This window comes from Silene latifolia, chromosome X, assembly GCF_048544455.1.
Source record: "Silene latifolia isolate original U9 population chromosome X, ASM4854445v1, whole genome shotgun sequence".
Lineage (NCBI taxonomy): Eukaryota > Viridiplantae > Streptophyta > Magnoliopsida > Caryophyllales > Caryophyllaceae > Silene > Silene latifolia.
Window position 1 is genome coordinate 335,332,093 of NC_133537.1, and position 139,379 is coordinate 335,471,471.

Sequence of the window (139,379 nt, forward strand, 5' to 3'; positions counted from 1 at the left end):
TCCTCCATTGCCGTATCTCCCCGAAAATATCATCGAAGATATATTACGTAAATTACCTTGTAAGGCCATGGCACGATCCAAATCAGTTTGCAAGACATGGAATTCCATAATATCGTCTCGCCAATTCGTGGATTATTATCATAAAAATATTCCTCAAGTCGAAGGTAATCTTTTAATATTTTTCAAACACAAACATAATTATATAACCGGTGGTAAAACTAATTGTTACACCTTAAGTCCTAGTAATGGTAATACTATAGTCGATACTGACCCGTTGGAATATTATACTCGAAAACGTCGTGGAATTAATTATCTGACACTTTTGGGGTCTTGTAATGGGTTGGTGGCGATATTGTATAATAAGAAGTTGATATTGTGGAACCCTTTAACTAAAGAACAATCGTTTATTCGAGTCAGAAAACTTTGGGTACGTAACATTAGAAATGAGTCTCGTCTGGGCTTATTTGGGCTGTGTTACGATAGTAGTAAGGATGAGTACGTTATGGTCATTAGGTTCGAGTATTATGAGAGTCGCTCGTATTTTGACGATGAAGGTAACAGGTCCGTTAAGTTTTACTTGTACAATTTCAGGTACGGTCAGGAAAGAACAGATTATTTCCGAACTGAATTCCGATTATTGTATAGTAACTTATGCCAAGGCGGCATAGGAAAGGTTATTTGTGGCTTACTTCATTGGGTTATCCAATACTACGATATTATAGATCTGACGATTGTGAAAAAGGATATTTTTTACTTCGATTTGAATGAAAAGAAGTTTAAGAAAATAGCACGACCGGATGGGATTCACGATAAAACAATGCTCGGTTTAGCGACATTAGATGGAGAAAATCAACTTGGTTGTGTTCTACATGATATCGCTTGTGCAAATTTAGAGGTTTGGGTGAAGAAAGAATATGGAAATTCCGAGTCGTGGAGTAACATGCTCACGTTTCCGTACATGAATATGGTAGACGATTGTAGATCTATTAGTTATATGAATGCCCTTGGATTTATGCCGAGTGGGGAATTAATTGTTAATTTGGATTGATGGGGCATATTCTGCACCGCTGACCAAGTCAACACATTGAGCAAGGTCAAAGATATCCACAGCAAGTCAACGACTCAGACAGACTAGCCGATGCATCCCATCGGCCTGTCACCTGGGTCTCGGCATGACAGCCTGCCAGCCGGGACACATACCCGCGTACTCATATCCAAGACCCCTCGGCGGCGAGTCAATACGGCCCGCCGGCCTGCCATAGGTATCTCGGCCGAGGGGTAGATCAGTCTTTCCACCTGCTAGCCACTTGGCCACTTGGCCACTACGTGACAAAAGGTGAAAGCCTATAAATACTCCTCAACCTTCATTGAGGAAAGGATCCCACAACTAAAACCTAAATACACTATTCATCTGGTAATATCTCCCTTATCTCTCTACAATACGTATCTAGCCAAGTAACACAGCTTAATCCTCTAAGTTTACTGACTTGAGCGTCGGAGTGAGTACGCTTGGCACACAAACAAGCCCTCGCCTCGTTCATTGTTGCGGAGAGAGGCCGAGAGGGACGACAGAAGCAAGAAGGGTTCAACTCAAGACATTATTCTACAAGCCACGGGTGGTAACTAATAACTGCTCTGGAAATTACACCCGGAACAATTGGCGCCGTCTGTGGGGAAGGACACTAGAAGCTGGTCACATTCATTCCCAAACAACAAATCAACAAAAACCCACCCAAAAAGCTAAGAAAATGTCGAAACAACAAGAGGTATTCGTGACGGACGAAACCGAATTTTACCACGATGATGTCGTCCACAAATCTGAGTCGAGCAACCCTCCACCTAAGCGAGTAATTCAACCAGAATTCGGGATGCCAATAATACCCGACACACCGGTGCCAGCCAACCAGGTCACCATCATGGGACGATGTGGTTGACGTAGCAAAGTCAAGATGCTCCCGGACCTAATCGCACACGCCCGCTCACACTGTCACGCCGACAAGAGCGGCAGAAACTGTCCAGGAGGCTAGGGCCCAAAATGTGACTCCGAGAAATTTGAACGGGGCACTAGGAGAAGCCGACCAAGCCAAGACGCCGGGGGAGCCCAAAGTGGGCGCGGTAGACCTAAGTCCTTCCCACACTCGGGGGAGGACAGCGTCCCCGCCGCACGAACGAGGCTCACCCCGAAGGAGCCAGAGGAGTCCGACTCAGCAGAGTTGGAGAAGAAGTCCGAGTCGAAGAAGGAGCCCCTCCCGCTACGGAGGGAGGAGCCAGGTTAGGGATGCAAGGAGCCGGTCGCCGCGTGTCGTTCGACACGTGGTTAGGCAGCCCCTCAACGCCTACGTCTTGGAAGTCCCGGTGCCGCATAAGCTCAAGTTGCCACCTCTGTCATACAAGGGAGATAGTGATCCAGCCGACCACGCTGAGGCTTTCGAGTCTTACATGTCGGTATGGGAGCAGCCCGATGAGGTCTGGTGCCGAATTTTCCCAACAACTTTGCATGGGATGGCTCAGAGCTGGTACAAAGGGCTTCCCGACGGCTCGGTGTACTATTACGCCGATCTAAAGGATGCCTTCCTAGCCCAATACTCTTGTAACAAGAGAAGAGCCGTAGAGACATCTGACCTCCTGACTATCAGACAGGAGGGGGGCGAGTCTCTCCGGAGCTATGTGAAGAGGTTTGATGGAAAGGTCCAGCAGATTCGAGAAATTAATCCCGAGCTGGCGGCCTTCGCGCTGATGAAAGGCCTCCCAAGGGGAGCCTTAAAACACGAGCTCATCAAGAGCGGGGGCCTGGGCTTGAACGCCGCCAGGAAGTTGGCCGACCAAGCCATCAAGGTAGAAGACTATCACAAGACCTGGGTAGATCCCAGCGAAGCCGAACACTCAGAAAAGAAGAGTCACAGGCAGGACAATCAGGACGAAGGACGCCGCGACGACAACGGTTCGCGGTCCGATGGAAGACGCCGTGAGAATAATAGATCACGGTCGGACAGGTCCGACCGGAAACAGGACTCGGCGGGCGCCGGATGGAACTCAGGAACGTACCATCAGAGGCGGTATAGTGAGAAGACCCCTCTCGTCGTATCAGCCGCCGAGGTCTTCGCCCTGAGCAAAAACGAGGGCCAGAAGTGGGAGAGACCCCCCAAGCCAAAAAGTGACGGTGACACGAGCCAGTACTGTGAGTACCGCGGCCACACCGGCCATTTAACCAACGACTGCCGCCATTTGAAGAATGCCATAGAGGAACTGATCCGAAAGGGAAGCCTCGGCAAGTACGTTGCAAAAGGTCAAAAGACTAACGCCGGCAGTTCAGACAAGAAGTCCGTCTTCGAGCGGATAGGAGTGATTCACGTTGTCATCGGTGGCAACGAGAACGGAGGGTCCACTCATGGGCACAAACGACACCTAAACGAGCTATACCAGGCCATCAACTTTGTGCCCAACTCGGGATCCCCCGCAAACATCCCCGATATGACTATTGGAAGAAAGGACTACGAAGGGGTCATCGCCCCTCACAACGACCCGCTTGTAGTCAATTTGGACATATCCAACCACCTGGTCAAGAGGTGCCTGATTGACACAAAGCATACACGAACATCATGTTTAGAGAGTGCTTTCTCGGCCTCGGCCAAGATCAAGGACTTGAGCCCCCGCACCAACCCCCTATACAGCTTCTCCGAGCCGGCCTGGTGCCGCCGGGATCAATCGACTCCCGGTGACGTTCGCGAAAAGAACGCGGCTAAAAACGTCCCTAGCTGAGTTCGTGGTCATTGACGGCTCGTCCGCCTACAACGTTCTCATAGGCCGAGTCACCCCGAGCGAGGCCGACGCAGTGATGTCCATCCGGCCCTAACACCGCCGTACGTCTCGGACCGGGGGGAAGCGCAGAAGCTCGTCTCCAAAGACGAGAAGGACGAGGTGATCAACATCCAGATAGCTGCCCGAGGATGCAACATGCAATCCCTCAAAGAGGCAAGGAAGTCCGAAAAAGGAAAAAGCCCGTCCTTACAGCAGGAAGGCGACCTCATGGACGCAACTAGTGGCTGACTGGGGAGGGGAACCTGTGATGAGCCATTAGGGCATTGGCAATCTCGTAGGAATTTATGTAGTCATGAGGTGCCCAAAATAGCTGTGGACACCCCAACGCATGTTTTTACCTAATGAAAAACCAGCCAAGCCTTCCATCAAAGCAAAGTTTTCACATCGCTTATCTATCAAGATACCGACGCCACCATACCATCATACCGACAAGAGCGGCAGCCTCAATCAAGATACCGACGCTACCACACTCGTCATACCGACAAGAGCGGCAAATAAGCGTTGAAGACATTAGCGCCGTCGCAGTCACCCCAAGTAGTAGACGCCACGGCAGCCACCCCAAGAGGTAGACTCCGTCGCAGTCACTCCAAGTGGTAGACGCCACGTAACACGCTATCAAGATACCGACGCCGCTCACACCGCCATACCGACAAGAGCGGCAGTCTCCATCAAGACATTAGCGCCGTCGCAGTCACCCCAAGTAGTAGACGCCACGGCAGCCACCCCAAGAGGTAGACTCCGTCGCAGTCACTCCAAGTGGTAGACGCCACGTAACACGCTATCAAGATACCGACGCCGGCTCATACTGTCATACCGACAAGAGCGGCAGTCGTTGCGAAGAAATAGAGCGCCGTCGCAGTCACCCCAAGTAGTAGACGCCACGGCAGTCACCCCAAGAGGTAGACTCCGTCGCAGTCACTCCAAGTGGTAGACGCCACGTAACACGCTATCAAGATACCGACGCCGGCTCACACTGTCATACCGACAAGAGCGGCAGTCTCCATCAAGACATTAGCGCCGTCGCAGTCACCCCAAGTAGTAGACGCCACGGCAGCCACCCCAAGAGGTAGACTCCGTCGCAGTCACTCCAAGTGGTAGACGCCACGTAACACGCTATCAAGATACCGACGCCGGCTCATACTGTCATACCGACAAGAGCGGCAGTCGTTGCGAAGAAATAGAGCGCCGTCGCAGTCACCCCAAGTAGTAGACGCCACGGCAGTCACCCCTAGAGGTAGACTCCGTCGCAGTCACTCCCACGGTCATTCCGACAAAAGCGGCAATCTCCCTCGTAAGGCGGATACCGCGACAGTAACGGCCATCGCACACTACACTCGCAAAAACAAGCGAAGTGTCTTGGAAGCGTTGAAACACAGTTGAGATACGCACTCTAAAACGGCCCCGGCTAAGTCGAGGCGGAAACAAAAGGGGCGCTCAATTGGGAATACAGGAAGACAACTCTGACAAAGATGAGATAAAGACCTCGGCCTGGCCGAAGGCGAAAGAAATGAATTATTATTAGATGTCACAAGGTTACAAGTAAAAAGAATACAGACGACGGCCGTCCCCACAGGGATAAGCCGAAACGTAGCCTACAAAAGTTGTACAAAAAAAAAAAAAAAAAAAAAAAAAAAAAAAAAAAAAAGAAGAGATAGCGGGGAGGAAGGGCTGAGTAATTGGCTCCCAAACAAATGAAGCAGATCTCGTAAACTTGTTCTCATCAAGCAGCACATGGCAGTATGCGAGGAGCTGAAACAGATCTGCTGTAGGCTTGCTCTCCTAAGCCTGTCGCTGCCTGCCATCAGTATCGGTAGCCGCATCTTCTTCAAAGAAAGTAACCCAAAGAAATGCTTTAGCAGCCTCCGCCTTTGCCTCGGCATCCTCAGCTGCCCTCATCCTTGCGGCTTCTTCCTTAGCCACCCTAGCCCTCTCAGCCAGAGCTGCTTTCTCCGCGGCCGCCTCCCTCTCCATCTTCGCCTTCACCGCCTCCTTGGCCTTCTCCACCGCGGCATTCTCTTTAGCCTCGAGCTTGTCATCAAGCAGTGCTTCGAACCTGCCCCACGGGAAGGAACCATCCAGAGGGAAGAGCTCCCGATAACTTCCCTAGCAAAGATCTTCGGCCAAATCCCGGAACTGGGCGCACAGTTTGGGGAGCATGACGGTTTGGAGCATCTCGATGTCCACCTCTTTTTGCTTAATGATGGCCTCTTTGCCCCGAACCACCTCCGCCTGAGCCTTAAAAAGGCCCCTGAGCTCATCCCTCTGCTGGAGATAGAGGTCGACACGCCCGAACAAGGTCACATTTCCTCGCGACTTTGCAACATCGGCCGCCGCAGACTCGCCTTAGCCCTCTCAAAGAAGGACCTCCTTTTCAGCGTCCTCCCTAAGTTTTCTCTCGGCCAGAGCGCCTTCTCGGCTTCTCCCCTAAGCCTCTCGCTCATTAAGGAGCTCAAGCTTCGCCGACGCGGCCACCTGCTTAGTGGCGTTACGCTCATGAACAGCCCGAGCCACGGCCTTCTCTTGCTCCATGAGACGAGCACCGGTAGCCACGTTCCACCTCGCCAGCTCCCTAATCAGCTTCGTGCCCTCCTCTATAAGCTCGGAGACGGAAGCCTTCTGGGATGAAGGGGCGGTGGTCACAATTTGACCACTAGCCCGCGGCTGGGAGACGAAAGCCTTCGGGATAGAGGGTTGACGGCGGCGCCTTGGTCACCAACTCGCGCAGAGGACCCCGCCGCCACCGCCCGACGTGAGCAACAATGCCCGATCATGGGCTGGTCTGCAGAAATTCAATTAAAACATCAGTGTCAACATTGACTTACCAAAAACACCTAATGGCACGGCTAAATTTAAGCCACAAGCTAGATAGGTACCGTGTTTGGCCTTCTTGGCCGGAGGAGGCACTTCCCTGCCGCCGGTAGAAACCGTCCCTCTCCTCTTACGGATAAGGGGAGATCCCTCCGCGTCGAATCCCCTCATCGGGAATGTCAACAATCTCCACCTTCTTAGGGGAGGGGATGGGAGCGGGAACCGCTGTCGACGCCGTTTTCCGCGTCCGACGCACTACGCCGCTAACAACCCTTGCTCGCGCCTCCTCCTTGCTCAAGGCCTTCACCATTGCCCATAAGGTCATTCGGCGACGTCCTGCGATCATGGGCTAGAGCCTTGGGATGCAAGTTAGCAACGGTTTTATCTTTGTGCAGCCCCATTCTCCGAAGAAGGTCCTCAGGTAGGTCCGGTCCAAAGTGGTCTGCAAAAGAAACGAAGCAAGAGTCAAGTAGAGGAAATAAATCGAGGTCCGAGAAAACAGGAACATTGAGAGCGGTGATGGGCCTCACACCGACCCCACTCACCCTGCGCCAGGGCCGGTATGAGGCCAACATAGCAAAGCGGCTCATCCTGAAGAATGATCTGCGTCGGGGGGATCCATCTTTTCGACATCCCACTCTTGTCCACCTCGAAGAGCCTCATCGCCAGCCTCTCGTCCTCCTTCAGATGGACCCTGCTGGCATCCATTTTCAGATGTTTCCGGGTGACCCATCTGTCATGCTCCGCCCTAGTCTCACACCGCAAATTAACCTGGTGCTGGAAGGAGCAGGGCAGCGGATAGTCGTCCGGCACCTTAACGTACACCCACCGACCCTGCCAATCCTTGCAAGAAGAGAGTTTGTCGACAGAGACATAGCCCTGCTCCGTTTGCACACTATACCATCCGACGCGGCCAGAGATCGATGGTTTAAGATGATGAAGTCGGCGGAATAAATTCACCGTCGGAGCCTCTCCCTTAAAGAGACAAAGCCAGACGAAACCGATTATGGTTCTCATGGCCAACGGGTGCAGTTGGGCAACGGCAACGTTCATAGCCCTAATTATGGCCATAACATACTCGTTCAACGGAAACCGGAGCCCGTACTCCAAATGCCGCATGTACACGCCGGTGTGGCCCGGTGGAGGGCAACAGACGGACTGACCCTCCCCAGGGACAACAATTTCATATCCCCTACCAAAGAAAAAATGGCCCTCGAAAAGTTTCTCGCCGGAACAACTGGCAAACTTATGGGACCAAACACGGTCAAGACCGATCTTACAGACATAGCCGTGATCCATGACGTACTGTCTCCCCTCACTAGGACGAGATATTTCCTCCTCCTCACCGAAATCATCACCAAAATCACCACAAGAATCTTCATCCTCCCATTCCTCCAGAATTTGAGGATCAACTTCAGGAGAAGGAGACCTATGACCCTCCGACACAGGCCCACTAGGTCCAGCATCAGCAGAAGACATGTTCACAGCAAATTACTAGCAAGATAAAAGAAAAATTCGTTTGTTTACCTTAAAGGGAAAAAGTGCCCGCCGGATCAAAAACTCTGAAGATTGGAAGAAAAGGAAGCCCTTGAAAGTTTAAGAAAGATGAAGATTTTAGGAAAATTTGAGAAAATAAAATTAGTGACCAAAATCACGGAAAAACTGCCCTATTTATAGGAAAAAGCCTATAAAGAAGGACCAATCGTGAGCACACCCATGGAGCGACAAACAATCAGCGAAAGGTGACACGTGTCGAGCATGCAACCACGGAATGTCAATCGTCGCAACAGTTAAACGTCAATCAATGCAACAGTGACCAAGCGTCTTCAACACGCCCATTCACATCTCTTCGACTATTCATCTTCCTCAAACAAATTCCTAGGTAGCTGGTCACCGTCGGCCACCTGATCAACCAAGCCAGGAAGCACCGGCCGGGGGCAATCAAAATCAACCGGCACTCTCAGCATTGGTCTCGGCCAGCCTCATGTTCTTTTCCACATCGGATGCCCTTTACGCATCCATGTGGAGGGGGGATATGGTATACGGAACGGCCTAACAAGAGCCACGCCGATGCAGAAGAAGTAGCCGATACAGAAGATTTTCTGAAAATACTTGTGCAGAATATATGCTCAACGTACATCGGAGCCCATACCACGGCATAGACTACGCTGGGGGCAAATTGATGGGGCATATTCTGCACCGCTGACCAAGTCAACACATTGAGCAAGGTCAAAGATATCCACAAAGAAAGTCAACGACTCGCACGACTAGCCGATGCATCCCATCGGCTCACACTGGGTCTCGGATGACACCGCCACCGGGACACATACCGCGTACTCATATCCAAGACCCCTCGGCGGCGAGTCAATACGGCCCGCCGGCCTGCCATAGGTATCTCGGCCGAGGGGTAGATCAGTCTTTCCACCTGCTAGCCACTTGGCCACTTGGCCACTACGTGACAAAAGGTGAAAGCCTATAAATACTCCTCAACCTTCATTGAGGAAAGGATCCCACAACTAAAACCTAAATACACTATTCATCTGGTAATATCTCCCTTATCTCTCTACAATACGTATCTAGCCAAGTAACACAGCTTAATCCTCTAAGTTTACTGACTTGAGCGTCGGAGTGAGTACGCTTGGCACACAGCCAAGCCCTCAGTTCGTTCATTGTTGCAGGAGAGGCCGAGAGGGACGACAGAAGCAAGAAGGGTTCAACTCAAGACATTATTCTACAAGTGTAGATACCCGTATCCGTCGATATTGGAATTTATAGAGAACCCGACAAACACCCGATGATGATAGGACACATGTATTCTTTAGTTGTCATTGTCATTATTTGGAGCTCGTTTTACGAGGTAGAATGGGCATCGTCGATGAAGTATTTTATTAATTTAAATGATATTTAAATTAACGTTTTTTAGTGAATTCATTCTGTTAATTTAAATGATATTTAAATTAATGTCTTTGGTAGGTTCATTTTGTTATTTTAAATGATATTTAAGTTAATGTTTTTTAGTAAGTTCATTTTATTAATTTAAATGATATTTAAATTAAAGCTTTGTTTTGAATTTATTTTCCTTAAGTTTATTTTATTGAAAATAAAATAAATATTTGATTTGAAAAATCATTTTATGAGCATATTTGATTTGAAAGGTCATTTATTTTAATGGATTAATTGATTTGAAAAATCGTTTTTAAAAGCGAGGAACTCGTTTTGCATCGTGTGTTTTGAGCTCAATTTTTAGCTCGATTTTTAAGCCCGTTTCCTTTGCGAATTGGCACGAATCTCGAGTACACTAACCCACCTATACCAACACCCATCAACCCATGTTCGAACCCCCTCACAAGCAGCCCAAAATCTCGTTCAAAACCAACCCCAAGCAGCCCGCATAAAACCGAACAGCTCCCCTGTTTTGCGAGCCAATTCCCGAGCCCAAACCCGCTTCAAACACTACCAAAACCCGTACCCATTAACCCTAACCCATACCCTAGTATCCTACCCATATTATCCTAGCTTAATCACCAAGAAATCCCCCAAAACGAACCCTAGAAACCCCTCCCAAAACCGATGGACAGCAGCTATGTTCATTGAGCCCGATTTGCCTCTCCTCCCTTAAACCCTATTTTAAACCCTTATAAATACCACCCCTTCACCATACATTCATTCCTCTAAGTTCTCCATACATCCAAACATCACCCATAAGCTTTAAACCTCAGAAACAAACCCTAAACATCCTCCAAAAACCCTAAACAAAACCGACACACAAACTGAAACTGTTTGTGTGTCTCCTTCGAAAACTCTTTCGTTCCTCCATCAAAACACCATAAAAATTCGAGTTTCTTGTTCCTAATTAACCATAGAACATCCATACACACATTAGATAAAGAATTACGAGCCAAATTGCCCGTGAGAGTACACGAAATCCCTCGAAAAACAGAGTGAAATAACACTCTGTTTTCGCGGTTTTTCCTTGTCTGTCCAGTTCTGTTTGTGCTCGTTTTTCGTGCCCAATAACCCAAAACGAGCAGGGGTTGCTTTAAGATCCTTGTTCTCCTCTCTTTCTAGTTTCCAAAACATCTTTCGGATCGAATTTTCGTCGTGAAACGAGGGAGATATCACTGTTTTAAAATTGCTGTCCAGAAACTTTCCAAAACGCGCGTGTGCTTTGTTCTTCGTCGACGACGGCCTCTCGAGATAAAATCTACCTTCGATTACGACCCAAGACGGTGTCAACGATACATGTAGGTTGAGGGTGCATCAAATCCCCTTCTCTTTCCTTTTTTATTTCGTTTCTTTATGCTTTTTTTATAGCTTGTTTTTTGTTTGTTTTTTCGTTTTGTTTACCGTTTGTTTTTAATTTAACTTTGAAACTAGTTAGTCCGAGTATGAGTTAAAGTACCACCATGAACACCCGCGTTGACTTGAGATGGGAAAAGAAACCGCTCCTTCTGTCGGTCGTACACCCCCGTCTCATTTACATATCCTCGTGTTCAAGGTAGGGCATAAATAAAACAAGTTATCTAACCTCGATCTTCGCTTTCGACCCTCTTCTTGCTTCGCCAAATCGATGGACCTTAGGACCCGTTGCATGTTAGTTTAACTTCTGATTGTTAACCTATGACGTAATTAGATGACTTTAAGTCAATTTAATAATCTAATTAGACACTTTAGGTGGCTTCGACGTAATTTATAAAATCAACTAACGATTTCTGTAAATAATTGAATGCATCTATCTCTTTCACCTAATTTCTCGCTAGTATAAGAGTGCGTGATTAGCACCTTCTTATTGACACTCGATGAGTTAATTTAATTAGCGAATTTGACCTAAATAGACCCTTTAGGCCGTGTAGAATGCACCCTTGCGCGACAATCAATCGACATCGTGTTTTTACTCGTTTTCTAACTTGTTTTCGATCCCTTTTCGCAATCATTCGATCTAATCAATGAATCTAACTTAGGAACTAGGTTAACCTTATCTTGGCCGTTGGTTAGGGCCGTGTGGTGGCCATTTTCTGTACCTTTCTCGTTTTGTTTTATGCCGTTTGTTTTCTCGTTGTTTCATTGTTTGTAATTTATTGTTGGTTTATCGAGTTGTAATATTTCAAGTTTGTTTTCTTTTATCGAGTCAAATGATTTCTAAAAACCTTAGTCTTGTTTGATTAGACGGTTGTTCCCAATGCTTGTAGAGGCGTAGTAAACCGCGTGTTGTCTAAAGCAACATGGCCCGGTTTATGCTAATGCATGCTTTGGTGCGTAGCCCTATGTCTAATTCGATGAGATTAAGCGCGAGCACGCAATACGAGGATGACCCAAGGACCGTGGGTCATGTGAGCCGTGGGCCACCCTCATGTGCACGGTTTTCAAGGCCAATTGGCCGTGTGTTTTGTGTCGTGTATTGTTTCGTTTGTAGCAATTGTAATTAGATCGAGTTGTAATTTATTTATTGTTGTGTCGGCATGAAATGCCTGGTTTGTAATAGGTAGATCCCAACGGCTCCCCATTCCCCCTTAAGCCTTGTTTGCTTTGTTTGTATGTTGTTTAGATTAATCAACCCACATGCTAAATTACAACTTTGACAAAGTTAGTTTAGTTGCATCTAAAACGACATAGAAATTGTTGTCACATGATAGGGTTAAAACAACGTTTGCATTACATACATCGCAAAGAGCTATGACCTTGTTTGAAATCCGACACTTGACTTAGTAGAGGCCGTTATTGACGGGCGGGGTTGGGTGTCCTTATGGGCTTCCCAACACGTACCCTCACCCCTTACTCAAGATCTATGGTTTGTGGATCCGTCTAAATACCATTGGATTACGAGAGTCATTCAAATCGAGTGATATAGGGTACAAGTCTTTATCTTTAATCACTCGTAGTCGATTGGCTTTATGCTTTTCGATGAAAGGTGTAAAGTTGACTTGAACGGTTCCAAGTTCCCAAAAAACTTGGTGGCGACTCTAATTTGTCTTAATTCGATTCGAAAGAACCTCGAGTCGATTATGCCGGGTGTGGATCCCTCGGACGCAGTTCCCGAGGGCCTTGTCCACAGTTTGGCGACTCTGCTGGGGAAAAGAGGACTAGTTACACTGTGTTTCTAGGGTCTTTTCCTCCGAGGTGAAACTTGAAAAGAAAGTGTTGGAAAGTAAAACATTACTCATAGTGCTACGATTCATGCATAAACCCTTAAGGACTTGCCCGGGCCGTCCCAGCGTTTCTTCGTGATGCGTGGGGGGCGACGTCCCACTATGCCAGGAAGCTGCACATTGCTCGCTTCCACTTCGCCTCGCGTGGTTCTTGGGAATGGGGACCGTCTTCTAGGTACTTTACCTTAAGACGCCTCGCTTTATAAGACCGCAAAAGGATGGAGGGCATAGACCTTCTTGTAGAAGACTTGCCGAGACTTAGAGATGTCTAAGAGCATACATCCTTATAACATGAGAATGACAATGTGCAAAATGTTTTCCCGAGTCCTTTTTTCGAAAATTCCAAGTCCTTTTCAAAACCGAACTTTTGAACAACTCACTTTCAAACCTAGCATGGTTTTAAAAACGCGGAACGCTGCCCAAATAGGACTAGAAATTTCGGCCCAAAATGAGCTTTTATAGCCGGCATGCTGCCCATTTCAAATCTCATTTTCAAATCAATCATTCGTTTTCCAAAATCAATCCCAAATGTTTCTCGAACCTCAACCAAGCATGAAATGCGTCGAGTCGTGTCCAGGTCATGGCCGTGTTAGGCCGGGTTTGTTTCAAGAGTCTAGAACACGACCTTGTTGGGTCACCCAAGCTCACCTCTTGGGCTTTGAGTCATGTTGGTCGACCTTTTGGTCTAGAATAGTCCACGAAAAACGCCCAAGCTAGGCCTTATGGACGTTTCACTCAAACCCCTGGGCTATGTTAGCCCAATCACGGGTTTAGTCACACCAAGTCCAGTTTAGAATCGAGTTATGACAGTTTGAGTCATGTCGTTTTGTCGAGTCTAAAATGAACCGATGTCTAAATCAAACCGTGAGTCGAACCCCTGGTTAGTCAATCTCAAGTCGAGTCTTTGTTTGAGTCAAGTTGGGGTCGTGTCCTTAAGTGTGCAGGGGCTCTTACTTTAAATTTTGACTTAGTACGGGGTTTTCTTGTAGAAAGGCCGCCAAAAACCCGATGTCAAGCAATGGAAGATGCTGTTAACAAGCTTACTGAGGCCGTGAACCTCATGATGACTAGAATGGAAGCAATCGAATCCAAGCTAGGTGAAGACTCCGCTTCATCTACCCCACCTCTGACTGATCTGGAGAAACGGTTCAAGTTCATTGAGGACCGTTTGAAGCTCTCCCAGGGGAAGAACATCCACTATGAGAATGCTAGGGCCTATGCCCCGGTTCAGGACAAATTGCCCACGAACATGGTACTCACTGACATCCCAAAGTTCAAGGGCACTGAAGATCCAGTCCACCATGTTAAGGCCTATAAAGGGTACTTAGCACTGAAGGGAGTACCTGCTGATATGCTCTCTGAAATCTTCGCCCAATCTCTGGGTGAACACCCAAAGGCGTGGTTCTATAATCTGGACCTCAAGAACTTCCCCACTTTCGAAGATATTACAGTGGAGTTCTGTAAGCACTATGCTGACAATGTCGAGATCCAAACCAACATAAGAACATTGGAGGTGATGACACAGAAAGACAAAGAAGGCTTTACTGAATTCCTCGCAAGGTGGCGCGCTGAAAGCGTGAAATTAGCCAAGAAGCCTGACGAAGTTGTAATGGTAGATAAGTTCGTAAAGAATCTACGACCTGTTTACCGTAATGCTCTGAAATACCAGAATTTTGGTTCTTTCAAAGAATTGATAAGGATCGGGATAAAGGTAGAAGATGATGTCAGAATGGCAGAAGCTGAAAAGCCAAAGGGATACCTAGGGGCCTCATCGTCTAAGGGCAAGGCCCCAGCAACGGCCCATATTGATGAAGCCATCAATCTCTTAGAAGGGCAATCGAAGAAGTCACAGCGCCAAACACCTAGGGTATTCACCGATATCGGATGCACTTATACATACGCTCTCCAAAGGCTCATAGCCCAAGGAAAGCTGAAGCCTATTGGTCCAACTCCGGATCCACCTGCTGAACAACAAGGTAAATGGTATAAACCAAATGCCTACTGTGCCTTTCATCAAGGGAAAGGCCATGATACTGAAAGGTGCTATCGACTGAAGCACGAAATTCAAGACATGATTGAGAACGGAATGCTCCCAATCCCGGCCATAAAGCCCAACAACGTCACCAATCCATTTGGCGATCACGCCAACTTTGTTTCTGTCGAAGACAATGTCGATTATTCCCATCTTATCCGCCCATGTCACTTGAAAGGGGTGTTTATCGAGCAAATATTTGCGGATTGCTTTGAACTCCTTCCAAACCCGAAGAATGAAATTCATGATGAGAGTCTTGCTATAGAATGTTCTCCTCTCATTAACGAAGTTAATAAAGGACAATTCGATTCACCAACCTTCATCACTGGCGTAGATCCTCAGAGGACTACCTCAGGATGGAGGCAGACCATCAAAGGGATCAAGGACCAGAGCCGAGCATCTAAGCTGACAGATGAACAAGAGAAAGCTCAAGACCGGATTTGAAAATTATGAGTCGGGATCTGTTTTCTTATCTTAGTCAAGTCGAGTCTAGGACTTTCTTTTTTTGATTTTGAGTCGTTTGTTCCGCGATGACCTAGGATGTGTCCTAGGAATCGTTCCTTCGAGTCTGTTAAGCTTTTGCCATTCCAATAAAAAGTTGTAGTTTCGTTTCAAAATATGTCTTGTTTTCAATCCTCAATCATTCTGAAAGTATGATAAAATGCACAACACACTCAAAGGCATCCCTGGGGTAGAAATATGTCCCGTTTCAAAATGTAAGGTACAATAGGATTCCGTGTTTGATTCCTTTACCTATTCCATGTCTGGCGGTAGAAAACCTCCATCAGAACCAGTGCTTATGACAAGCCTTTGGATGATTCTATGACAAACCCGGACTCGCTCCTTGTTTCCCTTATCGATGACGGAAGGCAAGCCTTTTCCCCAACAAAATCATCCCATCTCGAAGAGAGAAGATATCAATCCGTTCTAACAAGAAATTGTTAGTTCTTACCCAAATTAGTTGGCGAAGCCCAGTTTTCAAGGTGTATCCATTTATGACTAAGAGAATGAGTAGAAGACCATTTTCAAAAAGCAAAAGGAAAAAATGAAAAAAGAAAAAGAGAAAAAGAAAAATGAAAATGAAAAAAGAAAAGTGATGAAAGAAAAAGAAAAAAGGAAAAAAGATGTTGAAGTTACTGCCCGCTTTTGGTTGAATGTTGAAGTTACGGAAGCCAGAAGTCAAGTCAAGTGCCCATAGTTGAAGTTCAATAGGCGAAGCCCAAAAGCTTAAGTAGTAACCTCTTTACCCCTAAGTCCTTCCTGAGACAGTTACAAGGGTATAGTCGGGAATTTTGAGAATCATTCCGCTTGTGTTGTTACACCCAACCTTTGGGGTCCAGACATGGAAATTTGAACCCACATCTTTTTTCAACCCATTTGCACTCGTGGTTCATCAAACCTGAGACACCATTTCCAACCACGTTACAAGCCATAGCCCTTGGCCTTAGCACCATAAAATGAACCTTCAGAACGACGGTCCACTATTCGAACCTATTATTACCAAGCTCCACATCCCAAAAGATCCAAGCCTTTTACACCTAACTCCAGACACGGGATTTAACGGTACCTTACAGGCTAGAATGGGATACGACATGATACCTTAGGTGAAACCTTAGAGTGTGTACACACAATCAAAATGCCATGTTTATGCACCATGATCGAACTACGTCGGATTTGATTTCGCTCCACGCGAATACGTAGGCAGTCCTTCAGAATAAGGGATTCAATCCATCCATCATCCAAGTTGTCATCTTGTCGGTTTCTTACGGGTCTTAACCAAGTCCAAATGAAGCCACCTTTGTTTGAGTCGGTCTTAGCACTCGATGTAGGCTAGGATAAGGATATAGGTTCAGATGAATAGTATCAAGTCTCAGAATGAGCTTTATCTAGCGGTTTAGGCAAAGATGCCGAGTCATATAGATGTAGGTTTGTGTTGGGAACAGAAAATATGAAAAACCCGCTGAAAAGAAAGAATGCGTGGAAGAAAAATAATAAAAGCCCGCTGAAAAGAAAGAAGGCGGTGGCAAGAAATGATGAAAACCCGCTGAAAAGAAAGAAGGCGAGGAGAAGAGTGACAGAATGTTCCCAACAAGAGTGATGTGTGATGTCTAAGTGTTCTCATAAAATGAGTCCGTGTTTAGTGTCTGAGCGAAGCCAACGTTGTTGCTCCGTGAGTTTAATCCACCTTGTCAATGTCAAGTGATCTTGATTCCCATGTGCCCTTGGGAGCACGCCCATGCCATACGATATCTCTATCTCAAGTCCGATGGCCTTGTGATTCCAATTTGCCATCTTTTGGCGCCGGAATGGCCAATTTACATTTCTACCCCCAACAAGTCAATAATTGAATTAAAACCCGTGCACACTTACGGTTTTATTTTCCTTTTTTGTTTTACGGTAGCGGGCTACGCCCACGTTGTTTACGGGTCATACAAAGTGTCTGAGTCGTATTTCATGCTCACCTATCAAGGTTCGATTTCAAAAAAAATAATTTCAAAAGTTCAATTTCAAAAGTTCAAAATTCCGAAATTTCAAAAACTTTTTGGGTCGACGACCCAGCATCCAAGTGATTCATTTCAAATTCAAAATCTGGGTCGATAGCCCAATTATTCAAAATTTTCAGCATGTTCAAATTTCGGGTCGATGACCCAGTCTTTCAAACTCAAATTTCGGGTCGATGACCCAATATTCCAAGTGATGTCAAATTCAAACTTCGGGTCGATGGCCCAGTTTTTTCAAAATTTTCAAGTTCAATTTTCGAGTCGATGACCCAATCTTTCAAATAATCTAATTTTAGGATCGATGATCCAAATGTGCTTATGTGATGATTATTGCTAGTACGTTTTTGTGCTTCAAATGTAGCAGGATATGCTTTAACTGGGGGCTCTAAAGTCTTCGACTTTAGAGCCATTACAAATCAGGGCTCGGCCGTTGGCTTCAGAGACCATTATCAAGATGTAAAGGATGATATCTACCCAGAATTCAATTCAATACAAGAGTATGAAATGGAAGAATTCCGCAGCTGAAAGCAAATGATGAAAGCGGCGGCAACCTCCTTGGAAAGTCCCGTCCCAGTCGGACAAGCGCCAAAGAGATGATAAATTTTGGGCCAATGTCGGCAGATGATGAGTTTTGGACAAACGCCACAGATGATAAACTTTGGGCAAGTGTCGGCGATTCTTGCCGAACTACGACGCGGGTTTGATTCCGTCAGAAACGGATACGTAGGCGCCTAAGGATAAGGCTCAACCCACCATTTATGCAATTTATGGGTCGATGACCGACGATGATAATTTGACACAACAGAAGCAAGAGTCAATCCTCAACGAAGTTTCGGTATGATCTCTTCTTATGGTCAAGCGAGCTTATATACGCAAGTCTAATGGACTATAAACGACCCGAAGAATCCTCGGTCGAAAGGGACTGGGGGTATACTTTGACTTTCGCCTTGTCCAAGCCTCAGTCAAAGTGGGGGCTCTGTAGATACCCGTATCCGTCGATATTGGAATTTATAGAGAACCCGACAAACACCCGATGATGATAGGACACATGTATTCTTTAGTTGTCATTGTCATTATTTGGAGCTCGTTTTACGAGGTAGAATGGGCATCGTCGATGAAGTATTTTATTAATTTAAATGATATTTAAATTAACGTTTTTTAGTGAATTCATTCTGTTAATTTAAATGATATTTAAATTAATGTCTTTGGTAGGTTCATTTTGTTATTTTAAATGATATTTAAGTTAATGTTTTTTAGTAAGTTCATTTTATTAATTTAAATGATATTTAAATTAAAGCTTTGTTTTGAATTTATTTTCCTTAAGTTTATTTTATTGAAAATAAAATAAATATTTGATTTGAAAAATCATTTTATGAGCATATTTGATTTGAAAGGTCATTTATTTTAATGGATTAATTGATTTGAAAAATCGTTTTTAAAAGCGAGGAACTCGTTTTGCATCGTGTGTTTTGAGCTCAATTTTTAGCTCGATTTTTAAGCCCGTTTCCTTTGCGAATTGGCACGAATCTCGAGTACACTAACCCACCTATACCAACACCCATCAACCCATGTTCGAACCCCCTCACAAGCAGCCCAAAATCTCGTTCAAAACCAACCCCAAGCAGCCCGCATAAAACCGAACAGCTCCCCTGTTTTGCGAGCCAATTCCCGAGCCCAAACCCGCTTCAAACACTACCAAAACCCGTACCCATTAACCCTAACCCATACCCTAGTATCCTACCCATATTATCCTAGCTTAATCACCAAGAAATCCCCCAAAACGAACCCTAGAAACCCCTCCCAAAACCGATGGACAGCAGCTATGTTCATTGAGCCCGATTTGCCTCTCCTCCCTTAAACCCTATTTTAAACCCTTATAAATACCACCCCTTCACCATACATTCATTCCTCTAAGTTCTCCATACATCCAAACATCACCCATAAGCTTTAAACCTCAGAAACAAACCCTAAACATCCTCCAAAAACCCTAAACAAAACCGACACACAAACTGAAACTGTTTGTGTGTCTCCTTCGAAAACTCTTTCGTTCCTCCATCAAAACACCATAAAAATTCGAGTTTCTTGTTCCTAATTAACCATAGAACATCCATACACACATTAGATAAAGAATTACGAGCCAAATTGCCCGTGAGAGTACACGAAATCCCTCGAAAAACAGAGTGAAATAACACTCTGTTTTCGCGGTTTTTCCTTGTCTGTCCAGTTCTGTTTGTGCTCGTTTTTCGTGCCCAATAACCCAAAACGAGCAGGGGTTGCTTTAAGATCCTTGTTCTCCTCTCTTTCTAGTTTCCAAAACATCTTTCGGATCGAATTTTCGTCGTGAAACGAGGGAGATATCACTGTTTTAAAATTGCTGTCCAGAAACTTTCCAAAACGCGCGTGTGCTTTGTTCTTCGTCGACGACGGCCTCTCGAGATAAAATCTACCTTCGATTACGACCCAAGATGGTGTCAACGATACATGTAGGTTGAGGGTGCATCAAATCCCCTTCTCTTTCCTTTTTTATTTCGTTTCTTTATGCTTTTTTTATAGCTTGTTTTTTGTTTGTTTTTTCGTTTTGTTTACCGTTTGTTTTTAATTTAACTTTGAAACTAGTTAGTCCGAGTATGAGTTAAAGTACCACCATGAACACCCGCGTTGACTTGAGATGGGAAAAGAAACCGCTCCTTCTGTCGGTCGTACACCCCCGTCTCATTTACATATCCTCGTGTTCAAGGTAGGGCATAAATAAAACAAGTTATCTAACCTCGATCTTCGCTTTCGACCCTCTTACTGTTTCGGCCAAATCGATGGACCTTAGGACCCGTTGCATGTTAGTTTAACTTCTGATTGTTAACCTATGACGTAATTAGATGACTTTAAGTCAATTTAATAATCTAATTAGACACTTTAGGTGGCTTCGACGTAATTTATAAAATCAACTAACGATTTCTGTAAATAATTGAATGCATCTATCTCTTTCACCTAATTTCTCGCTAGTATAAGAGTGCGTGATTAGCACCTTCTTATTGACACTCGATGAGTTAATTTAATTAGCGAATTTGACCTAAATAGACCCTTTAGGCCGTGTAGAATGCACCCTTGCGCGACAATCAATCGACATCGTGTTTTTACTCGTTTTCTAACTTGTTTTCGATCCCTTTTCGCAATCATTCGATCTAATCAATGAATCTAACTTAGGAACTAGGTTAACCTTATCTTGGCCGTTGGTTAGGGCCGTGTGGTGGCCATTTTCTGTACCTTTCTCGTTTTGTTTTATGCCGTTTGTTTTCTCGTTGTTTCATTGTTTGTAATTTATTGTTGGTTTATCGAGTTGTAATATTTCAAGTTTGTTTTCTTTTATCGAGTCAAATGATTTCTAAAAACCTTAGTCTTGTTTGATTAGACGGTTGTTCCCAATGCTTGTAGAGGCGTAGTAAACCGCGTGTTGTCTAAAGCAACATGGCCCGGTTTATGCTAATGCATGCTTTGGTGCGTAGCCCTATGTCTAATTCGATGAGATTAAGCGCGAGCACGCAATACGAGGATGACCCAAGGACCGTGGGTCATGTGAGCCGTGGGCCACCCTCATGTGCACGGTTTTCAAGGCCAATTGGCCGTGTGTTTTGTGTCGTGTATTGTTTCGTTTGTAGCAATTGTAATTAGATCGAGTTGTAATTTATTTATTGTTGTGTCGGCATGAAATGCCTGGTTTGTAATAGGTAGATCCCAACGGCTCCCCCATTCCCCCTTAAGCCTTGTTTGCTTTGTTTGTATGTTGTTTAGATTAATCAACCCACATGCTAAATTACAACTTTGACAAAGTTAGTTTAGTTGCATCTAAAACGACATATAAATTGTTGTCACATGATAGGGTTAAAACAACGTTTGCATTACATACATCGCAGTAGCTATGACCTTGTTTGAAATCCGACACTTGACTTAGTAGAGGCCGTTATTGACGGGCGGGGTTGGGTGTCCTTATGGGCTTCCCAACACGTACCCTCACCCCTTACTCAAGATCTATGGTTTGTGGATCCGTCTAAATACCATTGGATTACGAGAGTCATTCAAATCGAGTGATATAGGGTACAAGTCTTTATCTTTAATCACTCGTAGTCGATTGGCTTTATGCTTTTCGATGAAAGGTGTAAAGTTGACTTGAACGGTTCCAAGTTCCCAAAAAACTTGGTGGCGACTCTAATTTGTCTTAATTCGATTCGAAAGAACCTCGAGTCGATTATGCCGGGTGTGGATCCCGCGGACGCAGTTCCCGAGGGCCTTGTCCACAACAAGCCACGGGTGGTAACTAATAACTGCTCTGGAAATTACACCCGGAACATGGATGATAAAGAGTTTTGGGTTTATGATATCAACAAAGGCAATCCTAAGGAAATGAAGTCGCGGTATATAAATTTTGATTTCGCAATTGTATGTAAGCCAACGTTAATTTCACCACCCGAACCTTTTGTCGAAATTAGTGATGAGACCGAAGATGAATACGAATATGAATATGGCTACGGATATAGATACAGATACGGATACGGATACTACTCCGACTACTACTACGACCACAATGATGACTACACTTACTATGGTCTGCATGTAAATGAGGTCGAATATGATGATTATGTTAACGAGCTTTATGCTAAGTGGACTCGATTAATGTCAAGGATGGGAAGAAAACACTGCATTACGGTATGTAAATAATAACGTCTGATGTATTTTTGGTATTATTTTTCAAGAAATAAATAAATGTTGTTGGATCTATAATATTCGATCCTGGATAGTGTCATAGTGACAGGGCGTCACCCGGTGACGTTCAAATTGGGTGTCACATGCATTCTTAATTAAAGATGTTTCACTCACTCCATGTGAGAGGGTGACGCCCAAATTGGGTGTCACCCTACGGCGCCCTTTCATTTTCTTTTAAACAAACCTGATTCCCTTGCCAAGTACCAAGTTCTCGCGAGGCAGTTATACACTTATACCACATATAATACTAGTTTTCAAATCATACCATATTTAATTTGAAAATTAAATCATTAAATATATCGCGAAAAATCCTTTAATATGAGTATAATTTTCATCATATCTATTGAATATTTTAAAATATTAAGTTAGGGGTGTTCATTGGTCCGGGACCGGACCGAACCACTCTCTCTGGACCGAAGACCAAATTAAGGTTAAGAGGTGGACCGAGGACCGGACCATATTAATATTGGTCCGGTCCGGTCTGGACCATAAAAACACCTGGACCGGACCGGACCGGACCAAACTCTCTAGACCGAAGACCAAATAAGGTTTAAGAGGTGGACCGAGAACCGGACCATATTAATATTGGTCCGGTCCGGTCTGGACCATAAAAACACGTGGACCGGACCAAATGGACCAAAGTGGACCAAATATTATTGTCATTGACATGTTTTAGCATATAAAACTAGAACTCGAGAAGTTCGTAATGATCAAAATAAACAACATTATTTTCTTACGACATTTAACTACATAAATACACATCGTATAATACGTGTAAACAAAGTAGAAAATAAAATCAATAATATTACAAATTTAAAAATTCTTTTATTACATAACTTCGGTCCATGGTCCGGTCCGCGGTCTATTCGGGTTGGTCCAGGACCGGACCGAAGACCAAAGTAGGGTAAATAGGTGGACAGTGGACCGGACTAAACAAAATTCAGTCCGGTCTGGTCCGGACCAAATGGTCTGGTCCGGTCCGGTCTTTGGTCCGGACCACTGAGTGAACAGCCCTAATTAAGATGATTCAATTTAAATGACTGTCCTAAAATATTCTTTATTAAATAAAAAAGTGTCGTGAGAAAAGTTAGAAACTCACCTCATTAACCAATTTTCATTATATTAGTTACAGTATCATAAATATTTTTTTAATATATTTAAGTTATAGGAGTAAATGATTTGGGATATACAATTATACAAGGTCAATGTTGTATTACTACTAGAGTGAAATTTTAAAAGATATGTAAGCTGAATAAATATATCGATATAGAAATTTATAGTTTTAGCTTAACGACTTAGGAAATTTTAATTTTAAATAAATTAAATTTTTGATATCGTGGAGTCTAATAGTTATAACTTGAGTGAATTTCCAGGAGACCCGGATTCAAGTATCCCCAAGAGCAAAATCTTGTGGAGCATTCTTGGCCTGAGTTCATGCCTATTAGACTTCGAGCCTGTCACCCTTGCCCTTGGGTGGCTTACCTGCTATACGTGGTTTGCAGGCTATCACATACATCCTAGGGTTTACCAATATGCACCAAAGGTAGCGGATGTGGGTTCCATCGTCACCCAAAAAAAAGGAACTCAAAAACCAATATAAGCTAAGACTCTGTTTGACAAGACATTTCAGTTACCTGATTTGGTCAAAGTAACTTATTTGACCAAAATTTCAGGTACCTTATTTTTTTGTAAGCATTTGGCAAGTAGCTTATTTAACCAAATAACTTACCTGAAATGAAATGCTACGTAGGGTAGCATTTGAGATTTCAGGTACCTGTTTGAGTTGATTTTTCCTTTTTACCCCTTAAATCTATACTATTCAATAATTATCATATCCTTTTACGTCATTTTATCAAAATCAGTTATCTTTTCTGTTAGTTTGCCAAACATTTTTTTATATAATCAGCTACCTTATCAGTTACTAATTTTTAGCTACCTTATCCAGTGGTGGACCCAGGACTCTAAAGCAGGGGGTGCACTTTTTACGGACCCAATTAACCTAAATAGAATTTTACGCAACGAAAATTTGATTTGCACAGTAGACTGTAAAATTCAAAGTACATTCCATACAGATTGAACCAAATTTCAATTAGTTTTAAATAATCTAAAATCTTCAATCATTTTTAGGGTACAAAGTGATAGTAAATCGCATATGAACTTTCGTGGTTCTCAAAAAATTGTATACTTTTGTATTTCTTCATCAATTTTAAATGAAAATAACATACATCACTTATTTGAATTGGTAAAATAATAAGAAATTAGGATTCTTAATTGAATTACCAATTTTCAAATTAGGGCTTATATAGTTGGGGATAGGTGTTGAACTAACAAGTAATTTTCACAATAAAGAACCAAAACAAAAATAATGATAAATGAAATTTATGAAGGAGAACTTGAAATTAACATCCTAGATTACAAAAATAGGAATTGGATCTCGTAATGAGAATTTCAAATCTTCAACTTAGGTGGTTTTTTCAATTTTGTAACTGAACGAGAAAAAATAAAGGGGATGGAAAAAAATTGATATAAAAAAGGACATTATGGAGGTTCGAACCCCTGTGTTGCCGCTGACAGGTCTTTGTTCTTCCGCTGGGGCACGCTTAGTGTTCTTGCCTTTATGACAAACAAATTATATAAATAGTTTATAGGCAGTTTAAAAAAAAAAAGAAAAACAGAAATTGAGGGTGCGCACGTGGGGTGCTGTGCGCACACCCCGGTCCGCCCCTGACCTTATCATCTACTTTTTCAGGTTTCAGTAGCTACTTTTTCAGGTTTCAGTTAGTTTTACCAAACAGACTCTAATCCGACTACTCATAACTGAGAAACTACGTGTTTTGTTTGATTGAAAAAAAAAAAATGACCAAAAACATATCAAAATAAAATAACCCTGTTTGTTATTATCAAAGATGAAACTATCAAAACCTCAAATTGAGCCAACTTTGTACTTCGCTTAACCAAAGTCAATCAAGTAGATAAAACCGGAAATATAAACAAAATAATTTACAAATTATCACGAATGTCTAAATTTTCTGCAAAATATACATGGCGGCTAAAGATGGCATTCAAGGCAAATCGAGTCGGGTCAAAGCAGGTCTTATTTGCACCATCCCAATATACTAAAAGATTAACAAAGCTTAAGTTTTTCCCGCCTAACTTTTGCGCCTAAAACTAACACTAATTTTCGTATAAGCTATTATTAAGAACTAGTTTAGACCCCATGCATTATATGCACGGCATTTAAAGTTTAATATTTTTATAACATTATTTATATAATATTGATACCTTATAATTGTTTACATTTGTTATCATTGTATTTTGCTTGGATAAATAAAAGTTAAAACTGAAGATTATTTAAGAGAATTGAGTAATAGGTTGAAATATATTCTAATGAAAATATTTTTATAGTATAACTAATGAGTTTCAAGTTATATTTTTTTTTTCAATTTTCTGTCACGAAAGTAATAACAACTATCATTTTATACAGGGTCAACTCATATCTAATAATACGATCAATAAAAAATTTAGTAATTTATAATTTTATATCAATTTTTTTATATTAATTAAAATAATATAGTTTAGAGTTTAGTGAAAATAATCTAATTTGATGAAAAGATTAATTTTAATGAAAATGTAATAGATGAATTAAATTGTAATGGTTAATTTTCTTATTTAGTAAATGTACATAATTATCATTAGTTTCCTTTTTTGAGAATATGCCTTTTGGCGGGAAAATAACTGAGTTCACCTATTCATTTAGTAAATAGGGGATGCTTTATGGAGTAAAATATTGAGTAAATTTGTTGGAAAAAATCAATCTAAAATTCAATATTTAAACAAGAATAAATACTAATTTAATATGTACTCCCTCCTATTCCAGATAACCGTCCCATTTTGAATATGGCACAAGAATTAAGAAAGTGAGTTTAGACCACACAAAACGGACAATGGGACAGTTATGTGAATAAACGGAAATGGAATTGAATTTGGACCACACAACACATACCAAAAATGAACAATGGGACATTATTGTGAATATACAGAAATGGACAATGGGACGGTTATCTGGAATAAGAGGGAGTATGTTTTATATAATAATCTAAAAATTCCTATTCGCTATATAAAACATTGACATAATGGTGTGAGGCCCTTAATGAATGAGTACACATCAAAGAAATAAAGATAGGCCCGGGTACTCATATTGTCCTAGCTCTAGTACCATAACCTCGAAGCGAAACAATTGATCGACTTCAGGCTTTCTTTTTTATTTGAACTCGTTATATAACGGTTCTATATAACTGAGATTTTTAGAACTCGTCTCTTATTAAATCCGTCCTACACTCTAACTGACCTTGGAGCGCAAGGAACTGAAAATACTATATAAGCTCAGATCAGAACCCTAAAACCCTAACACTAATTCTCATACGAGAGACACTTTGATTTTTTATTTTATTTTATTGCTCAAAACTTAAAAAAACCTTCCTGCAAAACACAGTTGATTTTATTTATCACACGAAAATGCCAGGGAGGCGGCGGACATACAAAGGAAAACAACGGCGAAGGCGATATGAGACGTTAATTGAATCAACAATTAATCCTCCATTGCCGTATCTTCCCGAAAATATCATCGAAGATATATTACGTAAATTACCTTGTAAGGCCATGGCACGATCCAAATCAGTTTGCAAGACATGGAATTCAATAACATCGTCTACCAGATTCATGGATTATTACCATAAAAATATTCGTCAAGTCGAAGGTAATCTTTTAATATTTTTCAAAGACGAGTATAATTATAATTATATATTTGGTAGTAAAACTAATTTCTACACCTTAAGCCCTCGTAATGGTAATACTATAGTCGGTACTGCCCCGTTGGACTATTATACTCGAAAACGTGGTAAAATGCCGCTTGTAACATTTTTGGGGTCTTGTAATGGTTTGGTGGCGATATTGTGTGATAGGAAGTTGATATTGTGGAACCCTTTAACTAATGAACAGTCATCAGTTCGAGTCAGAATAGGTTGGGCACGTACTATTAGAAGTGAGTCTCGTCAGTGTTTATTTGGGTTGTGTTACAATAGTAGTAAGGATGAGTACGTTATGGTGGTTAGGTTCGAGTATGGCAGGTTCGTTAAGGTTTACTTGTACAATTTTAATTACTGCCAGGAAAGACAAAATGATAACCGATTATTGGCTGAATTCCGATTATTGGATAGGAAGTTATTCCAAGGCGACATAGGAAAGATTCTTTGTGGTTTACCTCATTGGGTTATCCAATACCGCGATTCTATAGATCCGATTGTGAAAACGGGTATTGTTTACTTTGATTTGAATGAAGTGAAGTTTAAGAAAATAGCACAACCAGATTGGAGTGACGATAAAACAATGCTCGGTTTAGCGACATTAGATGGAGAAAATCAAGTTGGTTGTGTTCTACATGATATCGCTTGTGCAAATTTAGAGGTTTGGGTGATGAAAGAGTACGGAAATTCAGAATCGTGGAGTAACATGTTCACGTTTCCGCGCATTAATATGGTTGACAATGGTAGATCGATAAGGTATATGAATGTCCTGGGATTTATGCCGAATGGGGAATTAATTATTAATTTGAATGATAAAGAGTTTTGGGTTTATGATATCCACAAAGGAAATATTAGGGAAATGAAGTCACAATACATAAATTTTGATTTCGCAATTTTATGTGAGCCTACGTTAATTTCACCACCTGAACCTTTTGTTGAATTTGGTGATGAGAGAGTATACAACTACGAATACGACTACTATTACTACGAATACGACTCCGACTATGAATACGAATACGACTACTACTCCGACTATGAATACGAATACGGCTACTACTACTACTACTATGAATACAAATACGACTACTACTACGATTACACTTACTATGGTCTGTATGTAAATGAGGTCGAATATGAAGATTATGTGAACGAGCTTTATGCTAAGTGGAGTCGCTTAAGGTCAAGGATGGGAAGAAAACATTGCATTACTTGTATGTAAATAATAACGTCTGATGTATTTTTGGTCTTAGTTTTCAAGAAATATTCGATCCTTCCATATTGGGTCCTTCCAGTTCGGTCTTAGCCTATTATTGTTTCGCAATTAAACAAACACGAATGAATTAAACTATTAAATTGTTAAAATTAAATTGAATACTAGAGGACAGTCTTACATTACTTGTCAATCTTACGATAATACGATCCGTATATTACCGATTCTTATAAAATGTATGGTTCTCAATTTGTGGTCACCTTAACCGTGAAGGAAGACGATCGATTGGCTTTAGGCTTTTTTTTTTATTGAACTTGTTATATGGACGGTCTTATATAGATATTACTTGTAAGTTGTAAATATATAACTGATCGAAGTTTTTATTTGTGCTCATTTCTTATTGAATCCGTCCCATGCTCATATTGATGTGGTCTTATAGAAGAGTTGCTAAAATGCAAGTAATTAGAAGCAAATAAACATCCTTGAGAAAAAGATGCGGTGTGGTGACAAAGGTGTAGAAATTAGATGATGAAGAGTTATGGGTTTATGATATCCACAACGACAATCATATGGAAATGAAGTTGTGAGTTTCAAAACTCTTAATTGTATGTGAGCCTAGGATTATTTCACCACCCAAACCTATTGTCTAAATTGTTGGTAATAAGAAAAAAGTTGATGACGAAGACGAAGATGTTTACAATGCTACTCGTGTGCATGTAAATGAAGTTCCATATGATATGTATGTGAATGAGCTTTATAAAGAGTGGACTCGCTTAAGGTCAAGGATGGGATTAAAATACTGCATTACTTGTATGTAAATGAAAAGGTGTGATAGAATGGTAGTTGGGTTTTACTGTTTTAGGGTCGGCGCGTCGATGTCATGCTTTAAACGCTTTGACTAGCGAGATTTATGTCATTAGAAATGCAATTGAGTACGCGGTGAAGTCCAAGTGTATATGTAACACTCATCTACCAATGAGTCTTAACAAGACCTTCCCTAGCAGATAAGGCGTTACCACTCGATTGTCTGAGGACAGTAATAATCAAATGTCGATAAAAGAACGATTATATAATATTACAAGTGATATAAACAAAATAAAGGTACATCTCGTGACTACTATCAACTATGTGAAACTATCTCTACCATGACTTATGGTAGACTCGTCCCTTCAAGCACCCAGCTATGATCCAGACATCAACCTGCTAATATCGACTGCTCACCATAGTGGATCACGGCAGACACAACACAAGAAGACAACACAACACAAGGTCAATAACTAAAGGAACATACAAGAACAAACACAACAAGACATAACAATTACACACGTCACCAACTCCAATCACCACACACCTCTGACTGCCCGAAGGTCCAGTCCTGCCACGTTACCAATCGCAACACGTAATCCACACCGCTAGTGGGGGACCGTAGTCGTTCCCACTTATGCCCCGCCCATCTCATTCGAGCGATAACCCATGTTCCTTAATATGCACATTCCCTTCTGTGGCGGGTTCCACAGAGGGCGAATCAAGGGCGTGAAGCCACTCCCGCAAATGACTCAACTCAGCCGAGGACGCACCTCAAGAAACACAGACAAACAACCACAATGACCAATCACAATCAAAACACAGCACCATCAACAACACTAAAATCAACTATACAACACAAACGACACACAAGACAGCCAAGAGTACTGAGTAGGAAAACCTACTTTTAGCAAACCGCAGCGATTCCGCGCACGACCATAAGATAACAAGTAACTACCATAACCACCTATAACAACCAGCATAACCATCTATTACTACTACTATAACTATAACTATAACTGAAATCAAGGGAGACGATGATGATGATGACAACATACCTATACAAAGCAATCCGGCGTCAAGACCGCTACCCGACTCAAGTATCCCATCCCTAGGGTGTAACCACTCTCAAAGGCCTCAAGGAGATGAACCATGGTGAAGGAGAAGTGAAATGACGGCATCTAGGTTTAGGAAGAAAGGTGGAGAAATGATTTGGGTTTCACGATTTAACGATTTATAATTCCCTGCTGAACTCACGTTACTCGATCGAGTAAACAACTTACTCGGTCGAGTGGCCTCTACTCGATCAAGTGCCTCTGCTAGATCGAGTAACACGAACTCAAAGGCTCACAACATTACAAGGTTTAACTTTTAAGGTTTAGATAGGTGTCTCAGGTCAATCAACATCGGTCAACGGGTCTCTAAGGACGGGTATTACAGTACCCTTGTCATTAGCTCTGATTGTCAAGTTGTTGTTAATCTTATTTGCTCCGTTATAACCCCTTTTTGTCCTTTAGCAAATATTATCATGGAGTACAGGGAAATATTAAGGGTCTCACCATTTTTGAAGATCATATTCGAAAGAAGATTAACCAACTTAATTGCTGGTTCACTAGCCCATTTCTTGCTTTATGACGGGTCACCAAGAAATGGAAATTTCTGCTGGAATAGTGCACCAAACTCTATTGACTTGTAGAATTGACTCTGCTATTGTAGCATTATCCCTGAACCCGCCCTTTTAGTGTGTTCTCGTAACCTTTTAATTTCTCTTTAGTTTACCGTCTTTCGCAAAAACAAAAAAAAAGAATAATTTTTGATGTATATTTGGTCCTATACGAAAACGGCGAAATCTAGACCCCATATTGCATCCCCAATATACTAAAAGATTAACATATTTCCAAATGTCCCCGCTTAGTTTTCCAGCCTAAGTGACACTCTACAATAAAATATTTGCCTTCTATTTAATTTATCTCACTATATTTACTCTTATTACAAAATTTACCTCCCAATTAATTATATACCATCATAAAAATTTCTCTAAAGTTTTTTCTTCAAAGTGCTCAAGCTTAAATACGAAAATAAATTAGATTTTCACTCATTAAACTAATTTTTCATTAAAATAATCTTTTTATCATCAAATTTTAAAATATAATATTTTAACTAAAAAAAATTGGTATAAAATTATAAACGGCTACTATACATAAACATAAACTATTACAGTTTTACCCCTATTATTAACTTCATGATGAAAAAAAATCTATTAAATTAATTTGAGATAATTAAAATATTTTCATAAAAAATACACTTCAAGGAAGTACTCAATTCTCTTGATTAATTTTAATAAAATTCATGAGATATAAGTCTAAAATCTATAAGTAATACAGTAAAAATTAAAAGTTCTATATATACCGCGTATTTGCGCGGGGTCTATACTAGTTCATAATCAATTTTAATGTGATTAGCAGTAACATTTAATAAAGAAGGTGTTGCTCTTTCACATACGCATTTTACTTTTTCACGTATTTTTTTTCATAAATTTTTCCTACATTGCCCTCCTTCCCAAAAGCCCCCAAATTGCTTCTTTTCTCCTTCCTCAAAATATAATCAAATTACTCGTAAGATCTGCAATTATAGTTCACCAAATTCATTCATTATTTTACATAGTTTATCCTTGTACGGAGTATATACTTATTTTAGTCATGGTTAGCAAACCCCTTGCTTTGAAAACAAAATAATTCGTCTCTTCTCCTTTTCCTTGATTTGCAAACCCTTTTCATTAAAGCACTCGAATTAGACAAATTTGTTCATTATGAATTAGAATTAGATAATAGGAGTAGAAACTATTTATATAATCTTCATTAACAATCTTGAATTTTTCTCTCTTTTTCACTGTAATTTCATTTAATAATTAGAGGTTTTCAAGTTTACTATGCGTAAGGAGTGGTTAAGTTGTCGTTAGTGCAGCGTTAAAGGCGACGGAATACACAACCTCTGACGGAGTGTGAGGGTGTTCGCCGGCGAGACGGAGATGGTGAGGATTGTGCGCGAAGGTATAGTGTATGTGTTGTGTGCATACGCATAGGCTTTTCGATGATTGACGGTCGAACATGGGAAACTGCTTGACAAACCTGCTGCCGGTAGTGGTAGCCGGAGTTGGGGCCGCTGGGTATCGGTGTTTTGGTAGGGTCGGTAGGGTGGTAAGTTGTGGTCGGGTAATTATTGGATGTATTGTTAAGATTAGGTGAGAATGGAAAATTGATTGTGAAAATGGGAGGGTCAAAAGGGTAAAATGTATATGTGAAAGAGTAAAATGCGTATATGAAAGAGGAATACCGATAAAAGAAGACCATTTAAAAGTGGAATATTCTGTTTGAGACTTTTTTCAAACGACGATAGAAGGCTTTTACACCTCGTTCACAGATAGAGATCTAAGAATGACTATCTAGGTTAATATTCTTACCAAAATACATGAAATATTCTATCGAAATACAAGCTAGTAATTAGGAGCTAATAGAATGTTGATGCGGCATTTTCTCCCTCTTCTTCCTTTGCTAGTGTGGAGTGTGTTACTAGGGATAGTAGTGGGTCTTGGGTTAGAGGTTGGACCACTAGATTGACCGCCCCTAACCCCTTTTTATGCGAGGTGCTTGCGATTAGAGAGGGATTCTTTTTTGCGACTCAGTCCACTAGTAAATTTGTGATTGCTTCGGATTGCCTTAATGCTGTCAATGCTCTTACGACCCTTGATTCCCCTTGTGGTCCCTTTGCTAACATTTAAGTGAGTGTAGGGAACTTCTAAAGGCCTCACCTCTTTTGAAGATTGTATTTGAGAAGAGAAGTGCAAACAAGGTCGCGGATGTTATCACTAAATTTGCCTTTAAAGACACTAGCACTCGGATTGGTTGTTTTATTTGGGATATTGCCCCTTCTGTTGTACTAAATTTTTGTAATTCGGATTTCATTTCGGCTTGTACGACACTAAGCCCCGACCCTCCCCCGTGATGTAGTTGACTTTCTTTTTTTTTTTTTTTTTTTTTGGGAAAAAGGAAATTATATTAAATCAATTTCCGCCAATGCAATGATAGCATCCGGAAAATTTTCAGAGTACAAATTAAAAGTTCCATATTCGCTGATGGTAACAACCTAGCGACATGGTGAGCTACTGTATTCCCTTCTCGCTTAACATGAGAAAACTTACACCTAGATAATAAACGGGCACGACTACAAATATCCCTCATACAAAGACCAAACGGTGTTCTAGCTAATTCGGATTTTATTTCGGCTTGTACAACAGTAAGCCCCGACCCTCCTTGTGATGTACTTGACTTTCTTTTCTACTTATTTTAATGTGTTCTTTCCCTCCAGAAAAAAAATAGAGGAAGAATAAGTAAAAGGAGTTAGTCCAAGAGAGAATAAGTAGTCATAATTAGTGCCTAATTATTCTCAACAGTTTGGTCTACAATATGTCCGGTTGATATTATTTGAGCATGTCTCATAGGATCTCCATTTATTATGGACAATTTCTAAGTGGCCTTGGAGCGCAAGGAAGTCAAAATACTATATAAGCTCAGATCAGAACCCTAAAACCCTAACACTAATTCTCTCATACGAGAGACACTTGCTCAAAACTTAAAATAACCTTCCTGCAAAACACAATTGATTTTATTTATCACATAAAAATGCCAAAGGGGCCACGGACATACAAAGGAAAACAACGGCGACGGCGATATGAGACGTTAATTGAATCAACAATTAATCCTCCATTGCCGTATCTTCCCGAAAATATCATCGAAGATATATTACGTAAATTACCTTGTAAGGCCATGGCACGATCCAAATTAGTTTGCAAGACATGGAATTCAATAACATCGTCTACCAAATTTATGGATTATTACCATAAAAATATTCGTCAAGTCGAAGGTAATCTTTTAATCTTTTTCAAACACAAATATAATCATATATTTGGTAGTAAAACTAATTTCTACACCATAAGCCCTGGTAATGGTAATACTATAGTCGATACTGCCCCGTTGGACTATTATACTCGAAAACGTGGTAAAATAACGCTTGTAAGATTTTTGGGGTCTTGTAACGGTTTGGTGGCGATATTGTGTGATAGGAAGTTGATATTGTGGAACCCTTTAACTAATGAACATTCATTAATTCGAGTCAGAAAAGGTTGGGCACGTACCATTAGAAGTGCGTCACGTCTGTGTTTATTTGGGTTGTGTTACGATAATAGTAAGGATGAGTATGTTATAGTGGTTAGGTTAGAGTATCAGATGCCCTCGCATTTTTACCATGACAACCATGTAGGTAACAGGTTCGTTAAGGTTTACTTATACAATTTCAACAATTTCAAGTACGGTCAGGAAAAACATTATAATATCCAAAGTGATGAATTCCGATTATTGGATAGGAAGTTATTTCAAGGCGACATAGGAAAGGTTCTTTGTGGTTTACCTCATTGGGTTATCCAATACTGCGATTCCATAGATCCGATTGTGAAAAGGGATATTATTTACTTTGATTTGAATGAAGAGAAGTTTAAGAAAATGGCAAGGCCGGATGGGAGTGACGATAAAACAATGCTCGGTTTAGCGACATTAGATGGAGAAAATCAACTTGGTTGCGTTCTACATGATATCGTTTGTGCAAATTTAGAGGTTTGGGTGATGAAAGAGTATGGAAATTCAGAGTCGTGGAGTAACGTGTTCACGTTTCCGTACATGAATATGGTTGACGAATGTAGATCGATAAATTATATGAATGTCCTGGGATTTATGTCGAGTGGGGAATTAATTGTTAATTTGAATGATAAAGAGTTTTGGGTTTATGATATCCACAAAGGAAATACTAGGGAAATGAAGTCACGATACATAAATTTTGATTTCGCAATTGTATGTGAGCCTACGTTAATTTCACCACCTGAACCTTTTGTCAAAATTGGTGATGAGAGAGTATACAACTACGGTTACTACTATGACGACTACTACGAATACTACTCCGACTATGACTATGACTACACTTACTATGGTCTGTATGTAAATGAGGTCGAATATGAAGATTATGTGAACGAGCTTTATGGTAAGTGGACTCGATTAAGGTCAAGGATGGGAAGAAAACACTGCATTACTTGTATGTAAATAATTAATAACGTCTGATGTACTTTTGGTATTATTTTTCAAGAAATAAATAAATGTTGTTGGATCTACAATATTCGATCCGTATATTACCGATTGTTATAAAATGTATGGTTCTCAATTTGTGGTCACCTTAACCGTGAAGGAAGACGATCGATTGGCTTTAGGCTTTTTTTATTGAACTTGTTATATGGACGGTATTATATAGATATTACTTGTAAATATAACTTATCGAAGTTTTTATTTGTGCTCGTTTCTTATTGAATCCGTCCCATGCTCTTATTGATATGGGCTTATTGAAGAGTTTGCTAAAATGCAAGGAAAAAATGTCTTTCACAAGATCTCCATTAAATAGTACTCCCTCCAATTCACCATATTCTTCCCTATTTCCTAAAACGGTTATTCAGGTTTTCTTCCCCTTTCTATTTTTGGTAACTTTTTACTCTTATTTTATTCATACCTCTCTCCTATTACCCCACCCACCCAACTCTTTTAATCCTATTTTAATCCTTACTTTAATATTTGTGGCCCACAATTCATTATTTAACTCTTAATTATTCATCCCTCTCTCCTATCACCAAACCCACCCAACTTTTTATCAATATAATACTCCATTTCTTAATTCTTGTGCCCAAAGTAAAGAGGAAGAAAATAGAGGATTGGAGGGAGTATTATTTAGTTTATGAAAAATTCTAAAGTTATGGCCCATTAAACTGGCAGTCAAACCATGAACGGAAACTACCTTATTTTGTCTCCCAACTTCCACAGTTGACCACCACTCGCTTCTCCATGTTTTGCAACTTATTGTTGATGGCAAAATCAAGATAAATACAACACATTATCTGATTAATAAGGTTACCAAACCTAGTTTTAAGTGTTATACACCATCTAAATTGTGAGTGTGAGGGTTCGGAACCGAAATCAGAGAAAAGCATACGGGCAGATGACGGGTTTACGGAATTTGGTTTAGCAATCTGATTATTGGGTAAAGCTGTTCAGGGATTCCGATAAGCAATGGCTAGAGGTTTAATTCCTCGATCTTTATTTTATCTCTTCTGCTATTTAATTGTTGTATATTTATTCATTAATTAAACATGTATATTAAGATTAAGAACTTACACTCTTATGCTTCTATACCCATCTACAATAGGTGGGTAGCTTTACAAACAAATTGAAGGTTACACTCTTATGCTTCTATGTTGTAGATAAAAGACGAGGTGAAACCAAAGAGACTCAACGAACCCAGGCACCGAGGACCAAATCCTAGGATTCCCATCAAGCATTGCATACAACAAGCTTAATGTACCATAACTCGACCACGCAAAATGAAGATCAAATGGACGTTCTAATTTTCCACGAACAAGTCTATCGGATTATTTGTTTACTTTTGATTTTTGCACAGAAATTAGAGGTGTTGAAATACGGGATTGGGTCGGACATGAGCCGAGCTCATGTTTAATTTTTGGCCCACGGACAAGCAGGTTAGCGAGTTTGGTATGAGTTAGTGGGCTGGGTATAACAACCCGACCCACCACCGTCGTAACACACCCCACCTAAATATGAGATGTTGATCTTTGGGCCCGTTTTGTCCTCACTTAAGCCCAAAAACATAAGGCCTTGTTACTAAGTGGTGGGTGTAATTCCTTTATAAACATATCCCAAACTCTATATTTTTCCGATGTGGGACAACTTACTCTCAATCATCTCTTGGGGTGTTACAGTGGCCTTTGTATTTTTCTTAAAATGCCTTGTCCGTACCCGCTTTTTTAGCGGGCGGGATGGGCCGCGTTAAATGGACGGAACGACCCATGAACAGTTCTAACAAAAACCAAGGAAAAAATAGAGGATAAATTATTTGATGACTGATAACAAGTGAACCAAATTGAGTGAGTCACCCAACATAGAATAGGTAAACAAATGACCATAACTGAGGGAGTAATTCTTATTAGAGGTATGGTTCTCAATTTGTGGTCACCATACTGGCAATGGATCCTCTCCATTACTTATCCCTCTCCATTACTTATCAATGGATGCGATTTAATTTTGAGAATAAATCTACGACCTAGATTTACTTGTGATGTTGAAAAAATTGAGGTGGAAATGAAATGTCTGGAATACATCCGATCCCTCCATTTTGACCCCAAACGAAATCCTAACCATTAATAAATAATAGATTGGTAATGGAGAAAAAGATAATGGAGAGAATCCGGACCGCACCATAATTACCATAACCTTGAAGCGAAACGATTGATTGACTTCAGGCTTTCTTTTTTATTTGAACTCGCTATATAATGGTTCTATATAATATTGCTTGTGAATATAAGTATAACTGAGGTTTTTATTAGAACTCGTCTCTTATTAAAGTGACCTTGGAGCGCAAGGAACTCAAAATACTTTATAAGCTCAGATCAGAACCCTAAAACCCTAACACTAATTCTCATACGAGAGACACTTGCTCAAAACTTAAAATAACCTTCCTGCCAAACACAATTGATTTTATTTATCACACGAAAATGCCAAAGGGGCGACGGACATACAAAGGAAAACAATATGAGACGTTAATTGAATCAACAATTAATCCTCCATTGCCGTATCTTCCGGAAAATATCATCGAAGATATATTACGTAAATTACCCTGTAAGGCCATGGCACGGTCCAAATCAGTTTGCAAGACATGGAATTCAATAATATCATCTCGCCAATTTATGGATTATTACCATCAAAATATACGTCAAGTCGAAGGTAATCTTATAATCTTTTTCAAACACAAATATAATTATATATTTGGTAGTAAAACTAATTTCTACACCTTAAGCCCTAGTAATGGTAATAATGTAGTCGATACTGCCCCGTTGGACTATTATACTCCAAAAATTGGTAAAAAGACGTTTGTAACATTTTTGGGGTCTTGTAACGGTTTGGTGGCGATATTGTGTGATAGGAAGTTGATATTGTGGAACCCTTTAACTAAAGAACACTCATTTATTCTAGTTAGAAGAGGTTCGGTAGATAACATTAGTGTGTGGTCACGTCTGTGTTTATTTGGGTTGTGTTACGATAGTAATAAGGATGAGTACGTTATGCTGGTTAGGTTCGAGTCTCAGAGGCACGAGTATTTTTACGATGCCATAGACTATGATGGTGACAGGTTCGTTAAGGTTTACTTGTACAATTTCAAGTACGGTGAGGAAAGAACACATTATTTCCGAACTGAATTCCAATTATTGGATAGCAACTTATGCCAAGGCGGCACAGGAAAGGTTATTCGTGGTTTACCTCATTGGGTTATCCAATACAACGATTTTGTAGATCCGATTGTGAAAAAGGGTATTGTTTGCTTTGATTTGAATGAAAAGAATTTTAAGAAAATGGCACAACCAGATTGGAGTGACGATAAAACAAGGCTCGGTTTAGCGACATTAGATGGAGAAAATCAACTTGGTTGTGTTCTACATGATATCGCTTGTGCAAATTTAGAGGTTTGGGTGATGAAAGAATATGGAAATTCCGACTCATGGAGTAACGTGTTCACGTTTCCGTACATGAATATGATTGACGGTTTTCGATCTATTAGTTATATGAATGTCCTTGGATTTATGCCGAGTGGGAAATTATTGGTTTATTTGAATAATAAAGAGTTTTGGGTTTATGATATCGACAAAGGCAATCCTATGGAAATAAAGTCGCGGTATATAAATTTTGATTTAGCAATTCTATGTGAGCCTACGTTAATTTCACCACCAGAACCTGTCGTCGAAATTGGTGATGAGACAGATGATTAATTCAAATACCAATACAAAGATGAACGCTTATACGGATATGACTATTACGACGACCCTTTCTATGAACCTTATGTAAAGGGGGTCCTATATGACGTTTATGTGAATGAGCTTTACGCCAAGTGGAATCGCTTAAGGTCAAGGATGGGAAAAAAACAATGCATTACTTGTATGTAAATAATAATGTCCATCTAATGTATGTTTCGTCTCAATTTTTCTCGAAATAAATGTTTGTGTACAATATTCGATTCAGTCTGATTCAGTCTTAGGCTGAATCTCTTATAAAAAGAAATCCAACGAATGAAGTTCGCGACTGAGCAACACTAGCCTGAATTCTTAGTTTGTTTGGACTCTTTCGCAATCAAACTAATACAAGAATCTAATATAATGATCGGTATTTTACCGTACGAGGAAAATGGGTTTCGACGATGTTTTAATCATATCAGATCATCTGACGCTCCAACATCGACATGTATAATTGTTGATGCATATCGACTTATTATGACGATAGTAGGACTACTCATACTAAGAATTCAGGCTAGTGTTGGTACATTTATTGGTACTTTTATTATGTAAATAGGTATGAAATTATTATGTTACGATCAACAATAAAAGGGTCACGAAAAACAAATAAATGGGTATAAAAGATTGGTCTCTCAATAACCTAAGGAGAGACCGGCCCTCCTAAGTTTTAGTGATTTTTTATATATAGTAATATCCTCTAAATAATTTTAGTACTCCTGGTAAAAAATAAAAAAAAAAAACCCTAAGTTGCCTTCAGTACCGGAAGGAGATTGCTCAATTGTCGGTCAAAAAATAAAAATTGGAGGTCTACCATTAAGTTGCCTTCAGTACCGAAGGAGATTGCTCCAACTGTCGGCCAAGGGATATTGCTTACTGTCGGCCAAGGGTTATTGCTTTTTCAGCAAGTTTCTGAGATTGCTCCAACTGTCGACAAGGGATATTGTTTTTTCAGTAGGTTTTTTGAGAGACCGTCTTTCCAAAGTTTGTTTTTGTGATTTTCAAACTTCGTGTTACGTAAATTTAATACTTGAATTTTCCGAAATAAAAGAGTAAATATTTGGTACAATCGGGCAGTGACCTCCTCATGGTGGTACGTGAAGGGCGGCTGGTTTCGCCAAGACGGGATTTGAAAGCGTACAAACTTCATCCTAAAGAAAAAGTTTGGGAGGAAATCAAAGATTTGGGTGATGTCGCGTTGTTTCTAGGTGATAACTCTTCTATATCTGTTTCTCAAGCACGTCTTAAATGTTTGCGAAGTAATTGTATATATTTCAGCGATCAAGCGAACCCGTTTTGTTTGGTGGTGGGACAACTTGGTGGATATTTAATGGTAGCAGCTCACATCATACATAATAGTATAATTTATGAAGACGATGATACACGTTCCTCGATGTGCACACCCACCTGGTTTATTCCTCAATTTTAAAATCGTCTTGGGATGAGGCGTCTTTTGTTAGGTACAAAGTTAGCCCTAGAAACTCTTGTTCTACCATTCGTTACCTTAAATAATAAAAGATCGTTGAATTGCATGCTTCGAGTTTTGGCATTCTGAAATCACCTTATGTATCAAAAAACAATCATTATTTGCTGGAAATTAGTAAAATGGATCAGTAAAATGGAAATTATTTTTGTTTTATTCGAGCATGTCACGCCCTCGGGTGGCTTATTGGATATACGTGATTTACAGGCTATTACATATATACAAGGATTTACCCAGTGGCCACCGATAGTAGCGGTTACGGTTTCCTCCTCACAAAAAGGGAAAAAATTGCTCCACATTAATAAAAAAAGGTAGCGAATGAGTAATTTTATTTGTTATATTCTAACCAAATAATAGAGTGTAATAACTAATAACTTCATCGAAAATGGAAAATAAAATTAATCGATAACACCGATTCCAAGTGCCTCAAATGCTCTTTGCCATAACAAGATAGGGGTCACGAAGAAGTCGGTTCTCTCTTTAAATATAGTGGTCATCGATCAACTTAATCCCGACTAGTAAATAGACTATACAACCAGTTGTAATACAACTTGGTAAGTTTTCGAGTTTTGTTTTAAAGAATCCAAACTCATAAGCTCAGTTACATATAGGTTAGTTATACGATGCTTTTGCACCGAGGTATGGGGTTAAAACCGAAATTATTTAACAAAATGGTGTCAATTTCAAACTATTTACCAAAAATGGGTCCACGTCATTATTTCCGCATTTTTTTTTTTTTTTTATGAGTTCTTAGTTTCTCGTTGTGTGGGACAGCGAGAAATTTCTTGCTATAACGAGCTTTTTGACAAGCTACTTTGTCCCCGCCGTTCTCCTTGCTCCGACCACCAAATAACGAAATACCACCACCGTTCTCTTCTTCTAACTTCCCTTATCATACACAAATCTTTGTTTGAGTTATTAGTTTAATGGTTTGTGGCAAAAACGGCCCGCAATATCACCCGTCCACTAACGATTTCGGTTTCGGCAATTCATTTATATTGTCTTAAGCTGATTGTTTGTATCGTATGAACTAGTTTTTCGGCAAAATATTGGATTGTTAAAATTAAATTAAATACTAGAGGGCAGTCTTACATAAGACAATGATAATAATCATCAAAGTCCAAAATATTTCTTAATTTGTATTACTTCTCAACCTTACGATCCGTATGTTACCGATTCTTATAAAATGTGAGTCTGGCTCGTCTGTCCCACAAATATATCCCATTTTTCTGTCTCATTCACCCAATTAGGCTACGTAGCACAAAAGTAAATCCAGGTAATCATACTCGCGTGGTCTACTAAATTTTTATTTTCGGTCTTCGATTCGATCCGGTTTGATCAGGTTTGAACCGGTCTTGGACCGATGTTCATCCCTACTTCTACTCTTATTGAAGTGGTCTTATTTGAGTTGCTAAAATGCAATAAAAAAATGTGTTCTACAAGATCTCCATTTATTATGGATCTCTAATTATCCTTGGTGCCAAAGGATCTCAAGTTTTTGTGTTTATATAAGCCCATTTCATAATTCTCATACGATTGATTTTACATGAGACTTACTCAAACATAAATAACCTTTGCAACCAATACAATTGATTTTATCACACAAAAAATGACAAAGAGGCGACGAAACTACAAAGGAAAACAACGTCGACGGCGATATGAGACGTTAATTGAATCAACAATTAATCCGCTGCCGTACCTTCCCGAAAATATCGTCGAAGAAATATTACGTAAGTTACCCTGTAAGGCCATGGCGCGGTCCAAATCAGTTTGCAAGACATGGAATTCAATAACATCGTCTACCAGATTCATGGATTATTACCATAAAAATATTCGTCAAGTCGAAGGTAATCTTATAATATTTTTCAAACACAAATATAATTATATATCCGGTGAAACTAATTGCTACACCTTAAGTCCTAGTAATGGTAATGCTATTGTCCATGCTGACCTGTTGGAATATTATACTTGGAAACATCGTGGAAAAAATAGTGTCACACCTTTAGGGTCTTGTAATGGTTTGGTGGCGATATTATATAATTACAAATTGATATTGTGGAACCCTTTAACTAAAGAACACTCATTTATTCGAGTTAAAAAAGGTTCGATAGATAACATTAGTTGGTGGTCTCATGAGTTTATATTTGGGTTGTGTTACGATAGTAGTAAGGATGAGTACGTTATGGTGGTTAGGTTCAAGTATCAGAGGCGCTCGTATTTTGGCAATGATGACATAGACCCTGAAGGTAACAGGTTCGTTAAAGTTTACTTTTACAATTTCAAGTACGGTCAGGAAAGACAAGATTATATCCGAACTGAATTCCGATTATTGGATACGAACTTATACCAAGGTGGCATAGGAAAGGTTATTTGTGGTTTACTTCATTGGGTTATCGAATACAACGATTTTGTAGATCCGATTGTGAAAAAGGGTATTGTTTGCTTTGATTTGAAAGAAGAGAAGTTTAAAAAAATAACACAACCAGATTGGAGTGACGATAAAACATTGCTCGGTTTAGCGACATTAGATGGAGAAAATCAACTTGGTTGTGTTCTACATGATGTCGCTTGTGAAAATTTAGAGGTTTGGGTGATGAAAGAATATGGAAATTCCGACTCATGGAGTAACTTGTTCACGTTTCCGTACATGAATATGGTCGACGATTGTAGATCTATTAGTTATATGAATGTCTATGGATTTATGCCGAATGGGAAATTATTGGTTTGTTTGAATGATGAAAAGTTTTGGGTTTATGATATCGACCAAGGTAATCCTATGGAAATGAAGTCGCGATACATGAATTTTGATTTCGCAATTGTATGTGACCCTACGTTAATTTCACCACCCGAACCTGTTGTTGAAACTAGTGATGAGACAGAAGACGAATATGAGTACGAATACCGATATGGATACAACTATGACTATTACTACTACGACTACAATTACAAATACGGCTACGACTTTGACTACGACTACAACTACGACTACTACTATTACACGTACTATGGTAAGTGGAGTCGATTAAGGTCAAGGATGGGAAGAAAACAGTGCATTATTTGTATGTAAATAATAATGTCTGATGTATTTTGGTTTCATTTTTCTTGAAATAAATGTTGTTCGTTCTACAATATTATTTGATCCAGTTCGGTCTTAGCATATTGTTTGAGCAGAGTCTGCATCAGTTTGATTTTCCTTTTTTTTTTGGGCATAAAGCTGCGAAAAATTAAAAATAGTCACTAGAATTACAATAGTATATCAAAGGAGGCGGGTTAAGGGATAATGCTACAATAGTGGAGTCAATTTTACAAAATGAGTCAACAAAGCTTGGTGCAATAGTCCATCGGAAGTTTCCATTGTTTGATGATTGATCATGAAGCGAGAAGCGGGCGAGTGAATTAGCAACTAAGTTGGTTAATCTTCCTCCGAATTGGATCTTCAAAAATGGAGAGGCTCTTAATTGTTCCCTGCGCTCCATGATAATGTTATCAATAGGGCACAATGGGATGGTAGTGGAACAAATAAAATTAACGCCAACTTGACAATCAGAGCTGATAGCAAAAGTACTCTTGGACTTAACCGCATGCTCAATTTCATCTCTAATAGCGTAAATTTCGCTAGACAACGGGTTTAAAGTATGGCAATGACGCGTCCATCCTATAACCCACCTGTCATTCCAATCCCTAACAACACACCCAATCCTTAATTAAACCAACCAGTGCACCTTGTCGGGGACCCGAGTCTTCGCGAAGTAGTTAACCACCTATAATACTAGCATAAATTAAGGGACGTACTTTTTTACATACGAATTTTACTCTTTTACATACGATTTTTATAACACTACCCTTGTCATTTTCTCAATCCTTCCCCCAATTAATTTTTTCCTCCCTTCCCTCATATCCAATCACCACTTCTGTTCACCGCCTCCAATCACGCCGGTAGACCTCCCCGCCGCCCGACATCACCATTGGCCAACAAACTAGTACGGAGTAATTACTATTGACAAAAGAACAAATTAAATAAATTTTTTTATTAAAAAGTAAATAAAATTAAAAAAAAAAAAAAAAAAAACATGACTCGGGAAAACACATCTCCATTTCCTCACCACAACCGGACCACCACCATGTCCCAGCCGGCAACCATACCAACGGCTTACAAAACAGCCGTTCTCACCACCCTATTCCGGTCGTACCCCAGTCGGCAACCGACAAACCACCACCATCCCTGTCCAAGCAACCCGACTCCGTCCTATTTCCTCACCAACGAACCATCGTACATTCTATCACCGTCACCGCACCACCCCTAGTCACCGTGTCTTCCGTCACTCAGAGCAACCGTCGACCCCCCTACCTTCCACCACTCATAAACCCTAATTATTAATAATTGCTAAGCATATTGATTTTAGTAAAATTTAAACCTAATAATTCAATAAAACATATTAATAATCGCCAATAAATAAAATTATTACTTCACTAATTGGATGATTATAATCCATTGTTCAAGGTTTTAGATCAATTAGATTCAATATTAAGGAAAGATGAAAATATATGAGTTAATTTGATTATGTTTAGAAAAAGGGTAGATGTGAAAATTTTATGAAAAACTGTATTTGAAAAAGTAAAGTTCGTATGTGAAAAAGTAACTCTGTAAATTAATTGTGACATATCTTTTTTTTTTATCCGTTTCAATCTAATGTCGGATTGAAGTGGACTAAAATTTCGGGTTCGGCCTATTTTAGATGAAACATTTAGTCCTGTTTTCAGTCCACTTAGTTGAAAAATAAATTAATGGATAACATTGATTCCCAGTTACTCAAATGCTCTTTGCCATAACAAGATAGGGGTCACGAAGAAGTTGTTTCTTTCTTGTTTGGTCCAGTTTATTATTCCCTCTGTTCCGGTCATTTTTTATTTGTTAGAACCTAATTATTGATCATGACATGTCCATTTTTTTTTTTTGGACGAAAGGAACTTCATTAATTAAAAGAAAAGAGTATAAATTACATCACGGGGGCGGGTCGGGGGAGAGTGGCTCACAAGCCAAAACAGAGTCTGAAATACAAAGTTCAACAACAAAGGGAGGGGGGTAATCCCACTCAAAGCAGCCTAGCGAAGGACTGATGTCACAAATGGAATGGTGGGCAAGGGCATCTGCAACACGGTTGGCCGTCCTTTTCTCAAATACAAGCTTCAAATGGGGGGAGTCCTGCAAGAGGTCCCTACACTCAAGAATAATGTTAGTACACAGTCCACAAGGGGGGAGGGGCGTAAAATAGAGGTCACCGCATCAAGACAATCAGAAGCAATCAGTACATTGTTCACATGGACTCTAGAGCGAAGAATCCCATCGCGGATGGCGAGAACCTCACTAAGGAAAGGGTTAGGGGCAAGGAGGCGGGTGGACCAACCAAAAACCCAGGATCCAGAATAGTCTCTAATAACACACCCCAGGCTAGCAAAGGAAGAGGAGGGGGAAAAGGCCGCATCAACGTTGGCCTTAAGCCAACCAAGCGGCGGAGGGGCCCAGCTCAAAGGGTAGCGAAAGGCATCAACGGGGGTGGTAATCGCAAGTGGGGCAGAGTGGGTGTGATTAGAGGCAAGGATCCAGGCAGAGGTCTGGGAGGAGACGGAAGCACAAAAGGAGGAGGGGGTAAGAGAGTTAGGAGTGGAGAAGGTTAGGTCACAACGTCTAAGCCAAAGACGCCAAAGAAGGAAGGTGAAGAGGGTATTCCAGGAAGAGGAGCGAGAAGAGCAGTTAGCAAGGAGCCAAGGTTGAAGGTCAGAAGAGAAGAAAGAGTCGGGGACATTAAAGAGGGACCAACAATGAGAGGCAAAGCAGCAGTCCCTAAGGGCATGGAGGGAGGTTTCAGGAATAGAAGGGTTGCGGCATAAAGAGCAAGATGGGCTGGGCAGGATGTTTCTCCCAAAGAGAGAAGCTTTATGTGGTAATTTGTTCCACCACGCAAGCCAATGAAGACTTTGATTCTAGGTTGGGTTGGGAGGTCCCAGAGCCAGCACAGGTCAGAGGAGAGAGGGGAAGGGTTGAGGGTGAGAGTAGGGCGGCACAGGGAAAGGTAGGTCTCACTGATAGAAAATTTACCCTTGGGGGCAAGGGAGGTGGAAAGGGTGTCCGGTCTTGGTGTAGCCGGGATGGGGATGGAGAGGATGTTAGTGGTGATATGATCAGGTAGGACGAAGTCCAGAGAATCAAGATCCCAAGCTCCATTGATGATGATGGTGCTCAATTTAGCCGAGGAGGAGGAGAGGTTTAAGGGGCCAGGGATGACCTTTCTCAGGGGATCACGGCTAAGCCAGGGGTCATCCCAAAGGCTAATAGAAGATCCGTCTCCAATGGACCAAGAGAGGTGGTCTTTGAGAGTGTTCCATCCTCTCCCAACGTTTTTCCAAATGTAGGAGCCGCAGGAAAAGGATCGGCGGGTGGGAGAACAATATTTGCTATGTAAGGCCTTGGCAGCACTGGAATGGTTATTAAGGAGGATGTTAGAGCTGAGTTTAGCAGAAATGGCATCATTAAGGGGAGCAGCGGCCTTAATTCCAAGCCCACCAAGGGTGAGGGGGAGAGTGACAAGATCCCAATTTCCAAGGTGGAGTTTGTTCGCAGACTGACTAGACCAGAGGAAGTTCCTCGCAGTCTTATCGATGTCCCGCAGGATAGAGGAGGGGAGATGGATGCATTGCATAGCATGGCTAGGAATAGCATTTATGGTGGACTTAATACGGCAGATCCTACCAGCCCTAGAGAGGAATTGGGATTTCCAAGAGGCTAACTTAGACTTAATGTTATCAAGAATGAAAAGAAGGTCGGCCCTCTTAGGCTTATTCCTTAGGAGGGGGAAGCCCAGGTAGGTGCCGAGGTTGTTGGTCTTCTTGATGCCCATAGCATCCTCAAAAAGGGCGGCATCAAGAGGGGGAGTGTGCTTGGAGAAAGTAATCTTGCTTTTGGAGCAGTTGATCTTTTGCCCAGAGTTCGAGCAAAAGGAAAGTAAGGTGTCTTGAAGAGAGCACAGATTCCTTTCCGAGGTTCTACCAAAGACAAGGATGTCATCGGCGAAAAGGAGGTGGGAGAAAGAGACGCCCCCTTTTCCAAGAGGAAAGGGGGTCCACTCATTGTCGTGGCAGGCTTGGTGTATAAGATGGGAGAGGGCTTCCATGCAGATAATGAAAAGATAAGGAGAGAGGGGGTCACCTTGCCGGATTCCTCTGGAAGGGAAGAAGTTGTCAAGGGGGTGCCATTAAGGGTCACAAAGGCAGAGGTCGAGGAAATGCAGCTCATGATGAGAGAAATAGTATCAGGGTCAATATTGACAGTAATTAGGCAAGATCTGATGAAGTCCCACTCAAGTCTATCAAAGGCCTTCTCAAGGTCAAGCTTAAGAGCGAACCATCCGAGTTTACTCTTGGAGGTGTGCATGGAGTGGAGGATTTCAGAAGCAATGATGAAGTTAGTATCGGTACCCCTTCCAGGGATGGAGCTCCCTTGGTTGGGGGAAATCAAAGAGTGCAAAAGAGGCTTGAGGCGGTTAACAATAATCTTAGTAATCATCTTGTAGGTGGTGTTACAAAGACTAATGGGTCGGAAATTTGTGATGGATTGAGGGGAGGGGATATTTGGGATAAGGGAGATAGAAGTTTTGTTGATGGGCTCAGGAATGGTTTTAGAGTGGAAGATACTCTGAATGAAGGGGATAAAATCGGGCTTGATAATGTCCCAGCACTTCTTAAAGAAGCCGGCATGGAACCCATCAGGCCCCGGAGCCTTGTTAGAGCCAAGGGAGAAAAGGGCGGCACGGATTTCATCATCAGAGGGGATCAAGTAAGAGGTGATGAAAGGGAGGCCAGAAGGAGGGGTGGTGGTGGTGGGGGCAAGGCAAGCAGACTCTTTGCCAGAGGTGAAGAGATCAATGAAGTAGTGAGTAATATGGGTGTTCAAAGCATCATGACCAGAGATCTCAAGGCCAACATTGTTGGTAAGGGAGAGGATGCGGTTGAAGCTTCTGCGGAGAGTGACATATTTTTGGAAGAAGGAAGTGTTACGGTCACCGTCAGTGAGCCAACTAATGTGGGAACGGTCTTTCCAATAAAAATGTTCAAAGTCAAGAATGCAGTTAAGTTCATGGGTGAGGTTATCATTTAGGTTAAGAAGGAAATTGGAGCTAGGGTTAAGGCAAAGCTCACGTTGGACACCAAGGAGGCGGGAGGAGAGTCGTTTTCTCCTAATGGGAAGATTGCCAAAAATCGCATTAGCCCAGTCACTAATGGTTAGGCTAAGGTTGGAGATTCTAGTTGGAATGGAATCATTCAGGGAAGGCCAAGTGCAGGCAATAAGAGGGTAAAAGGAAGGTTCACAAGTCCAAAAGGTCTCAAATTTGAAGGACATAGGCACGGGTTGCTGGGGAAGGGAAGTCTTGAGAATAATCGGACAATGGTCAGAGGAGAGGCGGGTGGGGTGAAAGTTGTGGGAGTTCGGGTAATGGTCAAGCCAAGACTGGTTAACCCAGACACGGTCAAGTCTCTCGAGGATGGGATTAAGACGTCTCTTATTAGTCCAAGTGAACTTAGGTCCAGAAAACCCAATGTCGATGAGATTACAAGAATCAAAAGAAGTCTTGAAAAGGTTAGCTCTATTGTGTTTTATGCCCCGTCCCCCAATTTTGTCCGTACTACAGGTAACTTCGTTGAAATCTCCTAAGCAAACCCAAGGGAGGTCGTGATTAACAGAAACATTTATAATGTCATTCCACAAAATCTTTCGAAATCTGAACTTTGGACTAGCATAAACTGCAAAAAGTAAGAAAATAAAGGAAGTGAAGGGTACCTGAACCACCACATTAATCAGCTGGTCAGTTTTATTGAGGAGGGTGACAGCTGCCTTTCCCGCATTCCACATGATAATGATGCCACCAGTGAACCCCACCGGGTCCAAGATCTCAAAGGAGTCAAACGGGAGCTTGCGCACGATGACCAAGGAATTGGGAGTCCGAACTCTGGTCTCAGAAAGAATCACAATAGAAGGGTTATGGGCATTTATGAGGTAGGAAAGATGGGTGCGTAAGGAGGGTCTAGCAATGCCACGACAGTTCCAGTAGAGAATATTCATATTAGAGGGAAGGAGAAAGGGGGTAGCTAGGTCAGAGGGGTTAACCTCGTCCTCTGCCACGTCTTGCCCGTGGCTTGAGAAGTCGCTGGGGTTGAAGCGGTTCAGACCGCACATGGTCAGGAGCAGCTCCCTGTGTTCCAGCCCCCGCACTTGGTCCCAACTGATCCAAACATCCATGGCTTTCAACAGAGTGGCAGTTCTGAAGATCACTATTGCATTTGAGAAGCTCGCAGTTTTGAGGTCCTTGGATGCCAAACTCAATAGATAAACCCGCCTCAATCGAGGCAAGATGGGCATAGGGTCCAACAGGAATTGTAGTTCTGGTGGAACGACTAGTGATGGGTGTAGAGTGTGCCATTCCCTTAGGAACCACATCAGGAAGCATTTGAGAGCTGGTGGAAGAAGCTGCAGATCCGAAGTGTCCGGAATGTGTGCAGGGTGCAGGCAACCCGAAATCATCCTGGTATTGATGAGGCAAAGGTTGAGGCAGGATTGGGGTGGTTTGTACGGGTTTACCAGCATGGCTCGAAGATTGCACACGATTGCTTGATGCGAGACGAGGCGAAGTTCTTGGGTGAAGGATGTGTCGTTGATTTTTATTTTGGGAAGGGTTAGAGGAGGGGATTGGAAGTAATCCACGGGAGTCGCATCCAGGGGAAAAAGTAAAAGGTTTAGAGGGGCTCGGGGTGGCAGGGGGTCTGGCTGGAAGAGCACAGGAGGTAGGAGGACGGAATGGTGAGGGTGAGAAAAGGGAGAGGGGTCAGGGCCGGGGAGGAGGGGGAAGGAGAAAGTGACATCTTTTTGGGAAGTGGTTTCGGGATTTTTGTTTTGGTTTTTGGTGTTTTGAGTTTTAATAAGGGATGTAGGGAAAAAAGGTGGGGAAAGGAGAGGTTGAGTGAAGAGAGGGGAGAGGGAGGGTAAACCAAAAAGTCGGTCAAAGATATATTTAGGATTGGGGAAAGGGGGGTTAAGGCTAGTGTCAGGGGAGGAAGGGACACAAGGAAGGAAAGATTTAAAATTTTTGGGTAAAGTAGATAGTAAAGGTGGGGTAGGGGGTGCTTACCAGGACTTTTAAAAGGCACAATGGTCCAATTTACAGGGACATTTCTTTGTCCACAGCAGGGACAACAGAGGGAGGTACAGATTCCTCAGCAGAAGTTGATGGTGACAGTTTGGCAACATCAGCAGAGCCAGGACACTGCCCTTTGCAAAATCCATGGCAGATTCTACAGTAGATTTGTTTATCAGCAAGTTTGACCTCTTGTTTGAAGTTACTGAGCCACACCACGTCAGGTATTGGCTTGGCTTGGTCCAAGTGAACGGAAATTCTGGCGAAGCGAGCATTATTTCTGTGAAGGCCATTTGGGTCGTGCTTGATGAATACCCCAATTGAATTCCCTATGGCTTTGAGGACGTCAGCGCGGTGGTATTCAATCGGAAGTTCAGGGAGGATCAACCAGGCTGAGATGGAGGTGATAGATGCTGAGGACGGCTGGAAGTTGGGGGTCCACGGTTGGACATGCAAGTAGTTTCCTTGAACGAACCAAGGTCCGTTTTCCTTGATGCGGATAAGATCCGAGTTCGACTCGATTTTGCAGGAATAGAACCCTTTTCCAAGACCGATTAATTGCAAATTACCTGTGCAATTCCACAGGGACATGTCCATTTTAATCATGTCTCAAAGTGCACCATTTCAGGATTAAGTCCAACCCCCTCAAGAGATTATCAAATGCTCAAGGTCAAAAATGTTGATGAAGCTACCCAAGATTTATGTTGTAATAGTCACTTATGTAAAGGTAAAGGGGTATGGTACTTAGCAACATTCATAAGTCATGTGGTCTACTTACTGAGGTAACAGTAAGCAAGACTATTGTTTAACAACAGTCTACTTATCAAGGCAACAGTAAGCACGACCGTTGCTTTTGTTCGTGTCACTTGAAAAAAGACTTTGGTTTCAAAAATATTCAAACCTCCAAATACAAACTTCTATTTTTGAAAGGTTCATTTCTGATATTTGAATTTTATGAAAGGTTTTTTTATAAAAAAAAAGAATATTTCAATAGTATCTTTCAAAAGGTTTTATCTCAAATTGGCAATACACTTTATCTTAGGTTTTCGAAAGGAGAACTTGTTTCTTTCCAAATTTGTTTTTCTAAAATGTCTTCACTTGGTTGTCAATCTTACATTTTCAAAGGTCTTTTAAAGATAATAACAAAACTTCTTTTCTTCTTCAATCTTTGGAAGAATGCTCCCTTTTATGCAAACTTGGAAAGGTCAAAAATATTTGTTTTCTATCAAATGTTTTGATCTCAAAACCCTAGTTTGCTTCTCTATAAATGAAGCAATCATCTACTTCATTTCTTAAACCTTTTTCTGAGAATTTCCAAGTGTTTTGCAAAATTGTTTTTTCAAAGAACTCAAGGCATTTCGTCCTTTTGCAAAATCTTTCTAATAAATCTTCAAGTGACAACAGTCTTCACGACCGTTGCTTTAAGAATCATATTCTCTTACCTAGAATCGTTTGATCAATAAGTTGTCCTTATCAATTCTTCTTGAATCAGTTTAAGGAAACTTGATTGTGTAAACATTCTAAGGTAGATTGTCGAGTTCTTAGACAGAGTAGTCTTTGAACTCTTGTCGAAACCGGAGTAAGGTGTTGGTCCTTTTTATTGTAAGAGTTTCAAGTAGTCGGAGTAGATGACGTAACTAATCAATAAAAGGAAGATTGGACGCAGGCCCTTAGAGCGTTGGCCGAACCAATTCAAAAATATTGTGTTGATCTCTCGTTACTTTTAATTCCGCTGCATTTTTTTTACTCGTATTTTATTTGCGTTTTTCTCTGACAACGGTCCTGAATACTGTTGATTTTGGTCTGTGGCTTTAATCGCATTTGCTAAGATAAAAAAACAACAGTCAGAACAACCGTTGTTTTTCATTTCAGCAATCCTCTTCAACTAACGAGATACACTTCTAATTAATCGATTTATTTGATATCCACTTGTTAATCAACTTACTTTAAAACAATAAAGTTTAAGTTAAAAATTTTTAAATAGTACCTAATTCGCCCCCTCCTCCTCTTACGTACTTAGGAATCCTAAACTCTTCATTATCATTTTTCATTTTTGGGTGTCTCGGTCTTTTGTTGTTCTTTCTATTTTAAGAATGTTGATCATTCTCATTCAATTTGTTCCACTTGTCACTTAGTTATTGGTCATCTCCCCTTTCCTTGGTCTTTGTGCTAAAACCAAAGGACAACAATTGACCGGGACGGAGGGAGTAAAACTGAGCTTTTGTTTCGTAAGCTTAATTTTTCAAAAGTATACTTTTCAAATCGTAGAAGCACCAAATTGATGGTTTTACTTTTAAGGGAAAAATGATGGTTGCTGAGCTTCTAATAAGAAGTGATTTTTTTTGTTTGAAGTAAGATCAATTCATAAATAAATAGCCAAACGACACTTATAAAAGATAGGTATAATCGAAAATAAATCTACTAGAATTGCATGATAATAAAACTGAGGTATTTATTTGGATTCGTCTCTTAATAATCCGTCTTAATTTTATACTCTTATTGAGGTGGTCTTATCAATCAATATACTATCAATATATTCAGGTACTCCAATGTAATTAAATAAATCTATACATACAATTTTATTATACTATAAAGTTTTTTGATTGATAGCATTGTGTGATAGACCCAACCGAGGGACTTTCTTAAATGTAAATATTATATAGTATTGGTTGAAGTATAAATTTAGAAAATATCAAAATATGGTGACTTTTCTTAAAATAAACATTCCGCACTTATGTTATTAATTAGTATCATTATATAACTATACAATTATTTAACATAAACAAATATAATATAAATAGATTATATTTTGGAAACTATTAAAAGGCAAATAAATCAAGCTATATTTCCAAAACATATAATAGTTTATAATTATTTAGATTTGATGTAATGCATATATGTAATATATTTATGTAAATATATAATCTCTTAAAATTCTAACCCTAGCAAATAATTATGTTAGTAGTGAAAATAATTGTACTAACATTGTATGTATATAATAATATGTTAGTAATCACTCATTTCAATAGTCAAAGTAACTATATTAGCAAGTGTAGTAGTGAAAGTAATACAAGTAACAACTGCAGTAGTGAAATTATAAATATTCTTGCGATAGTAGTGAAAGTAACAATAATTAAGGCGAGCTAGTGAAAATAATCGTAGTAATAACGAATGTAATAAAAGTAACAATAGTAACAACAAAAGAAAACATATATGAATAATTTGATAACTAATCGATTTAGCTAAAATATTAATAGCGAGACTAGTCTTTTTTACCAACCACTTTCTTATATGTTTTACTTGGTTTACTTTTAAGGCATTCCGGATCCTTAATTCTATTTCGGTTTTCAAAATCGTTCTAATCTTTTCTCTCAATTTTAATTTTAATTTTTTTTATGAAAGAAATCCGGAATTCAATTTTAAAACTTCTAAGTTTACCTTTACTTTCCATTACATTTTCGCTCTACCTTTTGTTTTTCATTTTCCCTTTTCTATTCGTTTTTTTAGGTGTGGGTTCACCCATGGGCGGTTCTAAAGGATGATACATGTCAGCCGACCCCAAATCATTTTGAAATTAAGGCTCTGTTGTTGTTGTTATTGTTGTTGTTGTTGTTGTTGTATTAATAGCGAGACTAGTTAATTTGTCTCAAATGAAAACAAAAAAAATGTGTGTTCCACAATATTTCCATTTATTATGGATTTATGGATGATCTCTTAACTGTCCTTGGTGCCCAAGGAACTCAAAATTTTATATAAGCTCAGTCGCTCCAATCAGAATCCTAAAATCCTAACATTAATTCAAAACTTAAATAACCCAGCAACCAATTCAATACAATTGATTTTATCACACAAAAATGACAAAGAGGCAACGAAATTACAAAGGAAAACAACGACGGCGGCGACCATATCAGACGTTAATCGAATCATCAATTAATCCGCTGCTGTCGTACCTTCCCGAAAATATAATAGAAGAAATATTACGTAAGTTACCCTGTAAGGCCATGGCGCGGTCCAAATCAGTTTGCAAGACATGGAATTCAATAACATCGTCTCCCAAATTCATGGATTATTACCATAAAAATATTCGTCAAGTTGAAGGTAATCTTTTAATCTTTTTCAAACACAAATATAATTATATATCTGGTAATAAAATTAATTTCTACACCTTGAGCCCTGGTAATGGTAATACTATAGTCGATACTGATCCGTTGGAATATTATAGTACTCGAAAAGGTGACAACATGACGCTTTTAAGATTTTTGGGGTCTTGTAATGGTTTGGTGGTAATATATTTTAATTACAAGTTGATATTGTGGAACCCTTTAACTAAAGAACAGTCAGTTATTCGAGTTGACAATTATTGGGAACGTGAGTTTAGTGGTTACTATTCTAGTCAGTATTTATTTGGGTTGTGTTACGATAGTAGTAAGGATGAGTATGTTATGGTCATTAGGTTCGAGTATGTTATGGTCATTAGGATGAGTATGAAGGTTATTGGATAGGAATAACTAAGGGTTACTTGTACAATTTCAAGTACGGTCATGAAAAACAATATAAAATCCGAACTGAATTTCAGTTATTGGATAGGAATAACTTATCCCACGGCGATATAGGAAAGGTTATTCGTGGTTTACCTCATTGGGTTATCCAATATTACGATTTTAAAAATCCGACGATTGTTAAAAAAGATATTGTATATTTCGATTTGAATGAAGTGAATTTTAAGAAAATGGCACGGCCGGATGGGAGTGACGATAAAACAATGCTCGGTTTAGCGACATTAGATGGAGAAAATCAACTTGGTTGTGTTTTACATGATATCGCTTGTGAAAATTTAGAGGTTTGGGTGATGAAACAATACGGAAATTCAGAATCGTGGAGTAACGTGTTCACGTTTCCGTACATGAATATGGTTGACGATTGTAGATCGATAAATTATATGAATGTCCTTGGATTTATGCCGAATGGGGAGTTAATTATTAATTTGAATGATAAAGAGTTTTGGGTTTATGATATCGACAAAGGAAATCCTAGGGAAATGAAGTCGCGATACATAAATTTTGATTCCGCAATTGTATGTGAGCCTAAGTTAATTTCACCACCCGAACCTGTTGTCGAAATTGGTGAGGAGAGAGTATACGACTACTACTACGACTACGACTCCGAATACGACTACGAGTTGGAATACGAATGCGAATGCGACTACGAATACGACTACGACTACAGTTACTATGGCGGTCTGTATGAAGATTATGTGACCGAGGTTTATGCTAAGTGGAGTCGCTTAAGGTAAGGCTGGGAAGAAAACACTGCATTTTTCTCCAAATAAATGTTTTTCCATATGTGAACGAGATTTATGTAAACACTGCATTTTTCTTCAAATAAATATTGTTGGTTCTACAATATTTGATTCTGTTCGGTCCGGTCTTAGCCTATTGTTTGAGCAGAGAGGCCACATCAGGTTGATTGTCCTTTCATCTTCTTAATTAAACAAACCAGATTCCCTCGCTGGGGACCGAGTGAGTCCCAGCATTTAACCATTTTAATGTAGGTCGCGACTGAGCAACACCTAGCCGGAATTATTGGTTTGTCCGATTGTTTCGCAATCAAACAAAACCGAATGAATCTTAATCAAATATAATGACATTTACATCATCTTAACGTCCCAGACAAAGAAAACACAAATGAATTATTATTTTAAGCTTAATAACTTTGTACTTTATCTCGACAATTTTGTTAGTAAAGCCGTTACGTTTGTGAGAATTTAAGTTGTGTTTATTATTGATCCCAATCACAGCTTAAATAGGTACAATATCCTTATAATAAGGATGACCAAATCAAAGGAAAATCAAAGGAAATATCTTCCTAACAATAATAGCATTATCATGATATTATTCGGTTTCTAGAATATACGAGAATATACGATATTATACGATATTCCTAATAACCCCCTAAGTTTGAGCATGAAGATCAAGAATGCCCAACTTGTGGAGAAGATAGGAGAACTGTTGGTTGACACCCAAGGCCTTAGTGAAGATGTCGGCTAGCTGCTCGGTCATAGATACATGAGAGGGTGTAATCAAGCCTTTGGTAATAGCATTCCGAACAAAGTGACATTCAATTTCAATGTGTTTCGTTCGCTCATGAAAAACCGGGTTTTGAGCAAGATAAATCGCAGATTGACTATCGCAAAATAAGCGCATAGGTTCTGTGAAAGGGACGTCCAAACTCGAAAGAAGGCCTTTGAGCCATTTTAATTCACAAACAACAGAAGCCATGGAACGGTATTCTGCTTCAGCTGAAGAAAGAGAGACGATTTGCTGCTTTTTAGTCTTCCATGAGACGGGAGAATGCCCCCCAAAAAAAAAACGAACCACCCCGTGAAAGACCGACAGATTAAGGTACACCCACGCCAGTCGGAGTCACACCATCCCGAGATAGTGAGATCAATGTCACAGCATAAAAAAATCCCTTAACCCGGACTACCTTTAAGATAACAGACGAGCCGTAATGCTGCCTCCATATGGGCTTGCCGTAGTTGCTTTAAAAATTGAGAAAGAATATGAACGACAAATAATAAATCAGGACGAGTGACAACCAAGTAACCAAACGGCCAACCAGGCGGCGATAGCTTTCGGGATCATCTAGAAATGGACCTTGGTCAGTACGAAGTTGATGAATGTTGTTCAAGTGGCATAGGAGCTGGTTTGGCGCCTAACAAGCCCGTTTCAGACATAATATCAAGTGCATATTTCCGCTGATTGATAAAAATACCTTCGCTACTTCGTGCTACCTCCAGGCCAGGAAAATATTTCAAAGGACCTAAATCCTTCATATGGAAGCAACTGCTCAAATAGGACTTAAATGTTAGAACAACATTGGAATCATTCCCCGCAATAACAATGTCGTCTACATACACCAAAACATATAAACGTATCCTTACCCGGAATCATTACCTCAATAACAATTAGTGTACAGGTGATCAAGGGTTGGATATTGAAAAACAGATCAGTCTATGCACTTTGGGTCAGGCCATGCTCGGATAAAAACACAGCCTCTTTTGTCAGCCAAACCTGACATCACAAGCTATACGAGCTTTTCAGGGTTTTTTGTGCGTAGATATTAGCCAGACGAATTAGGCTGGACCGGGTTGGGTCAATTGGCAATTTGTTTTCATGATTCATACAAATAATGTCTTTGCATAAAGTATATAGTAATACAGTAATACTCCTTTATTGTTAAGGGGGCACAGTAATACTTATCAACACCACCCACTGCGAACCGAATGTAGTGCCTGCGGGTTCCCAAAAAAACAAAAAAAAAAAAAAAATTCTCAACAACGCTCGAACTTGGCCGAAATTTGAACGCCGGAATACTTTCCCGGTATTTCAGCACGTATTGTTCTCGACAAACTGATATTCATCTCTTTCTTGCCAAACACAATATCTTTTACGTTGCCACAGGACAATATATCCAAGTCAAGCTCGACAACAAGAGCGGCACCTTTAGGAACCACGACCACTGACTTCAATAACGGAATTCTCAAATCATCGACTAATTGTATACGATCAGTCTTTGGTTTATAAAAAAGCCGACTTCTGTAATATTTCTTCGCATACATTGTGGAATAGCTCTGATTACTATAAGTAGCAAAGACTGACCCACAAATAAAAATGGGAACGGATAATGAAGGATGGTCGGGTAAGAACCGGATTTCAACGGTAGCTTGGCATGCCCTGTTGAAGATGACGTAATGTAACAAAGCATAGCCATGAGCTCCCTTGATATATGTACATAGTCTTTTATTTAATGGAAGTTCGCCTCGAGATGTTATATGATTGTAGTCGAATTCACCCCAGCATAATTCCTTGTTGTTTGTCGGGTCTATGAGATAGAGATACATACGTAATGGATCATGACAGCGAATCGGATACTGACCTTCTATTAAAATAGAACCCTTCTCCTCCGAGAAAATATCTGGATTGTCGAGGTCCCGTTCAAAGATATTCCAAACTGAGTCGAGATTAGAATCTTCAACAGATATCTTTCCGCAAACACCAGAAACCTCGTGATTAGTTCCACAAACATATACAGAGAACAACTCCGCCAATGTAAGCCCGTAAAATAGCTTGCTAGCCTCGACTGTGTTGTCGCTTGAACGTGTGCCCCTATTGAATAAACAAGTCAATACCAAATTCTATAGGGAAAAAATAGTTGTGCTATGTTTTTTTTTTTTTGACAACATGCTTTGCTAATGTTGAAGTCAAATAAAAGGATCGCTTCATATGAGAATTTGTATTTGTAGAGACTTACCCAGAATGAGTCAACGTCAAATTTTGTTCTGGATGAGAACTAGCCTGATCAAAAGAGAGACATCAATGTCACTTATGAGACCTTTAAAGAGACAAAAGAGAATTAAGAGCATCAATAAAACAATTGACAACATTACAAATGTATTGTTCGGGACTTAAAAAACCGATCATGTTGTCCATTAGTTCAATAGTATCACCGAGCTTAATTACTTTTAAAAGGAAAAAGGCGTACTAAGGCAACTAGGGCCTCTGACTATGAGGGTCGAGGAAAAGGCATTTAGTCATACATACGGAAAGTAAACTTTTCGAACAATTTTTACATTTTCAAAATAAAAGTTCCTCCAACAGTACCTTATTTTAGTAACATCAATCAAAACGTTTGCATTCTAATATCCATATCCGATCCAAATACCAAAAATTTCGGAGCGGATATCCAAAAAATCGGATCGAATTCAGACCGGATATCGTATCCAAACGTTAATATTCCATGTATGTTTTACATACCCAGTAACTTGACACACTTTTTTTTTGTTTTCCTTTTTTTTTTACACTTTCTTAAATGGCAAGTTAAAGTTAAATGTCATTGGCTAAAAGCAAAGTAAATATCCTCATATGTTACAAAAATGTACTCAATACATTTTTTTAGTGCAATAAATATACGGAAATTTCCCAGGGTACCCTCGAACTTTGGCAGATTACACATGGTACCCCTCATTTTAAGTTTCTACATATGATACCCCTGTATTTACCTTTTTCTTTCCCAGAATACCCTTAACAAAGTTTCCGTCATGGCGCCGTTAGTTTACATTTTTAAACACTTCATTACCCCTTGCTTTTACCCATAACACATATTTTAGTTTCTCCCTTTACATCTTCAAACATAATCTCCCTTATCCTCTCTTCCACCACCACGTACTACCACCACACCACCACGGACGACCCCCGACCCCCCACAGCCAGCACAGCCAACAACACCATCCAACCCCAACACCACCACCGATGATGCCACTCTGACGCCTTTTCGCCGGCGACGTATCTCTATATTCCTCCTCGTTGGCGACGCGTTTTAGACCCACGACACCACCCTTAAACGACCAAATCTGGTGTCTTGAAAGGAGGGGAGAGAGTTTTCAACTTTGAAGGACGGATTTTGTGGTGTTTTATGTGGTATTATGGAGGTAAGTAGTAATTTTAAAGGGTAGAAGAAAAGGAACAAACAGTCCGGTGTGGGGGTGGATCGGCTCGTCTGTGGCAGGTATGACTTGCCAGCTGCCGGCGACCAATTGCTTGCCGGTCTGGATCACGATTGTCGTGGTTGGTGTTGAGTGTTAGTTGTAATCGAATTGGGGAATGTTGATGAATGTTGATTGAAGATGATTGTAATCGATTTGGGGATTTAGGGTTGATAAGGGTGGAAACGGTGGTGGTTTTAATGGTGGCTGATTTTATTATATTTGTTTAACGGATTGGTGGGAGGGAAAGAGGCGGCAGTAATGGGTTGTGAACTTGCATGGTGGCGCCGGCGTGGTGTCGTCGGCGTGGTGGTCAATGAGAGCGGGCAGGTGGCGGCAGTTAAGAAGAACATGATAATGGGTGATTTGGGGATTAGATATGAAAGTTAATATGAGGGATTAGTGTATTAAATAACAAAAAAAAGGGTTATTTGTCAAATAAGTAACGGAGTGATGACGGAAGTTTGGCAAAGGGTATTCTGGGAAGGAAAAAGGTCAATACAAGGGTACCATATGTAGAAACTTAAAAGGAGGGGTACCATGTGTAATCTGCCAAAGTTCGAGGGTACCATGGGAAAAAACCGATAAATATATTATGGACTTTATTTAACATTTAATATAGTATTTCTTAAATTTCTTAAGGATCGCTATTTTTTAATCTGGGGCCTCTCAAATTCATTAGACGGCCCTGCAAACCAATATTACTGACCCATAGCTACCCAACGCTAGTTTGACAGATTGAACTCGTAATATTAACATTTGAAGTCATAAAAATTTGGAACTTAATGAGTTTACCTGGATATTTTTCTGATCATCAATTTTGTTGCTTACGCCGACCCGTGAATCATCTGTCAGTGCATCCAATTCGGCCTCTCCGACATCTTCTCTACTATCAAAATCTGGTATAAACTCCGAATGAGGACGGTCCAAGACCACAATCACTTTAATAGTACCAAATTCATCATCAATTGACTTTTTGCTTTGGTCACCCACATGGAACTCAACAGAACCACTAACTAATCGGCCACGGGAATCTGAGACGTCTGCATCAATGACGAGAGCAGAACCTGCAGGAAGAACCACCACAGATCTAGATAGCTTCATAGTCCTCCCAACTATAACCCGTTCAGGTTGGTCAAACGGCTTGTTGAAAAGCAAATACTTCATATCCCTCACTTCATCATCATTGTTGCAAAATCGCCTAGCATTGTCGTATCCCACGGCAATGCTTCCGTGGACATCAACACAAGTGCTAGTTGTGTCACGCTTAGTATAGATTGCAACATATACAACAACACGACATCCATACAAGAATTTTGCATAGCAAACGAGTGCAAAACAACAATCACCGTAAACAATATCTTTTATAAGCTTGTTAGAAGTATCCTCGAAATCTTCATTAAAGGAATGCAAATTATGTTTCTCTTTAATCACCACAGTGTTGCGAGACTTATCACTGAGATTGAAATCAATGGTGGTGTTTGTGGACGGACCATATGAGAGAACGATATCATATCCCCCTTTTAGGGATAAGATACCCTTGTTAGGAACGGTCTCGGGATTGGCAATTAATTTAGTATAGAGATTGGAAACAACACCTCGCGCGTTAGTACCATAAATAGAACCATAAACTTCAAATGGTCTATTATCATCAGCGTCGGTATGTAGTGAGACCGAGAATACTTGAATAAAAGGAGCAACTATATTTCGCTTAGCCTCGCTAAAAAACAAAGACTGAAATATTTTCTCATCTAAAGACCAGTCCTTTGTAAACCACTGGTCTTCGTCATCTGAAGAAGAACATTCGTCGTCTGAGGAAGAACATTCGTCCTCCGAGGAAGAACATTCGTCATCGGAAGGTGATAGCTTATCAAGTTCATCAAGAGGATATTTATTTACGGTCGTTTGTTCAACCTGCATTTAAAAAGGGTAAAGAGCAAATATTTATTATATGTCCTAAATTAAAGTTTGGAAGCCAATTTAAGCATGAACATTGGGATATAATACAACAACAACAACATCAGAGCCTTAATCCCAAAATGATTTGGGGTCGGCTGACATGAATCATCTTTTCGAACCGTCCATGGGTGAACGCACGCCTCAAAATGCAAATAAAAAAAGGGAAGATGAAAAACAAAAAGGAAGAACGAAAATGTAATGGAAAGTCAAGGTGAACTTAGGGGTTTTAAAATCGAATTCCGTATTTCTTTGATAAAAACTTAAAATTTAAATCGAGAGAAAAGATTAAAACGATTTTTAAAAACCGAAATAGAGTTAAGGATCCGGAATGAACCAGGTAAAATCTATAAGAAAGTGGTTGGTTAAAAAGTGTAATAAAGGAGAGAAAAATAAATAAATTAATTTCTTTAAATTAAATAAAAAAACACTAAATCTGTCAAAAAAACATCAAATACTAAAAATCCACATGTATCCTTTCCCTCCATTGTGCCCTCTCCGTCACCATACTCTCCTCAAGCCCCAGAACTCTCATATCGTGCTCTATCACTCGCAACCATGTCTGTCTCGGTCTTCCTCTGCCTCTAGGAAATTTCCCAAATTATCAAACATTGGGATAAATATGGCAAATTTCAATAAGAAAAACAGTACTCCGTATTAGCTAGCAAATTTCCCAAATTATCATAATCTAAATTTTATTTTAAATTTAATATAAATACTTTTATACTTTATAACTTCAAAATATGGGTTACTACAAATCTATCTATATCTATATAAAAGTATAATACAAGAATCACTATACATTAGATTGGACACATGTCACTTTCTTATCAACTTTTTTCCCGCTCATCTACCTACAACCCTAAAAACACATATTCTCCACGGTTTTTGAACAATTTGTCGTCTTTTCTTCCACTTTTTTGTCTCATCTTGCCCCAATTTCACATATTCAACGAAAACAATATGAATAGTAATGAATTGCTTCTCTTTTGTCTACAAATTCCTATCTTTCACATACATCCTTTTACAATATTCGTCACCTATTCGAGATAAGAACTTGCTTTCCCTGAGTTTTCATAACCCTGTAATTCAAATACTGATACGACCTATTGTGATCAGCCTCCAGTAAACTTGAATTGGTTTCTGTTGGAATTCTAGGATACCTAAAGTCCAATGGTTAAGCAAACACTCACATATTGGCCGGGTGAGTAAGAATTCTACTTAAGCCAGAGCTAAAGTTAATGATGTCGGAATTGTGGATTATTTGTTTTACCCCCTTTGGTATATAAGCTCACACAATCTTACATGTCCACATTGCTTCAGTATAAGGTCATGGACTTAGGTTGACCGCTTCAGTGGATACATCCAATTTTACAATGTTTTGCATAGGTATGGGTTTCTTTTTACCGATTCCATGTAATTTGATGATCTAAAATATGAGTCGTCGTCTTGAAGTTCATTGAATAAGTCGACCTTGATGCTGGAATTTATCAACTTCATTGAAAATATTCGCAGGTTGTTCAAGTCCGTGGAGTAATATATTTTTTTACTCTATACAAGCTTCTTCAACTAAAGCATTAGATGTAGCCGTCTACTAATAATTACTCCCTCCATTCTTGGAATGAATTTTCTCAAAGTAAACTCAACAAGTACTTCCTCCATTGTTATTTGTTCTTTGCATTTAACTTTTTAGGTTTAAAATTAAATTATCAACCTTTGACCTTGAATGAGTTCAAAATAAAAAAAAAAATACAGTATAAAATTTAAATATTTAGATTTGTCATTAAACGATTTTTCACGAAATATATTTCTCTACAAAAAAAAAAAAATACATGTCAAAAAATGCAATGCGGACAAAGTAGCATCTTAAAGACCGCGCAAGTCAAATGAGAAGAACAAATGTGGATGAAGGGAGTACACATTACATTTCCGGTCATTGACACCAACAAGATTTAATTGTTCCTTAACATATTTTTGAAACCAAAACCTATCTATTATTTTATATATTCCCGTGCAAAATTGCACGGATTCTAAACTAGTAATCAAATAAGAATAGGCCTTAAACGTCCGTATGAATTCTGACTCTCCTAAAGTCCTAAAACTAAAACTAAAACACAGCGGAACGGAAGGAATAGGTGTTAGTGGGAGTAGTTAAGACAGATTAACAATACAGTGTCATATTCGGAACGACGAATAAAGATTAATTCAAAGTAAAATTAAATAAATTAAATAAAAAAAAACCTGAGAAATAAAATTGGAGGTGCAGAAGAAAGAGGGGAAAGGGTGGGCCCTCAGACGGAGGAAGTTGAGAGGAGCATAATCGTACTTTGTTGTCGGAAGCTTGTTGAGTACACCTCCTATTTGCTGCCGTCGTAGGTTTCTTGACAATATTGATCCGATTCTCATCTCATCAATTCATCATCCCTAATGGTCTAATACAATTACAATTGCCAATTTGCCACGACATGTTTAACCTACTTCTGGTGGGTTCAATTCTAGTGTTGTTGGATAATACGGAGTAACTTGGTTTGGGTTGACACACGGCAAAACCAACCCAACTCGATTTTCCCAATCCGAAAAAGTTGACCCAATAACTGAAATTGACCCAAACTATAACCTTCGAATTTGACCCGAAACCTGAATTGACCCAATCCGACCTGAATATGACCTGAGATTTGTTGACCCGTAACTGACCCTGGCCGGCCTGAAACTAACCAACCCGAAAATGACCCGGTAAAATATAAAACTAGTTGAAAAAGAAGACTTGAAATTACTAATTTAAAAGGGTAAATTATCAATAACCCTCTTTTAAAATACATTTTTTAAAATTTACTCCCTTTTAAAAAAAGTTTAAAAATTACACCCAGCATAATGCAAAAATTTAAAAATTGCTCCCAAACCCCTATTTTTACATTTTTATGACAAAAATGCCCTTAAGTTTTTATTCTCATATGACAAATATGAGGGTGGATTTTGGGCGGAGGATTGTGGTATTTAACCGTGGAGTCCTTAGGTGGTAGAAAGGTGGATAGAGTTGTAATGGAGGTCGATAAACATATGAGAAATAAAAAAATGAGGGGCATTTTTGTCATAAAAATGCAAAAATATGGGTTTAGGAGCAATTTTTAAATTTTTGCAATACTTTGGGTGTAATTTTTAAACTTTTTTTTTTAAAAGGGAGTAAGTTTTAAAATGTGTATTTTAAAAGGGAGTTATTGATAATTTACTCAATTTAAAATCACACTTTATATTATTTACATTAAAATAACGAATCAATCTAACCGTGGGTATTCAACGTACTTTTTTTTTCTCTTAATCATTGACACAAAAATGACCTGAACCCGAAATAACCTGACGATAAAAATACTTTACATGTTTATAAAATCCAACCACCGAACTGAATAAAAACCAGATAATTTGGATTATTTCTTGTTCGGGAATCTGTACCGGATTTCCGGTTACTAAATTACCCCATCATCCATTAGTTATCCGAAAGTTGAAATAATTCAATCGTAAGCCAGCAATTGTTACTTGTTGATCATCTGACATTGCATGAATTGTGCTATTTGATTTTAAAACTAAGATGTACATACAAGCCAACATGAAACTCTGATCCATCATTCGCAATACAAAATACAACTTCACATAATCGACATTTCTAAAACGCAACACCACACGTGTTCTAGTCATTTTAATACAGAACATACAACGAAAACATAAACCAGATAGCAAGTATATTACAACCACCGCCATTCTCTAATAACCGCCATGAAAGGAACTAGTGTCCTTCGGATGGTAGACATAACCTACAATAGCATCTTCACATTCAAGATCGGGGCAGTGGGAACAGTGGCGACTATTACCTGAAATTACACAAATTATCCACATTAGAAATAACTACACATACATAAACCTTAAACTCGAAGATAAATTTAACAGTCAAATAACAGTAAACTGAAAAGAGCTTGGTTATTGAAAATTTTATTTTCAAACTAGTAATAATAGACATTCATTTATATACCTGAAGAAGAGTCGATTAGTATTTCAGAGAAGCGCAAGATTTCCCGATTTGTGATGTCAAACTCAACAAAATAAGTTGATATAGAGGAATCTGCAGCACCTTTCTGCTTAGCTTTAAAGTTCAAATGAGCAAAACAACTCCAAGTGACAAAAATAGATGCATCCATCGACTCTACCAGTTCATAATCGGACATCTGCAAATTTTCAATTAAATATCTTCATATTTTTAAATAACTATACATTGATCAAAGAAGAAGAAAAGAATAAAGGGCGAACCTCGGGAAAGTTTTTCTGGATTATTGGGAAACATTCCTCACAAATTTCTTCACTCTGTTTCTTGTAAGTGTTAGGGTCATCCCAGCCAGGCGGATGCCTAAAGTTGACAAAAAGACGAGACATATCGATTAAAACAGGGCATATGACAATGATAAAGGTGTAACACAAAGTAGTAAAATGAACATGAGACTTACGACAAGAGTTCCTCGATTTCTTTCTCACTATCTGCAAACTCTTCAGAAGTCATATACGAATAGAACGGTGCACCGCCCTCCCTGGAATATAACAAGATAGCCCCATATGATTAATCTCTAAAGCTCAATTCCGGCCGATTCATAATTACAAAACCAAAATAGATGGTACTACAACAGAATCGAGTAGTGGAGATCAAAATTTGACATTTTTCATGATCGGAGTTTGTTGTACAAACTACTAGGCATAACTTGGCGTGAACTACACATTCATTCGAATCTAGATTAGTAGATTACGAACTCTCCAACTTCGACATGTATTATACTCTCTCCTAGTCGCTCTTTTGTTCCTTTTTCTTTTGGACCACAGAAATTAAGGAAATGAATTTGGACCATACAAACCACTATACCCCACATTGAATTGAATTTGAAGCAGACAAAGGTTTCTAAATAAGGAAAGAGGGAACAAAAGCCGACTAGCATGAAAAAGGAAAAAGAGAACAATACGCCGACTAGGAGGGGGTAGTTGATGACTTGATGTTTGCAAAACCAAAAACAATAAATTTTGAATGAAAACACAACAAAATATTTAAATTGAACCCTAAATTGAAAATCACATATAACAATACACACAATTAAGCCGATAAAACCCTAACACGAAAGAAGACGGAGATATTACGAAGAATACGAACCATGTGATTTTGTTGAGCTTACGTTCCTGAGTTGTTCTATTGCCATCATCGCCCAACTCTCGGTGATCAGCACCCTCAAGAACTTCCATCGTGGGATCATCAAACCTATAATAAAATCACCAATTCGATCAAATTGAAATCAATGAATTCGATGATACGATAAATATTGACAAAAACTAATTAGTTTTCGATGAAAAACGATACTGTAGAATTAAGCTAATTAAATACTAACATACACCAATAAAACCCTAAAACGACAGAAGAATCAAGATAGATAGCTAAATTATCCATTTAAAGAATAACGACGACGAAAAAGAAGTAGAAGATCAGAAGACGAACCGTGAAATATTGTCGTGTTTACGTTTAGTATCATAGCAAACTCCCTCCTCTCCAATTTTGATCTTCAACATCCTAGGCAATTTTTTAGTATTTTTTAAGGTTTACGGAGTATATTTTTCAAGCTGAAACTCTTTTGTGATGATGCCAAATAATGCCAATCGGGACCTTATTTATATGTTTATCGGTTTTTCTAAACCGTGTCTGGTTAAGAGTTCAAAAGAGAAATAATTGAGTGATGTCTTTATGGAAAATTGAAATATATAATTAATTACTTTTTGTTTTGTTGAGAAAATAAAAAAACATTTAATTCTTTCCTTTTTCGCTTTTACTAAAATTTGAGAGACGGTCTTTCAATAAATTATCGAGAAACTAGTCTTCTGTACCCTTTTATTTGTATTTCGTGATCGTTTTGTTGTTGATCGTAACATAGTAATTTTGTACTTGTTTGCATAATAAATGTACCTATTTCAAAGACTCGCCTTTGTATTGTTGTATATCCTTGTTGATTCATAGACCTTGCCCCAAGCCTTCGGCAAGCAATTGAGTTTCGAACTCAATTACTTGATCCAACTGGTGCTAGGGCCACTTATGTGAAACCGATGTATAAGGAGAATTTTCTGATGATGCTACGTGCCTAGGGACGAAAATTATTGAAAGTCATACTTGGCAGAAACTCGACATAAGACAACACATGAATACACTTTTTTTTTTGAAAATGATAAACTGTTTATATTAAAACAAAAGAGTAACAAGTACAACGGACGGAAAAAGCTAGGCTTATAGACCAATGACGATGCCGAACTAAAAGGTTGCGGATTTCTCGAAGTGAGTACCGCAAATAAACTGGTACTGGCTTATTCAAAACCAGAACAGAAGATAATTTTCGAGATGTAAACTGAAAGGAGACAGGAGAGTAAGTGGGTGATTGAGCGCAACGCATAGCGAGCAGGAGGGTCCTGGTAGGGCAGCAAAGGCAGAGGAAGTACGAAGGGAATTCAGCACAGTGTTGCCAGTGACGGACTCGGAATATGAGATAAGAAATCTATCTTTGACGTTTTCCCTCTTCACATAGATGTAGTAGTAAATATCCGCTGATGGGGTAGAATAATCAACATGGGAGGAGACGAGAAGGGGAGGAAGAAGGATCGAGAAAAAAAACCTGGAAACTGGCTATGGGAATATACAAGGTAGTCAGCGATACGAAGGATACAAAGAGGCTCGACCGCAACTTCGTCAAAAATAACTGAATTTCGTTCCATCCAGATTGCTTTGAGGATGCAAATAAAGTACAGCAATTGGGTGTGAGAGCAACCCGAGTTTCGGTACAGGTACAAAATATGATCAGCAAGCCAACGATTGAAAGTAACGACGGGATTCGCCAAGGAGTTAATACCAAGCACGGAAGATCGCATGTTGGGCAATAATACAAGTACGGAAAAGATGATTCAGAGATTCAGGGTGGGAATTACAAAGAGCGCAGGATGTACATACCTGGAGACCACGGTAGGAGAGATTTGTTAAAGTTGGGAGGATGTTATGAGCCAAACGCCAGAGCAACAAGGGAAACTTGGTAGAGCAGCGTATTTTCCAAGGGAAGGCATCCGACAAAGAGAGCGGACAGGAAGTGGAAGTATGAGATAAAAGATAAAGAGTATCTGGACTTGACCGTGTAAACGCGGTCTTCTGTAAACTTCCAATAAAGGAAATCGTCAATATCCAGACTTGGTGGCTCCATAGCGATTATATCTTTAGCACACTGTGGCTGAAAGTAGCGGAACACCGTAATAGGATTCCAATCACCAGATGAAGTGAGGAGATCCGAAATAGAAGGTGGGGGGCATCTGCAGATTGGCGTACAGAGGGAATCTCTCCATTAAACCATCTGCTGGTGAATAGATTGATCAAACGACCATTACCAATCTTCCAGTCAAAAGCAGGCGAGCAAGACCTAGCAGCCTGGCAAATGCCCGACCACAAAAACGACGGTTGTGAAACTTGTGATTTAGTACTCGGGAAAGGAAGATCCTTCCTATATTTAGGGACCATATACTTAGCTAGCAAACCAGTGGGATTGGGGTGGATGCGCCAAAGGTTCTTCAAAAGAGAAGACTGACTGAGAAGGTGAACATTTTTTATGCCAAGACCGCCGCTCTGTCGAGGTTGCTGAAGAAAATCCCGAGCAATCTAGTGAATACAGTAATACTCCCTTATTGTTTCAACATGATAAAGAAAATACAGTAATACTCCTTTATTGTTAAGGGGGCACAGTAATACTTATCAACAACACCCACTGCGAACCGAATGTAGTGCCTGCGGGTTCCCAAAAAAAAAAAAATTCTCAACAACGCTTGAACTTGGCCGAAATTTGAACGCCGGAATACTTTCCCGGTATTTCAGCACGTATTGTTTTCGACAAACTGATATTCATCTCTTTCTTGCCAAACACAATATCTTTTACGTTGCCACAGGACAATATATCCAAGTCAAGCTCGACAACAAGAGCGGCACCTTTAGGAACCACGACCACTGACTTCAATAACGGAATTCTCAAATCATCGACTAATTGTATACGATCAGTCTGTGGTTTATAAAAAAGCCGACTTCTGTAATATTTCTTCGCATACATTGTGGAATAGCTCTGATTACTATAAGTAGCAAAGACTGACCCACAAATAAAAATGGGAACGGATAATGAAGGATGGTCGGGTAAGAACCGGATTTCAACGGTAGCTTGGCATGCCCTGTTGAAGATGACGTAATGTAACAAAGCATAGCCATGAGCTCCCTTGATATATGTACATAGTCTTTTATTTAATGGAAGTTCGCCTCGAGATGTTATATGATTGTAGTCGAATTCACCCCAGCATAATTCCTTGTTGTTTGTCGGGTCTATGAGATAGAGATACATACGAAATGGATCATGACAGCGCATCGGATACTGACCTTCTATTAAAATAGAACCCTTCTCCTCCGAGAAAATATCTGGATTGTCGAGGTCCCGTTCAAAGATATTCCAAACTGAGTCGAGATTAGAATCTTCAACAGATATCTTTCCGCAAACACCAGAAACCTCGTGATTAGTTCCACAAACATATACAGAGAACAACTCCGCCAATGTAAGCCCGTAAAATAGCTTGCTAGCCTCGACTGTGTTGTCGCTTGAACGTGTGCCCCTATTGAATAAACAAGTCAATACCAAATTCTATAGGGAAAAAATAGTTGTGCTATGTTTTTTTTTTTTTTGACAACATGCTTTGCTAATGTTGAAGTCAAATAAAAGGATCGCTTCATATGAGAATTTGTATTTGTAGAGACTTACCCAGAATGAGTCAACGTCAAATTTTGTTCTGGATGAGAACTAGCCTGATCAAAAGAGAGACATCAATGTCACTTATGAGACCTTTAAAGAGACAAAAGAGAATTAAGAGCATCAATAAAACAATTGACAACATTACAAATGTATTGTTCGGGACTTAAAAAAACCGATCATGTTGTCCATTAGTTCAATAGTATCACCGAGCTTAATTACTTTTAAAAGGAAAAAGGCGTACTAAGGCAACTAGGGCCTCTGACTATGAGGGTCAAGGAAAAGGCATTCAGTCATAAACACGGAAAGTAAACTTTTCGAATAATTTTTACATTTTCAAAATAAAAGTTCCTCCAACAGTACCTTATTTTAGTAAGGTCAATCAAAGTTAGGGATAAAAAAAATTACATATTAGTGTGCTACTAAAAGTATACTTTAAACAACGCTAAAGGTTAAAAAAATAACACGAAAAAAATCGAAGTATGGAACGAATATAAAATTATAGTCCAAACTATAACGTAGGATAATTCTAGATACCCTTGTATAAGAACTACAATCTAAACATGGCAAGAAAAAAGAATAAATACTAGAAAAAAATATTTTCGGATCGGATAGGATATCCAAACGTTTGCATTCTAATATCCATATCCGATCCAAATACCAAAAGTTTCGGATCGGATATCCAAAAAATCGGAACGGATTCAGACTGGATATCGGATCGATTCGAATAATCGGACTTTTTTTCTCAAGCTTACCCATTAGGGTCTAAAATCACCAGACCCATACTCGGACCCCATTGAGTCGGTCCAGGTGTACTCGCAGGTCCAAACTTCAACAAATTTTTTAGCAATTTAGAGAGCATGATAATTAAACAACAAATTAAATTCAAACATTTTTTTTTAGTGCAATAAATATATTAGGGACTTTATTTAACATTTTAATATAGTATTTCTTAAATTTCTTAAGGATCGCTATTTTTAAATCTGGGCCCTCCATTTCGGTTCGTAGAACAGGCCTCTCAAATTCATTAGACGGCCCTGCAAACCAATACTGACCCGTAGCTGCCCAACGCTAGTTTGACAGATTGAACTCGGAATATTAACATTTGAAGTCATAAATCAGCATATTCACAACAAATTTAGAACTTAATGAGTTTACCAGGATATTTTTCTGATCATCAATTTTGTTGCTTACGCCGACTAGTGAATTTTCTTTTTCTGTCAGTGCATCCAATTCGGCCTCTCCGACATCTTCTCTGCTATCAAAATCTGGTATAAACTCCGAATGAGGAGGATCCAAGACCACAATCACTTTAATAGTACCAAATTCATCATCAATTGACTTTTTGCTTTGATCACCCACATGGAACTCAACAGAACCACTAACTAATCGGCCACGGGAATCTGAGACGTCCCATCAATGACGAGAGCGGAACTGCGGAAGAACCACCACAGATCTAGATAGCTTCATAGTCCTCCCAACTATAACCCGTTCGGGTTGGTCAAACGGCTTCTTTGAAAAGCAAATACTTCATATCCCTCACTTCATCATCATTGTTGCAAAATCGCCTAGCATTGTCGTATCCCACGGCAATGCTTCCGTGGACATCAACACAAGTGCTAGTTGTGTCACGCTTAGTATAGATTGCAACATATACAACAACACGACATCCATACAAGAATTTTGCATAGCAAACGAGTGCAAAACAACGCTCACCGGAAACAATATCTTTTATAAGCTTGTTAGAGGTATCCTCGAAATCTTCATTAAAGGAATGCAAATTATGTTTCTCTTTAATCACCACGGTGTTGCGAGACTTATCACTGAGATTGAAATCAATGGTGGTGTTTGTGGACGGACCATATGAGAGAACGATATCATATCCCCCTTTTAGGGATAAGATACCCTTGTTAGGAACGGTCTCGGGATTGGCAACGAATTTAGTATAGAGATTGGAAACAACACCTCGGGAGTTAGTAGCATAAATAGAACCATAAACTTCACATGGTTTATTATCATCAGTGTCGGTATGTAGTGAGACCGAGAATACTTGAATAAAAGGAGCAACTATATTTCGCTTAACCTCGCTAAAATACCAAGACTGAAATATTTTCTCATCTAAAGACCAGTCCTTTGTAAACCACTGGTCTTCTTCATCTGAAGAAGAAGATTCGTCGTCTGAGGAAGAATATTCGTCCTCCGAGGAAGAACATTCGTCCTCCGAGGAAGAACATAGCTTATCAAGTTGATCAAGAGGATACTTATTTACGGTCGTTTGTTCAACCTGCATTTAAAAAGGGTAAAGAGCAAATAGTTATTAAATGTCCTAATTAATTAAAGTTTTGGAAGCCAATTTTGTGTTTAAGCAATTGGTCTTGCTTGCGACGGGACTATCCGTCTTCAACTTGTGAATGCCAATTTTGTGTTTAATGCGAACATTGGGATATAATAATATGGCAAATTTCAATAACAAAAAGAGTACAGCGCGCACAACCTTGACGATGGCAACAACAACACGCATGATGGGTCCCACATGCCTTACCAGTTTACCAGTAACCCCACAAAACAAGATTAGAGCTTTCTACGCATGACAAAAGAAAAAAAAAAAAAAAAAAAAAAAAAAAAGAGGACTAATTTTTCATACAATTGGTCTCCCTTGTGACGGGTTACCATTTGTGACGGATATTTTGTGAGATAAAATGGTAACAAAATGGGTTAGTGGAGAAAGGGGACCACATGAATAGTGTTGCAGAGAGAGAAAAAGTGGGTATATTGTGAGGTAAAATGGTATCCGTCTTCAGCTTGTGACGGATATGTCATGTCTTCAATGAGAATTTGTGTTTTTCATAACATCCAACACTGTTCTAGGCAGAGAAAAGCATACCATAACTAGAATCAGTGTCTTCCATTTATAAATAAGGTGAGATACGTATTTGAAACTTCTTCGGTCTACAAGTTCAAAATTCTCTGTAAACTACGGAGTATATAATTGTCTAATTGTACATGTACCCTACACCCCCAACAAATTTAGCTACACTGACTTTGAAATAGATTTTCGTTTCAAATCCCAAAAGGTAAAACATAAACTCGAAATTTCTCTCACAAAATAAGTGAAACCGCGGTGCTTGGATTTGAAGGGAGGGAGTAACATTTTTTTTTCCCGAGTATTTTCACAGATGTTTTCTCGACTTGGAAATAGATTTTCGACCTACACGGCTACACTATACTTCTTCCGTTCAAATCCAAATACCCCTTAAACTCAAAATTTCTCTCACAAAAAGGTGAGACTCCGTATTAGCTAGCAAATTTCCCAAATTATCATATCGGAGTACTACATAATCTGAATTTTATTTTAAATTTAATATACTCCCTCCATAAACCTATTTTCACCCCATTTGTTTCTGGGAGGTCAAAGTTCGGAACTTTGACCGTAAATAAGTTGCAGAATAAAAATTATTAGATTATAAAACAACAAACTTTTACACTTATTTTCAGGACATTTTTCCCAAAAAAATTCAAGAAAAAAAAGTATTACGGACAAAGTGTCGTCTTGGAGACCGCAATAAATAAAGCAAATGGGGGTAAAATACAGCCCATTTATAGTATGTTATAATTGGTATGATACGGCCGTATTAGGTAAGTGTTAGCATTGGTCTGATATAGAGGGAGTACTTTATAACCTCAAAATATGAGTTACTACAAATAATGAAATAATGGTAGAGAAAAATGGATTGGGGAGGCAACCATTTTCCTCCGCAAATTAAAATCTCTCCAAATTAGAAAAGATTTAGAGGGAGACCCTGTTTTTTCGGCTAAAAGGAGCGGAACTGAACGGAGTTGGGTTGGAGTAAATTGAATGAAGCCGTGTAGGAGTAGATTTGAATGAGCTAATGACCTGAACTAAAATAGGCTCAAATTAAGCCGAAAAGAACCGGCCTAAAATAGGCTCATGAATTCTTAAATAAGCACATATCCGTCTATAACTAAAGACGGGCCACATTCCTAATAGGACAAGCAACAAGTTGGATGGTGGCCGGTGGGGGCCAAAAAAGTCACCACTTTCAAGCTATTTGACCCGTCTTTAGCTATAGACGGATATATAACAAGATTAGCTGAAAACTAAAACAGCAATTCTTCCTTGTGACGGTCACAATTTGCGACGGGCAAATGAGACCACTTTTAGAAAAAATGTAACCACTCAAGTACTATTCATAAAATGTTACTTCTAAAAAAATGGTCACATTTTCTCATAAAATGGTCACATTTGGCCCGTCGCAAATGTAAATAGTACTTGTGACGGAATAGTACCCGTCACAAATGAGAATTGGTGAAACTAAAATACAGCGGAACGGAAGGAATAGGTGTTAGTGGGAATAGTTAAGACGGATTAACAATACAGTTTCATATTCGGAACGACGAATAAAGATTAATTCAAAATTAAATTAGAAAAATTAAAAAAAAAAAAAAATAAAGAACCTGAGAAATAAAATTGGAGGTGCAGAAGAAAGAGGGGAAAGGGTGGGCCCTGAGACGGAGGAAGTTGAGAAGAGCATCATCGTACTTTGTTGTCGGAAGCTTGGTGAGTACGCCACCTATTTGTTGCCGTCGTAGGTTTCTTGACACTATTGATCCGATTCTCATCATCAATTCATCATCCCTAATTACAATTATAATATGTTTTTAACACTTTAACCTACTTTTAGTGGGTTCATTCAATTCTAGTGGGTTCAATTCTAGTGTTGTTGGATAATAACTTGGTTTCGGTTGACACGCGGCAAAACCAACCCAACTCGATTTTCCCAAACCGAAAAAGTTGACTCAGTAATCGAAATCGGCCCAAACTTCAACCTTTGAATTTGACCCGAAACTTGAATTAACTCAAGCCGACTTGAATATGACCCGAGATTTGTTGACCCGTAACTGACCCTGACCGACCTGAAACTAACCAACCTGAAAATGACACGATAATATATAACACTAGTTGAAAAAAAACAAGACTTGAAATTACTAATTTAAAATCACACTTTTATATTATTTACATTAAAATAACGAATCAATCTAACAGTAGGTATTCAATGTACTTTTCTTTCCGCATTGATATAAAAATGACCTGAACCCGAAATAACATAATCCATTGGATGATAAAAATACTTCACATGTTTATAAAATCCAACCACCGAACCGAATAAAAACCAGATAATTTGGATTATTTCTTGTTCGGGAATCCGTACCGGAACGGATTTCCGGTTTACTTTGTTTGCCCATTTGCTTCTCCAAAGCTAGTTCGATTCCGAGCAGAACTTAGATCAGTATCAATTCGTCTTGATTACACCCTTAATTATTGCGAAAATACATTCAATCAGCTAACAGGGGATTTGTGAAGGTCAATCCTGGTAGGAAATCACCTTATGAAGCACAATCCTTAAACTTTGCAGAAATTTGAAGGCGATAATATTTTCCAACTCTTTTTTTTACAAACTGAAAGATCAAACTTGAGATCATATGGGATAGCTCTATCACTGTATGATTATATCTGGTGATTGTGTTCAATAATTTACCTTTTGTAGTGTTGATTTTTCTTGTAAGCCTTAGTTTATGGAAGGATTTACTTTCCCAATTTTGTACCCTCCATTATTGTAAGCTCCTAAATGTGCATTTGATAAAGTACTCTACTTTAAAATCAATCCAATACCATTTCCTCCTCCTCATGAGCTTTCTACCCGCGACTTCTTAAGAATCATTTTTTATTCTCGTAAAAACACTTCTAGTCTTAACTATATTAACTATAAACTACTCCGTATTATAAACAACTTTTACTCAGTTTTCTTAAATACGGCTTCCTTTTTAAATACAACTTTTACTCAGCAATCACAACACAAAATACAACTTCACATAATCAACATTTCTAAATCATAACAACACACATGTTCCAGTCATTTTAATACAAAACATACAACGAAAACATAATCCAGATAGCAAATATATTACAACCACCGCCATTCTCTAATAACCGCCATGAAAGGAACTAGTGTCCTTGGGATGGTAGACATAACCTGCAATAGCATCTTCACCTTCAAGTTCGGGACAATGGGAACACTTGCGACTATTACCTGAAATTACACAAATTAACCACATTAGAAATAACTACATACATAAACCTTAAACTTGAATATAAATTTAACAGTCCTATAAAAGTAAATTAAAAAGAGCTTGGTTATTGAAATGGTAATAATAGACATTCATTTATATACCTGAAGAAGAGTCGATTAGTATTTCACAGAAGCGCAAGATTTCCCGATTTGTGATGTCAAACTCAACAAAATAAGTTGATATAGTGGAATCTGCAGCACCTTTCCGCTTAGCTTTAAAGTTCAAATGAGCAAAACAACTCCAAGTGAGAAAAATAGACGCATCCATCGACTCCACCAGTTCATAATCGGACATCTGCAAATTTTCAATTAAATATCTTCATATTTTTAAATAACTATACCTTGATCAAGGGGAAGGGGTAAGAGAATGAAAAGAATAAAGGGCGAACCTCAGGGAAGTTTTTCTGGATTATTGGGAAACATTCCTTACAAATTTCTTCACTCTGTTTCTTGTAAGTGTTAGGATCATCCCAGCCAGGCGGATGCCTAAAGTAGCCAAAAAGACGAGACATATCGTTTAAAACAGGGCAACAGGACATATGACAATGATAAATACGGAGTATGTAACATAAATTAAGTAGTAAAATGAAGATGAGACTTACGACAAGAGTTCCTCAATTTCTTTCTCACTATCTGCAAACTCTTCAGAGGTCATATACGAATAGAATGGTGCACCGCCCTCCCTGGAATATAACAAGATAGCCCTATGATTAATCTCTAAAGCTCATTTTTCGGCCAATTCATAGATTACAAAACCAAAATAGATGGTACTACAACAGAATCGAGTAGTGGAGATCAAAATTTGACATTATCATGATGGGGTTTCTAAATAAGGAAAGAGTGAACAAAACCCGACTAGCATGAAAAAGGAAAGAGGGAGCAATACGCGGACTAGGAGGTAGTAGTTGAAAGTTGATGTGCAAATTGAGTTATTATGTCAATAGAATTTTGCTACTACAGTTGGTTAAATGTTTGCAAAACCAAAAACAATAAATTTTGAATGAAAACACAACAAAATATTTAAATAGAACCCTAAATTGAAAATCACATATAATAATACACACAATTAAGCCGATAAAACCGTAACACGACAGAAGAATCAAGAAAGATAGCTAAGTATCCATTAAAGATTAACGACGACGACGAAGAAGTAGAATCAAAAGACGAACCGTGAAATATCGTCGTGCTTGCGTTTAGTATCATAGCAAACTCCCTCCTCTCCAATTTTCACCTTCATCATCCTGTATACTAGGCAAATTTTAGTTTTTTTAGGGTTTACGGAGTATATTTTTCAACCGAAACTCTTATGTGATGATGCCAAACGATGCCAATCGGGACATTATTTATATATTTTTATCGGTTTTTCTAAACCATGTCTGGTTAGGAAAGTAAAAAAAAGAGAGAATTGAGTGATGGCTTTATGGAAATTGAAATATATAATTATTTTTTGTTTCCTTAAGAGAAAAAGAATTGTACATTTATTGACTTTTTGAATTTTTGTATATTTTATTTTTTAGTTCTATACGGTTTATAAATTACATTTTTGTTTTGAGCTTATATAAAAAAAAAATTGAGTTTTTCAAAAAAAAAAAATTGAATTATAACATATTTTTTTGAGATTAATGTTTAAGTAATTGAACTCAAAAACTTTATAATAAAACTCAAAAATTTTAAATTAAAATTCAAAGACTTTATCTTAATGCTCAAAAAGTATATTATCTGAGGTACTACATTAGATATATAATCCACTTGCTGGTTTCCTAAGCATGTTAGAAAAACTCTTAATTTATTGAGCCTGGTTATGAAAGCAACGTCGAGAGTCAATCGTGGTGTGGCCAGTTTGTAACAACTACGCCTTATTTTGAACCACCTCCGACCACACCAATTCGTTGAAAATTAGGCCAGGAAAACTAACCGGTCAAGATGGCCACTTGAACCGTCCACTTAAATCGTTAAGAAATTCACCCCACCCACTACAACCGCTCTCCGTCAACCATCCAAACCCCTAAATTCTATGTATATCCTAGTTGATTAATAGACCGTGGCCCATGCCTTCGGCAAGCAATTGAGTTTCGATTATATAGTTTTTTCAACAAGGCTTGTAAGAGATTTGCGAGAATTTGGACTCAATTACTTGATCCATCCGGTGCTAGGGCCACTTTACCACTTATGTGAAACCGATGTATAAGGATAATTTTCCCATGATGCTACGTGCCTAAGGCCGAAAATTATCGAAAGCCATACTTGGCAGAAACTCAACATAAGACTACACATGAACACACTTTTCTTTTCTTTTTTTGAAAACGATAAACTGTATATTAAAACAAAAGAGTAACAAGTACAGCGGACGGAAAAAGCTAGGCTTACAGATCAATGACGATGCAGAACTAAAAGGTTGCGGATTTCTCGAATTGAGTGCCGCAAATAAACTGGTACTGGCTTATTCAAAACCAAAGAGACAGAAGAGTAAGTGGGTGATTGAGCGCAACGCATAGAGAGCAGGAGGGTCCTGGTAGGGCAGCAAAGGCAGCGGAAGTACGAAGGGAATTCAGCACAGTGTTGCCAGTGACAGACTCGGAATATGAGGTAAGAAATCTATCTTTGACGTTTTTTTCCCTCTTCACATAGATGTAGTCATGTAGTAGTAAATATCCGTTGATGGGGTAGAATAATCAAACATTAGATATGGGAGGAGACGAGAAGGGGAGGAAGCGGGATCGGGAAAAAAGACCTGGAAACTGGCTATGCGAATATACAAGGTAGTCAGCGAGACGAAGGATACGAAGAGGGTCGACCGCGACTTCGTCAAAAATAACTGAATTTCGTTCCATCCATACAGCAATTGGGTGTGAGAGCAACCCGAGTTTCGGTACAGGTACAAAATATGATCAGCAAGCCGACGATTGAAAGTGAAGCCAGGATTCGCCAAGGAGTTAATACCAAGCACGGAAGATCGCCACACATGTTGGGCAATAGTACAAGTACGGAAAAGATGATCCAGAGATTCAGGGTGGGAATTACAAAGAGCGCAGGATGTACTTACCTGGAGACCACGGTAGGAGAGATTTGTTAAAGTTGGGAGGATGTTATGAGCCAAACGCCTGAACAGCAAGGGAAACTTGGTAGAGCAGCGTATTTTCCAAATGATTTTCCATCCGACAAAGATAGCGGACAGGAAGTGGAAGTATGAGATAAAAGATAGAGAGTATCCGGACTTGACCGTGTAAACGCCGTCTTCTGTAAACTTCTAATAAAGGAAATCGTCAATATCCAGACTTGGTGGCTCCATAGCGATTATATCTTTAGCACACTGTAGCTGAAAGTAGCGGAACACCATAAGAGGATTCCAATCACCAGATGAAGTGAGGAGATCCAAAATAGAAGGTGGGGGGGCATCTGCAGATTGGCGTACAGAGGGAATCTCTCCATTAACCCATCTGCTGATGAAACATCACTTGTGATTTAGCACTCGGGAAAGGAAGATCCTTCCTATATTTAGGGACCAAATACTTAGCTAGCAAACCAGTAGGATTGAGGTCACTTTACACACACACACACATCACACACACACATGAATACACGATGACATGAACTTTCAACCCGGGCACAAATGCCCAACAAATAAGGCGACTTCCTGAAAACAATGACAAAATTATGCCTCCCTTGTAGCAATAAGAACCAATTCCAATGTCATTAGTAATACTCCCTCATCTTTTATCAATTAGCTCTTACGGTGTTGCGCAAATTTTTCGGCCATTTTCATAGACAATACTCACATTTGCTCCAACCATGTCGTATAAAACTAATTAGCCTCAAAATGGACATTTTCATGGACAATACTCACATTTGCTCCAACCATGTCGTATCAAACTAACTAAATTTTCAAATGTTATTTCTGTCCAAAGAAATTTAAAGCCCGTGAGTTTTAAATGGCGCACTACTAAAAATTTAGGATATATTTGCATTCATCAGGGACGAAGAAGCCACATGACCAGCAGATGTCATCATGAAACGCCCGTCCAGCACTGCGACACAAGCAGCATCAGTCTTGAGATGAGGTTGGACTAATTCCCACACCTTTTTCTTCTGAATCTGCACATATTCAGTCAACGACAAACTGTTCTTAAAATGGTAATTAGTAGGAAAAATGGAGGATTAGAGTAGCACAAGCATACGGTCACGTAAAACAGCCTAAAATCTAGTTTGCCCGAACCAAGATTATTACAATTCGAGAAGAATTTAGTCATATGTTGCTGTCACATAAAATAAAAGGAGTAAGAACTTAGAATAGACAATAAGACAAAGCAGTGAAGTACACACCGAAACAATCAGAGTATCAGACTAAGCCGAGTATTTGGCCACATTCTTTGTAGGTGCAAAAATCTGAATACGCATTTATTTTAATTTAAAATCTACGCATTTATTTTAATTTAAAATCTGAATACGCATTTATTTTGTAAGTATACCCCTAAGTTTACTTTGACTTTCCATTACATTTTCGTTCTTCCTTTTTGTTTTTCATTCTCCCTTTTTATTCGCATTTTGAGGCGTGTGTTCACCCATGGACGGTTCGAAAGGATGATTCATGTCAGCCGACCCCAAATCATTTTGGAATTAAGGCTCTGATGTTGTTGTTGTTGTTGTACTCTTTTGTGAACGAGTGATCGGAAGTTAGACATAAAATGAACACAAATTGTTAGATGAGACGGTCTTATGCTATAAGACCAACCCATCTGACAAAGCCCAAAACAACAAACAAATAACCGATGGAAGTTGTTGACTTGTTGTGAGTGTAACTTTACAAACTTCTCTTGACAAATTTCATTCACTTCTCCCCCGTGATCTGCTCCTTACCGCTTCCCGCCTTCCACCCTTAAGCCACCATTGATCAACCTCCGCATTAACCTCGAATGACGACTATATTTCGCACGCGTTTTTGCCCAAAAAAATCATCTCAAAGCCATATTATTTAAAACACTAAAAAGTTGTCAAACCAAAAACGATAGTTACCAAACTAAAAACCACATCTTACAAAAATAAGGTAGAAGTTTAAATATAAAGAATTAAAAACTGAATTTTTCATCATAATATTTCAAATTTTCAAGATAAAATCATAGGTTTCAAAGATTAAACTGAATAAATTACAAGGTTTGTGGGCAGATTTTGAAATAATATAAAGAGTAAATTATCAATTACACCCACGTCAAATACACATTTTTACATTTACTCCCACGTCAAATTTTTTTATTAAATTACACCCAAGTTAATAGCTCAGTTTACAAATTGCACCCAATATCGGAATCCGACCACTTTTCCGTCAAAATTCAAATTTTCTGGGTAGAAAATTGATTTTAGGACATTTTTGCCCTCCCTTCCTTCTTCTTACTTGTCAGTTTGTTTTTTCCCCTTCATACTCATCTTCCCCAATTTAATTTCTCTCTCATCTTCCCCAAATCCCCAATTTAATTTATATCAATTCGAAATAGAGAAAGTCCCCAAATCCCCAATTTAATTTATCCCTCATCAATTCGAAATAGAGGAAGTATACACAAAGGAAGATTTATGTGAGCAATGTGTTGGCGAAATTGGACCCGAAGAAGTTTTGGTGCTGAGCAATTTCAGTTTGAAAGTCGGCGGTGGTCAAACTGTCGCTGTCGTGGGAGTTTCGGGGTCGGGAAAGAGCACTATAATATCTCTTATACAAAGGTTTTATGACCCAGTTGCCGGTCAAGTTTTCCTGGATGGAAGAGATCTAAAGCAATTCAACTTGAGATGGCTTAGAAGCCATCTCGGGTTAGTTCAGCAGGAACCAGTGATCTTCTCAACTACAATAAGAGAAAATATCATATATGCAAGGCACAATGCTAGTGAAGCTGAAATGAAAGAGGCGGCTAGGATTGCAAATGCTCATCACTTCATCAGCAGCTTACCTCATGGCTATGACACTCATGTTGGTATGAGGGGTGTAGATTTGACACCTGGACAAAAACAGCGAATTGCTATAGCTAGAGTGGTATTAAAAAATGCACCCATTTTGTTGTTAGATGAGGCAAGCTCAGCCATAGAATCAGAATCTAGTAGAGTGGTTCAGGAAGCTCTGGATACATTAATAATGGGAAATAAAACAACAATTCTCATAGCCCACAGAGCCGCGATGATGAGACACGTAGACAATATTGTCGTACTTAATGGGGGTAGGATAGTCGAGGAAGGAACCCATGACACTTTGGCCGCCAAAAACGGATTGTATGTTAGGTTGATGCAGCCTCATTTTGCAAAGGGTTTATAGTAGAACTTTGTTATCGGGTTTTTGTTGATTGCCCTTTGTGCCATATGAATTATATTCATTATCTTAACCTGGAAGCTCATGTTGACCGCTTAGGCGTCTGCTGGACAGTTGGGGGAAACTGTAATATTCTTGGGTGGGTTTACTGCCAACTATTTTTTAAATATTTGGTTTAAGAATTTGTTTGATGTAGAAACTGTTGCATAGAAATTTGTTTGATGTAGAGGGAGCAATGAAATGATGGTTATTGAGAAGATGAAAGAGAAGCATGAATGAAGAAGAAAATAAATGCAGGGGCAAAATCCCGAGCAAGCCAGTGAATAGGGATAGAAATCAAAGAATCGATCTTCCTGCAAATACCAAAAGGGATAGGAGTAGCAGCCATAAGGTTGTCCTTTCATCTTCTTAATTAAACAAAATCCTGGTTCCGCCACTACACTAATAACTCAGTATTCTGCTTGGTGAAGAAAGAGAGACGATTTGCTTCTTTTTAGTCTTCCATTGGAATCATTCCCCGCAATAACAATGTCGTCTACATACACCAAAACATATAAACTACCCGCAATAACAATTAGTGTGCGGGTGATCAAGGGGTTGGATATTGAAAAACAGATCAGTCTATGCAGTTTGGGTCAAGCCATGCTCGGATAAAAACAACACAAGCTATACGAGCTTTTCAGGGTTTTTTGTGCTTAGATATTAGCCAGACGAATTACGCAAGACCGGGTTGGGTCAATTGGCAATTTGTTTTCATGATTCATACAAATAATGTCTTTGCATAAAGTATATAGTAATACAGTAATACTCCTTTATTGTTAAGGGGCACAGTAATACTTATCAACAACACCCAGTGAGCACCGAATGTAGCGGCTGGGTTCCCTCACCAGCGGAAAAAAAAAAAAAAAAAAAAAATCAACAACGCTCGAACTTGGCCGAAATTTGAACGCCGGAATAATTTCCCAGTATTTCAGCACGTATTGTTCTCGACAAACCGATCTTCATCTCTTTCTTGCCAAACACAATATCTTTTACGTTGCTACAGGACAATATATCCAAGTCAAGCTCGACAACAAGAGCGGCACCTTCAGGAACCACGACCACTGACTTCAATAACGGAATTCTCAAATCATCGACTAATTGTATACGATCAGTCTTTGGTTTATAAAAAAGCCGACTTCTGTAATATTTCTTCGCATACATTGTGGAATAGCTCTGATTGCTATAAGTAGCAAAGACTGACCCACAAATAAAAATGGGAAAGGATGAAGAATAGTCGGGTAAGAACCGGATTTCAACGGTAGCTTGGCATGCACTGTCGAAGATGACGTAATGTAACAAAGCATAGCCATGAGCTCCCTTGATATATGTACATAGTCTTTTATCTAATGGAAGATTGCCTCGAGATGTTATATGATTGTAGTCGAATTCACCCCAGCATAATTCCTTGTTGTTTGTCGGGTCTATGAGATAGAGATTCATACGAAATGGATCATGACAGCGCATCGGATACTGACCTTCTATTAAAATAGAACCCTTCTCCTCCGATAAAATATCTGGATTGTCGAGGTCCCGTCCAAAGATATTCTTAACTCGGTCGAGATTAGAATCTTCAACAGATATCTTTCCGCAAACACTAGAAACCTCGTGATTAGTTCCACAAACATATACAGAGAACAACTCCGCCAATGTAAGCCCGTAAAATATCTTGCTAGCCTCGACTGTGTTGTCGCTTGAACGTGTGCCCCTATTGAATAAACAAGTCAATACCAAATTCTATAGGAAAAAAATTGCTGTGCTATGTTTTTTTTTTTTTTTGACAACATGCTTTGCTAATGTCAAAGTCAAATAAAAGGATCGCTTCATATGAGAATTTGTATTTGTAGAGACTTACTCAAAATGAGTCAACGTCAAATTCTGTTCTGGATGAGAACGAGCCTGATCAAAAGAGGATTAAGAGCATCAATAAAACAATTGACAACATTAGAAATGTATTGTTCGGGACTTAGAAAACCGATCATGTTGTCCATTAGTTCAATAGTATCACCGAGCTTACTTTTAAAAGGAAAAAGGCGTACTAAGGCAACAAGGCCCGTCTGAAGCAAGACGCACTGTTTCGCTCGTGGCTCGCATGGCCTTGGGCTTAACTGCTTAAGCATATGCTTATTTAGGCCAACTCACCAACGAAATTTAACAAAGTTCAGCAATAGTAAAACACTTTGGCAAAAAAAGACGTCATAATTTGGTATTATCCAGCAAAGTTTTTAAATTTCAACTAACATAACCGAAGTTTAATCACTCTCGATTCCCATGAAGTTTACAAAGCGATTGCTCAGACAAATTATGCACACAACAACATTACTGGGTTAAGTCCATTGAACTATAGGATTAGTTAAGTCATTAAAACAACAATATTACTGGGTTAAGTCCATCGGGTCGGCTTTCAGTCAGGTCCACCTAGGCCCAAACCCGCAATCCCCACCTAGGACCCATACCCGCTAATAGGGCGGAGCACTGATCGGATATCCGATCTAAAATGCTAGTTCGAATCGGAAATCAATCAATCCTAAAGGCAGATATCCATATCTGATCCAAATCTTTCGGATACCGCTAATTGACACACTTTTTTTTCCTTTTTTTTTCACTTTCACTTGCTTAAATTAAATGGCAAGTTAAAGTTTAAATATCCTCCTATGTTACAAAAATGTACTCAATACATCTTTTTAGTGCAATAAATATATTAGGGACTTTATTTAACATTTTAATATAGTATTTCTTAAATTTCGTAAGGATCGCTATTTTTTAATCTGAGCCCTCCATTTCGGTCCGTAGAAGAGGGCCTCTCAAATTCATTAGACGGCCCTGCAAACCAATATTACTAACCCGTAGCTGCCCAACGCTAGTTTGACAGATTGAACTCGTAATATTAACATTTGAAGTCATAAAAATTTGGAACTTAATGAGTTTACCTGGATATTTTTCTGATCATCAATTTTGTTGCTAACGCCGACCCGTGAATTATCTGTCAGTGCATCCAATTCGGCCTCTCCGACATCTTCTCTACTATCAAAATCTGGTATAAACTCCGAATGAGGACGGTCCAAGACCACAATCACTTTAATAGTACCAAATTCATCATCAATTGACTTTTTGCTTTGACCACCCACATGGAACTCAACAGAGCCACTAACTAATCGGCCACGGGAATCTGAGACGTCTGCATCAATGACGAGAGCGGAACCTGCAGGAAGAACCACTACAGATCTAGATAGCTTCATAGTCCTCCCAACTATAACCCGTTCAGGTTGGTCAAACGGCTTGTTGAAAAGCAAATACTTCATATCCCTCACTTCGTCATCATTGTTGCAAAATCGCCTAGCATTGTCGTATCCCACGACAATGCTTCCGTGGACATCAACACAAGTGCTAGTTGTGTCACGCTTAGTATAGATTGCAACATATACAACAACACGACATCCATACAAGAATTTTGCATAGCAAACGAGTGCAAAACAACGCTCACCGTAAACAATATCTTTTATAAGCTTGTTAGAGGTATCCTCAAAATCTTCATTAAAGGAATGCAAATTATGTTTCTCTTTAATCACCACGGTGTTGCGAGACTTATCACTGACATTGAAATCAATGGTGGTGTTTGTGGACGGACCATATGAGAGAACGATATCATATCCCCCTTTTAGGGATAAGATACCCTTGTTAGGAACGGTCTCGGGATTGGCAACGAATTTAGTATAGAGATTGGAAACAACACCTCGGGAGTTAGTAGCATAAATAGAACCATAAACTTCACATGGTTTATCATCATCAATGTCGGTATGTAGTGAGACCGAGAATACTTGAATAAAAGGAGCAACTATATTTCGCTTAACCTCGCTAAAATACCAAGACTGAAATATTTTCTCATCTAAAGACCAGTCCTTTGTAAACCACTTGTCTTCTTCATCTGAAGAAGAACATTCGTCGTCTGAGGAAGAACATTCGTCCTCCGAGGAAGAACATTCGTCATCGGAAAGTGATAGCTTATCAAGTTGATCAAGAGGATACTTATTTACGGTCGTTTGTTCAACCTGCATTTAAAAAGGGTAAAGAGCAAATATTTATTAAATGTCCTAAATTAAAGTTTAGGAAGCGAATTTAAGCATGAATATTGGGATATAATAATATGGCAAGTTTTCATAACAAAAACAGTACACCGCGCACAACCTTTACGATGGCAACAACCAGTGGTGGAACCAGGGAGGGGCAAGCAGGGGCGGTCCGCCCCCGCTGGCGTTTGAAAATTTCCAAATTATTAGTTGAAATTTTCAATTTTTTTTGAGCCCCTTATAATATTACCGTTGCACCCCCTGAAAATTTTCGCCCCGCTAACTTAAATTCCCCGGCTCAAATCACTGGCAACAACAACACGCACGATGGGTCCCCATGCCTTAATTTTTCATAACATCCAAAACTGTACTAGGCAGAGAAAAGCATACCATAACTAGAAGTCTAGAATCAGTGTCTTCCATTTATAAACACAAATTCTCATTGAAGACATGACATATCCGTCACAAGCTGAAGACGGATACCATTTTACCTCACAATATACCCACTTTTTCTCTCTCTGCAACACTATTCATGTGGTCCCCTTTCTCCACTAACCCATTTTGTTACCATTTTATCTCACAAAATATCCGTCACAAATGGTAACCCGTCACAAGGGAGACCAATTGATTGTCTAATTGTACATGTACCCTAGACCCCCAACAGATTTAGCTACACTGACTTTGAAATAGATTTTCGTCCTACACGCTATACTTCTTCCATTTCAAATCCAAAAAAGTAAAACATAAACTCGAAATTTCTCTCACGAAATAAGTGAAACCGCGGTGCTTGGATTTGAAGGGAGGAGTAACTTTTTTTTTCTCCGTATTTTCACAGAAGTTTTATCGACTTGGAAATAGATTTTCGACCTACACGGCTACACTATACTTCTTCCGTTCAAATCCAAATACCCCATAAACTCAAAATTTCTCTCACAAAAAGGTGAGACTGCGTATTAGCTAGCAAATTTCCCAAATTGTCATATCGGAGTACTACATAATCTGAATTTTATTTTAAATTTAATATACTCCTTCGACAAACTTATTTTCACCCCATTTGTTTCTGGGAGGTCAAAGTTCGGAACTTTGACCGTAAATAAGTTGCAGAATAAAAATTATTAGATTATAAAACAAAAATATTTACACTTATTTTCATGACATTTTTCACGAAAAAAAATTCAAAAAAAAAAATTAACACGGACAAAGTGTCGTCTTGGAGACCGCAATAAATAAAGCAAATGGGGTGAAAAACAGCCCATTTATAGTATGTTATAATTGGTATGATACGGTCGTATTAGGTAAGTGTTAGCATTGGTCTGATATAGAGGGAGTACTTTATAACTTCAAAATATGAGTTACTACAAATAATGAAATAATGGTAGAGAAAAATGGTAGGGGGAAGCATCCATTTCCATCCGCAAATCAAAATCTCTCCACAATAGAAAAGATTTAGAGGGAGATCCTGTTTTCCGGCTAAAAGGAGCGGAACTAAACGGAGTTGGGTTGGAGTAAATTGAATGAAGCCGTGTAGGAGTAGATTTGAATGAGCTAATGACCAGAACTAAAATAGGCTCAAATTAAGCCGAAAAGAACCGGCCTAAAATAGGCTCATGAATTCTTAAATAAGCACATATCCGTCTATAACTAAAGACGGGCCACATTCCTAATAGGAAAAGCAACAAGTTGGATGGTGGCCGGTGGGGGCCAAAAAAGTCACCACTTTCAAGCTATTTGACCCGTCTTTAGCTATAGACGGATATATAGCAATAGCAAGATTAGCTGAAAACTAAAATACAGCGGAACGGAAGGAATAGGTGTTAGTGGGAATAGTTAAGACGGATTAACAATACAGTTTCATATTCGGAACGACGAATAAAGATTAATTCAAAATTAAATTAGAAAAAATAAATAAATAAATAAATAAATAAAAGAACCTGAGAAATAAAATTGGAGGAGCAGAAGAAAGAGGGGAAAGGGTGGGCCCTGAGATGGAGGAAGTTGAGAAGAGCGTCATCGTACTTTGTTGTCGGTAGCTTGGTGAGTACACCTCCTATTTGTTGCCGTCGTAGGTTTCTTGACACTATTGATCCGATTCTCATCATCAATTCATCATCCCTAATAGTCTAAAGTCTAATACAATTACGATTGCCAATTTGCCACGACATGTTTAACCTAACTTCTAGTGGGTTCAATTCTAGTGTTGTTGGATAATACCTTGGTTTGGGTTGACTCAAGGCAAAACCAATCCAACTCGATTTTCCAAATCCGAAAAAGTTGACCCAATAACCGAAATTGACCCAAACTTCAACCTTTGAATTTGACCCGAAACCTGAATTAATTAACCCAAGCCGACCTGAATATGATCCGAGATTTGTTGACCCGTAACTGACTCTGACCGACCTGAAACTAACCAACCTGAAAATGACCCGACAAAATATAACACTAGTTGGAAAAAAACAAGACTTGAAATTACTAATTTAAAATCACACTTTTATATTATTTACACTAAAATAACGAATCAATCTAACGGTAGGTATTTAGCGTAACTTTTTTTCTCGTAATCATTGACACAAAAATGACCTGAATTCAAAATAACCTGACCATTGGATGATAAAAATACTTCACATGTTTATAAAATCCAACCAACGAACCGAATAAAAACCAGATAATTTGGATTATTTCTTGTTCGGGAATCCGTGAGTGAAGATTGATGTAAAACACTTAACCGCCGAGCTAGCTAATAGCCTAATACGGAGTATTTGTTTTTCCGATTGAAAAGGGCCCTAAAAAATACAAGTTAATCTAAGGTGTTACAATCAACATAATGTTTAAAATAAAGTATTATAAATAAAGAGAGTGCCCTTAGGAGACGAGCTAGAACATTGAATCCAGTTCAAGCTATATCATACAAGCCGATTTCGAGCAGAAGTGAGATCAGTCAGTATCAAATCGTCTTGATTACACCCTTAATTATATTTGTGCAAACTGGAGACCATATGGGATAGCTCAATCACTGTATGATTATATCTTGGTGATTGAGTTCAATAATTTACCATTTGTGTTGTTGATTTTTCTTGTAAGCCTTAGTTTATGGAAGGATTTATTTTCCCAAATTTGTACCCTCCAATCCGCCATTATTGTAAGCTCCTAAATGTGCATTTGATAAAGTACTCTACTTTAAAATCAATCCAATACCATTTCCTCCACCTCATGAGCTTTCTACCCGCGACTTCTTAAGAATCATTTTTTATTCTCGTAAAAACACTTTTAGTCTTAACTATATTAACTATAAACTACTCTGTATTATAATCAACTTTTACTCGGTTTTCTTAAATAGGGCTTCCTTTTTAAATACAACTTTTTACTCAGCAATCGCAACACAAAATACAACTTCACATAATCGACATTTCTAAATCATAACAACACACATGTTCCAGTCATTTTAATACAAAACATACGACGAAAACATAATCCAGATAGCAAATATATTACAACCACCGCCATTCTCTAATAACCGCCGTGAAAGGAACTAGTGTCCTTGGGATGGTAGACATAACCTGCAATAGCATCTTCACCTTCAAGTTCGGGACAATGGGAACACTTGCGACTATTACCTGAAATTACACAAATTAACCACATTAGAAATAACTACATACATAAACCTTAAACTTGAATATAAATTTAACAGTCTTATAAAAGTAAATTAAAAAGAGCTTGGTTATTGAAATGGTAATAATAGACATTCATTTATATACCTGAAGAAGAGTCGATTAGTATTTCACAGAAGCGCAAGATTTCCCGATTTGTGATGTCAAACTCAACAAAATAAGTTCATATAGTGGAATCTGCAGCACCTTTCCGCTTAGCTTTAAAGTTCAAATGAGCAAAACAACTCCAAGTGAGAAAAATAGACGCATCCATCGACTCCACCAGTTCATAATCGGACATCTGCAAATTTTCAATTAAATATCTTCATATTTTTAAATAATTATACCTTGATCAAGGGGAAGGGGTAAGAGAATGAAAAGAATAAAGGGCGAACCTCAGGGAAGTTTATCTGGATTATTGGGAAACATTCCTCACAAATTTCTTCACTCTGTTTCTTGTAAGTGTTAGGATCATCCCAGCCAGGCGGATGCCTAAAGTAGCCAAAAAGACGAGACATATCGTTTAAAACAGGGCAACAGGGCATATGACAATGATAAATAGGGAGTATGTAACATAAATTAAGTAGTAAAATGAAGATGAGACTTACGACAAGAGTTCCTCGATTTCTTTCTCACTATCTGCAAACTCTTCAGAGGTCATATACGAATAAAATGGTGCACCGCCCTCCCTGGAATATATAACAAGATAGCCCCATGATTAATCTCTAAAGCTCATTTTCGGCCAATCCATAGATTACAAAACCAAAATAGATGGTAATACAACAGAATCGATTAGTGGAGATCAAAATTTGACATTATCATGATGGGGTTTCTAAATAAGGAAAGAGTGAAAAAAACCCGACTAGCATGAAAAAGGAAAGAGGGAGCAATACGCGGACTAGGAGGCAGTAGTTGATGTGCAAATTGAGTTATTATGTCAATAGCACTTTGCTACTACAGTAGGTTAAATGTTTGCAAAACCAAAAACAATAAATTTTGAATGAAAAAACAAAAAAAAAAATATTTAAAAAGAACCCTAAATTGAAAATCACATACTATAATAATACACACAATTAAGCCGATAAAACCGTAACACGACAGAAGAATCAAGAAAGATAGCTAAGTATCCATTAAAGATTAACGACGACGAAGAAGTAGAATCAAAAGACGAACCGTGAAATATCGTCGTGCTTGCGTTTAGTATCATAGCAAACTCCCTCCTCTCCAATTTTCACCTTCATCATCCTGTATACTAGGCAAATTTTAGTTTTTTTAGGGTTTACGGAGTATATTTTTCAACCGAAACTCTTATGTGATGATGCCAATCGGGACACTATTTATATATTTTTATCGGTTTCTAAACCATGTCTGGTTAGGAAAGTAAAAAAGAGAGAGAATTGAGTGATGTCTTTATGGAAATTGAAATATATAATTATTTTTTGTTTCCTTAAGAGAAAAAGAATTGTACATTTATTGACTTTTTGAATTTTTGTATATTTTATTTTTTTTAGTTCTATACGGTTTATAAATTACATTTTTGTTTTGAGCTTATATAAAAAAAATTGATTGAGTTTTTCAAAAAAAAAATTGAATTATAACATAACTTTTTGAGATTAATGTTTAAGTAAATGAACTCAAAAACTTTATAATCAAACTCAAAAATTTTAAATTAAAATTTAAAAACTTTATCTAATGCTCAAAAAGTAGATCATCTGATGATGGACTACATTAGATGTATAATCCACCTGCTGGTTTCCTAAGCATGTTAGAAAAACTCTTCATTTATTGAGCCTGGTTATGAAAGCAACGCCAAGAGTCAACTGTGGTGTGGCCAGTTTGTAACAACTACGCCTTATTTTGAACCACCTCCGACCACACCAATTCGTTGGAAATTAGGCCACGAAAACTGACCCGTCAAGATGGCCACTTGAATCGTCCACTTAATTGACCGTGGCCAGTATGTATATCCTAGTTGATTCATAGACCGTGGCCCATGCCTTCCGCAAGCAATTGAGTTTCGATTATATAGTTTTTTCAACAAGACTTGTAAGAGATTTGCGAGAATTTGGACTCAATTACTTGATCCATCCGGTGCTAGGACCACTTTACCACTTATGTGAAACCGATGTATAAGGATAATTTTCCCATGATGCTATACTTGGCAGAAACTCAACGTAAGACTACACATGAACACACTTTTTTTTGAAAACGATGAACTGTTTATATTAAAACAAAAGAGTAACAAGTACAACGGACGGAAAAAGCTAGCTAGGCTTACAGATCAATGACGATGCAGAACTAAAAGGTTGCGGATTTCTCGAATTGCGTGCCGCAAATAAACTGGTACTGGCTTATTCAAAACCAAAGAGACAGAAGAGAAAAGTGGGTGATTGAGCGCAACGCATAGAGAGCAGGAGGGTCCTGGTAGGGCAGCAAAGGCAGAGGAAGTACGAAGGGAATTCAGCACAGTGTTGCCAGTGACAGACTCGGAATATGAGGTAAGAAATCTATCTTTGACGTTTTCCCTCTTCACATAGATGTAGTAGTAAATATCCGCTGATGGGGTAGAATAATCAACATGGGAGGAGACGAGAAGGGGAGGAAGCAAGATCGGGAAAAAAACCTGGAAACTGGCTATGCGAATATACAAGGTAGTCAGCGAGACGAAGGATACGAAGAGGGTCGACTGCGACTTCGTCAAAAATAACTGAATTTCGTTCCATCCATACAGCAATTGGGTGTGAGAGCAACCCGAGTTTCAGTACAGGTACAAAATATGATCAGCAAGCCAACGATTGAAAGTGAAGCCAGGATTCGCCAAGGAGTTAATACCAAGCAGGGAAGATCACCACAGATGTTGGGCAATAGTGCAAGTACGGAAAAGATGATCCAGGGATTCAGGGTGGGAATTACAAAGAGCACAGGAAGTACTTACCTGGAGACCACGGTAGGAGAGATTTGTTAAAGTTGGGAGGATGTTATGAGCCAAACGCCAGAGCAGCAAGGGAAACTTGGTAGTGCAGCGTGTTTTCCAAATGATTTTCCAAGGGAAGGCATCCGACAAAGAGAGCGGACAGGAAGTTGAAGTATGAGATAAAAGATAAAGAGTATCAGGACTTGACCATGTAAACGGCATCTTCTGTAAACTTCCAATAAAGGAAGTCGTCAATATCCAGACTTGGTGGCTCCATAGCTATGATATCTTCAGCACACTGTGGCTGAAAGTAGCGGAACACCATAAGAGGATTCCAATCACCAGATGAAGTGAGGAGATCCGAAATAGAGTATCCGGACTTGACCATGTAAACGCCGTCTTCTGTAAACTTCCAATAAAGGAAATCGTCAATATCCAGACTTGGTGGCTCCATACCGATGATATCTTTAGCACACTGTGGCTGAAAGTAGCGGAACAGCATAAGAGGAATCCAATCAGCATAAGAGGATTCCAATCACCAGAGGAGATCTGCAGATTGGCGTACAGAGGGAATTTCTCCATTAACCCAACTGCTGGTGAATAGATTGATCAAACGACCATTACCAATCTTCCAGGCAAAAGCAGGCGAGCAAGACCTAGCAGCCTGGCAAATGCCCGACCACAAAAACGACGGTTGTGAAACTTGTGATTTAGTACTCGGGAAAGGAAGATCCTTCCTATATTTAGGGACCAAATACTTAGCTAGCAAACCAGTAGGATTGAGGTGGATGCGCCAAAGGTTCTTCAAAAGAGAAGACTGACTGAGAAGGTGAACATTTTTTATGCCAAGACCGCCGCTCTGTCGAGGTTGATGAAGAAAATCCCGAGCAAGCCGGTGAATTGAGTGCCGTTTCAGGTCTTTTCTCCACCAAAAAGCAGAAATCAAAGAATCGATCTTCCTGCAAATACCAAGAGGGATAGGAGTAGCAGCCATAAAGTGGTTAATAGAACCAAGCAGGATGGCAGAAATGACAATTAGCTTACAAGGTTGACTAAGATGAAGGGAAGACCAGGACACGATCCGAGAGGTCACTTTACACACACACACACACGAATACATAATGAACTTTCAACCCGGACACAAATGCCCTACAAATAAGGCGACTTCCTGAAAACAATGACAAAATTATGCCTCCCTTGTAGCAATAAGAATCAATTCTAATGTCAGTAGTAATACTCCCACATCTTTTATCAATTAGCTCTTAGGGTGCTGCGCAAATTTTTCGGCCATTTTCATAGACAATACTCACATTTGCTCCAACCATGTCGTATAAAACTAATTAGCCTCAAAATGGACATTTTCATGGACAATACTCACATTTGCTCCAACCATGTCGTATCAAACTAACTAAATTTTCAAATGTTATTTCTGTCCAAAGAAATTTAAAGCCCGTGAGTTTTAAATGGCGCACTACTAAAAATTTAGGATATATTTGCATTCATCAGGGACGAAGAAGCCACATGACCAGCAGATGTCATCATGAAACGCCCGTCCAGCACTGCGACACAAGCAGCATCAGTCTTGAGATGAGGTTGGACTAATTCCCACACCTTTTTCTTCTGAATCTGCACATATTCAGTCAACGACAAACTGTTCTTAAAATGGTAATTAGTAGGAAAAATGGAGGATTAGAGTAGCACAAGCATACGGTCACGTAAAACAGCCTAAAATCTAGTTTGCCCGAACCAAGATTATTACAATTCGAGAAGAATTTAGTCATATGTTGCTGTCACATAAAATAAAAGGAGTAAGAACTTAGAATAGACAATAAGACAAAGCAGTGAAGTACACACCGAAACAATCAGAGTATCAGACTAAGCCGAGTATTTGGCCACATTCTTTGTAGGTGCAAAAATCTGAATACGCATTTATTTTAATTTAAAATCTACGCATTTATTTTAATTTAAAATCTGAATACGCATTTATTTTGTAAGTATACCCCTAAGTTTACCTTGACTTTCCATTACATTTTCGTTCTTCCTTTTTGTTTTTCATTTTCCCTTTTTTATTCGCATTTTGAGGCGTGTGTTCACCCATGGACGGTTCGAAAGGATGATTCATGTCAGCCGACCCCAAATCATTTTGGAATTAAGGCTCTGATGTTGTTGTTGTTGTTGTACTCTTTTGTGAACGAGTGATCGGAAGTTAGACATAAAATGAACACAAATTGTTAGATGAGACGGTCTTATGCTATAAGACCAACCCATCTGACAAAGCCCAAAACAACAAACAAATAACCGATGGAAGTTGTTGACTTGTTGTGAGTGTAACTTTACAAACTTCTCTTGACAAATTTCATTCACTTCTCCCCCGTGATCTGCTCCTTACCGCTTCCCGCCTTCCACCCTTAAGCCACCATTGATCAACCTCCGCATTAACCTCGAATGACGACTATATTTCGCACGCGTTTTTGCCCAAAAAAATCATCTCAAAGCCATATTATTTAAAACACTAAAAAGTTGTCAAACCAAAAACGATAGTTACCAAACTAAAAACCACATCTTACAAAAATAAGGTAGAAGTTTAAATATAAAGAATTAAAAACTGAATTTTTCATCATAATATTTCAAATTTTCAAGATAAAATCATAGGTTTCAAAGATTAAACTGAATAAATTACAAGGTTTGTGGGCAGATTTTGAAATAATATAAAGAGTAAATTATCAATTACACCCACGTCAAATACACATTTTTACATTTACTCCCACGTCAAATTTTTTTATTAAATTACACCCAAGTTAATAGCTCAGTTTACAAATTGCACCCAATATCGGAATCCGACCACTTTTCCGTCAAAATTCAAATTTTCTGGGTAGAAAATTGATTTTAGGACATTTTTGCCCTCCCTTCCTTCGTCTTACTTGTCAGTTTGTTTTTTCCCCTTCATACTCATCTTCCCCAATTTAATTTCTCTCTCATCTTCCCCAAATCCCCAATTTAATTTATATCAATTCGAAATAGAGAAAGTCCCCAAATCCCCAATTTAATTTATCCCTCATCAATTCGAAATAGAGGAAGTATACACAAAGGAAGATTTATGTGAGCAATGTGTTGGCGAAATTGGACCCGAAGAAGTTTTGGTGCTGAGCAATTTCAGTTTGAAAGTCGGCGGTGGTCAAACTGTCGCTGTCGTGGGAGTTTCGGGGTCGGGAAAGAGCACTATAATATCTCTTATACAAAGGTTTTATGACCCAGTTGCCGGTCAAGTTTTCCTGGATGGAAGAGATCTAAAGCAATTCAACTTGAGATGGCTTAGAAGCCATCTCGGGTTAGTTCAGCAGGAACCAGTGATCTTCTCAACTACAATAAGAGAAAATATCATATATGCAAGGCACAATGCTAGTGAAGCTGAAATGAAAGAGGCGGCTAGGATTGCAAATGCTCATCACTTCATCAGCAGCTTACCTCATGGCTATGACACTCATGTTGGTATGAGGGGTGTAGATTTGACACCTGGACAAAAACAGCGAATTGCTATAGCTAGAGTGGTATTAAAAAATGCACCCATTTTGTTGTTAGATGAGGCAAGCTCAGCCATAGAATCAGAATCTAGTAGAGTGGTTCAGGAAGCTCTGGATACATTAATAATGGGAAATAAAACAACAATTCTCATAGCCCACAGAGCCGCGATGATGAGACACGTAGACAATATTGTCGTACTTAATGGGGGTAGGATAGTCGAGGAAGGAACCCATGACACTTTGGCCGCCAAAAACGGATTGTATGTTAGGTTGATGCAGCCTCATTTTGCAAAGGGTTTATAGTAGAACTTTGTTATCGGGTTTTTGTTGATTGCCCTTTGTGCCATATGAATTATATTCATTATCTTAACCTGGAAGCTCATGTTGACCGCTTAGGCGTCTGCTGGACAGTTGGGGGAAACTGTAATATTCTTGGGTGGGTTTACTGCCAACTATTTTTTAAATATTGGGTTTAAGAATTTGTTTGATGTAGAAACTGTTGCATAGAAATTTGTTTGATGTAGAGGGAGCAATGAAATGATGGTTATTGAGAAGATGAAAGAGAAGCATGAATGAAGAAGAAAATAAATGCAGGGGCAAAATCCCGAGCAAGCCAGTGAATAGGGATAGAAATCAAAGAATCGATCTTCCTGCAAATACCAAAAGGGATAGGAGTAGCAGCCATAAGGTTGTCCTTTCATCTTCTTAATTAAACAAAATCCTGGTTCCGCCACTACACTAATAACCTGTATTCTGCTTCAGCTGAAGAAAGAGAGACGATTTGCTTCTTTTTAGTCTTCCATTGGAATCATTCCCCGCAATAACAATGTCGTCTACATACACCAAAACATATAAACTACCCGCAATAACAATTAGTGTGCAGGTGATCAAGGGTTGGATATTGAAAAACAGATCAGTCTATGCAGTTTGGGTCAAGCCATGCTCGGATAAAAACAACACAAGCTATACGAGCTTTTCAGGGTTTTTTGTGCTTAGATATTAGCCAGACGAATTACGCAAGACCGGGTTGGGTCAATTGGCAATTTGTTTTCATGATTCATACAAATAATGTCTTTGCATAAAGTATATAGTAATACAGTAATACTCCTTTATTGTTAAGGGGCACAGTAATACTTATCAACAACACCCAGTGAGCACCGAATGTAGCGGCTGCGGGTTCCCTCACCAGCGGAAAAAAAAAAGAAAAAAAAAATCAACAACGCTCGAACTTGGCCGAAATTTGAACGCCGGAATAATTTCCCAGTATTTCAGCACGTATTGTTCTCGACAAACCGATCTTCATCTCTTTCTTGCCAAACACAATATCTTTTACGTTGCTACAGGACAATATATCCAAGTCAAGCTCGACAACAAGAGCGGCACCTTCAGGAACCACGACCACTGACTTCAATAACGGAATTCTCAAATCATCGACTAATTGTATACGATCAGTCTTTGGTTTATAAAAAAGCCGACTTCTGTAATATTTCTTCGCATACATTGTGGAATAGCTCTGATTGCTATAAGTAGCAAAGACTGACCCACAAATAAAAATGGGAAGGGATGAAGGATGGTCGGGTAGGAACCGGATTTCAACGGTAGCTTGGCATGCACTGTCGAAGATGACGTAATGTAACAAAGCATAGCCATGAGCTCCTTTGATATATGTACATAGTCTTTTATTTAATGGAAGATCGCCTCGAGATGTTATATGATTGTAGTCGAATTCACCCCAGCATAATTCCTTGTTGTTTGTCGGGTCTATGAGATAGAGATACATACGAAATGGATCATGACAGCGCATCGGATACTGACCTTCTATTAAAATAGAACCCTTCTCCTCCGATAAAATATCTGGATTGTCGAGGTCCCGTCCAAAGATATTCTTAACTCGGTCGAGATTAGAATCTTCAACAGATATCTTTCCGCAAACACTAGAAACCTTGTGATTAGTTCCACAAACATATACAGAGAACAACTCCGCCAATGTAAGCCCGTAAAATAGCTTGCTAGCCTCGACTGTGTTGTCGCTTGAACGTGTGCCCCTATTGAATAAACAAGTCAATACCAAATTCTATAGCGAAAAAAATGCTGTGCTAAGTTTTTTTTTTTTTTTTTTGACGACATGCTTTGCTAATGTCGAAGTCAAATAAAAGGATCGCTTCATATGAGAATTTGTATTTGTAGAGACTTACTCAAAATGAGTCAACGTCAAATTCTGTTCTGGATGAGAACGAGCCTGATCAAAAGAGGATTAAGAGCATCAATAAAACAATTGACAACATTAGAAATGTATTGTTCGGGACTTAGAAAACCGATCATGTTGTCCATTAGTTCAATAGTATCACCGAGCTTACTTTTAAAAGGAAAAAGGCGTACTAAGGCAACAAGGCCCGTCTGAAGCAAGACGCACTGTTTCGCTCGTGGCTCGCATGGCCTTGGGCTTAACTGCTTAAGCATATGCTTATTTAGGCCAACTCACCAACGAAATTTAACAAAGTTCAGCAATAGTAAAACACTTTGGCAAAAAAAGACGTCATAATTTGGTATTATCCAGCAAAGTTTTTAAATTTCAACTAACATAACCGAAGTTTAATCACTCTCGATTCCCATGAAGTTTACAAAGCGATTGCTCAGACAAATTATGCACACAACAACATTACTGGGTTAAGTCCATTGAACTATAGGATTAGTTAAGTCATTAAAACAACAATATTACTGGGTTAAGTCCATCGGGTCGGCTTTCAGTCAGGTCCACCTAGGCCCAAACCCGCAATCCCCACCTAGGACCCATACCCGCTAATAGGGCGGAGCACTGATCGGATATCCGATCTAAAATGCTAGTTCGAATCGGAAATCAATCAATCCTAAAGGCAGATATCCATATCTGATCCAAATCTTTCGGATACCGCTAATTGACACACTTTTTTCCTTTTTTTTTTTCACTTTCACTTGCTTAAATTAAATGGCAAGTTAAAGTTTAAATATCCTCCTATGTTACAAAAATGTACTCAATACATCTTTTTAGTGCAATAAATATATTAGGGACTTTATTTAACATTTTAATATAGTATTTCTTAAATTTCGTAAGGATCGCTATTTTTTAATCTGAGCCCTCCATTTCGGTCCGTAGAAGAGGGCCTCTCAAATTCATTAGACGGCCCTGCAAACCAATATTACTAACCCGTAGCTGCCCAACGCTAGTTTGACAGATTGAACTCGTAATATTAACATTTGAAGTCATAAAAATTTGGAACTTAATGAGTTTACCTGGATATTTTTCTGATCATCAATTTTGTTGCTAACGCCGACCCGTGAATTATCTGTCAGTGCATCCAATTCGGCCTCTCCGACATCTTCTCTACTATCAAAATCTGGTATAAACTCCGAATGAGGACGGTCCAAGACCACAATCACTTTAATAGTACCAAATTCATCATCAATTGACTTTTTGCTTTGACCACCCACATGGAACTCAACAGAGCCACTAACTAATCGGCCACGGGAATCTGAGACGTCTGCATCAATGACGAGAGCGGAACCTGCAGGAAGAACCACTACAGATCTAGATAGCTTCATAGTCCTCCCAACTATAACCCGTTCAGGTTGGTCAAACGGCTTGTTGAAAAGCAAATACTTCATATCCCTCACTTCGTCATCATTGTTGCAAAATCGCCTAGCATTGTCGTATCCCACGACAATGCTTCCGTGGACATCAACACAAGTGCTAGTTGTGTCACGCTTAGTATAGATTGCAACATATACAACAACACGACATCCATACAAGAATTTTGCATAGCAAACGAGTGCAAAACAACGCTCACCGTAAACAATATCTTTTATAAGCTTGTTAGAGGTATCCTCAAAATCTTCATTAAAGGAATGCAAATTATGTTTCTCTTTAATCACCACGGTGTTGCGAGACTTATCACTGACATTGAAATCAATGGTGGTGTTTGTGGACGGACCATATGAGAGAACGATATCATATCCCCCTTTTAGGGATAAGATACCCTTGTTAGGAACGGTCTCGGGATTGGCAACGAATTTAGTATAGAGATTGGAAACAACACCTCGGGAGTTAGTAGCATAAATAGAACCATAAACTTCACATGGTTTATCATCATCAATGTCGGTATGTAGTGAGACCGAGAATACTTGAATAAAAGGAGCAACTATATTTCGCTTAACCTCGCTAAAATACCAAGACTGAAATATTTTCTCATCTAAAGACCAGTCCTTTGTAAACCACTTGTCTTCTTCATCTGAAGAAGAACATTCGTCGTCTGAGGAAGAACATTCGTCCTCCGAGGAAGAACATTCGTCATCGGAAAGTGATAGCTTATCAAGTTGATCAAGAGGATACTTATTTACGGTCGTTTGTTCAACCTGCATTTAAAAAGGGTAAAGAGCAAATATTTATTAAATGTCCTAAATTAAAGTTTAGGAAGCGAATTTAAGCATGAATATTGGGATATAATAATATGGCAAGTTTTCATAACAAAAACAGTACACCGCGCACAACCTTTACGATGGCAACAACCAGTGGTGGAACCAGGGAGGGGCAAGCAGGGGCGGTCCGCCCCCGCTGGCGTTTGAAAATTTCCAAATTATTAGTTGAAATTTTCAATTTTTTTTGAGCCCCTTATAATATTACCGTTGCACCCCCTGAAAATTTTCGCCCCCGCTAACTTAAATTCCTGGCTCCGTCACTGGCAACAACAACACGCACGATGGGTCCCCATGCCTTAATTTTTCATAACATCCAAAACTGTACTAGGCAGAGAAAAGCATACCATAACTAGAAGTCTAGAATCAGTGTCTTCCATTTATAAACACAAATTCTCATTGAAGACATGACATATCCGTCACAAGCTGAAGACGGATACCATTTTACCTCACAATATACCCACTTTTTCTCTCTCTGCAACACTATTCATGTGGTCCCCTTTCTCCACTAACCCATTTTGTTACCATTTTATCTCACAAAATATCCGTCACAAATGGTAACCCGTCACAAGGGAGACCAATTGATTGTCTAATTGTACATGTACCCTAGACCCCCAACAGATTTAGCTACACTGACTTTGAAATAGATTTTCGTCCTACACGCTATACTTCTTCCATTTCAAATCCAAAAAAGTAAAACATAAACTCGAAATTTCTCTCACGAAATAAGTGAAACCGCGGTGCTTGGATTTGAAGGGAGGAGTAACTTTTTTTTTCTCCGTATTTTCACAGAAGTTTTATCGACTTGGAAATAGATTTTCGACCTACACGGCTACACTATACTTCTTCCGTTCAAATCCAAATACCCCATAAACTCAAAATTTCTCTCACAAAAAGGTGAGACTGCGTATTAGCTAGCAAATTTCCCAAATTGTCATATCGGAGTACTACATAATCTGAATTTTATTTTAAATTTAATATACTCCTTCGACAAACTTATTTTCACCCCATTTGTTTCTGGGAGGTCAAAGTTCGGAACTTTGACCGTAAATAAGTTGCAGAATAAAAATTATTAGATTATAAAACAAAAATATTTACACTTATTTTCATGACATTTTTCACGAAAAAAAAAAATTCAAAAAAAAAAAAAAAACACGGACAAAGTGTCGTCTTGGAGACCGCAATAAATAAAGCAAATGGGGTGAAAAACAGCCCATTTATAGTATGTTATAATTGGTATGATACGGTCGTATTAGGTAAGTGTTAGCATTGGTCTGATATAGAGGGAGTACTTTATAACTTCAAAATATGAGTTACTACAAATAATGAAATAATGGTAGAGAAAAATGGTAGGGGGAAGCATCCATTTCCATCCGCAAATCAAAATCTCTCCACAATAGAAAAGATTTAGAGGGAGATCCTGTTTTCCGGCTAAAAGGAGCGGAACTAAACGGAGTTGGGTTGGAGTAAATTGAATGAAGCCGTGTAGGAGTAGATTTGAATGAGCTAATGACCAGAACTAAAATAGGCTCAAATTAAGCCGAAAAGAACCGCCTAAAATAGGCTCATGAATTCTTAAATAAGACATATCCGTCTATAACTAAAGACGGCGCATTCCTAATAGGAAAAGCAACAAGTTGGATGGTGGCGGTGGGGCCAAAAAGTCACCACTTTCAAAATTTCATTTGACCGTCTTTAAATTTATGAAGCGGATATATAGCAATAGCAAGATTAGCTGAAAACTAAAATACAGCGGAACGGAAGGAATAGGTGTTAGTGGGAATAGTTAAGACGGATTAACAATACAGTTTCATATTCGAACGATGAATAAAGATTAATTCAAAATTAAATTAGAAAAAATAAATAAATAAATAAATAAATAAAAGAACCTGAGAAATAAAATTGGAGGAGCAGAAGAAAGAGGGGAAAGGGTGGGCCCTGAGATGGAGGAAGTTGAGAAGAGCGTCATCGTACTTTGTTGTCGGTAGCTTGGTGAGTACACCTCCTATTTGTTGCCGTCGTAGGTTTCTTGACACTATTGATCCGATTCTCATCATCAATTCATCATCCCTAATAGTCTAAAGTCTAATACAATTACGATTGCCAATTTGCCACGACATGTTTAACCTAACTTCTAGTGGGTTCAATTCTAGTGTTGTTGGATAATACCTTGGTTTGGGTTGACTCAAGGCAAAACCAATCCAACTCGATTTTCCAAATCCGAAAAAGTTGACCCAATAACCGAAATTGACCCAAACTTCAACCTTTGAATTTGACCCGAAACCTGAATTAATTAACCCAAGCCGACCTGAATATGATCCGAGATTTGTTGACCCGTAGAATCGACTCGACCGACCGAAACTAACCAACCCGAAAAAATGACCCGACAAAATATAACACTAGTTGGAAAAAAACAAGACTTGAAATTACTAATTTAAAATCACACTTTTATATTATTTACACTAAAATAACGAATCAATCTAACGGTAGGTATTTAGCGTAACTTTTTTCTCGTAATCATTGACACAAAAATGACACGAATTCAAAATAACTCCTACCATTGGATGATAAAAATACTTCACATGTTTATAAAATCCAACCAACGAACCGAATAAAAACCAGATAATTTGGATTATTTCTTGTTCGGGAATCCGTGAGTGAAGATTGATGTAAAACACTTAACCGCCGAGCTAGCTAATAGCCTAATACGGAGTATTTGTTTTTCCGATTGAAAAGGGCCCTAAAAAATACAAGTTAATCTAAGGTGTTACAATCAACATAATGTTTAAAATAAAGTATTATAAATAAAGAGAGTGCCCTTAGGAGACGAGCTAGAACATTGAATCCAGTTCAAGCTATATCATACAAGCCGATTTCGAGCAGAAGTGAGATCAGTCAGTATCAAATCGTCTTGATTACACCCTTAATTATATTTGTGCAAACTGGAGACCATATGGGATAGCTCAATCACTGTATGATTATATCTTGGTGATTGAGTTCAATAATTTACCATTTGTGTTGTTGATTTTTCTTGTAAGCCTTAGTTTATGGAAGGATTTATTTTCCCAAATTTGTACCCTCCAATCCGCCATTATTGTAAGCTCCTAAATGTGCATTTGATAAAGTACTCTACTTTAAAATCAATCCAATACCATTTCCTCCACCTCATGAGCTTTCTACCCGCGACTTCTTAAGAATCATTTTTTATTCTCGTAAAAACACTTTTAGTCTTAACTATATTAACTATAAACTACTCTGTATTATAATCAACTTTTACTCGGTTTTCTTAAATAGGGCTTCCTTTTTAAATACAACTTTTTACTCAGCAATCGCAACACAAAATACAACTTCACATAATCGACATTTCTAAATCATAACAACACACATGTTCCAGTCATTTTAATACAAAACATACGACGAAAACATAATCCAGATAGCAAATATATTACAACCACCGCCATTCTCTAATAACCGCCGTGAAAGGAACTAGTGTCCTTGGGATGGTAGACATAACCTGCAATAGCATCTTCACCTTCAAGTTCGGGACAATGGGAACACTTGCGACTATTACCTGAAATTACACAAATTAACCACATTAGAAATAACTACATACATAAACCTTAAACTTGAATATAAATTTAACAGTCTTATAAAAGTAAATTAAAAAGAGCTTGGTTATTGAAATGGTAATAATAGACATTCATTTATATACCTGAAGAAGAGTCGATTAGTATTTCACAGAAGCGCAAGATTTCCCGATTTGTGATGTCAAACTCAACAAAATAAGTTCATATAGTGGAATCTGCAGCACCTTTCCGCTTAGCTTTAAAGTTCAAATGAGCAAAACAACTCCAAGTGAGAAAAATAGACGCATCCATCGACTCCACCAGTTCATAATCGGACATCTGCAAATTTTCAATTAAATATCTTCATATTTTTAAATAATTATACCTTGATCAAGGGGAAGGGGTAAGAGAATGAAAAGAATAAAGGGCGAACCTCAGGGAAGTTTATCTGGATTATTGGGAAACATTCCTCACAAATTTCTTCACTCTGTTTCTTGTAAGTGTTAGGATCATCCCAGCCAGGCGGATGCCTAAAGTAGCCAAAAAGACGAGACATATCGTTTAAAACAGGGCAACAGGGCATATGACAATGATAAATAGGGAGTATGTAACATAAATTAAGTAGTAAAATGAAGATGAGACTTACGACAAGAGTTCCTCGATTTCTTTCTCACTATCTGCAAACTCTTCAGAGGTCATATACGAATAAAATGGTGCACCGCCCTCCCTGGAATATATAACAAGATAGCCCCATGATTAATCTCTAAAGCTCATTTTCGGCCAATCCATAGATTACAAAACCAAAATAGATGGTAATACAACAGAATCGATTAGTGGAGATCAAAATTTGACATTATCATGATGGGGTTTCTAAATAAGGAAAGAGTGAAAAAAACCCGACTAGCATGAAAAAGGAAAGAGGGAGCAATACGCGGACTAGGAGGCAGTAGTTGATGTGCAAATTGAGTTATTATGTCAATAGCACTTTGCTACTACAGTAGGTTAAATGTTTGCAAAACCAAAAACAATAAATTTTGAATGAAAAAACAAAAAAAAAAATATTTAAAAAGAACCCTAAATTGAAAATCACATACTATAATAATACACACAATTAAGCCGATAAAACCGTAACACGACAGAAGAATCAAGAAAGATAGCTAAGTATCCATTAAAGATTAACGACGACGAAGAAGTAGAATCAAAAGACGAACCGTGAAATATCGTCGTGCTTGCGTTTAGTATCATAGCAAACTCCCTCCTCTCCAATTTTCACCTTCATCATCCTGTATACTAGGCAAATTTTAGTTTTTTTAGGGTTTACGGAGTATATTTTTCAACCGAAACTCTTATGTGATGATGCCAATCGGGACACTATTTATATATTTTTATCGGTTTCTAAACCATGTCTGGTTAGGAAAGTAAAAAAGAGAGAGAATTGAGTGATGTCTTTATGGAAATTGAAATATATAATTATTTTTTGTTTCCTTAAGAGAAAAAGAATTGTACATTTATTGACTTTTTGAATTTTTGTATATTTTATTTTTTTTAGTTCTATACGGTTTATAAATTACATTTTTGTTTTGAGCTTATATAAAAAAAATTGATTGAGTTTTTCAAAAAAAAAATTGAATTATAACATAACTTTTTGAGATTAATGTTTAAGTAAATGAACTCAAAAACTTTATAATCAAACTCAAAAATTTTAAATTAAAATTTAAAAACTTTATCTAATGCTCAAAAAGTAGATCATCGATGATGGACTACATTAGATTAGATGTATAATCCACCGCTTTGGTTTCCTAAGCATGTTAGAAAAACTCTTCATTTATTGAGCCTGGTTATGAAAGCAACGCCAAGAGTCAACTGTGGTGTGGCCAGTTTGTAACAACTACGCCTTATTTTGAACCACCTCCGACCACACCAATTCGTTGGAAATTAGGCCACGAAAACTGACCCGTCAAGATGGCCACTTGAATCGTCCACTTAATTGACCGTGGCCAGTATGTATATCCTAGTTGATTCATAGACCGTGGCCCATGCCTTCCGCAAGCAATTGAGTTTCGATTATATAGTTTTTTCAACAAGACTTGTAAGAGATTTGCGAGAATTTGGACTCAATTACTTGATCCATCCGGTGCTAGGACCACTTTACCACTTATGTGAAACCGATGTATAAGGATAATTTTCCCATGATGCTATACTTGGCAGAAACTCAACGTAAGACTACACATGAACACACTTTTTTTTGAAAACGATGAACTGTTTATATTAAAACAAAAGAGTAACAAGTACAACGGACGGAAAAAGCTAGCTAGGCTTACAGATCAATGACGATGCAGAACTAAAAGGTTGCGGATTTCTCGAATTGCGTGCCGCAAATAAACTGGTACTGGCTTATTCAAAACCAAAGAGACAGAAGAGAAAAGTGGGTGATTGAGCGCAACGCATAGAGAGCAGGAGGGTCCTGGTAGGGCAGCAAAGGCAGCGGAAGTACGAAGGGAATTCAGCACAGTGTTGCCAGTGACAGACTCGGAATATGAGGTAAGAAATCTATCTTTGACGTTTTCCCTCTTCACATAGATGTAGTAGTAAATATCCGCTGATGGGGTAGAATAATCAACATGGGAGGAGACGAGAAGGGGAGGAAGCAGGATCGGGAAAAAAACCTGGAAACTGGCTATGCGAATATACAAGGTAGTCAGCGAGACGAAGGATACGAAGAGGGTCGACTGCGACTTCGTCAAAAATAACTGAATTTCGTTCCATCCATACAGCAATTGGGTGTGAGAGCAACCCGAGTTTCAGTACAGGTACAAAATATGATCAGCAAGCCAACGATTGAAAGTGAAGCCAGGATTAAGCCAAGGAGTTAATACCAAGCAGGGAAGATCACCACAGATGTTGGGCAATAGTGCAAGTACGGAAAAGATGATCCAGGGATTCAGGGTGGGAATTACAAAGAGCACAGGAAGTACTTACCTGGAGACCACGGTAGGAGAGATTTGTTAAAGTTGGGAGGATGTTATGAGCCAAACGCCAGAGCAGCAAGGGAAACTTGGTAGTGCAGCGTGTTTTCCAAATGATTTTCCAAGGGAAGGCATCCGACAAAGAGAGCGGACAGGAAGTTGAAGTATGAGATAAAAGATAAAGAGTATCAGGACTTGACCATGTAAACGGCATCTTCTGTAAACTTCCAATAAAGGAAGTCGTCAATATCCAGACTTGGTGGCTCCATAGCTATGATATCTTCAGCACACTGTGGCTGAAAGTAGCGGAACACCATAAGAGGATTCCAATCACCAGATGAAGTGAGGAGATCCGAAATAGAGTATCCGGACTTGACCATGTAAACGCCGTCTTCTGTAAACTTCCAATAAAGGAAATCGTCAATATCCAGACTTGGTGGCTCCATACCGATGATATCTTTAGCACACTGTGGCTGAAAGTAGCGGAACAGCATAAGAGGAATCCAATCAGCATAAGAGGATTCCAATCACCAGAGGAGATCTGCAGATTGGCGTACAGAGGGAATTTCTCCATTAACCCAACTGCTGGTGAATAGATTGATCAAACGACCATTACCAATCTTCCAGGCAAAAGCAGGCGAGCAAGACCTAGCAGCCTGGCAAATGCCCGACCACAAAAACGACGGTTGTGAAACTTGTGATTTAGTACTCGGGAAAGGAAGATCCTTCCTATATTTAGGGACCAAATACTTAGCTAGCAAACCAGTAGGATTGAGGTGGATGCGCCAAAGGTTCTTCAAAAGAGAAGACTGACTGAGAAGGTGAACATTTTTTATGCCAAGACCGCCGCTCTGTCGAGGTTGATGAAGAAAATCCCGAGCAAGCCGGTGAATTGAGTGCCGTTTCAGGTCTTTTCTCCACCAAAAAGCAGAAATCAAAGAATCGATCTTCCTGCAAATACCAAGAGGGATAGGAGTAGCAGCCATAAAGTGGTTAATAGAACCAAGCAGGATGGCAGAAATGACAATTAGCTTACAAGGTTGACTAAGATGAAGGGAAGACCAGGACACGATCCGAGAGGTCACTTTACACACACACACACACGAATACATAATGAACTTTCAACCCGGACACAAATGCCCTACAAATAAGGCGACTTCCTGAAAACAATGACAAAATTATGCCTCCCTTGTAGCAATAAGAATCAATTCTAATGTCAGTAGTAATACTCCCACATCTTTTATCAATTAGCTCTTAGGGTGCTGCGCAAATTTTTCGGCCATTTTCATAGACAATACTCACATTTGCTCCAACCATGTCGTATAAAACTAATTAGCCTCAAAATGGACATTTTCATGGACAATACTCACATTTGCTCCAACCATGTCGTATCAAACTAACTAAATTTTCAAATGTTATTTCTGTCCAAAGAAATTTAAAGCCCGTGAGTTTTAAATGGCGCACTACTAAAAATTTAGGATATATTTGCATTCATCAGGGACGAAGAAGCCACATGACCAGCAGATGTCATCATGAAACGCCCGTCCAGCACTGCGACACAAGCAGCATCAGTCTTGAGATGAGGTTGGACTAATTCCCACACCTTTTTCTTCTGAATCTGCACATATTCAGTCAACGACAAACTGTTCTTAAAATGGTAATTAGTAGGAAAAATGGAGGATTAGAGTAGCACAAGCATACGGTCACGTAAAACAGCCTAAAATCTAGTTTGCCCGAACCAAGATTATTACAATTCGAGAAGAATTTAGTCATATGTTGCTGTCACATAAAATAAAAGGAGTAAGAACTTAGAATAGACAAAGCAGTGAAGTACACACCGAAACAATAAGAGTATTGGCAAGAACAACGACCTTTCTATCCTGCAGTCAACCACATACAAAACTAGCCTGAATTCTTGGTTTGTCAGACTCAGCTGCAAACAAATAAATACGAATGAATCTAATAGAATGCCCTACAAATTATACTAACGTCCCAAAAATCTTGACCTTCATTCAACTGCCACTTCCAATACTAAACAACCACAACAGCGACAAAACCACAAGAGTATCTTAAAAGATACTTTTACCCAAATACTACAGAACATTAAGTCATAAACGATAGATTCGAGTCAAATGGGGAGACATCATCATTCAATCATCGCCTGACTTGCTAACAACTTGTGTGATAACAGGTGATTCAACTACTACAGAACATTAAGTCAAATTATACTTCCAATACTACAGAACATTAAGTCAAATTATACTTTCAACCTACTCCACTCCTCCTGTATCTCGTCGACTAGCTAAGAACTAACAACTTGTGTGATAACAGGTGATTGATATTGAAGCTTTTCTGCTTAAATCATGGGAATACTATCTTCAATTTGTGAACAACTTTTCACAAACAATCCAGCATTACTTCATAGCAACTTTAAATTACTTCCAAGGTCCGGTACTCCAATGTAAAAATGATAAGTTCGAAACTTTTTAATTAGACTTTCCGCTTCTTTTTTTTTTCCACTTGGTTACGGTATTGCATTACTAGTAGAATACTAATTCCAACCGAACCTGGCATCACGAGCGAGCTATACGAGCTTTTCTGTGTCATTTGTGCAGCAAGGTTTTTTGTGCTTAGATATTAGCCAGACGAATTAGGCTGGGCCGGGTTGGGTCAATTGGCAATTTGTTTTCATGATTCATAGAAATAATGTCTTTGCATAAAGTATATAGAAATACAGTAAATACTCCTTTATTGTTTCAACCTGATAAAGAAAATACAGTAATACTCCTTTATAGTTAAGGGGGCACAAATCATGTAGGTGATTTTATCAAGGAAGCCGATTTCGAGCTAACTACCCTAAAAAAAAGGAGTTAAGGAGTTACAGAACAATACCAGAGTTCTAATTTTATCAAGGAAGCCGATTCCGAGCTCACGCCCTGAGCTAAATATCAACAACGCTGATGGGGCATATTCTGCACCCGCTGACCGAGTCAACATATTGAGCAAGGTCAAAGATATCCACAGCAAGTCAACGACTTGGACAGCCTAGCCGATGCAGCCTATCGGCCTGTCTGTTGGGTCTCGGCCAGGCAACTAGCCAGCCGGGGCACACATCCGCGTACTCATATCCAAGACCCCTCGGTCGGCCTGCCATGGGTCCATCGGCCGAGGGTAGAACGGTCTTTCCACCTGCTAGCCACTTGGCCACTTGGCCACTACGTGACAAAAGGTGAAAGTCTATAAATACTCCTCAACCCTCATTGAGGAAAGGATCCACAATTTAACCTAAGAATCACTATTCATCTGGTAATATCTTCCTTATCTCTCTACACAATACACTTAGCCAAGTAACAACAACTTATCTCTCTAAGCTTACTGACTTGAGCGTCGGAGTGAGTACGCTCGGCCAAAGCCGAGCCCTCAATTTGTTCATTGTTTCAGGAGAGGTCAAAGGGGGACTCAATCAAAGACGTCATTCTACTAGCACGGGTGGTAACAATACTTGCTCTGGAATTACACCCGGAACAATTGGCGCCGTCTGTGGGGAAAGATACTAGAAGCTAGTCACATTCATTCCCAAACAAAAAAAAAACACACAAAAACCCACCCAGAAAGCTAAGAAGATGTCGAAACAACAAGAAGTATTCGTGACCGACGAAACCGAATTCTGCCAAGATGATATCATCCCAAATTCTGGAGTTGTGCAACCCTCCACCGGCCGAGTGATCCAACCGGAGTACGGGATGCCGATAATACCAGATACGCCGCTGCCCACCGACCAAGTCACCATCATGGGACATGTGGTTGATGCAGCAAAACTGAAACTACTCCTGGACCTAATTGGTAGTACGCCGGCTCACACTGTCACACCGACAAGAGCGGCGGAACCCGTCCAGGAGATCAGGGCCCAAAATGTGACTCCAAGAAACTTGAACGAAGCTTTGGAGGAGGCTGACAAAGTCAAGACGCCGGGGGAACCCAGAGCGACAGCGGCAGACCTGAGCCCTTCCCGCACTCGAGGGAGGACAGCATCGCCGCGGCACCAACGAGGCCTACCCCAGAGGAGCGAAAGAAGTCCAACTCGCCAGAGTTGGAGAAGAAGCCCGACTCACCAGAGTCGGAGGAGAAGTCCTTCCCGCTACGAGGAGAGGAGCCGGACTAGGAATGCGAGGAGCCGATCGCCGCGTGTCGTTCGACACGTGGTCAGACAGCCCCTCAGTGCCTATGTCCTTGAAACCGCCGTGCCAACCAAACTGAAGTTGCCGGCGCTCACATACAAAGGGGATAGCGACCCCACCGACCACGCCGAAGCTTTTGAGTCGTACATGTCGGTGTGGGAACAACCCGATGAAGTCTGGTGCTGAGTCTTCCCAACGACCTTGCATGGGATGGCTCAAAGTTGGTACAAGGGACTCCCCGACGGCTCGGTATACTGTTACGCCGACCTAAGGGACGCCTTTTTAGTCCAGTACTCTTGCAATAAGAGGAGGGCCGTGGAGACATCGGATCTCCTAACTATCAGACAGGAGAGGGGCGAGTCTCTGCGAAGCTATGTGAAGAGGTTCGACGCCAAGGTTCAGCAGATTCGAGAGATTAATCCCGAGCTGGAGATTCGAGAGATTAATCCCGAGCTGGCGGCCTTCGCGCTGATGAAAGGCCTCCCAAGGGGAGACTTAAAAAACGAGCTCATCAAGTACGGAGGCCTGGGCTTGGACGCCGCCAGGAAGATGGCCGACCAAGCCATCAAGGTAAGAGGACTATCACAAGACCTGGGTAAGCCACAGCGAGGCTGGGCACTCAGAGAAGAAGAGCCACCGGGAGGACAACCCGGATAAAAGACGCCGTGACAATAATAGGTCACGGTCTGACAAGTCTGCCGGGAAACAGAACTCGACGGGCGCCGAGGGGAGTTCGGGACCGTACTACCGAAAGCGGTACAATGATCACACCCCCCTGGTCGTATCTGCCGCCGAGGTCTTCGCCCTGAGCAAAAAGGAGGGTCAGAAGTGGGAAAGGCCCCCCTAGGCCGAGGAGTGACGGTGACACGAGCCAGTACTGTGAATACCACGGCCACACCGGCCACTTAACAAACGACTGCCGACATCTGAAGAATGCCATTGAAGAGCTGATCCGGAAGGGGAGCCTCGGCAAATACGTCGCCAGAGATCAAAAAACAGATGCCGACGGGTCAAATAAGAAATCCGTCTTTGAACGGGTATGAGTAATCAATGTTGTCATCGGGGGCAACGAGAACGGTGGGTCCTCTCATGGGCACAAACGGCACCTGAATGAACTATATCAGGCCATCAACTTTGTGCCCAACACAGCAACCCCCGCTTCCAACATCCCCGATATAACCATTGGGAAGAAGGACTACGAGGGAGTCATCGCTCCTCACAACGACCCACTTGTAGTCCACCTGGACATAGCCAACCACTTGGTGAAGAGGTGCCTGATTGACACAGGCGTCTACACAAACATTATGTACAGAGAATGCTTTCTCAGCCTCGGTCTGAAGGTTGAAGACTTGAGCCCCTGCACCAACCCGTTGTACAGTTTTTCTGGGGCCGGCCTGGTACCCCTGGGGTCAATCAAGCTGCCGGTGATGTTCGGCGAGGGAGGTGCGGCCAAGAACGTTATGTCTGAGTTCGTGGTCATTGACGGTTCATCTGCCTACAACGTCCTCATAGGCCGAGTCACTCTGAGTGAGGCCGACGCAGTAATGTCCATCCGGGCCCTGACATTGATGTATGTCTCGGACCGGGGGGAAGCGCATAAGCTCGTCTCAAAGAACGAGAAAGATGAGGTAGTCAATGTCCAAGTATCCGCCAGAGGGTGCAACACGCAATCCTTCAAAGTGGCGAAGAAATCAGAGAAGGGGAAGAGCCCATCCTTGCAACAGGAGGGCGAACGCATGGAAACCTCCGTCGGCATGGTCGAAGGAGCTGAGACTGAAGAGGTGGAAATTGACCCAGGGCGCACCGTAACTATCGGTGTCAACCTGGAACCAAAATTCAGGGCCGCTCTCCTAGACCTGCTGAAGAAGAACAAAGACGTCTTCGCCTACTCAGCGGCCGAAATGTCAGGCGTGAGCCGGGAGGTAATTATTCACAAGATGAACGTACTCCCCACCGCTCGCCCTGTCAAGCAAAGGATGAGGAACTCCTCAGTCGAGAAAGATGAGGCCATCAAAGCCGAGGTAGATAAATTACTAGCGGCGGGCTTTATCATGCCTTGTACTTATCCTGAGTGGTTAGCTAATGTTGTGATGGTGAGGAAGTCATCGGGGGCGTGGAGAATGTGTGTAGACTTTACCAACCTTAATAAAGCATGCCCCAAAGATTGTTATCCCTTGCCTCGGATAGATAGTTTGATTGACGCCACGGCAGGCTACACTATGCTGAGCCTGCTGGACGCCTTCTCGGGGTATCACCAGGTATTCATGGCCGATGAAGACATGCCTAAATGCTCATTCATCACTGCTAACGGCACATACATGTACAAAATGATGCCGTTTGGTTTGAAGAACGCCGGTGCAACGTACACAAGACTGGTGGACAAAGTGTTCCAAAATCAAAAAGGGCGAAACATTGAGGCTTACGTCGACGATGCTATTGTAAAAGCAAGTCGACAAATGAGCACTTGGCCGATTTACACGAGACATTTTGTTCACTAAGGAAATACAAGATGAAGCTCAACCCAATGAAATGCAACTTCGGTGTCCGGGCAGGTAAGTTCCTCGGCGTACTTGTCAGCGCCAGGGGAATTGACGCCAATCCAGACAAAGTCCGAGCAATCCTAGACCTGCCGGAGCCAAGGAATCGAAAAGAGGTTATGATGCTGACCGGGAGGATGGCGGCTCTAGCACGTTTCATCTCTCGGTCAGCCGACAAGAGCACCCCATTCTTCAAAGTGTTGAAGGGGAATAAAGACTTCAGCTTGGGGGAGGGGAGGAACAGAGCACAGCTTTCAAGCAACTGAAAGCTCATCTTCAGACTCTCCCAACCCTGTCCAGGCCGATGCAAGCCGATGCTGGGGAGACGCTATACCTATACATAGCAGTTACCTCGGCCACGGTCAGTGCCGTGATCGTCAGAGAAGAGAACAAGCAGCAGCACCCAATCTACTTTGTCAGCCATACATTGTTGCCCGCCGAAAGAAACTACCCGCTTATTGAAAAAGCAGCCTTTGCTGTCGTCGTTGCCGCAAGGAAGTTAAAACCCTACTTCGACGCCCATCCCGTGACGGTCTTAACCGACCAGCCATTGGAGAAAGTATTGGAAAAATTTGAGCAATCCGGCAGACTCATCAAGTGGGCAGTAGAGCTATCCGGTTTCGGCATTCAATACAAACCGAGGCCTTCGATAAAGGGGCAAGCACTTGCAGATTTCCTGGCCGAGTGCACATATCAAGAAGAGATACACCCCGGTGTATGGGAGGTATTCACCGACGGGTCCTCCACAACGAACAGCGCAGGCGCCGGCATCCTTATCATCAGCCCAAACGGGGACGAGTTTGAGTACACTTTGAAATTCACCTTCCCGGCCTCAAACAACGAATCCGAATATGAGGCGGTGATAACTGGAGTCGAATTAGTCAGAGCCGCCGGAGCAGAACACATTGTGTTGAAGACAGACTCACTGTTGGTTACTAACCAAATCAGAGGAGAGTTTGAGGCGCGAGACGATGGGATGGTAAGATACCTGGAAAGGGTGAAAGCTGACACAGCAAAATTAAAGTTCTTCAAAATTCAGTGCATCCCCAGGTCCGAGAACAACCGAGCCGACTCTCTCTCAAAACTTGCCAGTTCAACCATCAAGAATATCATCCGAACCGTGCTAGTGGATATCAGGACTGCTAAAAGCATCACCGACACACTCTGCACGGTGGGCAACATCGAGGCCGAGACGACGTGGATGACTCCGATAGTGAAATACAAACTTACAAATGAGTTGCCGGAGGACCGCAATCTCTCGGCCAAGATAAAACGGATCGCCGCCAGGTACTTGTTGTTTGAAGGAGAATTATACAGAAGGTCCGTAATAAAACCACTCTTGAAGTGCGTCGGTCCAGCCGACGCGGAGCTAATTTTGACAGAGATTCACGAAGGCATCTGTGGTCATCACATGGGGGCAAGAACGCTAGCCCACAAAGCTCTCCGAGCCGGCTATTTCTGGCCCACCATGCTTGAGGATTCCAGAGCCAAAACCAAAAAGTGCAAGAACTGCCAAATGCATGCTCCGGTGATACACGCTCCTTCCCGAGACCTGCAACCGGTGCTTAATCCCCTTCCTTTTGCACAGTGGGGGATGGATCTATTAGGGCCATTTCCAACGGCCTCCGGAGGAAGAAAATTCCTGATCGTCGCCATTGACTACTTCACCAAATGGATTGAAGCGGTGGCGGTACCTGCGAAGACGACGGCGGCCGTAAGAAAGGTAATTTGGGAAAATGTCATAACTCGTTTTGGGTTACCCCAAGTCATGGTATTTGACCACGGCCGAGAGTTTTGGAGTGACACAATAATGAGCTGGTTGGAAGAACTTGGTATCAAATTTGCATACTCCTCCGTCTGCCACCCACAGAGCAACGGACAGGCGGAGGCAGCCAATAAAACAATCCTTAACGGTTTGAAGAAGAAAGTTGAAGACCTAAAGGGAAGATGGGCCGATTAACTACCCGGTATCCTGTGATCCCTTAGAACCACAAAGAAAGAAGCAACGGGGTACAGTCCTTTCCACTTAGTCTACGGATCTGAAGCAGTCCTGCCAATTGAAGCAACGGTGCCGACATACAGAACGCGAACCTTTGACCCAGCCGAAAATGAGGAAGGCTTGAAAGCCTGCCTAGACCTGGTCGAGGAAAGCCGAGATACAGCACGCCTCAACTTGGCAGTATACCAAAACCGGATGAGAAGAGCCTACAACCGAAGAGTCCACAAAAGGGACTTAAAAGTAGGAGATCTAGTTCTAAGAAAGTCGGCCGCCACCAACAAAGGAAATATTCATGGTAAATTGACGGCCAACTGGGAGGGTCCCTACAAAGTGGTTGAAGAGATGAGGCCGGGTACATACCGGCTGACAGACATGGAGGGTGTGCCTTTGATGAGCCATTGGAACACTGACAACCTAAGGAAATACTTTGTATAGCGGCGGAGGTGTCCAAAACTATTGTCGGCACCCCAACGCGTGTTTATATCTAATGAAGAATCATCCAAGTTTTCCATCAAAGTGTTTATCCCCTCCGTGGTCATATCGAGGTAGACGCCACGGTTGCCACCGGGCAGTCACCCCAAGAAAAAGAAACGCTGTCGAGCCGTAACCCCGATTACCTCGGCCAAAGCCGGGAGCGACGGGGACACAACGACCGATACGCTAGAAGAAACGTATACTCAGTACAGTTGAGACGCAAATCTAGCCGCCTCGGCCAACCAAAGGCCCGGCAGAGGAAGCGATAAATATGTCTACAGATACGAACGCTATCGAGCCGTAACCCCGATTACCTCGGCCAAAGCCGGGAGCGACGGGGACACAACGACCGATACGCTAGAAGAAACGTATACTGAGTACAGTTGAGACGCAAATCTAGCCGCCTCGGCCAACCAAAGGCCCGGCAGAGGAAGCGATCAATATGTCTACAGATACGAACGCTGTCGAGCCGTAACCCCGATTACCTCGGCCAAAGCCGGGAGCGACGGGGACACAACGGCCGATACGCTAGAAGAAACGTATACTCAGTACAGTTGAGACGCAAATCTAGCCGCCTCGGCCAACCAAAGGCCCGACAGAGGAAGCGATCAATATGTCTACAGATACGAACGCTATCGAGCCGTAACCCCGATTACCTCGGCCAAAGCCGGGAGCGACGGGGACACAACGACCGATACGCTAACATGTTCACAACAGCGGTTGGGAAGCGCAAATCTGACGCCTCGGCCATACCGAGAGTGAAAGAGGAAGCGACCAATATGCCAACATGTTTTAAAAAGATGTTAAACACAGTTGAGATACACATTCTAACTGCCTCGGCCAGGCCGAAGGTAAAAACGAAAAAGCGCTCAATTAATAACGCAAGAAGACAAGTGAAGTATGGTGATCAAAAAGCCCCGGCCAAGCCGAGGGCAAATAAGACAAACTTTATTGAAAATGATTACAGGGAGAATACAGACGACGGCCGTCCCCATAGGGATAAGCCTAAACACAACCTACCAAGAGTTTTACAACAAAACAAGGAAAAGAAAAGCAAAAGATTACAAACATATCATTTGAAGCGCCAAAAGATGGCAGGGAGGAAAGGCTCAATAGTTGGCCCCCGAACAGCTAAAGCTATCCGAGATGTCGGGTGAGTCTGGTGACGACCGCCCGTCTCCCTATACCTCTTGCTGCCCTCCATCGGCAGCAGCAGTATCATCTTTGGTGGCCAGCTCAGGAGAAGGCTCGACATTTTCAAGTGCTTTCAGCCTCTCAGCCTCCTCTTTGGCCTCCCTCACCTTTGCATCATAGGCCGCCTTGGCCTCAGCTATCTGAGCCGCCTTCGCCGCCTCCGCCTTCTCCGCAGCCGCTTTTTCCGCAACATCGGCCATCTCATCCAGAAGCTGGTCAAATTTGTCCCACGGGAAGGAGCCTTCGGGAACGAGCTTCTTGATTGCCTCTCTGGTCGCTTCCTCAGCCTGGTCCCGGAATTGGGCGCACATCTTTGGGATAAGCTCAGTTTGAAGCATCTCAATATCCTTCTCCTTTTGAGCAAGGATAGCCCTTGTGTCCCTTTGCGCCTCCGACTGGGCATGGTAAAGATCCTTCCATTCTTCCCTCTTGGCAACGACGGCGTCGTAAGCGCCCTTGTACCTGTCCCGCTCCTCCATCAACTTGGCGGTGGCGGCATCAGCAGTCTCAACTTTGGCCCTCTCGGCCACTAGCAGCTTCTCAGCTTCCTCCTCACGCTTTCGGGCAGCAAGGAGATCCAGCTTAGCCTTCCCGGCTTCCCCCTTTGCAGCGGAAAGATCAAGTTTAAGCCGTTTGATCAATGGCCCAGTTTGGGCCATGGCCTTTTCTTGCTCCATAATGTGGGAGCCGGCTAGTTGAGTCCACTTCGCCAGCATCTTGTATATTCTCGTACCCTCTGCCACAAGCTCGGTGGGGGGGAATCTTCTGGAGCGAGGAATCAGCGGTGGCACTTCTATCACCCGCCTTCTCAGGCTGCTTCTCTAATTGCCGTTCAGTAAGAACGACGGCTGCCGACGGCGGATCTACAAAAAATTTACACAGAGCATCCATGTCAACCTGCATTGACACGTTAGAGAGTCTGTCATCGGGAATGTCCAACGAACCAGCTAAGTCTGAACCGCAATTTAGATCCGTACCAGTCTGGACCCTCTTAAATGGAGGGCCGGCCGAGTCTTTCTTCTCCCCGGCAACGGTGGAAGCAGACGGTGGCTCCTTCCTCTTCTTTGGAGGAGGAGGGCCCTTTGCAACGGTCACCACCTCCTCAGTGATATCGACGACCTCCACATTCTCCTTCTGGACCGCTGGGGTTGAAGAGGGAGTTGGGATTGAAGCCGTCGCCGACCTGGACGCTGCCTTTGGTTTTCTTTTCGGCACGCCTCCGAGAACCCGCGCTTGAGCCACCGCTGGATCCAATGCCTTCAGCTGCTTGTCCATGAGTTCGTTGGGAGCCAGTCTACGATCACGCGCGTCAGCCGTAGGATGCCGTTGAACGACCTTCCCGTCCTTATCAAGCCCTAACCTCTTCAAGGTCCTCTCAGACAGATTCTGGCCAAACCGGTCTGCAAGAAACCAGACAAGAGTTAAATAAAAGAAGTATAACAAAGCTCTAAAACAGGAGCATAACAGGCAAAGATGGGCCTCACACCGACCCTACTCACCCTGGTTGAGGGCCGGTATGAGGCCGACGCGGCAAAGCAGCTCATCCTGAAGAATAATCTGAGTCGGGGGCACCCATCTCTTCTCAGCATCAAACAGCTGCATCGCCCGCCTCTCATCCGCATTAAGATAGACCTTCGAAGCGTCCATCTTCAGCTTACCCCGGGTGACCCATTTGTCATGCTCTGCCTTACTCTCGCACCGCAAATTAACTTGTCTTTGAAAGGACCGAGGGCGGCGGATAGTCATCCGGCACCTCGACATACACCCATCGCCCCTTCCAGGTCCTTACGGGGAAGAGAGCTTATCAACGGAGACATAGCCCGCTCCATCTCGCACGCTGTACCACCCCACTTTACCAGGTCGATGGCAAGATGATGAAGCCGGCGGAATAAGTTAACTGTAGGGACCTCCCCCTTAAAGAGACAGAGCCACACGAAGCCAACTATCGTCCTAATGGCCAACGGATGCAGTTGAGCCACAGCGACGTTCATAGCTTTGATGATGGCCATGACGTATTCATTCAAAGGAAACCGGAGCCCATACTCCAGGTGCCTGATATATACGCCGATATGACCCGGGGGAGGGCAACAGACCGCCTGACCCTCCTCAGGGATAACGATTTTGTACCCCTCACCGAAGGAGAAATGACTCTCGAAAAGAGTTCCACCGAACTGACGAATTTATTGGTCCAGGCACGGTCAAGACCAGTCATGCAGGCCTCGCCGTGATCCGGGATACGCGGCCTCTCACCATCAGAAGGAGTCCTCTCATCACCATCATCATGAACATCCTCATCCTCCCATTCCTCCAAAATTTGTGGATCAACTTCGGGAGAAGGGGACCTAGGACCCCCGGACCTTAACGGGATGGCGTCTAATACCCCCTCCTCATCAGGACGCGACGGGGAACCCCCCCGGCGCACGGTTACTAGGTCCGGCATCAGCAGAAGACATGTTCACAACAAATAAACTTAACAATTAAAAGTTGGAAATTTTGTTGTTTACCTTGAAGAAAAGCACTTGCCGAGGTGACAACTACTCTGAAAATTAGAAGAAAAAGAAGCCCTTGAAAGTTTAGAGAGGAGAAAATTTTGGAGAAAATGAAATTGGTGGCCAATTTCAGGGACTAACTGCCCTATTTATAGGGGAAAGCCCATGAAGAAGGACCAATCAGGGCACAGCCCATGAAGCGTCGACCAATCAAATGTAACAGACACCACGTGTCAGACATGCAACCACGGAATGTCAATCGTTGTAACAGTTGAACGTCAATCAATGCAACAGTGACCAAGCGTCTTCAACACGCCCCTTCATATCTCTTTGCCTATTCATCTTCCTCAACAAATTCCAAAGTATCTGTTCTCCGCCGGCCACATGATCAACCAAGCTAGGTAGCACCGGCCGGGGTCAATCAAAAACAACCGGCACTCTCAACCCTGGTCTCGGCCAACGTCACTTTCTTTTCCACATCGGATGCCCTTTACACACTGATAAAGGGGTTTGTCGCACTCCCCCGATCAAACAAATAACTCAACTAATGTAGTAGGGTAGTCGAGGTCGAATCCACAGGGAGCATGGGTGATTATTAATCGTTTTAAATTCTTATGCTTAGCTAAGTCGGCAATATAAGATGAGATTGTTAAACTAAACAACTAACATAAATGAAATAAAATGCAAATTAACTAAAGATGATAAATGAGTAAGAGAGGAATAAAGTTGTAAATCAAATGAATAAAAGGCCTAGAACTCGGTTCTCCCACAACAATTCGTAATTCCACATACTAATTCCCTAGGCTAATCACTCGGGTAGACAAGCAAGGAGGAGATGGCTCTAATTCGCCTAAGACCCCCCTCTCGGGTTCGAAGTAGGACACTAGCACTACCCACCAACCCCCCTCTCGGGTTCGAAGGTCGGAATCCTTAACTCAACACCCAACAACCCCAAAAATGTGCACTTTTCCGAGGAGGTCAAAAAATCGGTCAAGGTCATTAAGCCCCCATCGTATTCCGGGTCATCCCACTCCCTCTCTCGAGGGTCGATTTCAAACGCTAGTCTAGAGGTACCCTCCCTTAGTTCTCCCTTTCGGTCTCAACCAAGGTTAGCGATAAGACCAAATTCCGGGTACCCGATTTACAACCTAACCAACTCTCGTTGGTGGACAAGGGTTACAAGTCGACATTACCCAAAATCGATCCTTAAACCATGTAATTCCTCTAAACTACCCTCACCAATTTCCCCAAATAATTAGCCTTTATGTGAATCAATTAATGAAATTACTCATGTTGGGTCAAACCGAGTCCTAGTAAAAGACTACTCACAAATCATGGTATCAAGAGAAATAAAAATAACAAAGATGGTTTCTTTATGCATAATCATGATGGAAGTGTAAATTCTATTACTAATCATGCAAATACCCAACTCAAATTACAAGGAAAGACAATTTAATTCAAGAGACAATGAAGATTAAACTTAAAGGCACAAGCTTTAACTCAATAAACACAAAGACTCAATCTTTAACATGAGAAATCAAAGATTCAATCTTGTAAACAACAATGGTGAGAAGATAAAAGATGAACAAGAGAGAGAATAACAACAATCTAACATAAACAATTAAGATTAAACTTGAAAGAAAAACAAATGTAAACAAATGAAATTAGGAAGAGAAATTATACCAACTCAATAGCAAAGAAAATGAACTTGGATTGAAATATGGAAAGTTTCTTCAATTCTCCAAATACAACCCAAAATTACTAATTGTAAACTAATGAAAAGAGAAGAACTTGAATGAACAAAAGAACAATTGTATTAATTTTTGAGTAAAGATTACAACTTGGGTAAGAGGAAAATTAATTTAGGGTTCTAAAATATTTGAGAGAAAGATGAACTAGTCTAATTTTCTAATCTAATTTCTAAGGTGGTAATGTGTGGTAGTGTGTTGTAGTGTGTTGTAGTGTGTAGTGTAATAATATAAGGTCTCTTTATATACTACTCCTACTAATTACTACTAATAATTATAATAATAATAATATGTTAATAATAGTTATAATAATAGTACTAACAATAATCCCCAAATCTCCTCCTTCACGACAAAACAACCAAAGGAGACCAAACAATCAAAAACAAAGAAAAGGAAAAAGGGAAGGGGAAACACGGGACTCAAAACGCAGCAAGGGGTGTCTGCCCGGTCCACCGGCGGCCGGGTTAACACCGGCAGCGAGGCCATTGAAGAAAAAGCGAGAAAAAGGATGGGGTGTGCGTTATGCGGTGGAGCGGCTGCCGGTGTACCGGTAGAGAGCGCGATAGTTGATGCGAGAAGAGAGATTGGGTGTGTTGTGCTTGGTAGGCGGCTGCCGGTCCCTATACCGGTAGCGAGGCCATCACAAAAAGGAGGAAAAATGGGTGTGTTTTGCCGGTTGAGGAGTCGGCTAGGGGGCACCGGCACGGAGAACAAAGCTTCATAAAAACTCGTTTTCGATCCCGAGTTCGAATTCAATTAGTTCGGATGGCTAAACCGAAATGGTGATGGCGGCTTCGATTCCGAGCTTGATTGTGGAGCACGGAGGAGCTGATGGTGTCGGGTTTGGTGAAGGGAAGGGGACGATAATGGTGGTATATTGAATGGCTCTGTGTGCTTGTTTGATAATGGTGATGAATGATTAATGGTGGAAATTGACGGTGAAAATGGTGATTGGAAATGGTGGAAATGGTGATAATTTTGTAGTTGACAATGGTGAATTGAATTTGGGTGCTTCTTGGTTAATTCCAACGAAGAAAGCAGGGTCAACTTGGGCTGTAATTTTGCATAAAACAATAGGCAAACGTTGACTTTCTGGGACATGATTCAACACATTCTTCCACCATTTCACGTGACTCCGTCTTAACCCGCTTTATTTCCGTCTCGTTATTCCTCTTTACCTACACATTATTATAATAAAGTAATATTAATAATAATAATATTAAATAAATATCCGACTAATTAATAAATATGACTACGGCGACTAATTATTATAATTAGTACATTAAATGAGCTATTTAATCATTAAGCACGCAAAATCGAGTCGGAATAAGGTATAAATGCGGGGTAAAATACAACTAAAATGCTACTTATCAAATCTCCCCACACTTAAACCTTACTCGTCCTCGAGTAAGCTCATTTAAATTAAACTAAGACCCTTAATATAAAAGACTATTTAAGCTACTAATATCCGATGAAAGACAATTAACGGGCCTTCTCCGTCCCTTCAACTCACATTGAAATACAATGAGGTATGCATTCCGATGCAAGGCAAGTGGGGGCTTGCGGAAAATTTTGATGCAATCAACATTAAGCACACAAATAAGCAATAGATGCATCTACAAAAGGTCAAACCGCTTTCCTCATCTAAGCGACCGTTTTATTTTCAAAAACCGACCAAAAAGAGTCATTAGTAGAGGATGTCATCTCCGGGTCTTACCAATTTGCCGACTCCCTAATTCTAGCTCAAGTAACCAAAATTGATAACACGGGATGCCAAAGAAACAAATTCTTGGCGGGAAAGGGGAAGTACTTCGCTATACTCCCAAGAATGACACGACACACGCAAGATTCGACTCCATATCAAACCTTTGACCAAAAGGAGACCAAAGACCGACTCTCACGGGTTTCACTAGTCACTCAAATGAAAGAACGGGGTGATTTTTGTGACAAAAAGTAACCAAAATCACTCTCCTAACTCGACTTGCGAAGCATGCCCGCAATCTAATATGGTACTATATCCAATATTCGCAAGAAAAATGTCAAATGATGCACATACAAGAGAGACAACCGGGTTGTAATGGGGCTTGGGTTAGGTGAAAAGGGGTTGGTGCAAGCACCGTTTTATGACATGTGAGGCTATCGGATCGAGTAGTCGCCACATCTAACCAATTCACTAAACTAAACCAATGCAAAAGAATTCTTCCACAATCACTTGGCAAAGATTGCCATTTCTAACCATTCATTTCATTCTTTTCAAAACAAGACTCAATTGCAAATTCCATCAACCCTTTATTTGGCACAAAAATATAAATTCTTTTCTTTTTGTTTTTCATTCCGTTTTTCTCTTTTTCTATTTGATTTTCTTTGTTTCATTTTTTTTTTCTTCTTTTTCTTCTTTTTCTTTCACTTGTAACCGTCCTAATAATGCAAAAATTGGCCAACCATCAAGCTTCATTTCACTTTTGTGATATTTTAGACCGTTCACCTCAATAAAAGTCAAATTTCCTACCCAATCATACTCCTCAAAACAACTACAAAGACGAACTACTCAACAAAGGTGAGATGTTTATGGAATGTAGTTATTTTATTGGCAAATGAAATGACAAGGTTTAGGCACAAATTGGGTAAACAAAAGGGAAAGATGATCAAATGGGTGAAAAATAAGCTTATTTGGCTATGAGAGGCTACTTTATTGAACATAATCGTCTCAATATGCACATCAACACTTCTACGGTAAGGAATGAGCACCATACTTGTGCGTTTTGACATAACATACCACGTAAGGAGAACTACTCTCATAACCTAAACGGGACCGGTTTGATGGACCGGCCATAAGGAGGCTCTATCCTCACATTTTAGTAGCTATATCGGACCAAGGTCAAGTCTCGGGCCTAATACGGTCTCACAAGGTGGTCGTTACTTGGTTGTTAAGCTAGACTTAGGGTTTTGCAAGCAAAACCCTAACATGTGTCATCAAGAGGTACGAGCTATCAAGAGGGAAATGACACGGGCAAAACAATTATCATCATTGACGACATATACCCTCCACATTTAGACCATCTATGCAACTATTTACATACGAGATGCAACGTGTATGAAATGCAACTAAACATATGAACAAACTACGTGAATGCAAGAGTGAACACATAAATACATACATGTCTAATCTAAATGCATACAAGTTCTAGTCCTAACAACACACCAACAACACACGCATATCCAAAACGGTTCCCAAAAGGAACACCCACATCACATATCCCGTCCTCCTCCATGCTTATATATACAAAAAGAAAAGGAAGGATAAAAGAGAAAGAATTGGGAGAATTTTACCAAGCGTCTTCTCCGATGATTCATGTGTTATCTATCAAAATGGTTAGGACAAATGCAATATATATAATATAAACAATGCAAATTTTTTTTGAAATTTTTGAATTTTTTCAATTTTTAGGCATTTTTGTGATTTTCTCAAATTAACAAGCAAATATATATACAAATATAAACAATATGCACAAAGTGGGTATTTCCCTCCCCACACTTGAAATTTACATTGTCCTCAATGGAACAAAGTATAGGGAGAGAATGGAAAATTAAAGAACATATTTTTGTATTTCTTTTTTAAAATTTTCAAAATTAAGAACATGTTTTTGTATTTTTGAAATATTCATTTTTTTTGGAATTTTTTGAATTTTATGAAAGAAAGGTGCAATAAAATAAATAACATGTTTTTGATGTTTTTCAATTTTTCAATTTTTTATGGTTTTTATATAATGAAATAAAATGCAAGTATAAGTAAGTAAGGAAAGAGAATATATATACAATTTAGTGGTTCTTGAGGTACTCCACCAAACTTCTAATGCAAAATTTTGTTGTTTGAAATTCCAAGTAGCATGATCCATGTCACTCAAGGCACGGAGGAGTTGGTCAAAGGTTCTAGCGAAAGCCTCAAATTGACACAAGTAGTGCCATGCCATAGTAATCCTCACCCGACCTCTTCTCCAACACTTCTTGTCATTCTTCCTTTTACTCTTCTTTGCACCATTTTTTAGGCCCTTTGGATGCCTTGGACCCTTCTTCTTGAAGAAGTAGCTAGGATGTGAAGGGATCGGTATCTCAAAAACCTCATAAAATGAGGAAGCCTCCTCATGGCCATCAAGACAAGGAGAGTGGTGGAGAATAGGAGGTGGAAGAATCAACTTCTCATCTTTGAGGTTCAAATTGCTACCGTGCATATCACATTCAATTTGACTCTCCATGTGAATCGAACCATTTCCAAAGAGAAGACTCTCAATTTCTTCCAAGCTATTGTCAAAACTACCAAGATCGTAGTTCTTGTCATGGATTCTCAACTCTCCAAAAATGGCAATTTCGAATTCATCAACCTCCATTTCCCAATTTTTTTCTTCTTCCTCACACTTGTCATTGACAAGCACTTGTTCTTCAAAGATTTCGAAAGGAGGTGGTAGTGGGGAGTCTTCCTCATTGTCATAAACATCCCAAATAGGGAAACCAAGCTCTTCATAACTTCCCTCCCCACACTTATCATTTTGCAAAGAGTCTTCATAAGTGTCCCATATGGGAGGGCCAAGTTCATATTCCTCACAACACTTGGTATACTCTATTCCACCTCCATTAAGAGCAATCTCTAAGGCATCAACTTGAGCTTCCCAAGAATCATTTGAAGAGTCATCTAACCAAGACCCAACATCAAGTAACGATTTTGGGGAGTTCAAATACAATTCAATTTCCTTCATAATTTGAGGTTCAAACTCACTTTCCCCCAAACCATCTTCATTCAAATCTTCTTTCGTATCAACCTCCAACACATCCACTCTATAACAAGAGTCACTCATAGAGGAAAACTTCATGGACTTATTGATTTCAAACTCAATCTTCTCATGCAAAAAGCTTATACACTTAAAGGAGAGAGTTAAAAACACAAACGGCACACCAAGGTGTGCAAAGCAACTAAGACTTTGTCTAAACTAGAACAAAACAATTCATATCAAGCCAATGCTCCCAAGAACGCGCCATTTTGATAAAGGGGTTTGTCGCACTCCCCCGATCAAACAAATAACTCAACTAATGTAGTAGGGTAGTCGAGGTCGAATCCACAGGGAGCATGGGTGATTATTAATCGTTTTAAATTCTTATGCTTAGCTAAGTCGGCAATATAAGATGAGATTGTTAAACTAAACAACTAACATAAATGAAATAAAATGCAAATTAACTAAAGATGATAAATGAGTAAGAGAGGAATAAAGTTGTAAATCAAATGAATAAAAGGCCTAGAACTCGGTTCTCCCACAACAATTCGTAATTCCACATACTAATTCCCTAGGCTAATCACTCGGGTAGACAAGCAAGGAGGAGATGGCTCTAATTCGCCTAAGACCCCCCTCTCGGGTTCGAAGTAGGACACTAGCACTACCCACCAACCCCCCTCTCGGGTTCGAAGGTCGGAATCCTTAACTCAACACCCAACAACCCCAAAAATGTGCACTTTTCCGAGGAGGTCAAAAAATCGGTCAAGGTCATTAAGCCCCCATCGTATTCCGGGTCATCCCACTCCCTCTCTCGAGGGTCGATTTCAAACGCTAGTCTAGAGGTACCCTCCCTTAGTTCTCCCTTTCGGTCTCAACCAAGGTTAGCGATAAGACCAAATTCCGGGTACCCGATTTACAACCTAACCAACTCTCGTTGGTGGACAAGGGTTACAAGTCGACATTACCCAAAATCGATCCTTAAACCATGTAATTCCTCTAAACTACCCTCACCAATTTCCCCAAATAATTAGCCTTTATGTGAATCAATTAATGAAATTACTCATGTTGGGTCAAACCGAGTCCTAGTAAAAGACTACTCACAAATCATGGTATCAAGAGAAATAAAAATAACAAAGATGGTTTCTTTATGCATAATCATGATGGAAGTGTAAATTCTATTACTAATCATGCAAATACCCAACTCAAATTACAAGGAAAGACAATTTAATTCAAGAGACAATGAAGATTAAACTTAAAGGCACAAGCTTTAACTCAATAAACACAAAGACTCAATCTTTAACATGAGAAATCAAAGATTCAATCTTGTAAACAACAATGGTGAGAAGATAAAAGATGAACAAGAGAGAGAATAACAACAATCTAACATAAACAATTAAGATTAAACTTGAAAGAAAAACAAATGTAAACAAATGAAATTAGGAAGAGAAATTATACCAACTCAATAGCAAAGAAAATGAACTTGGATTGAAATATGGAAAGTTTCTTCAATTCTCCAAATACAACCCAAAATTACTAATTGTAAACTAATGAAAAGAGAAGAACTTGAATGAACAAAAGAACAATTGTATTAATTTTTGAGTAAAGATTACAACTTGGGTAAGAGGAAAATTAATTTAGGGTTCTAAAATATTTGAGAGAAAGATGAACTAGTCTAATTTTCTAATCTAATTTCTAAGGTGGTAATGTGTGGTAGTGTGTTGTAGTGTGTTGTAGTGTGTAGTGTAATAATATAAGGTCTCTTTATATACTACTCCTACTAATTACTACTAATAATTATAATAATAATAATATGTTAATAATAGTTATAATAATAGTACTAACAATAATCCCCAAATCTCCTCCTTCACGACAAAACAACCAAAGGAGACCAAACAATCAAAAACAAAGAAAAGGAAAAAGGGAAGGGGAAACACGGGACTCAAAACGCAGCAAGGGGTGTCCTGCCGGTCCACCGGCGGCCGGGGTTGGCACCGGCAGCGAGGCCATTGAAGAAAAAGCAGAAAAAGGATGGGGTGTGCGTTATGCCGGTGGAGCGGCTGCCGGTGTACCGGTAGAGAGCAGCAGTAGTTGATGCGAGAAGAGAGATTGGGTGTGTTGTGCGGTAGGCCGGTGCCGTCCCTATACCGTAGCGAGGCCATCACAAAAAGGAGGAAAAATGGGTGTGTTTTGCCGGTTGAGGGAGTCGATTGCGGGGCACCGCACGGAGAACAAAGCTTCATAAAAACTCGTTTCGATCCCGAGTTCGAATTCAATTAGTTCGGATGGCTAAACCGAAATGGTGATGGCGGCTTCGATTCCGAGCTTGATTGTGGAGCACGGAGGAGCTGATGGTGTCGGGTTTGGTGAAGGGAAGGGGACGATAATGGTGGTATATTGAATGGCTCTCATGTGCTTGTTTGATAATGGTGATGAATGATTAATGGTGGAAATTGACGGTGAAAATGGTGATTGGAAATGGTGGAAATGGTGATAATTTTGTAGTTGACAATGGTGAATTGAATTTGGGTGCTTCTTGGTTAATTCCAACGAAGAAAGCGAGGTCAACTTGGGCTGTAATTTTGCATAAAACAATAGGCAAACGTTGACTTTCTGGGACATGATTCAACACATTCTTCCACCATTTCACGTGACTCCGTCTTAACCCGCTTTATTTCCGTCTCGTTATTCCTCTTTACCTACACATTATTATAATAAAGTAATATTAATAATAATAATATTAAATAAATATCCGACTAATTAATAAATATGACTACGGCGACTAATTATTATAATTAGTACATTAAATGAGCTATTTAATCATTAAGCACGCAAAATCGAGTCGGAATAAGGTATAAATGCGGGGTAAAATACAACTAAAATGCTACTTATCAAATCTCCCCACACTTAAACCTTACTCGTCCTCGAGTAAGCTCATTTAAATTAAACTAAGACCCTTAATATAAAAGACTATTTAAGCTACTAATATCCGATGAAAGACAATTAACGGGCCTTCTCCGTCCCTTCAACTCACATTGAAATACAATGAGGTATGCATTCCGATGCAAGGCAAGTGGGGGCTTGCGGAAAATTTTGATGCAATCAACATTAAGCACACAAATAAGCAATAGATGCATCTACAAAAGGTCAAACCGCTTTCCTCATCTAAGCGACCGTTTTATTTTCAAAAACCGACCAAAAAGAGTCATTAGTAGAGGATGTCATCTCCGGGTCTTACCAATTTGCCGACTCCCTAATTCTAGCTCAAGTAACCAAAATTGATAACACGGGATGCCAAAGAAACAAATTCTTGGCGGGAAAGGGGAAGTACTTCGCTATACTCCCAAGAATGACACGACACACGCAAGATTCGACTCCATATCAAACCTTTGACCAAAAGGAGACCAAAGACCGACTCTCACGGGTTTCACTAGTCACTCAAATGAAAGAACGGGGTGATTTTTGTGACAAAAAGTAACCAAAATCACTCTCCTAACTCGACTTGCGAAGCATGCCCGCAATCTAATATGGTACTATATCCAATATTCGCAAGAAAAATGTCAAATGATGCACATACAAGAGAGACAACCGGGTTGTAATGGGGCTTGGGTTAGGTGAAAAGGGGTTGGTGCAAGCACCGTTTTATGACATGTGAGGCTATCGGATCGAGTAGTCGCCACATCTAACCAATTCACTAAACTAAACCAATGCAAAAGAATTCTTCCACAATCACTTGGCAAAGATTGCCATTTCTAACCATTCATTTCATTCTTTTCAAAACAAGACTCAATTGCAAATTCCATCAACCCTTTATTTGGCACAAAAATATAAATTCTTTTCTTTTTGTTTTTCATTCCGTTTTTCTCTTTTTCTATTTGATTTTCTTTGTTTCATTTTTTTTTTCTTCTTTTTCTTCTTTTTCTTTCACTTGTAACCGTCCTAATAATGCAAAAATTGGCCAACCATCAAGCTTCATTTCACTTTTGTGATATTTTAGACCGTTCACCTCAATAAAAGTCAAATTTCCTACCCAATCATACTCCTCAAAACAACTACAAAGACGAACTACTCAACAAAGGTGAGATGTTTATGGAATGTAGTTATTTTATTGGCAAATGAAATGACAAGGTTTAGGCACAAATTGGGTAAACAAAAGGGAAAGATGATCAAATGGGTGAAAAATAAGCTTATTTGGCTATGAGAGGCTACTTTATTGAACATAATCGTCTCAATATGCACATCAACACTTCTACGGTAAGGAATGAGCACCATACTTGTGCGTTTTGACATAACATACCACGTAAGGAGAACTACTCTCATAACCTAAACGGGACCGGTTTGATGGACCGGCCATAAGGAGGCTCTATCCTCACATTTTAGTAGCTATATCGGACCAAGGTCAAGTCTCGGGCCTAATACGGTCTCACAAGGTGGTCGTTACTTGGTTGTTAAGCTAGACTTCCGGGTTTTGCAAGCAAAACCCTAACATGTGTCATCAAGAGGTACGAGCTATCAAGAGGGAAATGACACGGGCAAAACAATTATCATCATTGACGACATATACCCTCCACATTTAGACCATCTATGCAACTATTTACATACGAGATGCAACGTGTATGAAATGCAACTAAACATATGAACAAACTACGTGAATGCAAGAGTGAACACATAAATACATACATGTCTAATCTAAATGCATACAAGTTCTAGTCCTAACAACACACCAACAACACACGCATATCCAAAACGGTTCCCAAAAGGAACACCCACATCACATATCCCGTCCTCCTCCATGCTTATATATACAAAAAGAAAAGGAAGGATAAAAGAGAAAGAATTGGGAGAATTTTACCAAGCGTCTTCTCCGATGATTCATGTGTTATCTATCAAAATGGTTAGGACAAATGCAATATATATAATATAAACAATGCAAATTTTTTTTGAAATTTTTGAATTTTTTCAATTTTTAGGCATTTTTGTGATTTTCTCAAATTAACAAGCAAATATATATACAAATATAAACAATATGCACAAAGTGGGTATTTCCCTCCCCACACTTGAAATTTACATTGTCCTCAATGGAACAAAGTATAGGGAGAGAATGGAAAATTAAAGAACATATTTTTGTATTTCTTTTTTAAAATTTTCAAAATTAAGAACATGTTTTTGTATTTTTGAAATATTCATTTTTTTTGGAATTTTTTGAATTTTATGAAAGAAAGGTGCAATAAAATAAATAACATGTTTTTGATGTTTTTCAATTTTTCAATTTTTTATGGTTTTTATATAATGAAATAAAATGCAAGTATAAGTAAGTAAGGAAAGAGAATATATATACAATTTAGTGGTTCTTGAGGTACTCCACCAAACTTCTAATGCAAAATTTTGTTGTTTGAAATTCCAAGTAGCATGATCCATGTCACTCAAGGCACGGAGGAGTTGGTCAAAGGTTCTAGCGAAAGCCTCAAATTGACACAAGTAGTGCCATGCCATAGTAATCCTCACCCGACCTCTTCTCCAACACTTCTTGTCATTCTTCCTTTTACTCTTCTTTGCACCATTTTTTAGGCCCTTTGGATGCCTTGGACCCTTCTTCTTGAAGAAGTAGCTAGGATGTGAAGGGATCGGTATCTCAAAAACCTCATAAAATGAGGAAGCCTCCTCATGGCCATCAAGACAAGGAGAGTGGTGGAGAATAGGAGGTGGAAGAATCAACTTCTCATCTTTGAGGTTCAAATTGCTACCGTGCATATCACATTCAATTTGACTCTCCATGTGAATCGAACCATTTCCAAAGAGAAGACTCTCAATTTCTTCCAAGCTATTGTCAAAACTACCAAGATCGTAGTTCTTGTCATGGATTCTCAACTCTCCAAAAATGGCAATTTCGAATTCATCAACCTCCATTTCCCAATTTTTTTCTTCTTCCTCACACTTGTCATTGACAAGCACTTGTTCTTCAAAGATTTCGAAAGGAGGTGGTAGTGGGGAGTCTTCCTCATTGTCATAAACATCCCAAATAGGGAAACCAAGCTCTTCATAACTTCCCTCCCCACACTTATCATTTTGCAAAGAGTCTTCATAAGTGTCCCATATGGGAGGGCCAAGTTCATATTCCTCACAACACTTGGTATACTCTATTCCACCTCCATTAAGAGCAATCTCTAAGGCATCAACTTGAGCTTCCCAAGAATCATTTGAAGAGTCATCTAACCAAGACCCAACATCAAGTAACGATTTTGGGGAGTTCAAATACAATTCAATTTCCTTCATAATTTGAGGTTCAAACTCACTTTCCCCCAAACCATCTTCATTCAAATCTTCTTTCGTATCAACCTCCAACACATCCACTCTATAACAAGAGTCACTCATAGAGGAAAACTTCATGGACTTATTGATTTCAAACTCAATCTTCTCATGCAAAAAGCTTATACACTTAAAGGAGAGAGTTAAAAACACAAACGGCACACCAAGGTGTGCAAAGCAACTAAGACTTTGTCTAAACTAGAACAAAACAATTCATATCAAGCCAATGCTCCCCGGCAACGGCGCCATTTTGATAAAGGGGTTTGTCGCACTCCCCCGATCAAACAAATAACTCAACTAATGTAGTAGGGTAGTCGAGGTCGAATCCACAGGGAGCATGGGTGATTATTAATCGTTTTAAATTCTTATGCTTAGCTAAGTCGGCAATATAAGATGAGATTGTTAAACTAAACAACTAACATAAATGAAATAAAATGCAAATTAACTAAAGATGATAAATGAGTAAGAGAGGAATAAAGTTGTAAATCAAATGAATAAAAGGCCTAGAACTCGGTTCTCCCACAACAATTCGTAATTCCACATACTAATTCCCTAGGCTAATCACTCGGGTAGACAAGCAAGGAGGAGATGGCTCTAATTCGCCTAAGACCCCCCTCTCGGGTTCGAAGTAGGACACTAGCACTACCCACCAACCCCCCTCTCGGGTTCGAAGGTCGGAATCCTTAACTCAACACCCAACAACCCCAAAAATGTGCACTTTTCCGAGGAGGTCAAAAAATCGGTCAAGGTCATTAAGCCCCCATCGTATTCCGGGTCATCCCACTCCCTCTCTCGAGGGTCGATTTCAAACGCTAGTCTAGAGGTACCCTCCCTTAGTTCTCCCTTTCGGTCTCAACCAAGGTTAGCGATAAGACCAAATTCCGGGTACCCGATTTACAACCTAACCAACTCTCGTTGGTGGACAAGGGTTACAAGTCGACATTACCCAAAATCGATCCTTAAACCATGTAATTCCTCTAAACTACCCTCACCAATTTCCCCAAATAATTAGCCTTTATGTGAATCAATTAATGAAATTACTCATGTTGGGTCAAACCGAGTCCTAGTAAAAGACTACTCACAAATCATGGTATCAAGAGAAATAAAAATAACAAAGATGGTTTCTTTATGCATAATCATGATGGAAGTGTAAATTCTATTACTAATCATGCAAATACCCAACTCAAATTACAAGGAAAGACAATTTAATTCAAGAGACAATGAAGATTAAACTTAAAGGCACAAGCTTTAACTCAATAAACACAAAGACTCAATCTTTAACATGAGAAATCAAAGATTCAATCTTGTAAACAACAATGGTGAGAAGATAAAAGATGAACAAGAGAGAGAATAACAACAATCTAACATAAACAATTAAGATTAAACTTGAAAGAAAAACAAATGTAAACAAATGAAATTAGGAAGAGAAATTATACCAACTCAATAGCAAAGAAAATGAACTTGGATTGAAATATGGAAAGTTTCTTCAATTCTCCAAATACAACCCAAAATTACTAATTGTAAACTAATGAAAAGAGAAGAACTTGAATGAACAAAAGAACAATTGTATTAATTTTTGAGTAAAGATTACAACTTGGGTAAGAGGAAAATTAATTTAGGGTTCTAAAATATTTGAGAGAAAGATGAACTAGTCTAATTTTCTAATCTAATTTCTAAGGTGGTAATGTGTGGTAGTGTGTTGTAGTGTGTTGTAGTGTGTAGTGTAATAATATAAGGTCTCTTTATATACTACTCCTACTAATTACTACTAATAATTATAATAATAATAATATGTTAATAATAGTTATAATAATAGTACTAACAATAATCCCCAAATCTCCTCCTTCACGACAAAACAACCAAAGGAGACCAAACAATCAAAAACAAAGAAAAGGAAAAAGGGAAGGGGAAACACGGGACTCAAAACGCAGCAAGGGGTGTCCTGCCGGTCCACCGGCGGGGTTAACACCGCAGCGAGGCCATTGAAGAAAAAGCAGAAAAAGGATGGGGTGTGCGTTATGCCGGTGGAGCGGCTGCCGGTGTACCGGTAGAGAGCAGCAGTAGTTGATGCGAGAAGAGAGATTGGGTGTGTTGTGCCGGTAGGCCGGCTGCCGGTCCCTATACCGGTAGCGAGGCCATCACAAAAAGGAGGAAAAATGGGTGTGTTTTGCCGGTTGAGGGAGTCGACTGCCGGGGCACCGGCACGGAGAACAAAGCTTCATAAAAACTCGCCGTTTCGATCCCGAGTTCGAATTCAATTAGTTCAGATGGCTAAACTGAAATGGTGATGGCGGCTTCGATTCCGAGCTTGATTGTGGAGCACGGAGGAGCTGATGGTGTCGGGTTTGGTGAAGGGAAGGGGACGATAATGGTGGTATATTGAATGGCTCTGTGTGCTTGTTTGATAATGGTGATGAATGATTAATGGTGGAAATTGACGGTGAAAATGGTGATTGGAAATGGTGGAAATGGTGATAATTTTGTAGTTGACAATGGTGAATTGAATTTGGGTGCTTCTTGGTTAATTCCAACGAAGAAAGCAGGGTCAACTTGGGCTGTAATTTTGCATAAAACAATAGGCAAACGTTGACTTTCTGGGACATGATTCAACACATTCTTCCACCATTTCACGTGACTCCGTCTTAACCCGCTTTATTTCCGTCTCGTTATTCCTCTTTACCTACACATTATTATAATAAAGTAATATTAATAATAATAATATTAAATAAATATCCGACTAATTAATAAATATGACTACGGCGACTAATTATTATAATTAGTACATTAAATGAGCTATTTAATCATTAAGCACGCAAAATCGAGTCGGAATAAGGTATAAATGCGGGGTAAAATACAACTAAAATGCTACTTATCACACACCCATGTAGAGGGGGGATATGGTACGGCCGAGAAAGAACCAAGCCGAGGTAGAAGAAGCCGGGGCAGAAAAATTTTACTTGCGCAGAATATACGCTCAACATACATCGGAGCCCATACCACGGCATAGACTACGCTGGGGGCAAATTGATGGGGCATATTCTGCACCCGCTGACCGAGTCAACATATTGAGCAAAGTCAAAGATATCCACAGCAAGTCAACGACTTAGACAGCCTAGCCGATGCAGCCTATCGGCCTGTCTGTTGGGTCTCGGCCAGGCAACTAGTCAGCCGGGGCACACATCCGCGTACTCATATCCAAGACCCCTCGGTCGGCCTGCCATGGGTCCATCGGCCGAGGGTAGAACGGTCTTTCCACTTGCTAGCCACTTGGCCACTACGTGACAAAAGGTGAAAGTCTATAAATACTCCTCAACCCTCATTGAGGAAAGGATCCACAATTTAACCTAAGAATCACTATTCATCTGGTAATATCTTCCTTATCTTTCTACACAATACACTTAGCCAAGTAACAACAACTTATCTCTCTAAGCTTACTGACTTGAGCGTCGGAGTGAGTACGCTCGGCCAAAGCCGAGCCCTCAGTTTGTTCATTGTTTCAGGAGAGGTCAAAGGAGGACTCTATCAAAGACGTCATTCTACTAGCACGGGTGGTAACAATACTTGCTCTGGAATTACACCCGGAACAAACGCTTAAACTTGGCCGAAATTTGAACGCCGGAATACTTTCCCAGTATTTCAGCACGTATTGTTCTCGACAAACCGATATTCATCTCTTTCTTGCCAAACACAATATCTTTTACGTTGTTACAGGACAATGTATCCAAGTCAAGCTCGACAACAAGAGCGGCACCTTTAGGAACCACGACCACTGACTTCAATAACGGAATTCTCAAATCATCGACTAATTGTATACGATCAGTCTTTGGTTTATAAAAAAGCCGACTTCTGTAATATTTCTTCGCATACATTGTGGAATAGCTCTGATTACTATAAGTAGCAAAGACTGACCCACAAATAAAAATGGGAAAGGATGAAGAATGGTCGGGTAAGAACCGGATTTCAACGGTAGCTTGGCATGCACTGTCGAAGATGACGTAATGTAACAAAGCATAGCCATGAGCTCCCTTGATATATGTACATAGTCTTTTATTTAATGGAAGATTGCCTCGAGATGTTTGTCGGGTCTATGAGATAGAGATACATACGAAATGGATCATGACAGCGCATCGGATACTGACCTTCTATTAAAATAAAACCCTTCTCCTCCGAGAAAATATCTGGATTGTCGAGGTCCCGTCCAAAGATATTCCTAACTCGGTCGAGATTAGAATCTTCAACAGATATCTTTCCGCAAACACCAGAAACCTCGTGATTAGTTCCACAAACATATACAGAGAACAACTCCGCCAATGTAAGCCCGTAAAATATCTTGCTAGCCTCGACTGTGTTGTCACTTGAACGTGTGCCCCTATTGAATAAACAAGTCAATACCAAATTCTATAAGAAAAAAATTGTTATGCTATGTTTTTTTTTTTGCTAATGTCGAAGTCAAATAAAAGGATCGCTTCATATGAGAATTTGTATTTGTAGAGACTTATTCAAAATGAGTCAACGTCAAATTCTGTTCTGAATGAGAACGAGCTTGATCAAAAGAAAGACATCAATGTCACTTATGAGACCCTTAAAGAGACAAAAGAGAATTAAAAGCATCAATAAAACAATTGACAACATTAGAAATGTATTATTCGGGACTTAAAAAACCGATCATGTTGTCCATTAGTTCAATAGTATCACCGAGCTTACTTTTAAAAGGAAAAAGGCGTACTAAGGCAACAAGGGCCTCTGACTATGAGGGTCAAGGAAAAGGCATTCAGTCATAAATACGGAAAGTGAACTTTTCGAACAATTTTTTACATTTTCAAAATAAAAGTTCCTGCAACAATACCTTTTTTTAGTAACATCAATCAATGTTAGGGATAAAGAAAAGGGGATAACCTAAGGAGAGAACGAAAAAAAATTACTACATACTGTATTAGTAGACTTGTCAAACGGGTCAAACGGGCGGGTTACGGGTTCGGTCATTTTGGGTTCGGGTAAAATACGGGTCGGGTCTATTTCGGGTTTGGAAAATACGGGTTTATACGGGACGGGTTTATACGGGTTTTGGGTCGGATTTTGGGTTAGAACGGGTCAGATTAACGCCTTTTTAAAAAATTTCATTTTCTTTAATTATACCTAGAAACACATAATTATTCTTAATTTTTTATTATTATCTAGTTTAATATATGATATTAGTAAGATTAAACATTTTTTGCTTAATATTTTCAATATCACACCGTTATACGAACGGGTCGATACGGGTTTCGGGTCGGGTTCGGGTAAA

At 39.9% G+C, this 139,379-nt stretch overlaps 18 protein-coding genes across 18 annotated transcripts in view; 7 read left to right on the forward strand and 11 right to left on the reverse strand.

Annotated features, from left to right (window-relative positions):
* LOC141620940 (F-box/kelch-repeat protein At3g23880-like) overlaps positions 1-1,048 on the forward strand; it is a 1,163-nt gene extending 115 nt beyond the window's left edge. Inside the window, exon 1 of the mRNA XM_074437681.1 lies at positions 1-1,048. This exon is cut by the window's left edge and continues 115 nt beyond it. Within this exon, the coding sequence (XP_074293782.1) occupies positions 1-1,048 (1,048 nt within the window).
* A 25,672-nt stretch (positions 1,049-26,720) lies between these two features.
* On the forward strand, positions 26,721-28,082 carry LOC141620941 (F-box protein At3g07870-like). The gene has a single exon (XM_074437682.1). It carries the CDS (start codon positions 26,721-26,723, stop codon positions 28,080-28,082), a length of 1,362 nt encoding a protein of 453 aa, XP_074293783.1.
* A 5,618-nt stretch (positions 28,083-33,700) lies between these two features.
* On the forward strand, positions 33,701-35,023 carry LOC141620942 (putative F-box protein At3g49980). Its single transcript, XM_074437683.1, has one exon. It carries the CDS (start codon positions 33,701-33,703, stop codon positions 35,021-35,023), a length of 1,323 nt encoding a protein of 440 aa, XP_074293784.1.
* A 2,510-nt stretch (positions 35,024-37,533) lies between these two features.
* LOC141620943 (F-box/kelch-repeat protein At3g23880-like) lies at positions 37,534-38,802 on the forward strand. Its single transcript, XM_074437684.1, has one exon. It carries the CDS (start codon positions 37,534-37,536, stop codon positions 38,800-38,802), a length of 1,269 nt encoding a protein of 422 aa, XP_074293785.1.
* Positions 38,803-42,053: 3,251 nt separating this feature from the next.
* LOC141620944 (F-box protein CPR1-like) lies at positions 42,054-43,370 on the forward strand. The gene has a single exon (XM_074437685.1). The coding sequence runs from the start codon at positions 42,054-42,056 to the stop codon at positions 43,368-43,370; it is 1,317 nt and encodes a 438-aa protein (XP_074293786.1).
* Positions 43,371-50,511: 7,141 nt separating this feature from the next.
* Positions 50,512-51,084, reverse strand: LOC141620945 (uncharacterized). Its single transcript, XM_074437686.1, has one exon. The coding sequence runs from the start codon at positions 51,082-51,084 to the stop codon at positions 50,512-50,514; it is 573 nt and encodes a 190-aa protein (XP_074293787.1).
* A 9,712-nt stretch (positions 51,085-60,796) lies between these two features.
* Positions 60,797-64,453, reverse strand: LOC141620947 (uncharacterized). Its single transcript, XM_074437687.1, has 2 exons — positions 64,229-64,453; positions 60,797-61,945 (listed from the first exon to the last, which is right to left on the reverse strand). The coding sequence occupies exons 1-2, from the start codon at positions 64,391-64,393 to the stop codon at positions 60,797-60,799; spliced, it is 1,314 nt and encodes a 437-aa protein (XP_074293788.1). The 5' UTR covers positions 64,394-64,453.
* Positions 64,454-65,657: 1,204 nt separating this feature from the next.
* On the reverse strand, positions 65,658-67,642 carry LOC141622410 (uncharacterized). Its single transcript, XM_074438444.1, has 6 exons — positions 67,506-67,642; positions 67,167-67,271; positions 66,478-66,558; positions 66,284-66,380; positions 66,009-66,201; positions 65,658-65,850 (listed from the first exon to the last, which is right to left on the reverse strand). Exons 1-6 carry the CDS (start codon positions 67,574-67,576, stop codon positions 65,744-65,746), a joined length of 654 nt encoding a protein of 217 aa, XP_074294545.1. The 5' UTR covers positions 67,577-67,642; the 3' UTR covers positions 65,658-65,743.
* A 702-nt stretch (positions 67,643-68,344) lies between these two features.
* On the reverse strand, positions 68,345-72,219 carry LOC141622409 (uncharacterized). Its single transcript, XM_074438443.1, has 3 exons — positions 71,971-72,219; positions 70,825-70,868; positions 68,345-70,678 (listed from the first exon to the last, which is right to left on the reverse strand). Exon 3 carries the CDS (start codon positions 70,435-70,437, stop codon positions 69,844-69,846), a length of 594 nt encoding a protein of 197 aa, XP_074294544.1. The 5' UTR covers positions 70,438-70,678; positions 70,825-70,868; positions 71,971-72,219; the 3' UTR covers positions 68,345-69,843.
* A 94-nt stretch (positions 72,220-72,313) lies between these two features.
* On the reverse strand, positions 72,314-75,907 carry LOC141620948 (uncharacterized). The gene is made up of 3 exons (XM_074437688.1): positions 75,876-75,907; positions 75,289-75,469; positions 72,314-73,096 (listed from the first exon to the last, which is right to left on the reverse strand). The coding sequence occupies exons 1-3, from the start codon at positions 75,905-75,907 to the stop codon at positions 72,314-72,316; spliced, it is 996 nt and encodes a 331-aa protein (XP_074293789.1).
* A 746-nt stretch (positions 75,908-76,653) lies between these two features.
* LOC141622411 (uncharacterized) lies at positions 76,654-78,368 on the reverse strand. The gene is made up of 5 exons (XM_074438445.1): positions 78,131-78,368; positions 77,564-77,644; positions 77,351-77,447; positions 77,064-77,256; positions 76,654-76,922 (listed from the first exon to the last, which is right to left on the reverse strand). The coding sequence occupies exons 1-5, from the start codon at positions 78,199-78,201 to the stop codon at positions 76,816-76,818; spliced, it is 549 nt and encodes a 182-aa protein (XP_074294546.1). The 5' UTR covers positions 78,202-78,368; the 3' UTR covers positions 76,654-76,815.
* A 3,503-nt stretch (positions 78,369-81,871) lies between these two features.
* LOC141620949 (ABC transporter B family member 20-like) lies at positions 81,872-83,265 on the forward strand. The gene is made up of 2 exons (XM_074437689.1): positions 81,872-81,893; positions 82,499-83,265. Exons 1-2 carry the CDS (start codon positions 81,872-81,874, stop codon positions 83,248-83,250), a joined length of 774 nt encoding a protein of 257 aa, XP_074293790.1. The 3' UTR covers positions 83,251-83,265.
* Positions 83,266-84,156: 891 nt separating this feature from the next.
* LOC141618958 (uncharacterized) lies at positions 84,157-89,506 on the reverse strand. The gene is made up of 4 exons (XM_074436008.1): positions 89,282-89,506; positions 86,214-87,332; positions 85,139-85,182; positions 84,157-84,991 (listed from the first exon to the last, which is right to left on the reverse strand). The coding sequence occupies exons 1-4, from the start codon at positions 89,447-89,449 to the stop codon at positions 84,160-84,162; spliced, it is 2,163 nt and encodes a 720-aa protein (XP_074292109.1). The 5' UTR covers positions 89,450-89,506; the 3' UTR covers positions 84,157-84,159.
* A 760-nt stretch (positions 89,507-90,266) lies between these two features.
* Positions 90,267-92,287, reverse strand: LOC141618960 (uncharacterized). Its single transcript, XM_074436009.1, has 6 exons — positions 92,168-92,287; positions 91,603-91,683; positions 91,390-91,486; positions 91,103-91,295; positions 90,809-90,961; positions 90,267-90,494 (listed from the first exon to the last, which is right to left on the reverse strand). The coding sequence occupies exons 1-4, from the start codon at positions 92,236-92,238 to the stop codon at positions 91,179-91,181; spliced, it is 366 nt and encodes a 121-aa protein (XP_074292110.1). The 5' UTR covers positions 92,239-92,287; the 3' UTR covers positions 90,267-90,494; positions 90,809-90,961; positions 91,103-91,178.
* A 1,817-nt stretch (positions 92,288-94,104) lies between these two features.
* On the reverse strand, positions 94,105-94,902 carry LOC141620951 (putative mitochondrial protein AtMg00310). Its single transcript, XM_074437690.1, has 2 exons — positions 94,474-94,902; positions 94,105-94,389 (listed from the first exon to the last, which is right to left on the reverse strand). The coding sequence occupies exons 1-2, from the start codon at positions 94,900-94,902 to the stop codon at positions 94,105-94,107; spliced, it is 714 nt and encodes a 237-aa protein (XP_074293791.1).
* A 34-nt stretch (positions 94,903-94,936) lies between these two features.
* Positions 94,937-97,747, forward strand: LOC141620952 (ABC transporter B family member 20-like). Its single transcript, XM_074437691.1, has 2 exons — positions 94,937-94,955; positions 96,981-97,747. Exons 1-2 carry the CDS (start codon positions 94,937-94,939, stop codon positions 97,730-97,732), a joined length of 771 nt encoding a protein of 256 aa, XP_074293792.1. The 3' UTR covers positions 97,733-97,747.
* A 727-nt stretch (positions 97,748-98,474) lies between these two features.
* On the reverse strand, positions 98,475-103,992 carry LOC141622415 (uncharacterized). The gene is made up of 4 exons (XM_074438448.1): positions 103,768-103,992; positions 100,700-101,818; positions 99,625-99,668; positions 98,475-99,474 (listed from the first exon to the last, which is right to left on the reverse strand). The coding sequence occupies exons 1-4, from the start codon at positions 103,933-103,935 to the stop codon at positions 98,643-98,645; spliced, it is 2,163 nt and encodes a 720-aa protein (XP_074294549.1). The 5' UTR covers positions 103,936-103,992; the 3' UTR covers positions 98,475-98,642.
* A 762-nt stretch (positions 103,993-104,754) lies between these two features.
* Positions 104,755-106,775, reverse strand: LOC141618966 (uncharacterized). Its single transcript, XM_074436013.1, has 6 exons — positions 106,656-106,775; positions 106,091-106,171; positions 105,878-105,974; positions 105,591-105,783; positions 105,297-105,449; positions 104,755-104,982 (listed from the first exon to the last, which is right to left on the reverse strand). The coding sequence occupies exons 1-4, from the start codon at positions 106,724-106,726 to the stop codon at positions 105,667-105,669; spliced, it is 366 nt and encodes a 121-aa protein (XP_074292114.1). The 5' UTR covers positions 106,727-106,775; the 3' UTR covers positions 104,755-104,982; positions 105,297-105,449; positions 105,591-105,666.
* Positions 106,776-139,379: the final 32,604 nt, after the last annotated feature.

Excerpts from the sequence above, each read along its gene's own strand:
- LOC141620941 (XM_074437682.1), top strand. The coding sequence starts at position 26,721 with ATGGCACGATCCAAATCAGTTTGCAAGACATGGAATTCAATAACATCG.
- LOC141620942 (XM_074437683.1), top strand. The coding sequence starts at position 33,701 with ATGGCACGATCCAAATTAGTTTGCAAGACATGGAATTCAATAACATCG.
- LOC141620943 (XM_074437684.1), top strand. The coding sequence starts at position 37,534 with ATGCCAAAGGGGCGACGGACATACAAAGGAAAACAATATGAGACGTTA.
- LOC141620944 (XM_074437685.1), top strand. The coding sequence starts at position 42,054 with ATGGCGCGGTCCAAATCAGTTTGCAAGACATGGAATTCAATAACATCG.
- LOC141620945 (XM_074437686.1), bottom strand. The coding sequence starts at position 51,084 with ATGGACATGTCCCTGTGGAATTGCACAGGTAATTTGCAATTAATCGGT.
- LOC141620947 (XM_074437687.1), bottom strand. The coding sequence starts at position 64,393 with ATGAGAATCGGATCAATATTGTCAAGAAACCTACGACGGCAGCAAATA. Across the intron at positions 61,946-64,228 it reads CCTCCAATTTTATTTCTCAG|GTTGAACAAACGACCGTAAA; the intron begins GTTTTTTTTTAT and ends TTTTAAATGCAG.
- LOC141622410 (XM_074438444.1), bottom strand. The coding sequence starts at position 67,576 with ATGTTGAAGATCAAAATTGGAGAGGAGGGAGTTTGCTATGATACTAAA. Across the intron at positions 67,272-67,505 it reads AAACACGACAATATTTCACG|GTTTGATGATCCCACGATGG; the intron begins GTTCGTCTTCTG and ends ATTTTATTATAG. Across the intron at positions 66,381-66,477 it reads GAAATCGAGGAACTCTTGTC|GCATCCGCCTGGCTGGGATG; the intron begins GTAAGTCTCATG and ends TGTCAACTTTAG.
- LOC141622409 (XM_074438443.1), bottom strand. The coding sequence starts at position 70,437 with ATGCGCTGTCATGATCCATTTCGTATGTATCTCTATCTCATAGACCCG.
- LOC141620948 (XM_074437688.1), bottom strand. The coding sequence starts at position 75,907 with ATGCGGAAAGAAAAGTACATTGAATACCTACT. Across the intron at positions 75,470-75,875 it reads AAGTACATTGAATACCTACT|GGATGATGAATTGATGATGA; the intron begins GTTAGATTGATT and ends AATTGTAATTAG. Across the intron at positions 73,097-75,288 it reads CCTCCAATTTTATTTCTCAG|GTTGAACAAACGACCGTAAA; the intron begins GTTCTTTATTTT and ends TTTTAAATGCAG.
- LOC141622411 (XM_074438445.1), bottom strand. The coding sequence starts at position 78,201 with ATGATGAAGGTGAAAATTGGAGAGGAGGGAGTTTGCTATGATACTAAA. Across the intron at positions 77,645-78,130 it reads AAGCACGACGATATTTCACG|GGAGGGCGGTGCACCATTCT; the intron begins GTTCGTCTTTTG and ends GTTATATTCCAG. Across the intron at positions 77,448-77,563 it reads GAAATTGAGGAACTCTTGTC|GCATCCGCCTGGCTGGGATG; the intron begins GTAAGTCTCATC and ends TGGCTACTTTAG.
- LOC141620949 (XM_074437689.1), top strand. The coding sequence starts at position 81,872 with ATGACGACTATATTTCGCACGC. Across the intron at positions 81,894-82,498 it reads GACGACTATATTTCGCACGC|AGGAAGTATACACAAAGGAA; the intron begins GTTTTTGCCCAA and ends AATTCGAAATAG.
- LOC141618958 (XM_074436008.1), bottom strand. The coding sequence starts at position 89,449 with ATGATGAGAATCGGATCAATAGTGTCAAGAAACCTACGACGGCAACAA. Across the intron at positions 85,183-86,213 it reads ATGATCAGAAAAATATCCAG|GCTCGTTCTCATCCAGAACA; the intron begins GTAAACTCATTA and ends TCTTTTGATCAG. Across the intron at positions 84,992-85,138 it reads TTGACGTTGACTCATTTTGA|GGGCACACGTTCAAGCGACA; the intron begins GTAAGTCTCTAC and ends TTTATTCAATAG.
- LOC141618960 (XM_074436009.1), bottom strand. The coding sequence starts at position 92,238 with ATGATGAAGGTGAAAATTGGAGAGGAGGGAGTTTGCTATGATACTAAA. Across the intron at positions 91,684-92,167 it reads AAGCACGACGATATTTCACG|GGAGGGCGGTGCACCATTTT; the intron begins GTTCGTCTTTTG and ends TATATATTCCAG. Across the intron at positions 91,296-91,389 it reads TCCAGATAAACTTCCCTGAG|ATGTCCGATTATGAACTGGT; the intron begins GTTCGCCCTTTA and ends GAAAATTTGCAG.
- LOC141620951 (XM_074437690.1), bottom strand. The coding sequence starts at position 94,902 with ATGGCTGCTACTCCTATCCCTCTTGGTATTTGCAGGAAGATCGATTCT. Across the intron at positions 94,390-94,473 it reads TTAATGGAGAAATTCCCTCT|CCACAGTGTGCTAAAGATAT; the intron begins GTACGCCAATCT and ends CGCTACTTTCAG.
- LOC141622415 (XM_074438448.1), bottom strand. The coding sequence starts at position 103,935 with ATGATGAGAATCGGATCAATAGTGTCAAGAAACCTACGACGGCAACAA. Across the intron at positions 101,819-103,767 it reads CCTCCAATTTTATTTCTCAG|GTTGAACAAACGACCGTAAA; the intron begins GTTCTTTTATTT and ends TTTTAAATGCAG. Across the intron at positions 99,669-100,699 it reads ATGATCAGAAAAATATCCAG|GCTCGTTCTCATCCAGAACA; the intron begins GTAAACTCATTA and ends TCTTTTGATCAG.
- LOC141618966 (XM_074436013.1), bottom strand. The coding sequence starts at position 106,726 with ATGATGAAGGTGAAAATTGGAGAGGAGGGAGTTTGCTATGATACTAAA. Across the intron at positions 105,975-106,090 it reads GAAATCGAGGAACTCTTGTC|GCATCCGCCTGGCTGGGATG; the intron begins GTAAGTCTCATC and ends TGGCTACTTTAG. Across the intron at positions 105,784-105,877 it reads TCCAGATAAACTTCCCTGAG|ATGTCCGATTATGAACTGGT; the intron begins GTTCGCCCTTTA and ends GAAAATTTGCAG.